Source organism: Perca flavescens, chromosome 7 (assembly GCF_004354835.1).
Source record: "Perca flavescens isolate YP-PL-M2 chromosome 7, PFLA_1.0, whole genome shotgun sequence".
Taxonomy (NCBI): domain Eukaryota; kingdom Metazoa; phylum Chordata; class Actinopteri; order Perciformes; family Percidae; genus Perca; species Perca flavescens.
Genome location: NC_041337.1, coordinates 27,197,530 through 27,340,393, shown reverse-complemented (window position 1 = coordinate 27,340,393; position 142,864 = coordinate 27,197,530). Strand labels below are relative to the sequence as shown.

General features: G+C 40.0%; 9 protein-coding genes across 13 annotated transcripts in view; 3 read left to right on the top strand and 6 right to left on the bottom strand.

The window, feature by feature from the left end:
* Positions 1–14,316, top strand: part of ttll10 (tubulin tyrosine ligase-like family, member 10) — a 54,290-nt gene extending 39,974 nt beyond the window's left edge. Inside the window, exons 2-13 of one of the 3 annotated variants that reach the window (XM_028583993.1) lie at positions 5,289–5,463; positions 6,473–6,851; positions 7,015–7,168; positions 7,470–7,588; positions 7,825–7,945; positions 8,923–9,008; positions 10,219–10,402; positions 10,502–10,673; positions 11,417–11,557; positions 12,162–12,278; positions 12,374–12,467; positions 13,569–14,316. In XM_028583993.1, the coding sequence (XP_028439794.1) occupies positions 6,563–6,851; positions 7,015–7,168; positions 7,470–7,588; positions 7,825–7,945; positions 8,923–9,008; positions 10,219–10,402; positions 10,502–10,673; positions 11,417–11,557; positions 12,162–12,278; positions 12,374–12,467; positions 13,569–14,230 (2,139 nt within the window). In that variant the 5' untranslated portion in view covers positions 5,289–5,463; positions 6,473–6,562 and the 3' untranslated portion in view covers positions 14,231–14,316. Of the gene's footprint in view, positions 1–4,550; positions 5,464–6,472; positions 6,852–7,014; positions 7,169–7,469; positions 7,589–7,824; positions 7,946–8,922; positions 9,009–10,218; positions 10,403–10,501; positions 10,674–11,416; positions 11,558–12,161; positions 12,279–12,373; positions 12,468–13,568 lie in introns of those variants that run through there. The other 2 variants (XM_028583994.1, XM_028583995.1) reach the window with 2 other exon arrangements.
* A 682-nt stretch (positions 14,317–14,998) lies between these two features.
* LOC114559037 (pleckstrin homology domain-containing family N member 1) lies at positions 14,999–27,898 on the top strand. Its single transcript, XM_028583433.1, has 10 exons — positions 14,999–15,458; positions 17,429–17,537; positions 18,331–18,881; positions 23,310–23,397; positions 23,490–23,626; positions 23,733–23,879; positions 25,564–25,650; positions 25,925–26,000; positions 26,115–26,191; positions 27,438–27,898. Exons 3-10 carry the CDS (start codon positions 18,723–18,725, stop codon positions 27,567–27,569), a joined length of 903 nt encoding a protein of 300 aa, XP_028439234.1. The 5' UTR covers positions 14,999–15,458; positions 17,429–17,537; positions 18,331–18,722; the 3' UTR covers positions 27,570–27,898.
* Positions 27,899–28,562: 664 nt separating this feature from the next.
* On the bottom strand, positions 28,563–48,855 carry arhgef19 (Rho guanine nucleotide exchange factor (GEF) 19). The gene is made up of 16 exons (XM_028583432.1): positions 48,518–48,855; positions 36,151–36,862; positions 35,562–36,050; positions 34,208–34,340; positions 34,036–34,121; positions 33,683–33,939; positions 33,435–33,595; positions 33,167–33,319; positions 32,720–32,849; positions 32,469–32,543; positions 32,282–32,371; positions 32,022–32,185; positions 31,558–31,716; positions 31,381–31,460; positions 31,187–31,291; positions 28,563–30,276 (listed from the first exon to the last, which is right to left on the bottom strand). Exons 2-16 carry the CDS (start codon positions 36,839–36,841, stop codon positions 30,122–30,124), a joined length of 2,928 nt encoding a protein of 975 aa, XP_028439233.1. The 5' UTR covers positions 36,842–36,862; positions 48,518–48,855; the 3' UTR covers positions 28,563–30,121.
* A 6,720-nt stretch (positions 48,856–55,575) lies between these two features.
* Positions 55,576–71,040, bottom strand: ano11 (anoctamin 11). Its single transcript, XM_028582628.1, has 23 exons — positions 70,912–71,040; positions 70,292–70,418; positions 69,987–70,180; positions 69,770–69,877; positions 69,253–69,389; positions 69,096–69,153; positions 68,903–69,013; positions 68,655–68,820; positions 68,188–68,278; positions 66,282–66,378; positions 66,049–66,192; positions 64,853–64,990; positions 63,432–63,530; positions 63,030–63,132; positions 61,891–62,002; positions 61,715–61,769; positions 61,476–61,573; positions 60,128–60,264; positions 59,784–59,989; positions 59,553–59,689; positions 58,184–58,274; positions 56,681–56,864; positions 55,576–55,601 (listed from the first exon to the last, which is right to left on the bottom strand). Exons 1-23 carry the CDS (start codon positions 71,038–71,040, stop codon positions 55,576–55,578), a joined length of 2,748 nt encoding a protein of 915 aa, XP_028438429.1.
* Positions 71,041–76,500: 5,460 nt separating this feature from the next.
* Positions 76,501–95,809, bottom strand: plekhm2 (pleckstrin homology domain containing, family M (with RUN domain) member 2). Of its 2 annotated transcripts, XM_028582513.1 has the most exons (20): positions 94,718–95,808; positions 92,613–92,719; positions 92,151–92,260; positions 91,945–92,044; positions 91,640–91,727; positions 91,373–91,547; positions 89,770–89,829; positions 88,064–88,352; positions 87,192–87,950; positions 87,037–87,106; positions 85,383–85,473; positions 84,964–85,028; positions 83,971–84,059; positions 82,993–83,125; positions 82,196–82,386; positions 80,555–80,620; positions 80,124–80,283; positions 78,782–78,961; positions 77,721–77,837; positions 76,501–77,553 (listed from the first exon to the last, which is right to left on the bottom strand). In XM_028582513.1, the coding sequence occupies exons 1-20, from the start codon at positions 94,775–94,777 to the stop codon at positions 77,416–77,418; spliced, it is 3,048 nt and encodes a 1,015-aa protein (XP_028438314.1). In that variant the 5' UTR covers positions 94,778–95,808; the 3' UTR covers positions 76,501–77,415. The 2 variants fall into 2 exon arrangements, with proteins under 2 accessions (XP_028438314.1, XP_028438315.1); XM_028582514.1 differs by lacking the exon at positions 89,770–89,829 and having other exon boundaries at positions 94,718–95,809.
* A 755-nt stretch (positions 95,810–96,564) lies between these two features.
* Positions 96,565–103,167, bottom strand: ddost (dolichyl-diphosphooligosaccharide--protein glycosyltransferase subunit (non-catalytic)). The gene is made up of 11 exons (XM_028583026.1): positions 102,882–103,167; positions 101,882–101,992; positions 101,690–101,776; positions 101,499–101,602; positions 101,295–101,389; positions 100,764–100,857; positions 100,279–100,427; positions 98,107–98,254; positions 97,860–97,980; positions 97,588–97,694; positions 96,565–97,230 (listed from the first exon to the last, which is right to left on the bottom strand). Exons 1-11 carry the CDS (start codon positions 103,114–103,116, stop codon positions 97,081–97,083), a joined length of 1,401 nt encoding a protein of 466 aa, XP_028438827.1. The 5' UTR covers positions 103,117–103,167; the 3' UTR covers positions 96,565–97,080.
* A 418-nt stretch (positions 103,168–103,585) lies between these two features.
* On the bottom strand, positions 103,586–116,519 carry zbtb17 (zinc finger and BTB domain containing 17). 2 transcript variants are annotated; one of them, XM_028582688.1, is made up of 15 exons: positions 116,351–116,519; positions 114,163–114,427; positions 113,746–113,925; positions 112,384–112,713; positions 112,202–112,291; positions 111,580–111,857; positions 110,257–110,399; positions 109,853–110,153; positions 109,591–109,678; positions 108,133–108,249; positions 107,910–108,030; positions 107,385–107,515; positions 106,746–107,009; positions 106,503–106,592; positions 103,586–104,936 (listed from the first exon to the last, which is right to left on the bottom strand). In XM_028582688.1, exons 1-15 carry the CDS (start codon positions 116,393–116,395, stop codon positions 104,488–104,490), a joined length of 2,892 nt encoding a protein of 963 aa, XP_028438489.1. In that variant the 5' UTR covers positions 116,396–116,519; the 3' UTR covers positions 103,586–104,487. The 2 variants fall into 2 exon arrangements, with proteins under 2 accessions (XP_028438489.1, XP_028438490.1); XM_028582689.1 differs by having other exon boundaries at positions 112,384–112,710.
* Positions 116,520–117,306: 787 nt separating this feature from the next.
* On the bottom strand, positions 117,307–121,141 carry hspb7 (heat shock protein family, member 7 (cardiovascular)). The gene is made up of 4 exons (XM_028583207.1): positions 121,036–121,141; positions 120,768–120,942; positions 118,176–118,300; positions 117,307–118,000 (listed from the first exon to the last, which is right to left on the bottom strand). Exons 2-4 carry the CDS (start codon positions 120,925–120,927, stop codon positions 117,821–117,823), a joined length of 465 nt encoding a protein of 154 aa, XP_028439008.1. The 5' UTR covers positions 120,928–120,942; positions 121,036–121,141; the 3' UTR covers positions 117,307–117,820.
* Positions 121,142–125,349: 4,208 nt separating this feature from the next.
* On the top strand, positions 125,350–142,050 carry clcnk (chloride channel K). Its single transcript, XM_028582627.1, has 19 exons — positions 125,350–125,500; positions 126,173–126,304; positions 126,470–126,598; positions 127,630–127,769; positions 127,878–127,955; positions 128,114–128,189; positions 128,744–128,869; positions 130,816–130,900; positions 132,146–132,247; positions 132,893–132,977; positions 133,376–133,534; positions 134,179–134,248; positions 134,344–134,448; positions 135,012–135,228; positions 139,458–139,591; positions 140,003–140,073; positions 140,500–140,580; positions 141,452–141,538; positions 141,816–142,050. Exons 1-19 carry the CDS (start codon positions 125,350–125,352, stop codon positions 141,852–141,854), a joined length of 2,067 nt encoding a protein of 688 aa, XP_028438428.1. The 3' UTR covers positions 141,855–142,050.
* The last annotated feature ends 814 nt before the right edge of the window (positions 142,051–142,864 follow it).

Sequence of the window (142,864 nt, the reverse complement as noted above, 5' to 3'; positions counted from 1 at the left end):
GCTATTGAGGAGGAGAGAGGGAGGGGCAAGGTGGAGGGTGGGAGTGTGGCCTTGACCAACTGCCACTTTCTCGTTTGAAAGCCATGATGTCTCTCTCTCATGGTTTGGCCAAATTCTCTGGGCGGGCAAAGCAGAGAAAGGGGAGGTAACCTTGCTTGTTATAAATTCATGAAAATGTCTGGTTTTCGCTGTTTTTCATGGGACCATTAAGCATGTACTTAAATTGACTGGCGCTTTGCACACAATACTACGGTACTTAGTTGTGTGACGTAATTCCCGAGAGGCTGCCTTGTGGGCGGCTCTGCGACGCGCACATACACAGGGACCAGGGCAGACAGCGGAGCAGCATTACACACAAAATGCCGAAGCATGTCCTGCTAAAGATTTTCCATCGTGGTCAGAAAACACAGAGGAGACACTTTGTTTCTCTCACTATGACTCTAGAGTCGTACTTGCTCGCTGTCACTCTCACTTCTCCCCCGCTCTATTACCCACTCCACACACACACACATGCCGGCTCAACGCACACACCAGCGCATAAGTATAAACATCAGGCCACTTACGTAGACTACGCCGAAAGCTCTGCGTGGAGCCTGTGCACAACCATAAAACAAGACTAGTGCAGCTAGTGCAGCTTCACAGTTGAACTGCAAACTGTCCCACGTACCGTCCCAGTCGGGACCGGACAAGTGGGAGAGTTTGCAGTGCACCGTGTGCAAAGCTGGCACATATGTTTCAGTGTCTTTATTATTTATCTTATTACATTGAAAAGGTATAAGAGATATTTTGTTTAAGCTGGATTTTCTAACACAGAAGAGGTCATATTTAGAACATTATTTCATATTATTTATTTATTTTAAACGAGAGCTGTTATTTTGTTACAGGTTGCTACTGATTTTATTTTATTTTATTTTATTACAGAAGTGGTTAAAAATATATATTTATTTAAGTATTTAAAAGAACAACGATCAATGCAATGTGTGTTTCTTTGCTATTTACTGTGGCTAATGTTAGCTTGTTTAGTTGCGGCTAGTTTGCTAGCAGAGCTAATACAGGGATTTTTCTTTTTCAACTGACCCTTTCAAACCACATGAAATAAAATAGGAGGAGCACATAAAATGTGCTCCTCCTAATCAAGAGAAAGGATTTGGGTTGAAACTCATCAAGGTAACCCTTTAACATGTAATAAGCTACTTAAGATAATATTAATATAATATTAATTAAGCTTTATCTAGCAATCATGCAAAACAACTACTTGATTAGACGTGTTCTGTCAAATGTGTTTTTTATTTAAGCCTTTTTTGGTAAACTTGGTGTGTTAGCTTTGTGTTGTTATGAGACACTGGCGTGCTGAAATACTGAATCTTAGCTAATGTACAAACCCAGGAACATTTGATGCATTAGCACTGCTGCCAGTATATTTCTAATAATCTCCTGACCTAATTTTGAACAGGTATTTCTGCAGAGTTGGCTGCCATTTCTTTTAACTGCTGGTAAATCTCCACACTAGTTGAGAACTCAGGTACTCTGTTAAACTCAGAAACCAAAGCACAGAATGTGCTGTCAATGCCTGCAACTGACAGATAAAGAATGCATGGATGAATTAATGATTTTCATTATGCATGGATTGATGATAGAGCTGAAAATTCAGAAATGTGTGGGTTATTACAAGTTTCCCTATTTTTATTTCTTTTTAAATTGAAGCACCGTGATATATTACTGGTGCTCATATCCTATCAACTGAGACCTACGTAAATATCCTGCCAGATAAACACTGACCGAAGACATCCAGTAGTTTAAATACCTAACCATTTGTGTCAGTAATACTACGTTCCTTCCCAACTCTGTACTAATATGTTGATTGATTTCACCTGACGGACTTGACTGATTTCTAAAGTACTGACCATTGAAGGGGCCCCCACACACAAGCATTTTCTTGTTAATTGGTGTATTTTTAGGCTTGGAGCATCTCTTCCTTCACCAACTCTTTCTATTCTTTTGTGTTCTTGCCAGAGTCTGCTATCGGTAATATTCCACTTCAAAATCAAGTGGTATTCCTTGTGTGTGTTTTTTCATAACTTTAGAGGGTGTAACCAACATACTGGATGACATTAATCCAGGAGGTTGCTATCAGTATGAATCACGTGTTTTCTCTGAATTTGGAGTGACCACAGAGGCTCAGCTGGGTGGGACTGTGACGTAATTTCTCCACCTTCATCACCTTATGATGATAGTGTGAAATACCAAAGCTGCATGGAGTAAATGCCGTCTTAACCCTTGTGTTGTCTTCCCGTCAAACTTGAAAAAAACACTTTTTTTCGACGTTTTTGACACCATGTTTGTTTTTGCTTTTTCCAATGTTTTAAATTGTTACATTTTTCTTTTACACATTTTCAGCGTTTATTTCTACGTCCCATATTTTCTGATATAAAACAAAAATTTAAAACCGGTCAATGTGACCCGAAGTCAACACAAGGCTTAAGAGCCATATCAGTGATGTTTATATTATGTATACCACATAAACCACATCTTCTCTCAATGTTAAGCTACTTGGTAGCAATTTTGTGATGACTAATCACTGCAAAAGTGAATTTAAAATTGTCACAACTGTAAACCCACAACAGCAGTCAGATTTGAATCCTGTGGATGTGGTCAAGCAAAACAGACACCTCATTATGGAGTAATAAGCATACACACCTGACTAACAGACGTATAAAGGCAATAAAGACACAACATGTATTTCATTTAAATTTTTTACATATCTGTCTTGAAACAACTTTTTATTTGGGTTTTGGTGGGTTTGTTTATTTGGGGACAGAAATTTGCGTATAACTTGTACATTTCCCATGATAAAGTCACTCTTGGTGAAATTTGATGTCTTTGTGTCTCCAGCTTAGCATTTGTTAGCAGTGGGAATGAGCAAATACAGATCCTGGGAACAAAATCTCTCCCCCCACTCATACTTCCCCCTCTGCTTTCCTGGTGTAACTCTGTAAGGAAATCATGAATAGCAGGAGAGAGAAAGACCCTATTGAGACAAGCCTTTCTTTACATTGAAACTTAACTCCATTACTTCCACTGTAACACCTTGACAATGAGAATCCCTCCAAATAATGGGTTGTGTGGGGACACCATTGCTGCAGGCTGCATCCCTGTAATTGCTGAGCACGTCCTGGTACAGGAGGCAGTTGAGATGACATGGGAATGGGCGAGTCTCCAAAGACACACACTTTATGGTGCAACCGCCCTGAGACACACACACATACACACACACACACACACACACACACACACACACACACACACACACACACACACACACACACACACACACACACACACACACTCCTTTCATATACACTCTTCATAATGATTTTTATATAACTCAGTATATATTTTCTTTCTCTGATAGAACACATTACTCTCTTTGGGTCACTGCAGTTTTTTCTTGGGAAGTTGGAGGAGGGATGTATTGATGTTGTCTATTTCTGGTTTGTTTGGAGTAAATAGGAGAATAACTGGCTTGTTAGCATGAACAGTGGTAGCTGCCATGGATAAACACACAATGAGAGGAGCACCACCTGCAGAAACTCAAAAAACAAAACAAAAGGAAAGTTCAGTTAAGGTAAGGTAAGGTAAAGTAAAAAAGTGTCACACTTTGGCCCACACTGTTCGACTGACATAAGGAGGTCAAACAAAAATAGTAAAGTTATTAATCATGAAGTATGTAACACAAAAAGGGAACATACAGATTAGCCACACAAAATACACAAGCGTACATTCTCATACACACACACATGCACACAGCCTCTTGGCAGATGGTGAACCATGAGGTGACAGGGCTGTAAAACAAGCCTGTTCTCTTTGTCCACCTACGCAGCACTTTGCACAGTGTGTCTATCAGATGGCAGCTCTTTATCAAGGTGTGGCTGACACTGGCTCCACACAAAGCTCTGTTAAACAGAAATATGGGAGGCCCGCTTCTAATAACTGGGGTGCTGTAGGTGGACGTGCATCATTGCCAAGCTGGACTCTCATCTTTTGCAATGTGTGTAAATGACTGAACTGATGTGAATGCCTGGTGACTATTGCTTCCATTTTGTAAATTTGTTTGACAGTTTGCATTTCTTTGATATGAAACGTGGAAACTCATTTCATTAGTGGCTCAGTTCAGTTCTCATCTGTTGTAACACTGCAGAGTTTGACAGACCTGCTCTAAATATGTTTAAAATAATTTAAATATGCTCTGCTAGGTGTGAATGCATAATTAATCTACAGGTGTTAGGTGTACGCATCACTCCTGGTGGTTACTCTACTTTACGTGTAATTATACGGTTGCATGGATGCTGGGTCTAAGGCACCCACCCTTGTCAATTATCAGACTGTGGGGAGGAAGAGAGGAGATTATGCATAATTACCAACTGTGGCTGGGCCTGGGTGTTTCCTCCTGAGTCAAATCACTGAGCTAGAAAGGTGATTTGCCATGCGAGCAGACAAATACTATGTTGCCCAACTGCATACCTGCCACTGCATTTGGCTCTAGACAATATGATTCATGATAATGTCTGCAATAAAACTATTTACAACGATGACTCAGATGGATTAATTCATGTTTGAATAGGTTGACGTTCACAATAAAATAATGTCTGGAGGATTTAGGTTTATTCAAGTGCTCAGGTTAACTTAAAGCTCAAGTTATTCCGTATCTAAAAGGTTTGAATGTGGAAATCATCTTGATATTTGGTACTAATAATTCATTATTGTATCCACTACTACACTAGACTCACAGAATCTAAAAAAACAACAAAACTTTTCAAGTTAGCGTGGATAAATAACCGTTTAGGCTTTTGTTTTTAGTATGTAAAATGGAGCTTACTGTAGATATGGGGCAGCTTAAGAAACAGTCAACGAGTATTAAATGAATACAATTTTAAGTGAATAAAAAAATAAACTAACAAAATAAATACTTTGTAAGTCACTGAGACTGTAAACAATATTTTACCTTTGGTGTCAGGATATAATACCCTGGAAAACTGGAAAATCCATTTTGATTGACATTGCTCTCGTGTTACCTAGGGTTCACACAACAGAGGCTTACAGGCAGTTAATATTGAATGAAGCTATACTTAGAGGTGGGGTAGGTGTGGGATACATAATCTTGAGTAGTTAGTTTGTCTTGAGCTGCTGTTGTAAGATTCAGTCTACAAGTGGCAACTGTTGCTAAGGGTCCCATTACCAGAGTAACCAGTGATTGTTTACATTTGTCTTGCTGGGTTGCTTACTTGCAGGTTTAAAAGACTACGGCTGATTTCAGTTGGCTTAACTGCCAACTACCTTCAGTGTGCGGGTTTGTTGTGTGTCCGGGTCTTGCCGTTGGACTACAAGGTTGAGCGCACATGCCAGAAGAACAGGCTGAGTAGGTTTTCATGGAGTCTGGCTTTCCTTGTGTCTGAGGAGTCGCAGGTAACCCCTTTTGCTTCTAACTGTAACTACAATAAGGTCAGCTCCTGCCTTCTAATACAAAACACCACATTTATTTCGAAATAGCACATTTTCTTTACACTTTTTGTTTTGTCAGGTTTGCCAAATGTGATATTGCATTTTCAACTACAGACAAAAACAAGGCTAAAAGTCTTAGAAGATGAAATGTTCATTACTGTAAACCAAACAAAACTATTATCGAGACTTTTATTAGTAGTGAGCCTTAACATTTAAGGTTTGTTGTGATGGTGGTGCCAGACGAAAGGTAATAGGGTCATTAAATTACAATGTGACCATGAATGTGCAAATTTCATAGCAGATAGCTAGACATTTAGATTGTGAGAGTTTGACATTCAAGTCTGATGGTGTTGCTAGAGGAAAGGGACAACCATTCTGAGAACTATAAATATCTATGGACCAAAGTGATGGTCAAGTGCAAAGTTTGAACTGGTGGAGTTAGACAAAAGATCAGGGGGTCACCAAAATCATTAGGAATAATCTTCTGACTACCATGACCACCAATATCCATGCCAATTACATGGCAGTCTGGTCAAAATATAGTGTCATGAATGTCTGAACCAAAGCTAGATGTAGCAGGATAAGTGAAAACGACAGCCTGTGATGGCAAGAGAGGAAAATCATGGGATCACCAAAGTCTTTAGGATTCATCCTGTGAGCACCATGAATGCCTCTAAAACATTTTATGGCATTTCAACCCATCCAATAGTTGTTGAGATACTTCTTTGTTGGAACCAAAGTGGTGGACCGACCAACCAACAGACTGACATTGCCAACCCTAGAGCAACGATGTTAGCGTGGCTAATGAAAATAATATGTGACCATACAGTACAGTACTATTAATGAAGGCCAATCTGGTTCTCTTCTTCTTTTCCTTTCATCCATCAAATACACCAAATACACCAAATCTTCAGCGCTCTGACTCACAATAAAAAAAAAAAAAATCTCATTCCTGGTCTCCATTTCTGACTAGAGTGTCACTGCACAGCAGAAAAGGGTCCACCTGTCCTCCCATGTTGGAACATTTTTATTCATCACCAGCGATCTGCACCAGCACAAGGTCATGTCATCTGAGTTCTGGGTGGAGCCCTACAGTGAAGGCCAGGCAGAGGAGCAACAAGGTGCTGAAGTGGTGAAGAAGGAAGTGGAGGTTCCCTGTGTGGACAACCAGCCTGTAGGAAAACTGAGGCAGGAGGAGCCAGGAGAACAGCCTTCATCACCTGACCATAGTGGCTTGCGGGAAGTGACATCAGAAGGTGGACTGGAGCAGGTCCAGAGGAAGGACACACAGAAAAAGAGAGACAGGTTTTCCCACATGACTGTCAAGCAGGAAAGCCGGGATAGAGGGTCAGGTGTGTGGAGGGGAAAGTGGGATGTCAAATATTATTTTTTTTCCAGTATGTTGATCCTTAATTGCAGCATAACAAAATACAGTTAATCAACACAATTTACATGCATGTGACAGAGCTTATGTGACAGTGTGCTTGTATGATTTCTGTGTGTACGTAAAATTAGCAGGTGCGGGCCTGGTGGAGCAATTCCTCCGAAAGTCCGTCCCCAGGGGCTTGTCGAACTGCTCCTGCCCAGACAGGAACAGGCAGCGGCAGGTAGAGGAGCCCCGGGGGCCTGGCCCTTTCTACTTCTTTGGAGGAGCCAATGGGGCTGAAATGTAAGTAGAGAAATATGAAATAAAGGACATGAGGGGTATCAATAATGTGTTGGATTGTAGGTATTTAAAAAAAAAATTATCACATTGAGAGTGAAGTTGTTTAATTTTAAAATAAAAAGCTTAAGAAAAGTGATGACTTTTAAGGAAAGATTTGCTTTCATGCTAGCAGAAAAGATTATTCTCCTGCTGTATATTCTGTTATGGGCCCCTTATTAGGGATTACATGTGACCCCTGACCTCTGGATTTTTTATGTGATTAAAGCAGAAGTGTGATTGATTTCCTTTGGGACTTTTCCTTTAGAGTGAGCGGTTACTGTGAGAGCAGAGGATGGAAGAGGATTTACAATAAGCAGCGGGAGGATTTCAAACTCAAGTGGTGTGAGACCAAATCACCAGCCAACTACTGTAACTTCAGAGCAGGTCCAATACTATATTAATTTACAAGACATAATTTGAATGCTGTATCTTACTATAAACTGTAAAAACATATAACAATGTTACCTGTCCTAGGGAAATGACATAGAAAATTGGAAAATTGGAAATATGTATTTCAAAATATAAATGTTTCATTTCTGTTCACATTTTGCTTTTAGTAGGAAAAGGTTGTATTGCCTTCCATTCAAACAAAGAAAACTTAAATCATGTGTTTTTCCCAGGTGAACAGTTGGTGTACCAGATTCCCAACAACAAGGTGCTCACCACTAAGATCGGCCTTCTCAGCAGTCTGCGGGAATATGAGCGAGTCAGCAGCAAAGTCCACCACGGTCGAGGATTGAGGTAGTTTGTATTAAAAGCTTGTATTTTTGTGTCTCAAAACTCCTAGCAACAATTTGGTGCCATCATGAAGGTTCAATAGAGGCCCAGCTCTGCAAATACTGATTGAAAGACATATCAGACTGCGACACTGTTTAATAAACACAGCCAAATGGCATCATCAGAAAGCAGGCCTCCTATCTCACAAGCCTTGTATTGAGCATGATGTGTGCCAGTTATATAAACTATTTCAGTGGTTAATTATTGATAGTAAATTAATACAGTGAAACACGTTTTACAAACCAAGGAGAATAACACGTGAAAGAGAAATAAGTCTTAAATATCAAAGAATTCCTTTTACGGAATAAGTTGTACAAAGTTCAGACAAACCATTTAACCATACAGTACAATGTAATAGTAACCACCTGTAAAAAAAAAAAAAAAAAAAAAAAATCCTCAAGTTAGATTTTAAGGTAAAGAAGTTAAAGGTACCTTGTGGAGTTTTTGGCCACTCGTTGTACTATGTTTTTACGAGTGGGTGCATGTGTGTATGTCATGCACACGTATAGGGCAAATATGTACACTCTCACATTGGTACACGTTCTTGTTAAAGGTTTCATACTATTCCATTAACTGACAGCTGGTGGCCGTAAAGTGCCATAAAAATGTAGCAATGCCCCAGCAAAGGTAAAGAAGAAGACTGCAAGCTAGCAAACATGGATGGAAAGAATGTAGTATTCAAAATACATGATAAATGCTCTCAACATGTTTGTTAGGCCTCAGGGATATACTGGATGCAAGAATTCAGTAATTTAGAGTATGTTCATTAAAAAAAAAAAAAAAAAAAACAGGTATGGTTCTCCATGACATGTTATTTAAAGATAATGTAATCTAAAGGAACTTTCCCAGGGAGTTTTTATTTTCAATATACAGGCAAGTTGAAACAGCTGAGAAGACAGACATTCATTAGGGCTTCATCCTTGTTGTGTTGTTTTTCACAGGAGGCTGAAAATGGAAGAGTTTATTCCCACTACCTTCCGCATGGATGTGAGTGAAGAGAGGGAGGCTTTCTTTGCCCAGCAGGAGGGTAAAATGCCCAAACACCTACATTAACCTATAGTACAGTAGTACTACATGCAACAACATGACACCGGTTCAATGGGATTTGTGTTTATTAGGAAGACTCCAGTTTGAAATAAGATCAATCCAACTTGACCTGTCATACATCCAATAATGAAAAGAAAGACACTAGTTTGTGCTTGGCAGTGTTAAGACAACAGTTACCTTAGTGATTGTTTAATCAAGAGGTTGAGGATGTTGGAAAATAATGCACTTCACCTCCCATAAGGCCCTGATTAAATCACCAGGGGAACATGCTGTTGCCATAGAGATGAGTCTTAGGGCAGGGCAGAGACACAAACACGGAGAAACGCTCAACAGGATCTGGATGTAGAGCGGCTGCAGGACAGGGCTGAGACAAAAAAATACTTTTAATATTACACATAATTAATTTTAAGGACTGGAGATGAAATCATCCCATGGTTTCTGTATTGTTTGTAGTAATACAGACACACAGCATTATGATAAGTGGTGTGCGCGTTATGGCAAACATGGTTATCACTAAGTAAACAGGAGAGAGACACAGACAGCTGGTTAAATCTCTGGGTGACAGATGAATTTGTGGAAAAGAAGACGAGAGCAGATCAGAACACAATAATAGGAAAATAATTATTAAGACTTAGTTAAAGTTGCAACACCTCAAAGTGAGAAGACCCCATGTACAATCCTATACTCGAAAGTATAGCTATAAAAGTAAAAGTACCTATTATACAGTAGAATAAGATCGGTTGGAGTGCTATGTTAAATTGTTTGATTATTATTACTGATGCATCAACGTGTAAGCAGCATTTTAATGTTGTAGGTGCTTGAGTTGAAGCTATTTTTAACTACTTTATGCTTTACACTGTTGGGTAGTTTAATGCAGCATATTTTATGGTCTGATCTATTTATATAATCTGAATGTTCACATTCAAAGTAACTAGCCGTCATATAAACTCAAATAAAATGGCGGAAAATACATGTACTTTCCGCAAATATGGAGTGATTTCAGACACAGCAGTCATTAGCATTCATAGAATAAAGAAGGTAATATATAACAGAATAACAACAGAAAGAAATGCCTTAACATACTGTAGGTCTGAAAGCAACAAAAGAAACAATATACAGGACAGATCTATCTTTATATGTCATACATTTGTTGATTAGCTGATGTCCAGTAAGTTTACGACTGTTACCAGGTGTGAGCAACAATGAGAGTCACATGTGGATCTGTAAGCCCACGGGTCTGAACCAGGGCAGAGGGATCTTTCTGCTGAAGAGCCAGGAGGACATAGCTGCCTTCAGACTGAAGCTGAAGCACACGGAGGACTGTCAGGCCAGGAAGATGCACCGCCGGCAGCCTCAGGCTCGCATTGTCCAACAGTGGGTGAACATACCTAACAATTGGGTTGATAAATCAATATTATGATACATTTTGTCACAAATTGACAAATGTAAACTGACATTTGTTTTCCCCCTCAGTTACATCCAGAGTCCCCTGCTCCTGAGAGGAAAAAAGTTTGATGTGCGCTCTTACCTTCTGATTGCTTGCACTTCACCTTACATGGTCTTCTTTCGCCACGGTTATGTGCGACTGACCTGCGACCTTTATGACCCCAGCTCCAACAACCTCTCTGCCCACCTGACCAATCAGGTACACCTCACACCCCATACAGACTGCTCAAATACGCAGGGTTAACTGGCAGATCAAAGTTTAAAGGTTGAAAACTTTTAAGTCTGTTTTAAAACAGTAGTCATTTACCCCATTTTGCTTGTTGTTATCACTCCTCCTAAACTGTTCATACATGGCCTTAAAAAGATCACTTTCGAATGAGCGTTCAATGTGAAAGCTGTGGAAAAATATACTGACATGTATACTATAAATGTACTGCAACATGTACCTGAAGCTAATATAAGACGTCAGCAGTCTGAGTTACACAAATCAAGTAGATATCTTTCAAATCAAACTTAGGAAGCTACCCCCTTCTTTGCAGCTACTGGGCGATAATTATCTGCACTGAAAAACTGAACAATCAACAAACGCTGTCAATTACCAATATGCCTGCATTAAATAAAAAGAAGAACTGGGAACTGGACTGAAATCACTGTTAATTTTTGGAGTTTAAAGGCATTCATTCACCAGCTCATCACAGATTTTTATACTCTGGGTTTGACTTTCACTGGAGAGTATTTCATGTTAACTATTTAAGCTATCACGTGAACTCCCAATTAACACAAATTAAAAATGGCAAAACCATTTATGATAATACTGGAGAGACATTTGCATTACTTCCAGAGAGGTTGAATAGATCAAGCATTAGCTGTGTGTCACTAACTGTCTCTCTGCTACTGCTGACTGCTTCATGTGTCTCTGGTCCCCCTGCTGTCTGTCTCCAGTATATGCAGAAGAAGAACCCTCTGTACAGCCAGCTAAAGGAGGACACTGTGTGGTCCATGGAGAGCTTCAACACCTACGTCAACGACAGATTTCGGGTTGCCAAGGGTCTGCCCAGGGACTGGGTGCTGGGCGCCTTTGCAGTAAGCGCTGCTGTGTGTTGTTGCTCTCTGGGACCAATTACCATTATAATGATGGTTGTTGGCGCTTGCAGCTAATTGAGATTGCGTTTAGGTTTGGGTGACCTCATTCCGTTTTGAGGAAATTAGCACTTTTGAGCTAACTTGGGGACATTTACATTGTTTTAATGTTGATTAATGTTCACTGTCCCCTTTAAAATAAAGAAATCAAAAGAAAAAGAAAAAAAGAAATATGCAATAACATAAGAAAATGGTGGTAAGAAGGCCTTAAGAACCCACCTAACATTAAAAATTAAAGACAGCTGTGCATGCTTGCCACCAATTTACAAATGAACATAAATATTTTTTAAATGTTGTCCTGCTGCCACCATAAATCAATTAATGCAGCTAAATTGTTTCAACACGAAGCCAGTCATGACTAAAGTAATGATCAAGTCATTTAAAAAGAGCAGACAAATAAATCATCGAAGAAATGCAACCACACGTTCTCAAATAGAGTTGTTAAGAGCTGGAAACATTCAAAATGGCTGCTGGAGGATGTGCTATATTGTGTATCATTCAGAAGCCTAATTTGACCAACAGGTTGTTTTTCCTTTCCATGCATCAGAAGCACATGCAGCAGGTCCTGACACAGTGTTTCTTAGCAGTCAAATCCAAGTTTGACTGCCGACTGGGCTTCTTTGACTTGATTGGCTGCGACTTCATGGTTGACGAGGACTTCAAGGTGGGTTAGACGTCGCTTAGTATCTAAGTGGCAGTCAGTGTTTGTGTGTTAATGTGCATGTTTTTGGACTAACCATGTTGTTGTGTGCTCCTAAGGTGTGGCTGTTGGAGATGAACTGTAATCCAGCTCTTCATACCAACTGTGAAGTGCTGAAGGAGGTGATACCCAGGACTGTTGTGGAAGCACTGGGTGAGCTCACATTATCACAGCTGATCACTGCCTTTTCTTTTTCAGGTTCAGTAGATGTTTAAAGTGGAAAGTTAACACCATGCTGAAACTAAAATGTTCTCACATAATTTCACTGCATCATAGTTCCCTTTATGAAACACTAGTGCAGTGCCGTTTAAAATTTGCCTGTTTGGAGCTGGCAGATTGCTTGGCCTCCTGCATTGCTTCTTGCAATATTCTCCAGAACTACTGTACCCCAAAATAGCTTACAGAATGCCCTCACAGCACTTTATATGCAACCCAACTGTATACTACTGACTTACTGTGTACTTCTACTTCAGAGGAAAATATTATACCAACAGTAATGTTGAAGATTCAATGTTTACATATAAAATATCACAATTAAAATATGATGCATTATTATTCATTAAACTATCCAGCATTATATTAGTTAGAGTTGAAAGCTTGAACAGATGTTAAGTAAATTAGCAAATTTGTGCTGATATAATGCCTCTCTTTTCACTTGAAGAAACATTTGAATGCATGACCTGTACTGTGCTAATAATAGTTTTACTTCAGAAAAAAACTTTTGAGTACTTCTTCTACCACTGCCAAAACCAACATTCCCAGTTAAAGAAATAGTGAAAAGTAAAGCAAGGCACTGTTTACCTGGGCCCTAAAATTATTATCTTGAACCTTTCAGTTAATCTAGCCCCACCAGTACCAATAATTTTGTCATTTTAGTCAAACTAATTTCACATAGGAATAGGGATGGGTTTTGGTGGTCATTATTATCGTAACAAATTTAACACTTCAGCAGAGCTATTCATTTCCAAACAGGCTTAGTGGCATGACGTCGCTCTTTCCTGTAGGCTATCCGCCCAAACGTTTGGTTGGTATATCCTGCAATCATGCAACATTGGTAGCAGCAAAAAGTGATCCACAGTCAATATAGTCGCTAAAAAAAAAGAGTTTCAGTTCATTATTCTGACCATGTTGCGTGTCGAAACCACACTAGCTAAGTATGAACTATATCAGGTGAATGGATTTCAAGTTATTTAAAAGTTGATGTGTGATACCACCCAACATGTTTTTATCTGCTGTCACTACTTCATGCTGTAGATTTATCTCTGGAGATCTTCAACAAGTGTCGTCTCACGCAGAAGATTCTTCCTTTGGCCAGTCAGAGGGACTTTGTGCTGCTTTACAACGGAGTTTTCCCTCCTGATTCTGTGCTGGCCTGCAGCAAGAGCAACACAAATGGTGAATTGAACCAAAAAGGCACCAAACAGACTGAACCAAGAAGATGTAAGTCAGGGACAGAGGGCCAAATTGTGCACACATCAACCCCTGATAATGTCAATGTGTCAGCGAGCGTTGAAGGAAGGGGTAGTTCAAGGTCTGGCCAGTGTCCCACCACCTCCACCGCTGCCTCACCTCTCCATCAAAGCTCTCCGTCATTGCAGGGACCTTCATATTTACACAGCAGCAGCAAGCGGACTGTAAGGAATAAGAACCCCAGGTCTCGGGTCGAACTCCAGCTGGGCAAATGTACTTTTCATCATCATTTGAAAGCTGCGGATGACATAAAGCACTCTAAGGCTCAGCAGAAGACGAGGATCATCATGACGCTGTCGTCACCAGGGATCTCCGTCGGTGGCTCTCCAGAAACAAAGACACCATTCCCTCCTCATGCTGAACTTCCTGTGTGTGGGAACAAATGTGAAGAAGAGCTCAGAGAGGACAAGAACAGCTACGTTTATAACATGAAAGAGGAACTGTGATGCACTATGTGTAAACAGCTGGTATCTAAAAAGCTTTTGACATATGGTGCTGTTTGACTCTGCGAAAAATAAATGTTTATTCTGACAATAAAGAATCTATTCATCACTTGAATAATGATGATTTGTGTCATAAAGAGCACCTTTGATTTACATTTAAATACAGGTTTTTCTTCCAATATTGGTAGACTTGTTTACTGTAATCAAAGCCCAAATGGAAAATATATCCATCAGTCATCTTACATCAAGTTGCGTCACTTCACAGAAACAGCTCCTGCCCTGTGGAAAGCCAGAAACACTCAGACATGATAGTGTACAGACCATCCCACCATCTTACTGTAATTCTAGCCAGGAAGATCAACACAAGGCTCCACTTTTCAGTTGTTGTGGCTTGTTGTTTTGACTGCAGCCCTTTACCCTCTCTGTTTCATAACTCATAATTATCTCACTCGCCTATCCATATTCAAGCTCTTTGCATGTAAACACAGGCAGGCATAGTCCCATCTTTCCCAACAGGATGCTTGCTTCATCCACACGCTTCTCAACAGGGAGGCTGAGAGCATCAGAGAGCCGGACTTGTCAATGTGAAGAGGTGCAATATCGGTCGCAGCTGTATTATTATATCTAAAGGTGGTTAACTTTGGATGACAATAGAACCGTTGTTTAGTCGTCATGGTGAAGCTTCAGTGGGTTCCCAGTTTGAGTTCAGAATCTAAAAAAAACAAACTGAGGAAGCTGCTCAGTTCTCTGCAGACAGCCAACTGACAGGAAGGAAGGAACAACTACCACGCTGCAACTCGACAAACACTTCTTGCCACTTTTATCTTCAATTCCTCTTCAAAAAGCTTCAACACCTTTCGTTCTCGTGGTTTTATGGAAATATAAACTACATGCTGGCAGAAAGGGGGAACTAGAGCTTAACAGCACCACCCCCCTCCTCGTCTCCAGCTCACAATATCCTCTTTTGGACCCAACCAGCCCCTGTTTTTATGTTATCTCTTTGGTTTTAGTGTGGCGCGCACACACACGCACACACACACACACAAACCCAGTGGGGATGATTGTCTGGGCAGATGGTGCTCAGTGTGTGGACTAGAAGCTGAGACAGGCGGAGAGAGACAGACTCCTCGTCCATCATGGGATGCTGCAGTGTGACCCAGAGGCATACTGGAGTGGACGAGGTGGGCCCTGATGAGATCGAGCTCCTGGAACTCTCCGGAGACAATTTAGGGTAAGACACAAATACAAGATTTCAATTTGAAGCTCAGAACAAATAGAAAAGTAATGGTGGGGGATTTACACATTATGCATGTAGTACTTGGATCCTAGAACAAAATTCAGATTCAGTCATCTTTATTGTGCTTTCACTGTTTTCAAGAGAGCACCTTTTAGGTTTGTTTAAATGTGGTTTTGTGAGTTCTGTAGGAGGAAGCTGTGACATTCTGTGAAGTGAAGAAAGCACGTGTTTTTTTTGACATGTCATCATATGTAAAACAAGAGGATATATAAACCTTTTCAAAGCTGCAGAGTATTCAGTGATACCATTTCCAGGATGTACACACTACATGTTTGTTTTCACAAAGTAACAGGATGTGCTTTTACGCAGAAAACTTCCAGGTAATGCAGTGAAGAAAAAGGTTCAATTATAAACTCCACTGTAACCATGATGAAAACACCTGCAGGAGAACACATTACATCCATATGATTTCCACTCCTCAGCACCCAGAAGAACAACAAGACAGAAGAACTAATTGGCTCCTATTTACTAAACATGAACATGGGAACTCGGTGATGCTGCACTGATGTGATTAGCAGATTACTATAAGGCAATGGCTGAAGCATGGGGGGGTTTAATACAAAGTCAAGGCAGGACAAATCCCTGCTTGTTCTAGGCTGGGGGATTAGCAGAGGCTAATTACAACAGTAGTTACCAGACCTTATGTGTGGCTGTTTAATGGTTACTACTTATGTTTGCAGACCACTCATGTTTGTATTCTGCAACGCAGACAAAGATGTTAGTTACAACGATGCAGTGGTGGAAGAAGGTACTGAAAAAGTCCTGCATTCAAAATTTCTTTCCAAAAGTAGTTACATCAAAATATACTACGTGCTAAAAGTAAAAGTATAAATTATGCAGAATGGCCCATTACAGAATCATATGTATTATATTATTGAATTGTAATTATTGATGCATTCATGTGCCCATAGCTTTAATATTGCATAATATTGTTGTTTTTTTTACTACATATACTGCGGTAACTTGTGAATTTCCCCAAGGGATCAATAAAGTCTTAATATTATCCAAAAATAGATTATAATTTATTTGGTGATCATATTTTGTATCATAATGATAATTTGTAATGCAATCAGATGGAGTAAAAAGTACAATATTTCCCACAGGACATGTAGTGGAGTAGAAATGTAAAGAGAAACTCAAGTAAAGTACCTCAACATTGTACTTAAGTACAAGAGTTACTGGGCCAGGAACCCTGTGAGGTACCACCATGTCACTGCTAATTAGGGGTTTATGGACAGGTTTAAAACTTAACATATTTAGCGTCTTAAGAAAATGGCAGCGGCAATGGGATCTCATTGGCTTCAAGTTCAATTTTTTTTCTATTTTAGTAATATCGTCTATTGCTCCTCTGCTTCCTTTGTATTCTTCCTTCCTGCATACAATTAGTATGTGCAGCATAGGCTACAAAATATGGCGGTAAAGGGTCAGCAGGTGGGTCTGTCTCTGCTCTGCCTACTGTAATCTGATTATGTCTGGCTGCTGCTGGACTTCGGGGAAGGGGAGGGGGTGGGGGGAGGGGGTCAAGACAAGTCATTTAAATTGTGATATGCTCGAATGCTCTTCAGTCTCTATTTATTTTCTTTTAGGCTCACCATGGCTGAAGCCAGTCCAAGCATGCACCACAAGGAAACACTTACAAGCAGGACCCCACAATTATAGTTTTGAGTCTCCACTCCAGTCTGACTGACTCACGTGTCTTTGAACAGCAGGACAGAACCAAAAAGAACATGCACGTTAACATTCACACTGCACAGACAGGACCAGAAACTGAACCCACATCCGTGCTACAATGAGGCCACGAAAACCACTGAGTCACTGTGCCCTTAACAAAGACTGCTGCTATGTGACAATGCTATCTGGTGAAAAGTGTTAACGTGAACATTTGATGAAATGTGTTTATTCAGGGTGTGGAGTCTGGGAGAGACCAGGCTTCAGCTGTCAGTGAGGAGCAGCAGAGATGAGCAGCAGCCACCGCCACCGCCCTACCCTTCAGTACGACACCTGAAACCAGAGGTCAGTGTGTGTGCGTGCGTGTGTGTGTGTGTGTGTGTGTGTGTGTGTGTGTGTGTGTGTGTGTGTAGGACAGTGACAAAGACACAAGCATAAACTTTATCATGCACTTTTCACACAATGTGTAGCTCACTTTGGGAAAACAATTTAACACATTTTAGTGCTTGTGTGAGTGTGGCGAAATGTGCCTCACACGAATATTAACAGTTTCCACTCGGTGCTGTTATTTGTGTTGAGGCCAGCAGACACTGTTTACACACTGTAGGAATTTCCATGACAAAAAGTGAGAGATTCTGCATTACTTGTTTGGTGTGATTCAAACTTTACAGGAAATAAAAGAGGGAGGAAACACTGCCACAAAAACTTGAGTTTTTCCACTTCTTTCCACTTGAATGACAAATGTGAAGCATCCAAACCCCAAGAGAACAACACAACACAGTCCTCATTGACCCTGTTTTAATTTTAGATACAAAATCCCCCTGAATTGTGCAACATTTTGCTCAAACAACAATGATTTGAGGCTTGCAACAGGGAAACAAACTCCAATTTGCTGTGTAATGCATGACTCATCGCTCTGTGAAACATCTGGCCACATACCTACTGATGGGGGCAATGATATGAGAAGGCACATGTGTAAAAAAAAAAAACATTTCATCACATACAATATGCAGGATCCTTCCTTTTTAACTAAGATCAGCACCATACAATGTTATGTAATTACAACTAAGGGGTAACACTACAAAAATTTTAATATTTAAATCAAGAGATATGGGCTGATACAGTTTTGTGTCTGTAGGTGGTGCTGTGGGGCAGGAGCAGAGACGAGTTGCACCACAGGATTTACTCCCACCAGCCAATCAGGGAGTGGGAGGGCCAACCTGCCCACATGTATGGAGAGATCATCCAGTCCTCCCTGGTGTCTCTCTATAACAGCTACACACAGGTAACACTGCTGCACATGGGGGTCAGCCGGGAGTGATGAGGTATGGCTCCATACATCATCCTAAAGGGGCATATTCTGAAATTCTCTTTCAGAATAATTTTGTGAAAAGTTTGTGAGTTGTAATAGTTGTTGGAACAGTACAATAAACATCTGGCAAACAACATCTTTTATTGAAAATAGTGACTTTTAATCTCATGCCTGTGTGAACAATTGATGGACCCAGTTAGTCAGTTAGTCAGTAGCCAATGCTGCATGATGTTTGCGTTCTGCTGTTTGTTTGGTGTTTTGGTGTTGTTTCTTCATTTCGTCCCCCACAGGAAACCAGTGAATACTTCCTTGTGTTGTTTTCTTGCCACCTGCTGATCCTCTCTCTGGACCACTCACGACAAGACTTTATTTATGAGGTATTCTTTGTGCATTTTACTTTAAAACTAGAAAATGCATTTCCTGCAGAAAATGCTTGTGAATGCTGAAAAGCAAAATTGCTAAAGCTAAACTGGATTGCTGGCATAATTATGTAAAAAGAAGGTGAAGTTCTGAGAATAGTTGGACAACTGGGAATTGTTTTAATTAGTATGAATTTCATTGAAATGTTGAACAATACCAATAATGTATAAAAAAAGTGGAATATTTTAAGGTTTTTTAAAAAGCTGTCGCTACTGAATTGCTGGTTAAAAAGTGTAAGAAGGTGAAGTTGTAGGGAAATGGAAAAGTGGAAATGGTTCTAATTAGTAAGAGTCCTAAAAAAGCTGAATGACACCAATATGGTATGAACGTTTTTGTAAAAGCTGATGCTAAACTGAATTGCTGGCTTAGATTTGGATGAAGAAGTAATTGAAAGAGTAATGAATGAGTTGGTAAAATGGGAAATGGGTCGGTCAAATTAGGAAATCTCAATCAGCTGTGTTCAATATTTTCAAAAGTACAAAACAATTTATAAGTTGTATAAAACCCCTAATGAATGAAAGATGTGGAACATTTTTAGGCTTGAATTAGGTTTTGATCTGTAATAAGACTTGGAAAGCAGCTGAAGCAGTAATAGCTAAAAAAGTGGGAAAGGGATGAAGGATACAAAATAAAGAGTAAGAAATGATAGGGGTTCAAATGTTTTGCCTATCTGCGCCACCATTTCTTTACAGCAGACAGACATATTGACAGAGAAAGACATATAAACATATAGATATGTAGAGCGAGGCCCCGTTCTGACCTTGTATTAAGATCCTGAGTGATCGGCTCACAAGTAGACAGCTCTAAGTACAGGTGTACACACACACACACACACACACACACACACACACACACACACACACACACACACACACACACACACACACACACACACACACACACACACATGTTTAACTTTATCCACACAAAATATATATCAATATGTTCACAAATGCTTTGTGGGGCTCTTTCAGTTAATCTCAATAGCAAGCAGGTTATAAATAAACAGGTGTGATAATTAAACATCAAAGCCAGGACCAGCTGCTGCTCTCCTATACCATGACACTGCACTTTTCAAAATTACAATTAATATGAACAATAACAAAAACATTACAATTTATTTATATTAATTATTCATATAGTATATCATGTGTATTTATGTGTTTTATATTTACAATAACATTAATAAATTTATTATTAATAATGTATATACATATATTAAAAAAAAATTAAAAGCAGCAGTTAAGGGCACAGTGCCTCAGTGGTTTTCATGGCCTCATTGTAGCACAGATGTGGGTTCACTTTCTGGTCCTGTCTATGCTGTGTGAATGTGAAATTGCATGTTCTGTTTGGTTCTGCCCTGCTGTTCAAAGACACATGAGTCAGGCAGACTAGAGACTCAAAACTATGAACTGTTTTATGCTTCTCCTCCTACTCCTACGGCGTTGTGACCCTTTCGGAGTTCTGCGTCGGGGTTGCTTTGCATCGCGATACATTTCACTGCCATAACGCTAGGGGGTGAAAAGTCTGAGGTTATTTGCGAGGTGTCTGCCAGCCAGTTTATGTTATGTTAGCAAGCAAACTTTAGCACAACTGCCCACAAAGTACTGCTTGCTGGCGAAGTGCTAATTTCAAAACGTTACCGACATATAGATACTTTACAAACGGATAACCCCGTCATTGTAACCAAAATAGGTCTGGGTTTATTTGCAAAGCTTATGTCAGTGAACTAGCGTGTTGCTACTCCCCACCGTAGGCTGCTTGAAACACTGACTATCAATACTATCAATCAACATTTTTGGAGGTGCACGTTGAGCTACGGCGGAGGGCTCGGAGAGGGATTTGCGACAATGTAGAGGGATCTGTGGGGGTACGCCGTCAATTTGATGCAGAAGCATAAATAAGCCTTAATAGTGCATGCTTGGACTGGCTACAGCCCTGGTGAGCCTTAAAGAAAATAGAGATTGAAACGCATTTGAGCATATCACAATTTAAATAATTTGTCTTGACCCTACATATTTATTAATGTATCTAATTCAGAAAAATTATTAAAAAGTCATAGTATAGTATGCTGAATAAGGTGATAAAAAAGTCATAGTATAGTATGTATAATAAAGAAGTCATAGTATAGTATGACTAAAAAAGTCAAAGTACAGTATGTCGAAAAAAGTGATAAAAAAGTACTAATATAGTATGACGAAAAAAGTCATAGTATAGTAAGTCATAAAAAGGTCATAGTATAGCATGCTTAAAAAGTGATAAAAAAGTCTTAGTGTGGTATGTCAAAAAACGTCATAGTATGTCAAAAATACTCATAGTATAGTATTTCTTAAAAAAGTCATAAAAGTTATTGTATAGATGTGAAACGGTCATAGTATAGTATGTCAAAAAATGTCATAGTATAGCATGTCCATAATAGTCATAGTATAGTATTTCTTCAAAAAGTCATAAAAAGTAATCGTATAGTATGGCAAAAAAAGTCTCCAAGAACATGCAAACTCCACACAAAATGGCTCAGCCCAGTTGGGGTATTGAACCAAGGGTCACAGTTTGCACTGCCTACTTGCTGGTGCTAGTTGAAACTGTACTAACATCTGAGCCACTGTGCCAACACAAACATTGAAAACAGTCATGGTATAGTATGTCCAAAAACTGATAAAAAAAGTCATAGTATAGTATATGGAAAAAAGTCATTGTACAGTATGTTGAAAAAAGTCATAGTATAGTATGTTAAAAAAAGGCATAAAAAGTCCTTGTATATTATGTCGAAAATAGTCAAATTATAAATTATTATGTTGAAAAAAGTGATAAAGTAATTGTATATTATGTTGAAAAAAAAGTCATAGTATAGCATGTCCAAAATAGTAATTGTATAGTATTTCCTAAAAAAAGTAATAAAAAGTTATTGTATGTCAAAGAAAGTCTCGAAGAACAAACTCCACACAAAATGGCCCAGCACTGACTGGGTATTGAACCAAAGGTCACAGTTTACACTTCATACTTGCTGGCACTAGTTCAAACTCTACTAACCTCTGAGCCACAGTGCCAACATAATATGTTGTATAATAATAATAAGTATGTCAAAAAAAGTGATAAAAAAGTCTTAGTATGTCCAAAATAATCATAGTATAGTATGTCCAAAAAAGTGATAACAAGTCCTTGTATATTATGTCCAAAATAGTCAAATTATATTATGTTGAAAAAAAATGATAAATAGTCATAGAATAGTATATTGAAAAGTCATAGTATAGTAATTCTAAAAAAAAAGTGATTAAAAAAGTCATAGTATAGTTTGTCGAAAAATGTTATAGTATGGTATGTTGAGAAAAGTGATACAAAATTCCTAGTATATTATGTTGAAAATAGTCAAAGTATATTATGTTGAAAAAAGTCATAAAAAATCCTAGTATATAGTATGTTGAAAAAAATGATAAAAAAGTCATAGTATAGTATGTTGAAAAAAGTGACAAAAAGTAATTGTATAATATGTTGAAAATAGTCATAGTATAGTATGTCGAAAAAAGTGATAAAAAAGTTATAGTATAGTACGTCGAAATAGTCATAGTGTAGAAAAAAGTGATGAAAATGTCATAGTATAGTATGTCGAAAAATGCTATAAAAGTCATAGCATAGTATGTCTTTTTTATGTTGAAAAAGGTCAAGTATAGTAAGTCAAAAAAAGTGATAAAAAGGTCATAGGGTAGTATGTCCAAAAAAGTGATAAAAAGTCATAGTATAGTATGTCAAAAATAGTCATAGTATTTATTTAAAAAGTCATAAAAAGTTATTGTATAGTATGTCAAAAAAGTGACAGTATAGCATGTTGAAAAAAGTCATAGTAATGTATGTTGAAATAAGTCATAAACAAGTCATGCTTTGTTGAATAAAAGTGATAAAAAATCAACCTAAACAGTCATAACAACAACTGTAAAAGATATCAAAAAGCTGAATCATTTTCTAATAGCCAAAAGTCTTGTAAACAGTGTAAAGTTTGAATGACATCTCTAGGTCAAAGTATGTGGGAGAAGTAGCATTTCAAAATCGAGGAAGCCTAAAGAGGATTTGAAGATTGCTCCATTGACTTTCAACGTAAAAAGAAAAAAGCAATACTGTGAATGCTACTGCATTCAGATGACAAAATGTCAAATAGTGGCTAAGATTTCACCACACATTCAGGCAGCACTTGTTAAATATGTTTTATTTAACAACATACCAAATGAGTATGTGAAAGTTATCAATGTAGCGATGAACCAACAGAGAATTATCACCCAACTCTAAAGTTCCCCTTAAGTCTACAGAGCTTTTTAATGTCTACAGAGCTCTCATTTACTTAATTTCCAAGCACATGTTTTTCTTCTTACACCTTGTGTTTTCTTATCTCGCAGGGCATCCTTCCCCTTTCTGGACTTTCCTTGCAAGTCGTCTCCTTGGACCCTGACACGTCACATTCACCACACATGTTTGAGATCAGCAGTGAGTCAGTGGAAATTTCCAAGTTCAGCTAAGACACGGCAACACATTATAAAGTACTGAGCACGATTTATGTTGTTCCCTCTTTCATCCAGGTCCAATGGTGGACTCCAAGATCTTCATATGTTCCAGTGCTGGAGAGTTACAGAAGTGGATGCAAAACATAGAAGACAGGAGATACAAGTCACTGGCAAAGCCCATTAGTCCCTCCCACTGCGCGCTCTCCTATCTTGTAATAACTAACTTACTACTGTACATCTGATTACAACTCCACATGAAGAAGCAGCCTGGTTAAGTTGTAATTAACAAGTCAATCACACACCACATTTCTCCCCTAGTTACCCTGTGATGAGCACTGGAAAAGAGAAGAACTGAAAAAGTACTTGCTGCAAGCTCCCATATGGCAGTGGGAGGGCTCGCCTATACAGCATATGGGTCAGCCGGGATACATATCTATCGTCCATGTCATCAACACACAGAGACAGGTAATAAATACTCTCTCACACTGTATTGAGAATCAGCAAATTAGCACAGATCAAATCATTTGAGAGCAAGAATGACTTATTGTCAGCATGAAAACTATTTACTTCTGGACCTGCCTGGCTTTTTTTTATTTATTTTTTTTTTTTTTAACTTATGTCCTCTCTGGCCTTCCATACATACCACATTACGTCAGATAAACCGCCCCTTACAATAATACCTCTGACAATCAAGACCACATATCCTACAAGCACAGTACCCATATGTTGCAAAGAGATTTAATCATAAGATGTTTTCTGAAGTGGATACATGTTTGGACCAGTTTTCATCACCCTTTTTTTCTCTTTTCTGCTAAAAAAGTGTCTTTTCTGATTATAAAGCAGGTTGAGAATACTATAAATCTAGATATATAGTATCAAAACGCTGAATCCACAGAGATTGCACACAGCCTGTATTCAGTAACGAGCCGTAAGGACTTCCGTACAGTTGTGATGTCACAACTATACTATACAGGTAGAAAGTGCCGCTACAGTGCTGTCATTCCCCAGCTGCAATGACGGTGCAGAGGTGCAGAGGGCGCAGATGCAGAAGACCCAGAAATGCTGACCAATCAGAGCAGACTTGGCTTTTTAAGGAGGGGCGCTTAAAGAGACAAACGCTAAAATTGAGCATTTTAGACAGATGGTGTAGGTCTATAGTCAGACAGAAAGTATGAGAAAAATAATGTTTTTTAAACATTAAAGCATGTAAACATGTTCAAGTAGAATCCCAAAATACAAGTATGAACCTGAAAATCAGCATACTATTGGACCTTTAAAGATGCAGTAGGTAAGACTTATAAAACTAACTTTCTGTCATATTTGCTGAAACTGGGTCATGTTCCAGTAGTTTCCAATTAAAAAAAAAATAAATCTGGCTCCTCTGGCACCACCTACAGCCTGTAGTGCAATTTGCAAATATCCACTGCTCCCTGTTCAGATACTTCAATCATGGCCAGGGGGGGGTGTTTAACTGCGTGTCAATCACTGCTCATGCACACGCATTAATTCTCCCTTGTGGGGGGGAGGGGCTTAAGAGACCGTGTGGGCTTTAGCAGAAAGGGGGGGAGGGACTGAGAAGTTGTTGATGTTCAAATTCTTTGGCTAAGTCCTGGATCTTCACAATCCTACCTACAACACCTTTAAGCAAGTCAGGTATCATGTTAAATTTGACCTGCTGGCACACAAAGTGACATGTACTGTAGCGGCTGCTCTTAGTGATGGTCTCATTTATTTAACACACTAACTGTGCTAGTATCTGAAATCAACATGGAAATGGATTATTTTATGTTAATAATGTGTTAAGTTAAGTTAACTACAACTAGTGTCTTTTTTGAGTAATTTGGACATCTTTTCTATTGATTCTAATAACATTGTACATTGTAAGTGTAGTGTTTATATTGCTACGACAAAGCCCAATAAGGCCAAATATTATTTTACTTTTTCTTGCCCCCTCTGACTTTATAGCAACATAGCCACGGAAGCATATCGCAGCAATTAACTTGGAGAGTACAATATAATCAATGTGAATATGGTAAATAGTGCCCGTACTATATTATAGAGAACATTATTTCAAGTGTCACAGTATTTTGTCACCTGTATTGCAGCTAATGCAACAGTAACAGTGATAATGTTGGCTTTGTTCTTTCAGGGACTCCAAGAAAGACTGATAGTTCTCTTTCCTCAAGACCTCCTGCTACTGTCAGTAGACAACAAGCGTCTGAATATAAGATATGAGGTAGTGTAAAATGACTCTATGGGAAAAAAATCCCTCAACCACCGTGGCATGAATATGTGTCCCAGTAATCTTTACACAGTGCTTGTTCTTTTGACACATGAAATAAAGCATGGGTGGAACATTTTGTAACTCACACCTGCCGCTTACAACATCACTCAATGGATTTCAGTTAGTAGCTTAAATGAGGTTCTTGTACAATCATGATCATGTATGACAAGTGCAAATTCCTGCACAACTTAAAGCATTTCCTTCTCTTCTATGTCATCTCTAACAGGGCAGGTTGCCCCGACACAGCATCAAAGCGGTGGAGAGGTCAGCCCTGCCTGGGCGGCTGGAGTTAGAGCTGATAGGTATACTGTACACACTTTTGACATTCATTTTTCGCTAAATGTACAATTGAATTATAGCAAAACTAAGTGCAGCGAGGAATACAGGTATTTCATATAAATGCTTTTGTGTTTTAGGGGAGCTGGTGGAACCCCTGCGAGTCTCCTGTACCTGTCTGGAGGATTATCGGAACCTGATGTTTCAATTACAACAGGTTAGAACTGTGCTGTCTGACATCTTTGAAGGAATATAAAATGGATAAGAATAATATATTGGCCTTAAAACAATGAGCTAAAAGACCTAATGGAGCTGAGGGGAACTGCAGAGTTGGTAAACTTTGTCACTACTTTGTTAGAGGAGCATTTAACAGTTTAAGCGCCAGATATTTCCCTCGGTAGTTGGGTTAGACCAAAACAAAGCTAAAAGAGAGTGAATATTGGACATACATACTGTACATTACTTCAAATAAATGCTAATGCTGCTCTCTATCTGCCGGATGTGCCAATTCTAGTGAGTTATTAAGGTGAACTTAAAAAGTGATTGTAGATTGGAGGTACAGTAGATCGGTCATCCATTAAGGTTGGCTGTTTGATCCCTGGTTTCTCCTGTCCGCGTGTCGAAGTTTCCTTGAGCAAGACACTGACCCCCAAGTTGCTCCCAATGTGCAGGCAAGCACCTTACGTTACATTGGTGTGTGTGAATGGGTGAATGAGGAGGTAAGGTAGAAAAGTGCTATAAAGCATTTAGTGTGCCGATGTTGTGTGTAGTTTCTTTGTCTGTATTGCCACCAAGAGGTCAAAACAATCAATTAATGCAGGTTTAAGATTTAAAGCAACATTATGTAACTTTTAGCCCTACAGGTTGTCTCATTGGAACTACAACTCACATTACCCGACACAAATTGTAGTTCCAATGAGACAACCTGTAGGGGGACCGTCCCCCTACAGGTTGTCTCATTGGAACTACTGCTGCAGCTAAAAGTTACATAGTGTTACTTTAAGAACCACTGTTTTAGCCCATTTACTACATACAGTGTCTTTCTATCACTGCTGACCATTTTCAAATGCATGCTGCAGTGTTTTACAGTTCTGCAAGCAAACTTCCTAGCTCCTGGTTTGGTTAAGTTTGGAATGAAAATCAACTTGTACAAACTTGTTTGAGATCAAAAGCATTCTGGTTTATTTTTTGTCAATTTTGTTCTGTGGGTATTCTGTGGAAATGCAGCTGGAGGCACTGATACTTTTGAAAGTCCTCAGGATTTTATAGGAAATACAAAACGTTATGGTCGATGGAAGATAAAACAAACACTGTTAACTTACAGCCGCTTTAAAGTCAGTCAAGGTTTTGTTGATTCGCGAAAAAAATTTGTTTGCAAGAAATATTCATGTGCCAAGGTGCTGTTGAATACCTTTAAATGTGAAGCAACTTTACATCAACAAGATTTTCTCTTTGACCTGCAGCCAGACAGAAACAGCCACGTTACTGTGAGTCACGCTGCACCTCCAATCATGCCAAAGCTGCAGAGGAGCAGGAAGGAGTCCCAGGAGCCCATAATGACAGCCGACCAATGTCACATCAATGGACGCAGCTGACTCATCCAAATGGGGTTAAAGCTTGACTGTAATTATAAATATGAAATAATGTGTAGATAGTATGTACATACTACTTTTATGTCTAATTGTGCCACAAAATGAAGATACAGCAGTAAGGAGGCTCTGAAATATTCTCACCACATTTTGATTTATTTGAGTGATTTGACCCTCTGAGGAACTAAAAAGATACTTATAGTTTCCTTTCATGTGCGGACAAACAGAAACAGAGTCATGACCCAGTTTAAGGCCAGAACCCAGATGAAGAAATGTTAGATGTAGCGATTGTAGAGATGTTTGACTTTTTCCACAATAAACTGTTGAAAATTCCACACAAGATAAAATGGAAGTATTTATTTCAGTGGTTAAACATTTACAGTGTGCAGAGATCCAGTAAACATCCAGTGTATTACAGTATTTATATTTATTGTGGTACTAGAAATGAAACTGAAAGGTTTACAGTTATGGAATGTAATATTTGTCAAATCTTTGTTCATATAAATTACAGTCATAATAGTAAATGAACCATTTTCTACTCTTTATACATAAAGCCATCTACAGTAAAGTACATTTACATCAGAATCTCCTTAGAGAACAACCAGCTAGAGGAGTATAAATACACATGTTGCAACAGCAACAGCTTAAATTACAACTAACAATGCCTATATAGAAAAAAGGGGTTATAAACATTTCATGTGCCACTGGAAGAGTTTACATATGCAGGTTGATTATAGTGGTTTATTAACAACAGCTCAGTTACACTGTGCTGTGGGTCATTTGGGGATTTTTTTTACACGTAATGAAGAGAACGCTGTGGACGATGTAGGCCTGTAATTCAGTGATTAGTGTATAATATTATTAATTGATCCTTTATGATTTGTCTAATGCAACAATGTCTAGCTTTTTGATTGACTCCCTGACGAAGGCTTGTATGCCGAAACGCGTCGGAGTACTTTAAGATTTATGATGACCAAGCCATAAATAAAGGCTTTGTATTTTTCTAAAAGAGAGTGCCTTGGAGTTTCCTTATTGGTTTCTACATTATGATTATCCCATCCAAAGAGCACCTCAAGCTAACTTTTTGAGTCCTGGAAGCGCTCCGCTACAGACATTTGATAATGTCTAGCTTTTATTTAACTGGGTCTGAAGTTTTAAAATGAGGTAGATGTGAAGCAAAACTTCCACTTTTACTTCACAACTGGCCGATGTGAATGTGTTCCGATGTGAATCTGGTATAGATGTAAATTTGATGGGGTTTAAAGGACACTCATTTTTTTATTTTCCTTGCTGTCAACAAATGCCATGAAAGGAACAAAACCAACAATGTCTGACCTTCCTACCCTGTCTGTGGAGCTCAGCCTCAAGCCCAGTTTGTTCCTACTGACAACAGAAAGCTATAAAATTAGTCACAAATATATAGTTTCAATATTTAATAGAGGCTAAATCATTCCCTAAATCAGCTGGCCACTGTTGTTTTTAGCAAATGTTACTCAAACAGGAGTAAATAGTGCATTTGTTGGGGACTATTTTCAGCTGTGGAATATTACACATTTGGTGATCTAGTCAGTATTTACATCAGTAGGATGGTGTATGTGGGATCAACTAAAGTGTGTGTGTGTGTGTGTGTGTGTGTGTGTGTGTGTGTGTGTGTGTGTGTTTTCATGGTAATGAAGGAACATGTAACCCAGTGTAACAGTGTAGCTCCATGGCACAGAGAAAGAAGATCTATCAGGCTTTGGCCACAGATTTAGGATAAATTAATTGCTGGTTTTGGTCTATTTGAGGGATTTGTTGACATTTATAAAAATATAGAATATAGTCAGCCTAATCCTTTAATAAGATTAGGGAACTAACAGAAAAAAGCATTGGTGTAGTGCGGCCATGTGAAGATGATAGTCTGTCCTTCATATATGTTACAATAGTATTGTGAAATCCCCTAACCACTTTTCGGCAGTTGCCTTGTCTGGACAACCATCGTGCACTCCAAATTGTTACTACAAATCATATACAATGCGTACAGGCAGGGTGTCCTCTTAAAAAAGAGGCAAGGATAGTTAAACAATGCACTGCCTCGAGTGACTTTCTGATGTTTGAAGAGGGCATTTGGCCACGAGACGGAAAAAACATTTAGTGACATTCTCTTCTGACAAGAACCAAGAAATGTATACATTTACCTTTGGATATGATTACAGTTACTAACTGTGCTAGTAAATGTGCATGTGTTTCTCAGACTTTAAAATGGTTATGGATTGCATTCACAGAAAGCATGCATGAAGTGATTGCCTCTACAAAAAGTAACTTCAGTGTTACAAAACTGTTAAAAATGTTTGTCGACAGACTCAAATGTACAGAAGCATTAAAAGCTGACTGTATTTGAAGCTAGCTTGCTAAAGGAAAATGCTCATACAGTCAAAAACCTTGTCTTGTTTTAGCACCTGCATACTATAAAGTAGGTCCCACATGCATCTAAAATTAAAACAATGATCCAGAAGCTTAAAAATGCACCTTAGCAACTGAAATGCACCTTTGATACACAACCAATTGCAGTAAAGTGGTTAGTCTTCTCCCTCCAATTTCTGCGTGACACATTTGATGCGGATATTTTCTCGGAGGTTGCGGAGGCGAGCGCTGCGACTTGTGATTTCCTCCACGTAGGTTTTGGGGAACCAGCCCCGTTCCCCGTCAGACAGTCTGATGCCTTCCACCCAGCCTGGTAAAAGACAACCTTAGACATCAAACAAACCACTACACATAGGCCTACGCTCAGATGGCCAGTAGGATACACAGACCTAACTTTTTATGTTATACTAATTTAGGTGCAGTTTGAGGTTGGAATGCAGTTTATCTAAGGGTGTTTTCACACATACCTTATTTGGTCTGGACTAGGACTTTTTAGTTGGATCCGAACCAAAATTACAGGTGTGAAACCACCCCCGGACCACGGTCCGGATCAGAAGACCAAATTTTGGTCCGATAAAAAGAGGTGGTCCGGTTCGTTTATAGTGTGAAAGCATTTTTGGGATGGTTCGGACTTTTGGACCAAATACATGAAGCTCTGGCAGGCTCTCCTTGTGTTACAAGGAGGAATTCCTTTAAGGAATAGCTTGGTGCTTAGTGAGAGAGAGAGTGACGGTTAATGCGCTCAGAGAAGACAGCTGTCGGCTATCAGAGCAGAGAATACATGAGCAGTTTATTTGTTAAGTGGTAGTAAATGTACAGTGTAGGTTTCAGTTTGTCTCTGAATAAATGCTCCAGAAAGAAAGTTCCCGTGTCTTGCTTTTCAACATCACAACAAAACAAAAAGAGCTGCGGCAATAGGGGAGAGCAGCAGTCAGTCGAAAAAACTCAGACACAGAGAGAGGATACGAGAGGACGGGGAAGCCCGTCAACAAACCAATCATTTATAAGTATCTGGAGACGCAGCTCACGTGTGTGATGACGGCAGGACGTAGTTTTGTCACGTATTGATCTTTAGTGTGCTTGCGTAACTGCAGTGTGAAACCAAAACTTACCGGATCAAATGTATACAATGTAACAAAACCATGAACCTTGGTCAGGACCTTGGTTCGGACTTTCATGTGTGAAAACGCCCTAAAAGAGGACTTTGTCCAAATTCTTACCATCACTTGTAATGGTCTTAGCGTGAAGAATGTCGGCCTTCTCCAGTGTTAACTCATCGTGCTCCTGGGCCTGATAGCTTTTGATGCACTGAACCTGGGATATATCTAAGAGGTAAAGACAAGAAAAAGATGAATGAGAGGATTAAAAGGTTTACATACACTGATTCATAGGGCACCAAAAGCTCTCTACTGACCATCATTCTCACTGGCTTGCTCGATGTCTTCGCGTGGATCAGATGGAAACATGGCTGTGATCCATCTCTGCTTCCCGCTCCTGGATAGACACAAGAAGGGGCCGTTATAGCACCGTCGGCTAAAGCAACCAGTTTGGACCGAAGCTAAATTATTGTCGACGGAGTGTTGTTACTCACTCAGTGTGTGACTTGAGCAGGATCTGGTGTTTGAGTTGCTGGCCTTCACACAGCTGCAGGTGGAAGATGAAGCCTGAGATGCCCTGCAGCTTCTGACTGAGGTCCTTCACTTTCAGCTGTCCTATCTTGGCGTGTACAAACACCATGAACTTCCACGTACTGCAAAAAAAGATGTTTTCTTATCTATTAAATCTTCTTTTTTTACATTAGTAACCAGCTGGTCAATCTTTAAAGCCACTATGTGTAGAATCTGTTGTTAGAGTCTGTGGTTGTTTCAAATTTCAAATTATTCTGATGGTGTACATTTATGTTTGCAGAAAGAGGAGATAATCCTGGTGAAAACTGGTGCAGCCTATGTGGTGTTTACAGACCATTAATCTCAGAGGAGTCGTGTGTGTTGCTGTTTGCTACAGATTTTTTAATTTTATTTCCTGGTCTCTTTATATTGACTGCATATCACTCACTCCTTCCTCCTGGACAGCAGGAGACAGTCATTGAACAGGTGGAGGTACACCGGCTTGGTGGGCAACTTGAGCTTTGATCCGGAAATACTCATCGTCTGAGTGTCCACTTCCAGGAGTTCACCATGTTTTACCAGCCAGCGGGACTGAGAGATCAGAGGAAAGATCTAAAAAAGACAGGAAATAAGTTGCTAAATAGGAAACACTGCAACATGTTAACAAAGCAGATACAAAAAAGGACTATTTACAAAGACTTCAGTCACCTTTCCCTCAAATTTGATTTTCTTATTGAGGTGAATAAGTTCCTCCATCCTCTTCATTGACTGCACACTGGAGTTACATTCTTTGATGATCTAAGAAGACACATACCAACATGGTTATTACTGTTGTGCCTCAGCAGTGATAATACTGGTACTCATCCAACTGGCTATTAGAGATGATAATCACTACCTTTTTTAGCTCATTGAAAGCTTTTGTGGCAGTGTCCTCATCTCGGGAGCCTGGTATCGTCCTCTTTAAGATGTTCTGAAAAATAAAGATGTTTTTGAAGACAAGCCAAAAGAGTAAACAATACTCTTTTTATGCTCTGTTGGGGAGAAAAAAAATTGCTCAGCCGGTCCAAATATGAGCCCATTTACAGTTTCACGTAATTGGGTTTCAAGTGCGAACATGAATTCTGCAGTGAATGTTTAATGGTGTACCTCCACCAGCATTTTGAGCCGTGTGATCCTTTGAAATGGGAGGATTAGAAAAGAGGTCAGAGGAAGTCTTTGGCAGATGGCGTCCTCCTCCAAGCGAGCCAGGATGCCGGGGAAACGAGGGTTCTCGTGCCTGAGAGGACAAGACGTGTTCATTTAGAGAAACACTTTAATGACTTTTAGTGAAAGCACGTGTAAATTCCAGGGTGCTTTTTACCCAGAGAAAAAAAAAATGCTCAGCCTCGTCTACTGTAGATGAACCTTCTGCAAGTTAAGTCATGCAGGTGTAAAATAACACCTGAACACCCTTAGAGGGAATTATGGACAGGAAACAATTGGCTTTCATGCACTACAGCTGCAAGTGTGCGCATAGAGATAGTGCCTAGATACATTTACATATATGTTTCAAACTGCTGATATGTTATACATGTGATGAAAGCAGTAACTCACAGCAAACGCTGGTAGGTCTGCTCCTGGTACGCCTGGTTGGTTACATAAGGTAAATAAACCCTTCGCAGAGCCGGGCAGTGTTCCAAGACGATGTCGCACACATCAAAACGCAGAATGTCTTCCTCCAGCCTGTGCTCCAGGTCCTGAAGAAACCTACAGGCACCCAGTAAGCAGAACATTCACTCAGAGAAGGAGTCATGCTAACTGACGTGTTAAAATAAAGAACTGAGATGGGCAACAGAGGCACATCAGCAGCATATCACGTCACCTCTCGCTGACACCTTTGACTTCAGGCAGCTTGGAGAAGAGCCACTGCTTATCCTGAGCTCCGAGACACTCGGCGAGCTCCTGCGACAACATGAAGTGGTCCACTGCGATCGTCAAACTACGAATGTACGACGCCTCAGACGTCACCAGCTCAAACTTTGCCTGAATTGAGGAAGACACAGTATGTCAGCAGTCTACAGTACACAAACTAGCTAAACAGCTGTGGCGGTCTGCAATGTCATCATTCACCTCCTGTAATTTCCGTTCCTCGTTGCTGAAGTTGTCGAGCTGGCCACTGGTTCGAACATCGGGTATGTCCTGCCACAGTGCAAAAGCAGAGCCTCGCGATGAGCGAAAGGAGCTGGATGGAGACAGATTAGAAGGAGACGGGGTCCCATCTGACCCCTCATCCCTGAGCCTCTCCTCCTCTGTGCCTGGCTCCTTCCCTTGCTGCCTCTGGATCTCTCTGTTGATGGCGACGTCGCTGTATTCCTGGTACAGAATCGCTGCAGGAAAGTGAAAAGGGATGTTACAGGAAAATCCAATCAAGCCTCGGTTTAATTAGGTGTTTTGAAAAAGACAAATAGTTCAGGGAAACTTACAACTAGGCAAAAACCGTGATAAGCGATTCGAACTAGCAACAGTTGGAAGTGTGCAGAAGTCCTCCTCTATGGATTTCTTTCGCATTCTGTGAAAGAAAATGTGAACTGACATCAATACATGTTCTTTAATCTTTTCAGTTCATGTATGGCAATATTTTAAATCCGTATTTACCCGAGTTTTGTGCTCCACCGATGCAAAGGCATGCCATTGTCACTGCTGGGCAGAGTAGGTGCAGGTCCTACAGGACTGTGGGGGGCGCTATCACTAGAGCCTCCTGAGCTGCGGTGCTTGGAGAAGGACTTACCTAAAGAGATTGAAAAGCACAAGGTGCAGGGGTTAGGTCCAGGGTAGTCTATATCCACGACGTTCCACTTTCAGGATTGTTCAACTGCCGCCAGAAATTCCGTCTTTCATTTCGGCCGGATGTCTGTTACCTTCTGCTTTCTTTGTGTTGCCATTTTGAACTCTGGTCGATTTCTGAGGGCTATGGTTAACTGCTCCTCAGATTTCTGCAGGGTAAATCCAGACTAGCTAGACTATCTGTCCAATCTGAGTTTGCACGACTATTTTGCAGAGGTGCTGTTGCTTCGTGCGGCACTTAGTGCCGCCCCAGACGATTGTGATTGGTTTAAAGTAATGCCAATAAACCAGAGCACATTTCTCTCCCATCCCGTAATGCTGTGTGGACTCGCCAGAATGTCCTCCGCAACGCTGTGGAGGAAGGTCTGGCAATGCAATACTAGGTATAGGGAAGAAGCAATAGACCTCATATAATAAAGGTTCACAAAACAATACACACCGTTTTAAGCTTTCTGGATGTTTAGGGACAACTTCTTAAGAGGTTAAACTCCAGCAACAGACTTTTGACATAGTCAGCTTTTTAAGTCTGTTTTTTTTTTTTTTTTTTTTTTATCACAGTTCACCTATTTGTTCCTTATTGTTCTTTTTAATCTACCAAACATATACATTACCCAGTTACCGAGTCTTTGGGGGTAACAAATATTTTCTTTTTCCTAGTATGTTTTCAGAAATTTTAGCCTGTATTAGAAAGTAATGAGACGACAGGTGACAGGAGAGAAGGAGGGAAAGAGAGGAAGATGGCATGCAATAAAGGTCCAAAAGTTGCACACATGGAGAATATAGTCAGCATCTTAAAGCTTAAATCTTCAGCACTAGAGTAATAATAGAGAATTTGAGAATTCTAGAATTCCACTTGTTCCAACTTTGGCTAGTTTTCTTTCATACAACAGCGCAGACGGTTGAGGTTCGACATTGAGTGATGTTCAGGGACACTGAAGTTGTTTACCTTTACACTTGGAGCTGTTTTTTCCTTTCATTCGTCACCAATCTGCATACGTATTTTGCCTTTGTTCAAGGAGAAGGACATTGAACCTGACTTTTTGTGGTATTTATTTGTAACGGTTTTTATACTGCACCTGGTTATTTTCTGTAACATATTGGGCTAGGTTTATGGACTAGCTTTCAATGAAATGTTACCATGATGTTTGTTCTGTTCTCCACTCACAGTCAGTGTTGGGGCTGAGGCTGTTGGCGCTCTGTCTGTCCCTGGAGGCTACCCGTGCAGACAGCGACTTCCCCAGCTTCAAGGTGAAGGAGTTCTTCCTCTGAGACAGCTGCAGTCTAGATATCAGTTCTGAAGCTGAGAAGCGCCGCCGTTCTTGATCCCCATGACGACCGACGCGTGACAAAAAGCTCCCCCCTGTGGCACTTGAAGTCTCTACACTCCCGCTGTCCTCCCCCACCCCTGGCATTGGGTCCTCTATTATCTGCAGTGGTTCTGCAGGTAGATTAAAAATATCATCGTGACCAAGGTTTGGCAGATCTGTAAGACCGTCTGTGGATGAGGGGCTTGAAAGGGGCTCTAGTGAAGATACTCCACTGAGGTCCTCCTCCAGGAAAGATGCAAAAGGTCCTGGGAAGATGTAGTCTGCATCCAGGATTGGACTGGATTCATCGCTCTGGCTGTCTGGGGAATAAACCTGCATCTTTCTCCCTGAAAACAAGAAAATAGCTTTATTAAATTAAGATGAAGCATGTAAAAGCTTTCTTGTTATGTCAACTTTGTCCATAGTGAAAAAAACCTGCACACTCACGGATAGACTTCTCTTTCAGTGAACCCTGTGATGTCCTCCTCTGCAGGCGGCAGGAGTCTGGACTCTGAAACCCAGGACCTGTAGGTGAGGATGGGGAGCAAGGTATCTGAGATTCCCAGGAGTCTCGGTTTGTGTATAGAGAGGACAGAGGGAACGGCAGAGGGAGGCTAAGAGCTGCGTGATGAGGACGACATACTGTTGTGACAGTACGAGGTTTTTCAGTCTGTTCCTGCAAAGAAGTCCTGATGCCATTATGGCATTCAAGCTCACAGTCACCCGCAGGTGTATGAGAGTTCAAATTTAACAGTGCTACATGCTCATTGTCTGTCCTGTGGCAGCCGTTCTGCATGTCATTTAGTTCGTTTAGAGTGTGTCTGAAACCATTCAGGGGCAGGGAGTGTGTTGTGCATTGTGCCTCTGGAATAACAGTTGGCCTCTGGTAGCCAAGACTGTTAAGTTTAGGAGTCTCTGGTGGTTGTAGCTCAATAAAAGCCAATGTTTCCTGCTGGCACACGGCGACGTGCTTGTGGTGGCACGGGTGCAGGAGAGGCCTGTCCTCCTGTGCCTCGCTCAGAGCCTGGGACTCCCCTGAGCCAGGGATCCACATGCTAGGACTCTCTCCTCGGCAGCGGAAAGCGTGAAGGTGGGGTTGGAAATCAGGAAAAGGTGAGAATCCATACCCAGGAAGCATGGCTGAACGAACACATGGGAGCTGTGAAAAAAGAGAGGGAAAAAAAATAACAATAAGTAAGTATAAAATAAGTATTTTCTCAGGCCACTACTCCACATGATATTTTTATCAATTCTTTTGACTTTATTAATGCTTCATTCAAATGCAAATTTAGGAAATCAATGTATTACTTGATTATACTACAAGGAACTGTATAAAACTATTAGTGTTTGGAGGGGGGTTGAATCTTGTGTTTTTAAAAAGGCAAGAGCCTAAACACTATCTTGTTTAGACCCTTCTCTTAACTTGGAAAAAACTACCAAAATACCCTCCACCTTTAATCTCAAAATAATACTAATAATTGTATTGGTACAACACAATCACCATTTAAACTAAAACAGGGAAAGCATAAAGAATTTAAGATGATATACCTTAACCTTAACCTTAACATTCAACCTTAATACTACAGAAGAATAATAATAATAAGTCATTATTTAGAGTCATGATTTTTATCACATAATTTTCTTTTTACAAAAGAGAAACAAATTCATACAGTCCCTATTCAAATGCCGAACATAATTACTTTAGCGGAACACCGCAGGCTTCATAGGAGATTATAAGTAGTTGAGGCAAACATGTATCCAAATTCAAAATGAGTTGGGATGATTGAACTATTGACATATATGAAGCATACAGAGGACCAAAGAGGAGAAACCTGGAATAACTGAAACAAATAAACTAGTTATGTTAGTCTAAACCGGTACAGCAACAAACCACTAACCCAGAAAGCAAATACTGTATGGTTGACTAGACACAATTCACTTTTAGCAATGTGGCTCAGTGTTGCCAGAGTGTTACAACAACCGTAAGCAGCATTGTGTGCGTTTCATGAACCTATTCAGACAGTCTGTGGACGTTTAATTGATGGAGTTGGCGGAGGAATGAATTTCTAAAATGGCTTCTGTACATTTTGGGGATTCATGCAGCCTCATTTTACCACAAATACACACACACACACACACACACACACACACACACACACACACACACACAGGTTTGTGGCAATATCTTTGTGGGGACCCGTCATTGACATAATGCATTCCTTAGCCCTTACCCTAACCTTAACCATCACAACTAAAGCTGTCGGGACCCCACAAGTATACTGGACTCCTGGTTTATGGACCCCACGAATATAGTTAAACAAGCCTCCCCCCCACACACACACACACACACACGTTGAGCAGACACTCCTGGGATTAGTAAAATGGACCCTGAAACTATTGACGTGTGCAGGAAGTTTACCAGTCACACACACGTACCTGCATGGACATGGACGCACGCACGCACACGCGCACACACACGCACACACACACACACACACACACACACACACTTAAGTCTAGTGTGTCTTCTGAGCTATGTCTTCCTGCTCTAATTAAAGACCTCTCTACACGCTACCTGTACTTAACATCTAGACACACACACACACACACACACACACACACACACACACACACACACACACACACACACACACACACACACACACAGACACATGCTCCAAACAGAATACCACAACAGACAGACAGACAGACAGACATAGGAAGAGAGCACATCCTCAGCACTCTCACCTTTCACCTGAGATCTATACTCACCCATCACTCTGGTTGTTGGTTTGCCTTCCTGTCAGCCAACATTAGCTAGCAGGCACCTTTTTCCGATTGAATATTCACAGTGAGTGTCTGTTGAAACTCAGCAGCGGGGTCATAAAGTTAGCTCTCGTGACAGGCTGTTAAAACACACACTTGTGGAGCTTTTCTTACCCTCCTGCTTCCTGAACAGGTAATCCTCAACTCCTGAATTAAACCCCAGGTAACAGGAACTTTACAGATGCTAACACACAACACATTTGATCTCAACTGTATGCACAGAAGGATGCAGAGGTAAGCGGTTTTATATTTTTTATTTAGTCACATTTCTCAACAGTCACAGGCCCACATCATTATTTTTTCATTCAAAGTACTGTAAAAAAAAAAAAAAAAAAAATAATAAATAAATAAATATATATATATATATATATATAATATGTCAATAATATTGTAAATTAATATTTCTGACCAAGCAGCTAAAACATTTAGAACTTTTTCTCCCAGGCCATTAGTTTAAACCGGTGTAGACCGGGTTGGAGCCAAACACACTCAAACTCTCACACAGATAGCATACCTAGCAATAAGTTATCTTAGCAACATTAGCTGAGAAAAGTAGCTATTGTGTCCCAAAGACATACAGTGCATCAGAGATTGAAAGTTCATTCTTGACCTTGGACACAGCAGTTTATAAAACAGTCTCAGCACAAGTTCACTCAGCAGCTGTTAGGGAGTCATATCACCAGTTGTTGAGTTGTCATGGGATTGTAGACATTCACATTTCTTTTTTCCTGGCACTTTAAACTTCTCATCCATGGTGGCTTAAGAATATTTTGTCAAGACAAAATGGTTTTGATATTGTATTCATATAGCCATGCGACAAATAATAAAGTGAATTTGACTTAATGCCATTTTCAAACTTAAAACTTCCAAAGCAGTCACACAACTTTATATATTTTTTCCCCCTCTGTGAGCAGCTTCCCCATTTTCTTCCTCATATGTTGCATTGTGGGACATTATTAACCACCAAAACAACACCTAAAAATCAAGCAGATTTCTGTATAACAGATTTCCTGCTACATAATCTCAAAACACAGAATTAGTATACTGTATAGTGTGCAATGTGGGGCACAGAGTCACATTGTGTGAATGTTAATTGTTAACTTTTTTATCTCTTTTATCTATTTGTACGCACGCACACACACACTACAGGCTCTTTGTCATGGATAATGCTAAGAAATTATACCCTCCAGTAATGCCTTTGTATTTGTCATTTAGAGTTTAAGTATAATTCTGATACACAGTAAATCTTTATGAGATACATATATTTTACATTAAAGTAAGTAGTATCATATTAAACTTTACACCTGTAATTTACATAAACAGGAGTGTCCCTGAAGAGGATAAAGGCATAAATCAATGCGCTTCCTTAAAATATAACTTTGTTTATATTGGGGTTTTTTTCTGCCTGGAGAATCACAGACTGGAAATAATATTTTACCTTCCCTTTTTTTTCCCTTTTACATTGCTGTATGCTGTGAATATGAGACGAAAGTCAATCCTATCTCTCTCTCTGTTTCTCTCCAGCACTCACACACATATGTTTGGCATGCATGCACGCACACACACACACACACACACACACACACACACACACACACACACACACACACACACACACACACACACACACACACACACACACACACACACACACACACACACACACACACAGTAGTGCAGGCACAAATGGTTACCTGTTCTGCAGACAAAGGCAGCCTTTATCACCTGGGCCAGGCTGCCCTGAGCACAGGACACCTGAGAGGGTGTGGGAACTGCTTATACTGATCCACTCATATAGTGCAGCCACTGAGCCATATAAACACATCCAGACCACTGCTACACAATGACACAAGCTTAATGGTGTCTGGATGTGATTACTGGCTGGTTATACTGTAATCCTGCTGTAAATGTAGATCATTAACCAAACTTTACTTACCTCTATCTGCAGTCTGTCATATCAGATTAAATATGAGTTTTTTCCAAGTCTACAATGTATTGTTTAGAAAAAACTGTATCTCAGCTTCCATGATCATGTTATCTTTCAATACTATGCTAATGAATGAATGTTCACGTAATCCTCCATCAACAGCCAAGTCGCCATAAATCAACATGCTCTTTGTAGAAAATTAGTTATCTGCTCATTTGATCAAGAAACCTCAAAGATCCCAAAAACTGACAATAAAGCCTCACCACCACATTTATCAAAACATGAAAGCATCCGATTACACTTACTGCACATTCCTCCAATTATATCGCGCTATTAAAATTTCAATTCCAAAGACATGTAATTTCCCTTGTCATTGCAGGCTGTTATTTGTGACTGTTATGGACTTTGCTGCCACTGTTTCCCCCTGTAATTTCACTAGGCTGCTCTAAGACGCCATGTCTGCATACAGCAGTTAATGAATGGCACTCTGGCATGCCTTTAATGCCAGCAGCCATACAAGGAGCATTTTTAATTGTGATAAATTTCATTGCGAAGGTCTCAGAATAATCCTTTAATGGAGTGTATCACATAAATATGAGCATAAATCCATTGCTGATTCAGCTCCACGACAGGGCCAAATATTGTGTAATCGCATAATTAAAGTTTGTTTGATGTTTGCCAGAGGGGAGATATGAGTGTTAAAACAAATGGATTCACTGTTGGAGCTGTTTGTGGTTCATGAAGGTGAGGAAATACATTTCTGAACTGTTTTGTTTGCTAATGTTAGCGTTCAGTGTGACAGTAACACTGCAGTATAAAAGACGCTTATTGTTTCATAGAGGAAAATGATCATGAAATACATCTGCCCGGTTTATAAGAGTCGTCAGTCTGTGACGTGGATGTAAGAAATCTACTTTGTTATGCCCAGTGTGGTCCTGCAAGGCTTATTAGGTCTTTGCTTCGGTCAGACGTCACATCACGTTGGTCAGACATCAACATACATACCATTCAAACACCAACATGAACCTTTCCTAGATGACATCACAAGTTGGCACACTTTTCATGTCATCAGGTTGTGCTTTTCTAAGGCCTGATTTCTATCAGGCGCTGTAGCAGTCTGCTTTCAAAAATAAGTCTTCTGGGGCAACCACTAGCTCATCTGGTAGAGTGTGCACCCCATGTATGCTGAGTCCTTGGCAGCGGCCCGGGTTCAAATCCGACCAGCGGCCCTTTTCTGTGTGTCATCCCCTCTCTCTCTCCCCCTTTCCTATCTGTCTCTCTACACTATCTAGTGAAAAACAATGAGGTGACCCCTGGGTGCAACTAGAGTAGCTATCCAGTAGTTTGTGTGGTGACATACAGTATAAGAAACATGGTTCCAGATGGAGCCAATCAGAGCTTTGTATGCAGGATTAAGGAGGTGGGGACAAAGTCTTTTTGTGCCAGAGTCAGAAAAAAAGCTGCACAGATGAAATCGACACAGCTGAACAAGTTGTCATAAGTCAATTTAAACAAATAACCATTCTTAATTGAATGGTTAACCTATTAACCATTCTTGATTGTCGTGCAAAAAGAGTACTGCTCCTATAGCAACTTGTGCTGCAGAGGAGATGCTATGCACTTGCTACTGATCGGTTAGAGCAAAACAAAATAAAATGACCAGCCATCTGAAATTGGGTAACATGAACATTTAATTCAATAAGAGGACACTGTGAGCTTTGCTATGTTGTTGCAGTACCTACTAGTCACAGATGGAAGTCACAACAAAACATTTTGGAGGATTATTTTCATCATTTGCAGTGATATGGTGTGTGTGATAAAAATCTGGATATCCAACCAATTAATATTTTATCTAACAATGATCGATGACTGTGGAAACTTCATATAGCGTCAGTCTCTTCCCCCACACACAGTTTCTCTCCAGCGTAAGTCTGGTGTGTTTGGTCAGAGAGACTAGAGTGTCCCGACAGTGTGGTGTGACCAGCTCATGTGTGTGTGTGAGATCGCAGTTTAACTTGGTCACATCAGACCACTAATTGCCAAGCAGTAGACTAAAGAGCCCAGCATTGTCTGACGAGACAAGACATGACATCATTCAGCGTCACTTCTGGGAAAACCACCCTCACAGGCTATTTTGTACCATTTTCTATCAACACTGGGACCCTGTTAACTTGCCAACAAGAACTACTCATTTAATAATAAAAACAATTAAGGGAAACTGGGAACTTGTTGATATAAGTCAGACATCATGCAATACGTTTTTATGCTTATTTGAGGTAGGCAGGTTGATTTGTCAATAAATGATGTGGCTCTGCATATTCTGAAACAGTTAAATGTATCTCCCATGTGTCTCCCCTTATGATTAGATGATTGGTAGTTGCCAAGTGATTTGCCTTGACCCAGCTGACACATGACTTGACTTTCTTTTTTGCCCAACATTTCAAATGTACACCTAAAACAGCTGGATGGGAAGCCAGGCAGTGTGTTCTTGGTATTTTAATGGGCTTCACATCTAAATCTCTTAATCAAAACAAACTCCTCTCAGCGAAACTTGAATTCCAAACAGAGAAAGCTCACCAGATGTCAAGGTGATGCACTAACCTGCATGGGAAGATCAGACGCCTGAATGTTGTGAGAATGGTTGAGTGAATTCAGGTCAGGGAGTTTCTTTGGTATTCGTTCCTCTTATAGCCTCCACCCACTGAGACAGGTGAGCACCCCAGAGGCTACAGAGGAGGTGGGTTGGTGGTGGTGGTGGTGGTGTGGGGGGGAGGGGGTTTTACCCAAATGTTTACACATGGTGTGGGTCCTCCTAATCTGCCTCTACAGCCTCAGGCAATTTACCCACGACTTTCCGAGACACTATGAAGATGCATACTGACAACCTGGCTTACAATCACACAAAGCTATGACACACACAAGGCACACCTGAATGTGAGTTTGTGTGTTTGAGTCTTTGATTGAAAGCGACAAGACGTAGAGAGGCCTTCCCTGACCTTGTCTGCCCCGGCGGGATTCCGGCTAACAGAAACGGACAAACAACAATCTCTCATTTAAAAGCCTGAAAAAATGGTGACCATCTCACATGTAAACGACAAGACTTTTAGACCTTTAACCTCCCTTCCCCCCGGCTTTACTCTACCACCATAACAACTGCAGTCAGATAAGCTGACACACAGGAGACATTCAGCCAGGATAGTAAAGACACAAAGGAGCTATTGACAATTTTATGGAAATAACCTGATCTAATTATGGTGCTTTGTCATAAGTCGCAAAAGCTACCAAGTCGATGGAGGGCCAAGGATCCAACACGCAGTAAATCCAGAAAATCTCTTAATCAGTACCTTCTGACAGGCAATGGTTATCTGTATGCAATGAGATTCTAAGAAGTGTGATGATTTAGGATTCAGGTTACATGGACATATGAAAAATTCAAGACATTATCTTACAGTACTCTATGTTCAAATAGCTACCTGACTCCATCATCAAAAAAAGTGGTTTTACAAATAACTCAACATGAGTCCATTAAATGTTTCATACAGATATTAACAACAATTTCTCCAATAAAGGATATCTCACTATGTAATAAAAGTGATGAGCCAGTATGTAATGTGTCAAAGGGCATCATCATTACACTTCTAGGTCCGCAACTAATGGTTATGCACATTATCGTTTAATCTGTGGATTCAAAAATGTGTTTTTTATTCAATAAAATGTCAGTAAATAGTAAAAACAAAAATCAGTCCAAAACCCAAAGATATTTAATTAACAAAACCAGATATAAAGCAGCAGATCCTGAGCAATGAGCAACTTTTTGACAAATTAGGTTGATGAACAGAGATTTTCTATGTTTTTCTTGTGCTCAATCCTTCCAATAAAAAAGACCAAAAACCAAATCATCTGTGCCATTGAGCTCCATTGTTATACAAAAATAATTGACATTAATGAGCCACACTGTTGACACACACACACACACACGCACACACACACACGCACGCACACACACACACACACATGCGCGCACACACACACACACACACACACAAAACACTGACACAGGCTATAGCTTATTTTGAGTTTGTCTATATCCACGATGTTCCACTTCAGTGATTGCTAGAGTGCAGTCAGAAATTCCGCCGGATATCACTTTTTTCAGCTGGATGTCCATTACCTTCCGCTTTCTTTGTGTTGGAAGTTTAAACTCCAGTGGATTTCTGAGGACTATGGTTAACTGCTCCTCAGATCTCTGCAGGGTAAATCCAGACAGCTAGCTAGACTATCTGTCCAATCTGAGTTTTCTGTTGCACAACTAAAACAACCTTTGAACGTACACGTCCACCACCAAAACAAGTTCCTACCCGAGGCTATTTTGCAGCAGCGCTGTGGGTCTGTCCGTCTCTCCATGACGATTGTGATTGGTTTTAAGAAATGCCACTAAACCACAGCATGTTTTTCTCCCATCTTTGGAATGCTATGTGGACTAGCCAGACCCTCCTCCACAGCACTGTGGAGGAATGTCTGGCATAGTAAGACTAATTTTCGACTAATTAAAGTCAATCTCCCATACACCATCCTGCTGCTGTAAATACTCTATAGAGCACCAAATATTACTATGTTACTCCGCAACAAAAAAAAAAAAAATCAAATGCACTGTTTACTGCGTTTGAGTAAAGTTTGGTAAAAACAACAGTGACTGGTAGTTTAAGGGAATTATTCAGCCTTTATCAAAAGTGAAACCTAATTTGTGACACATTTTTAAAGATTTACGTTTTCAGTAGGAACAAATACTGCTAAGAGCCAAACACAGGGTAGGGAGGCAGGAATGTGTTGAGGGATGGACTAATGCATTGCTGGTTTGGGTCCTTGGTTATGGGACTTATTGACAATAACAAAATATGAAATATCACCAACCTTATCCTTTAAATGTTTAAGTCGTTTTGTGAATCAAAAACGCCTAGCCTTATCCTGTAATCCATTCTCAAAGTTACTGTAGCACTAGAAGCTTTGCAGTAACTGAGTAACATTAAAAGAAGATGTGCCATTCATGTATCTGCTGTAGTTTCATTTCAGGTTTTTATTTTTCTGGTTTAAATTCAGTGAAAAGGAGGCGGCTGCTGTACTCAAAGTGTCAATCAGAGCACTTTGATTCCAATCTGATCCTTTGCCACTGACACTGAAGAGGCTGACCTACTTTACAACAAGTTGCGGATGCATCTTCAGCATTCATCTGCTCCTGTGTTTGCTTTGTTTTTCTAGCTCTCTGCTCCACTTTTTTTCTCAGCTGAGGACCAGCAGTTTCTCCTCACCCCCCTCCGCCAGCCTCTACTTCTTGCTTTATTATTTGGACAGGTATGGACAAGCCGTCCACTGAGCTGCTCGTTGTTTTGAAATGTGATCGGGTAAAAGTGGAACACACCTAACGAGCTGACCATCCAGAAACGATTCCACTACATACCAGCAGCGTCATCAGGATTAAAGTGATGAATTGAAAGAGAGATAAACACCCTTGAAGACGCTGAAAAAAAGGAGAGTTTCTGCGGAGAGGTTTGAAAATTTTTTATTTCAAAAGAGCAAAGAGGCACAAAAAAAGATTTTAGTGAAGAAGCAAAGCCTCCTGAGCCAGAAAAGTATTATCTCACATGAGTACAAATGTGAAACACACGCACACACACACACACACACACAGAGTGTCTTATTGGCCAAGTCCCAATGTGAAATAACCCAAGGGCTACAGTGCCAGACAGGTGTGCAGCAACACAGCCGGGGCAGTGCTCGGCACATATCGCCTCTGGGCTCGAGTTTCTGTATGTTTTAACCTTCATGCATGGGCCACATATTCTCTGAAATGCAGATTAAGTAATAAATGACAGAGCCTGTGCAGTTACAGCTCTTTGTTTGTCTTAGAAAATCAACTTTTCAACTTCACAAATCAAAGCCATCACATTACTGTATTATTATTAACCAAATGCACAGTAGGTGGTCTCTTTTACAGTCAAGACAAGTGCATGTCCAACTTCAGAGGCACTCAACCCCCCAGATGAGACCCTCTGAGACACAGAGATACTTTTTCACATTCCCTGGATGACTCTGCAAGCTCATTCCTCTGAAATTGACCACTAAACCGAAGCAGGAGACAAACAAAGCAGCTCAACTATACACGTGCAGGAGCAAGGGCTGCTATTATGGGCTATTAAGGCCACTGCTATTTAGGCCATAAGCCAAAACGCCTGGAAAGTGACAGGGCCTCCTCAAAATATCGGTGTCACTGACGTTTAAACGGTACGGTTGCTTTCAGTTAATGGTGTGTAATGATTTTAGTGCAAAACAGAGCAGAGACAGTCATGTTTGGGTAAGCAGCTGAGTGTATCCTTATGAATGTAAACACCTTAAGAAGCAGAGGTAGCATTTGCATGCAAGGTTAGCTGGGGGAGGGGAGGGACGTATGGGGCAGAATGAGGGTGAGGTGTGGCATCCTGGAACGCTTCCACACAGCATATACACACACGCCCAGACAGCCACTGTCTGAGTGGCAGGTGATGGGGCAGGTGCTCTCCAGACATACAGTTGTGGGGGAGGAAGTAGGAAAAGGGATGAGCCCTGTGTTGAGCTGAGTTATAAATCGTGATATGAGCAGGCATGCAGAGGGAAATCTAAGGTACAGTACTGTGATCACAGGGTACAAATTCAATCACAAATCATCTCAAATCACTCACACTTTTTTGCCAGTGTGATAACTATAAAGAATAAATGTTGTCAGTAGTCTGCCATCATACAGGGGATCTCCAGCTTGTAATAAATTGCAGTAAAACAGTTCAAGGTCCTGATTTGTTGCTTTGTGCTGGTACACGTTTGCCCAATTTGCAGGTGGTGCATTCTGTAGTAAATCAGATAATCCAGAAAACACCCACAGCTCCAGCCAAAATATGCACCTCCAGACTATCCATACACACAGACACACAGCAGCAGCAGTCAACTCACATGGCAATACACTTAATCATCGGGACGGCAGACATCACCTCAGCCTGTCCTCTCACTGATGGAGTTTGGAAGATGTTGAGAAAAATAGTGAAGGTGGTAATGTGTTTTACATGTGGGTCACACAACTGCCATACTAAAAATCATAACCTGGCTGCTTAATGTCATAACTGCATTGTTGCTCATCTCTCATGAAGCCGTGTAAACAACTCTGACCAGTTGGAGGATCCACATGAGTGAAAAAAACAAACAGTGAGTCAGGGTGAAAGAAAACCCAAACCACTGTGCACTGCGTCTGGGAAACACACATATGTACATGAACACATTCACACGTTTAAGAGCACACAAACACACGGATCCACTCCTCAGTTAACAACCCGGGGCTCTGTCTTCGCCCTGAAGCTACTGGCAAAGAAGGTATGAGTTTTATGCTAAAATGTCCCACAGAGAAGAACAGAGAAGTTTCAGCCATGTACAGTTTTTAACAACCCCTCATCCAACATACTCCAGACGTGCACTTACCTGCCCCGCTCTGCAACAACTCATTGCTGCACTGTAACCATCACATTCAAGGCTCACCTCACTCCACACTGCCTAGGGATCTGCTGGAAACATTATCAATGCAAGCAGCGACTTCTTCCAAGAGAATAAATGAATAGTAAAGCTAATGATCCCACTGACAGGACTTATGCATCTAGTTGTGCTGGATATTTGGCAAAGTTTGTGTTGTAGGAAAAAAACATTTCACATATTATCCTGTATTTCACTGCCATGCACATGCATATATTGAAATTATTGATATTAACAGCTTGTTTGTTAGTTTAGACAAAACAATATCCAGGCAAACTGTCTTGATAACCCATTTCATACCTCTGTTGTCAGATAAATGCAATGCACCTGACAAGCTGAACAGCACTACTTTCTCCCAAGTGCACCACACAAAGCAGAGCTTGCACTCTCCGGCAAATAGCACAGCTCAACTTTCACTAAGCAGCAAAATCTCCAGCTTGGAACAAAAGACCATGGACTGTGTAAGTATTTCTCTGCTTTGTTAATAGTTACTGTTGCTGTTTTTCAGTACTGTACCTCATCGGTGTTAGCAGCCTAGTGTGTGTGCTGGACGGTAGCCAGCAGCTGTGTGTGAATCCATGCCATCCCAGGGTCAGGCTGAGCCACTCTGCTATCCATTGCTGCCTTGTGTTCCTCCCGGCTTCACTCCCCCCTGTTCTGCTCTCTGTTTGTATTTCTTTTGAAACTCAGCTCAGACTTTTCAGATCTGTGCTTTTCTGCCTGGTTCTTCTCCTTCTTGTTCACCGCCTCCTCGGGAAAACAAAAACAGGTTGAAAAACAGCCACCACTTGCTGCTCTCAGAGCTACTTACAATGCAGATCCCTTCTCTAAGCTCCTCTGCCCTCTTTCTCTCTCGCTCCTTTTCCCTCCCTCTCTCTGCTACTGTTGGGGAAGATCTCTCTCATTCTCCTCCCCTTCTCTCGCCCTTCCTCTAACTCTAATAGTTATTTAGTGTCTCATTTCAGCACCTGCTTTGAGACAGAAAGAGACAGACAGGAGGGAGCAGACAGACTTGAGAAAAATGTTGCTCCTCGGTGGGAGTGTATACAATGTGCATGTGCACCTCATCAGCAAAACATATGCATTGTGCGTGATCATGAACTGTGTTATATGAATGTGTGAGGTGTGCACTCACAACAAACACAAAGACTAACATGCAAAAGTGCATACTTGCATACTGTATATGTGTATTTGCATCACTGTGTGCAGATTCATCGTTACAAATGTACAGTATGTGTGTGTGTGTGTGTGTGTGTGTGTGTGTGTGTGTGTGTGTGTGTGTGTGTGTGTGTGTGTGTGTGGACCTTCATGCAGCTTTCACTAAACGTCAAACTGAGTTGGTGACAGAAAAAAGCATGCTTGAGTTGTCTCATCTCTTTCAGTGCTCCCCACTTGCTACTGAATCAACTAGGTTCACCTATCAAACATGAAATGTATGGTTTGGGGGGGGTAGGATTTACCACGGGACTCAGCACTGGTAGACGTCTAATTGGCCCCCTTTTTGTTAGAGAAAAACAGGTCACTAAAGGCTTGAGAGCTGTTTGCGATTTCCCTTTTGTATTACTATTATCACTGAGAAGTATTGACAATTTCAAATATTTATAATATAGAATGTACAATAAAATTATGATATCAGATTATTTAAAAAAGAAACATGGGGCAGGTTTGATTGACACAGATATTTAACCCCTAATATATACTTTAACTTTATTAGCAACTTTACAAGGTGCTAATATGTCAGTGTTGTTTACTTAACCTTGTTCTGTTAAAGAAAAAAATTAAAGAAAAATTAAAATCAATGTTGCTTTAATATCTTGATTCACACTGTCTAACAGTATATATATATATATATATATATATATATATATATATATATTCTGTTTCAGTTAAAAAGGTGCAACAACAAAATATTCAGATCTTTGCAGAATTTTATACATTTCCCCAAAGTTTACCTAGAAATATTTGGTCACTTTGGGATGTCCGCTAGAATTTAAAATGCATGTTTTGCTGCACATCCGGGGGTCAGTGAGGTTTCAGTGCTAATACCAGGTTAATATTTATGAACTGAGGCTGTTTTTGTTGTTGCTAATGTTAGATAATATTAAATCTGCATTGGAATGGGTGGCAGTTAAAAATGATAATCAGCATTTAGTGGAATTGTATCCTGATCATATTGGGTAATACGGGATTTTTCTAACTTAATGCACACAATTTTGTATATATTCTACATATTGTACAGCATATCAATATTGCAAACATATTCTTATTAATATACTATATTGATTTCAGACACATCACCTACTGTAGCTCTACATTATATCTGCATCACACTTCTCAGAAATGGATCAGTCTCAGAAATGCAAATAAAAGATGTTTTTGGGGCATTTTACTTTTTCAGGCGAGACTCCTCACATGCAGTGTTGCAACGTGTCGTTTTCTGCATCGTTACCTCCTGGCTGATTTGGAGCTTTGTTTTGCAGCCCATGCATGCGAGGGTCTCCAGCACTCGGTGAAAGAGCCAGCCTGTGTCCACAGTGCATACCTGTGCTCGCTGACATGTACTAACTCACTCTTCCTGCAGGCCATGGCAGAGGAACGCACTGCAATCATAACAATCAGAAGATGATTGTGGCCAAGAGAGAGGAAAGGGAGGGAGAGAGAGTATATTTAAAAAAAAAAAGGATGAGAAAAGTAAAATAAAGAGACAGAGGGAGGAGATAATGCAGGAAAGGGTAAAGAAAGGGTAAGGAGGATAAAATAAAAGTCAGGAGTTGCTCAAGGCCACAGCACTGGTTTAATTTGTGAGGGGAGAAGGGAGAGGAAGAGAGAAATCATCAACGAACGCTTGTCTGTTTCTGACTCCTAATAAATCACTGCCTCTTTATCTGTATGCAGGTCTCTGCTGTTTGGAGAAAAGAAAGTGGAGAAGGTAGATAGGAAGGCGTGATAACATTGAGTTCATTCCTAAAGCACAGTGAGAACAGTATCTCTCAGCTAATACATTAGCATTTCAGAAACACACGCTGAGAAGGCATATGCATTCATCAAACTACATTTATTTTGGTCTAAAAGATCTTAAATGCAAAACAACTCACACAGAAAATATGTCCTATATTGAGGTACTATTTAACTGCTGTTTACAGTATCCTACAGCAGCAGCTCTGCAGAGCGTTCAAGTACAAAAGACGGACATGCTCAGCATCCAAGGACAGTAAACACGTACAGTATATGTGTGTGTGCATTGCATACTTTGCAGACAAAGGTGCAGATGTTTGCAGATGTTCTTCATCACAGTGAAGACAACAGATAATCAATGTAATAAGAAAAGCTCACAATCAAAGCCTTTTATAAAATTAACATTGAAAAAAAAGGTGCACTTAACCTGACCTTAAGTCAGAAGTCATCATTAAGAAAACAACCACAATGTAAACTCAAAGGGGCACTCCTCTGATTTTACACATAAAGATCGGTTTACTCATGTTGGGGAGGAATACACAGACTTTGTCAAGTCTAAGAAAATGATGTCATCGAGGTTACCTCGGCTTGGAAGTGGAGTTTGAAAGACGTAGGTATTTACCAGGCAGGGAGTCTAATCAAGTTACAAAATATTTGTTTCAATAATATCCTTAATTTTCCTCAACATAGAGTGTCCTGGACAATGTAAGGATACTGTAGGTTTATGGCCATTTGTTTGACACATTTCAACTTGGTGGATGGCTCCAAATATAGGCCATAATTGCCAAATTTAGCAAAAAGTGACCCAGAGTTATCTGTCAAAGAATTTTAGGTCAGTGATTGGATGTTTCTTACTGAAATGCACCTTGGGAGTTAACTTAACTTTACTTATGTTTTTATGTACACAGGAAGTATTTCTGACTAAAATATCCTGATATTTTCTAGCATGATTACTTATGTTTTGTATTATTGATTCAATTTGGAGACAATGAACCAGACATTTCGCAACTCTACAACAGACGTTTTATTATAGGAAATGTAAGAGCCAGCGTTTTTTAAGTTTGATTCGTACCAGGACTTAGTCAGGATATTTGGGCCTTTGCTGCATTGTCCTCCAACTTTAAGGAAGTGCAATACAATCACAGGAGTACCCCTTCTGTTAAGAGTAACTTAACAGCAGGCTGAACAAGATTCATTTTAGGTGGGATTAGGTTACTTTTTAATGTCATTAAAAACATATACATTAATGCAACACTATTAAGTCTTGGGTCCACACTTTCTACTAAACGTCAGGTTGGGTCTGACGCACACTGCTGCAGGTGTCATGTCTGTGTAAAATTCCAAATACACTGAACAGAATCTGAAAACAGATAGAATGAACAATTCATGCTGCAACTGTAGTTAGCCACTAGAAACACAACAAATTGCAATACTGGCATGGATGTGGCTTCATATTGTGCCTGTCATATTGTAACTTTGAGACTGTTACATTTTGGCCAAGAGGCTGTTGAGTTTTCCCCCGAAACTAGCCAAGCCCAACACATTTCACTATTAATTTATTTTATATATATATATATATATATATATATATATATATATATATATATCAAGGACAGATGCGAAGATGTCATTTGTATAGGCCTAGTATAAGGGACCATTCAACCACTGGACCACTGGAGGAAAATAGGGGAGGGTCATGTCTTTTTATTCTTTGTTGAGGGGAGGGTCATCCAAAAAATGTTAGTCCAGAGGGGGGGGATACTCAACTTTTGTAGTTATAGAAACAGCAAAATTTCAAAGTGGCTTGTTTGGTGCATATTTTTCCATGTAGCTCTCAGTCTCGACCCTCCTTCGCTACCAGATGGGTCTGACCCATGAGTTTGGCTGTGGGGCACAGGGAGCACTACCCCCCTGGTGGCTGAAACAGATAATTGCATTGTTTAAAAAATTTGTGGAATAATTACGTCTGGTATGACCAGACATTTTATAAATATCTTAGCTAAATAACACAAAACAACTAAATGGTGGTAAGTAATACATCTGATTTCATATACTGCTTTAGTAAAAAAAATATTTCCTGGCTGACGATGCGAGCAGCTGGACGTAAAAAATGGAAATGACTGTTGCTAGTCTGGACATCTTACCGTGCCAAGGTTGCAATAAAGGTTTCCTAAATGCCACATTTGATTTCAGCTTACTAATAGATTGTTGGTTTTATGTAGATTTGGACTTACGTTTAAACAGCAAAGCCTAGTGACGAGTCCATAGCAACCAGTTTGTGTGTTGAATGTTACCCAGAGTGCTTTTCTGAATGGTCTCAATGTTTTATTGTTTTTTTTCATGTGAATACTAGTTTACTAGAGGAGTAACTTAGTATTTGAAGTAATACAGTAATGCAGGAAGTGTGCATTTAGTTTCCATGCTTATTGTTTTTCCACAACAATGTTAGTGAGTAAATCTACTGAAATGGAACAGAGGAGTGTGATGTCTCAGATGAGAATGCAGAGGTTAAACCACATATGTCATTGCTGTAAAAAACAATGTTAATTTATATATCTTTGCCAAGTGCAAACTAGTGCAGAAGGTATTGATAAATTGTTGGGTGAGGGTCATACCATTTTTTCAAATTGTTTTGGAGGGTCATAGAAAAATTATTACTGGCGAGGGGAGGGTCATGTCTATTTTGACTAAAGGTCCCAAAACTCCTCTGGTGGCCCCTGAAATTAATATCGAACAGTCCCTAACTATAAGTTTTAGGCTTTCAGTGCATCAGCCTAAAAATGTTCATGTACTGTGTTCTCCATATCAAAAGGTACCTGAACTAAGTTTTGGGTAAGTTTAGCCTCCATTACACACCTGCTTATCATAATATCTGTGCAGCAGTATGCAAATTAGTAAAATGAAAACAAAATACCAGTGCAGAAACATTATTCCATTTAGGGAAAGAGTTCACTCATGTTATCCCAGATGTGAAGGAGTGTCTTTGAACTGTATCCCCTCAAACCAATTTTCCGCACTGGAGTCCTAGCTCATGTTTCCAAAGGACGCGTTGCTTGCTTCAGGGGAGACAACGCAGTTGGATTTGGACATGGAAGGAATTGGGAAGGAGCAGAGAGACAGAAAAGAGAATTAGTACTGTCAGACTGACTACTGTAAGAGGTATGGAGAGGAGAAAAAAAGCAGCCAACATGTTGCAACTAATTAACTAACTGAATTACAGCTGGCTGCTACGATCTTATATTAAGTGACACTGGCAGTACAACATATTTCAAACACTGGCAGTAAAACATATTATTTCAATTACTATGAGTTTTAAAACCTTAATCCATACATATGCGTTCTTTCCGAGAATGAAATCGATGTCAATCTCATGTTTATGTGTTAAATATGGAGCTAGAGGCTGGACGTAGTTAGCCTAGCATAGCGTAAAACCGCTAGCCTGTCCAAAGTTCAAAAATACACGCAGCACGTAAAGCGTACTATTTCACATATTATTTCATTTAAGTGTATAAACCCTGAGATAAAGTTATGTGTTTATAACTCTTCCCTGATGAACAGCCGGGCACAGTGACTGTGTGCAGCCTCCCAAAGTCTTGTCGTGGTTTGGTAACATTGTACCTTTACAGAGGCTAAAACCATGACTTGCTGTTTTAACTCCATAGCTAACGCACACATATGAGATAATTTACACTGACAAGGCTGTAGTATTAGTTAAAGCAACACTATGTAACGTTTAGCCCTACAGGTTGTCTCATTGGAACTACAACTCACGCTACCCGACGCAAGTTGTAGTTCCAATGAGACAACCTGTAGGGGGACCGTCCCCCTACAGGTTGTCTCATTAGTAGCTAAAAGTTACATAGTGTTGCTTTAATTACTGGAAGGTTTTGTGCCTGCTTGAAGTTTATGTCGAGCATTAAGGCTGGGTGCTAATTCAATATTTTACATGTTTATTGACTGACTGGTATCATATCATGATGACAAGATAATTCTGCCTCATTGTTTTACAAAATGATGCTGTCAAAATGAATGATTTCCAAGCTAAATTGATTTGGAGAGTCGATGAAATATGGTGGAACACAAGTAATTGCACTGAACATAAATTTTATATTAATTTTATGTATTACATTTATTTTTGCAATATCTTAAAAAATCCTCATACAGATATTGTAAATATATACAATATTAATATTGATTTCAACAGTATCACGCTCATCACGGGGATCAGAAGCGTTTCCAAATTTCTCTGGTTTAGGGGCTCTGAAACGCCAGAGCAGTCTGAATGCGAGGTGTAAACGTAGCAAAAGATATTTGTTTTTAAACCAAAAGGTAGCAATGTAAATGCAGCCTAACACAATACTCTGTAACTATAATTCCAAGCAAGGATCCTGTTTACAACTGGGGCCCTATCTTTTTCACTTATGTACTTATTTATCACATATAACAGTTGATAATATAGAGAAATGATAACTGTGCTGTAGTACAGTATGTATTTCAGGTTTAATGCCATTGAATGTTTTATAAACTTGAGTCCATTTTAAGTAGATCAATTTTGCTAAGGTTACTGAAATAATAAAATCCTTTTTGAGAAAGCCATTTACTTACGTGTTATGTAGTACTCACCTGGCCTGATCCAGCAACATGACTACATGAGACACATGACACATGACAACAGCATGGGTCAGAGCACAGGGACACACACACACACAGATGAGGATGGGACTGTATTCGCTATGGACAAAATGTGAATGTACAGGCTGTGATCCTCAGGTGGAGAATATGAACACAGGGTGTATTTGAACTGTTCCTTGATTAATGCTTGCTTGAAATGTTTTTTTTTTTTCATTTTATTTCTGTCACACTTTTAGGTTAATGATCGATTACAGCAGCGTTTATAGAGGAAATTATAATATTAACTAGTCCAACAGCCCACACGGTCTTTGGATGTAAAGACATTCATCTGACACTGACATATTTGGCTCACGTCCCACACAGATTACCTTTAATTATTATGTTGCGTGCTGTGTTGTAGCCCGTTTATAATAGCCAATCCAGCCGCAGGTATTTTGCAAATGCTCTGTGGAGGTGTGTGCAGGGATGGGTGAGCTTTTAAAAGCCTTGCAACTATGGAATTTATTTATGAGAGTCAACAGTGACTGGTTCACTACTGTATGTAACCTGTAACCTCCACTGGTGCTGTTTCATTGATCACCTGTGTGGAACCAAATGGGACAACAATATACTGCAGAACATCAAACATTAACAATATAATTGTGATATTTAGGTCAGATACCTGTATTATCGACAATAACAAGGATATTGTTTCTGGTAAGAAACAGCGCAAACAAAAACCTTGTCATCTTTGTTGTATTTGAATAGCAGCAGATATTTGAGAGGCAGGTATCTGAAATCCCCAAAAAAATCAGTGCAACTAGATAAAAACAGGGCCAAATGAGACGATACGTTTTAGTGTGATTTGGGTGAATTGACCCTTTGAATGATCTGGACATTATAAAAGTTAGAGGATAACTTAATCAGATAAGTAATACTTATCAAATACAACCTAATGCTTCCATGACATTAGAGGACCCATGATATAGAACCCTAAGAGTCTAGACTTGCTCACGCCTAAACATTTACTTACAGAGCTAGAGTGTCAGGTTTTATGAATGAGTTTGTGTTGCACTGCATCGTGTGTGTGTGTGTCCCCTATGTTCTACTGACCTGGGCTGGAGGTGTCTGGAGTGCCAGGGGCGGGCCCTCGGCCTCGACTCACCAACAGAGCCTCTTGGTTTTCAGCAAGAGCCTGCTTGGCCAGGTAGTGCTCCCTCTTGATCTTCAGCTCCAGGGATTCTGGGACATCCGGCACGATCCAGTCAATGGCTCGCAGCACGAAGAACACCACATGCTGCAGGAGGGAAGACGAGCAAACAACGAGACAGTTCAGCTCCTCATTAGACTGAAATAAACTGCCTGTCACAAAATTTGAAGTTTGAACTCTGAGTACACAACTAGTTAGAAATCACATGTAAAGATGTGGAAAGCAACATTTTGTGTTGAAATCAGTATTTCGACAAAATATTCTTCACTTAGACCACTTAGTGAATTCCCTCTGGAGCTTTCAGCCACTTCTCGCCTCTATTAGCGAATAAACTTAACTCAGGTAAATTATATCTACAACTGAGCGAACTCCATCCACTGATGAAGACCACCAGATGTGTCTGATCAACAACAATCAATGTTACACTACAATCCTCTCCTCCGCCCTTATAAGATGTCCCATCCCTCTTCCTCCCCTGAGAGATTTTATTCATTTCAAACTTTCCCTATCTGGAATACACCTCCAAAATTTCCAATATTCTTTACAAATTCCATGACAGCTAAAAACCCTGCTCTGTCCTCTAACTGTGACTCTCCTGATTACTCTTTTTTCTTTTCCCAGGACTTTAATCTGACACATTTGTTCAGTGATCACAACAGAATTGCACAGTAATAAGGTTAGGTTATTTTTCTTACTGTCAACGAATCCCATTAAAAGACCATAAACAACAATGAACTGATCCAAATAACAAGTGGTGTCTGTGTTGCCAAAGACTCATATATATATATATATATATATATATATATATATATATAATTCTTCATTCCATAGCCCTCCATTGTTGTCCAAAACTACTACAAAGGTATGAGCAGCACATAACGAGCCACACTGTTGCACTGGGTGATATGTTTCCTCATTACTTTGAGCACTGCCACTTTAGTTAATTATAAACCAATCCCACAAACGCTGTCATGTTGCCATTAACACTCCCTAGTGTACCAAATGTGTAATAATCTGTGGCTGACTTCTAAATGAAGGAAGACAGGGCCAAAATGGATGCAACTGAATAAATAAAAACTTTGAAAGAGGGAGGGGGCCTAAGATAGATGCTGAAAAAAGTAATGTAATGTTGGAAAAGAAGGCGAAGACAGAAAAAGTGAGGAAGTATCAAAGAAAGGAGACATGGTAAAATGACATCAGCTACAAAATAACATACTGATACTGATATTGGTAAGCATTACATAAGATGGAAACACTAAAACATGCACTGAGAAAGGGCTAAATTGCCAGTAGTTCAAGTATGCACCTGGGAACAGAGGCACAACTGGGGAATCAAAATGTGGGCATTAAAATCATTGAAACAGGCAGAACTAAACAAACGAGCAAATAGAGAGCTGCCTTCATACCTCGAAAGCAATGATAAAACCAAGTCTGACGGCAAGAAGCTCCCAGTAGAACAGTGAGTAGTTTCCATCGTTGTCTCTGTACGCTTTATATCTAAAATAAATAAAACACAGAGTTACTGCAGAATATGCTGTGTGATGGTGTGAATGCAGCAGCTGCACATGACAACAAACTGAACAATGTCTTAAACATCAGTTATACTGCCCTCTGTTGGTCAAGTTTCTGAACTGAAATCATCATGATTGAAACCAAAACTTTGACATTTTTTAAACTTGTTTTTGAAACTTGCTTTTGTTTTGAAACAAGGATTTAGCAAAAATGACATGAAACAAATTTATATATGAGAGGCAAAATATGGAATTTCCAACCAAAGAGTGTTTCCCCCACTTTAAAGGGGTGACAGAATGATAATATAGGGTATTTCACACTGTTCCTCATGGTCTCCGAATAGGGTATGTAACATTGGTTGGGCTGAAAATAGCCCGGGTGTTGTTTTATGGGCCCTAATGCAACGCTGTGAAAAAGCCCTATATAAAACAAGAGGTTTTCTGCCTTATATGGTATGCTCATGAATATTTAGATGAGCTGTGCACTGATTGGTTGGTTGAAGCACACACACACACACACACACACACACACACACACACAGCCCCTCCCCTCCATGCCGCACGGTGCACACCACGTCACACACACTGCACAGAAATTTTATACATTGTTTGTCTGCTATTTCATTACTAAATTCACTTCTGAGACTTTTTAATGCAAGAAATCAACTAAGTAGAGCTCAAATATGGGTCGTTTTACGAAAAATGATGGCTAATTGCAAATTAGGTCCAACTGTGTCGGACTTCAGAAGCTTCACAGTCTGACGTGACAGCGCAAAGTCACCGTTTCTGGGTTACTGGACTACCAAATGCTGCTGCCCTGACGGAGCTCCACGGCCGGCAGCCCGTGGCGCTCCATACCCAGCGCAAAGTCACCGTTTCTTGGTTAACTAGACTACCAACTAGCGCTGCCCTGACGGAGCTCCAGCCAGCTCACAGCAGGGTCTGTGAAGGTGGACAGTTCGACCGGCAAGGCCGCAACCCCGGCAGGCACTGGCCGGCTGTCACGTCCGTCTGTGGAGCTTCTAATTTGCAATTAGCCATAATTTTTCAACTATGAGCTGTGTTGAGATTCGCCCGTTTTCCGCTGCAGTTTCAAATTGTGAGATTTGCATAGGAAACAGGTGTCAATGGGACTTCGAGGTTCTATGTATGCCTATTTTACCCAACGAACTGTCGTAATTCAACTATGACAAGGTAAATGCGGTTTTGCATTCTATCACCCCTTTAAGATTGCATGCATTTAGACAATCAGCATATAGTGTACCTGCACATGGGGTACTCAGTGTAGTTAAGTGGAGCGTAAGCCAAGGTGAAGTTGACGTATCCTTTGAGATCATAATCAAACTTGTACTGGTAGAGCAGTCGAGGTAGAAAATCTGATGTGAAGGCTATTAGGAAAGCCTGCAGATGGCAAAAACAAAAAACAAAAAAAATAATGTTGTAGAAAAGAGATTAGCATCCAGTCTGGTGCGGATATCATATTAAATGGACTCACATTGGCGATGACGGACAGGTGTGACAGGGCTTCCAGTATGTTGAACCAGACTCCGATGTTCTGGGCACGCTCTGCTACGGGCCGGCGGTACTCGCACGCAAACTTATGGGCGTCCAGACGGATTTCCACCCAGTTGTTGAGGAGGGCGAAGAGCGGAGCGAGGGGGAACGCTGCCACAAAGATGGTGATGAACCCAAACTGAAGCACTGGAGAACAAAGCATATATAAACATAGCAGACACTTTCTTACAGGATTGATGTTCATCATACTGTGTATAATATTGTTATAGACATTTGAATGGCAGTGACATCATGTATACTTAAGATACAGTAGCGAATACTTGCCCATCTCCAGGTACTCTTCGAACAGGCCTTCACACTCCACCAGCTGGTAGTCTTCTTCCCAGCGCTGAGGCTCATGGGATGCCTTATCACCCAGCACCTTGGCCAAAGTTCTCTTCTGGCGCCAAGCCTTCACTTTACTGTCAGTGCAGAGAGACATACTGTAGCTTATATATATGAAATAAACATGACAATAACATTAATACAGAACTTTTTTTATTCAACACTGGGAGGTCATGCTCATCTAAAAAAACATCTGATTCTATTTTAATACTGCCTTTCACTTTTGTTCACATAGTTTTCATTATTTCTTGTCTCTTCTGTAAACATTTACACCCTGAATACAAGCTATAATTCATATCTATTATATGGATAACTGTTAGCTTAATTTTGGTGTTGGGCAGGTTTCACTCAAATATGAGCAAAGTACGAAGAAAGTATGTCTGGAACAGGTGTGATGATGCAAAGAGGTAATTCAAGATGTGATCTCACTTTCATTTGTTTTTGAAGATTCACCATCTGTAGTCATCACTAATTTCTCTGTTTGTTTTCGGCCATAGTAAGTGTTTACTCGCAAAGCTAGCAGCGATGGGAAAAAAAACCCCGATTCACACTCAAGTGAGCTGAAGAGCCAGTCCGTTGCATTAGCTCCACCTACCCTCTCTGGTGGACCAATCACTGCTGGGTGATTTTTTCCCTAGGATGTTGGTACAGACACCCAGCCATAGCCATAGGCTCAATCACCATTGTGTTAAGGAACAGCATCTTTCATTTTTCTCTAAATTTTTGATTATAGAAGCCCTCTGAAACCTGATTCTGCCCTGTTTTCTGATCTGCCCCACACACACACACACACACACACACACACACACACACACACACACACACACACACACACACACACACACACACACACACACACACACACACACACACACACACACACACACACACACACACACACACACACACACACACACACAGTGATGCAAATACACATACATGCAAGTATGCACTTTTGCATGTTAGTCTTTGTGCTTGTTGTGAGTGCACACATTCATATAACACAGTTCATGATCACGCACAATGCATATGCTTTTGTTGACTCCCACCAAGGAGCAAGTGCCAGTGCTGCAGCGGTACAGCAATGAGCTTTTACTGTGCCAAACAAACTGATGCAACATCTAAAAAAAACATCATGAAGGTAAAAAAAATAAAAAGTAACTATGGATTTTATGCAGACTTTTATCACATGCCCGTATTATGCTAATTCTAATGTATTCAGTTCTATTAAATTCTATGTCTCAGAAAATCCAGACTGGTATATCAGTTTATTGGACAGGAAACATACGGGATAATGAACTCCTGAATGTTGTTGATGAGTTGCTTTCCCACCATGATGATGAAGAGTTGCTCAGCCAGTTCAATAAGGCAACCCCCGGGACCACACTGCAATAGAGTGTGAAGACACACAGAAACAGAGATAGGACACAATGGAGGATCAAATTTCTTACATGCTTAGATAAAAATACAACAGCAGGGATCTGGAATACTTCCTCATTTTGACATATTGGTAAAGTATAGACTCACATCTTCATTTCTCATCCCAAACAAGGTCCCATAGTTTGTGGGGTAACCCACAAACCTACACACACAGAGAAGTAAGTTTAAAAGGGTAAATTAAGACAGTGTAAATCTTATTTGGTACAGAATGTTCAACATTTCTCAATCATTTCTGGGTCTGCTGAAACTGACTCGTGTCTCACCTTCCTTTAAAAAAAGCCACATAGAAGGGGGATGAGTAGAAGTTGACAAACTGGAAGATGAACACCTTGAAGATGAAAGCGTTGTCATACTGGGTTTGTGTTCTATGCATCTCTGCCAAAGAGAAAACATGGACACTCAGTGTTTAGACATTGAAGTCAAATTAGAGTAATAATTTCACTGTTTGCCTTTGTTCTCTCCTTCAGATAAGTTTATCTTACAAGAGGGGAGGCCTGTAACAATGATTAAATAATTGTCTAATCGCATTTTTTTTTTTTTTTAACATAATCGCCATTTCCTTGTTAAACCGCAATTAATTGCTAACATCAGCTAAGGTCCTAAGGGGTATGACTGTTGATGGTAATTGTCAATTTTATGTTCATTTAAGAAAATAAATACAATATTTTTGATTATAAAAGGGCGTGCTTTACTTCATAGGCAGTATCTGGGTCACATGACAGTGATATAACCAAAATATGTATCATGGGATTCATTCAAAACTTTAACTTGTTAGTAAAAAAAAATACATAAATACATATTTTTAAATTTGACAGAAAGAGACAAATATTTTGTTAATTGCAATTGTTTCTGAGACAATTAATTGTACAGTGAAATTTGAAATTGTTACAGCTCTACAAGGGGGTTGCTCAAAACCTGTGTGAACAAATGACTGCGCGTGTTGCCATGTTCAGAGATCTCAGCAATAATTTGTATATATATATATATATATATATATATATATATATATATACAGTAATATATATTGTATACTATATATTGTTATCTTATAAAAACAATGGCCAAAACTACTTGAAAAGGATCCAGGAAATGAGCTGGAATAATCCTCTAAAGCAGCAAATGAAGTGAAATGAACACAACAACTCTGAGTAGTCTAAACTGTATCAGATAGCCATTACTAAGAAAGAGAGACATGTGCTCAGTGCTGTGTGTTGCACTCAGCAATGTATTTTTGTTGCCCTCACTGAAGGCCTATTTTTACTCCAGATGCTGGGATAAAATTCAAGACATCATCTGCTTTTTAGAGGACTCTCATCTTTTAGTTAGTGGAGATCCAGTGAGAGGCTGACATCAATATACACCATTGAGGTTTGAGGTGTTAAAGAGCAGTATTGATTCTTACCCCATTTAGTGAGCTGCTCAGCTAATGCAGTGTAGACCTGCCCCATCAACAAGATAAGGCCCAGACTCACAATACTGCTGGAGATGTTGGCTATGGTCCCAGCCTGAGGAGAAGATGACACACATGTATGAATATAAAGTATGCGCGCGCACACACACACACACACACACACACACACACACACACACACACACACACACACACACACACACACACACACACACACACACACACACACACACACACACACACACACACACACACACACACACACACACACACACACACTTAGAGGGTACAGAGATGTTGAAGGAGCTGATGTACACCTGTAGCATATGCATGTAGTGGCCATTACACTGCTTCTAAATAAAATGTAAAATATTAAAAATAGCTCTGATATACCTCTGTACGCAGGATGGGGCTCCCAGTACGAAACATCATCAAGCTGATGATACCACGGCACATGACCACCGTCACCAGGAAGATCATTACCACACACAGCTGAGAGGGACGACACAGACAGATAACGGGGTCAAAAACATTACAGTTGGTGGATTTTTTTTGAAGAAAAATAGCAGAGAAATATTCTGAACTTTTGAACATCTCTGTGAAGTTGTTCTCTGTGAGGTTTAGGAGGCGCACTCCATTTATGCAGGTTTCCCCGCCCTCGCTGCTACATATTAGGTGGCACATCATCACAGCCAAATGGTGCAAAAGTGCAGTAATGATCATCTACACCACTTCCCATAGTTTTTTACCAACCATTTCTGGCATCAGGCACAATGGATGACTTAACTCTTAGTCACTCTTCTTGTTTTGCTTTCAGATAACAGAAATTTGTCATATTTTATGATGCTGCCTTTACAGACCTGGTGCCATGGTAGCATTTTAAACCTCCATCATCATTGTCAGGGGAAGGGTAAACTGATCCTCAAATCCTGTCCAAGAACAAGTTAGTCCTGAGACTGAGCATATGGTGTACAGTTGAGATTATCAGATCATATCCAGCCCTGTGGGCAAATGACCTGGATTTATTATTAGAGAAAGCTTCAGTTACCACTGCAGGATTCAGTGGAATAGCACACAGGTGTGAACCCCACCTCTCTTTCTCTTAATCTCTTTCTCATGATCACAAAAGTCAAAGATGAAAAGTGACTGAGACTCTTCACTGAAACTAAGTATAATGACAATGACTGGAAGTATAAGAAAATCAGGATACGTTTGTACATACAGTAGATAATATGTAATTATTTTCATAGAAAACAAATAAAGTAATTAATTACAATAATCAAACAAACTGCACTGTATTCATCAGATAAGAAGTCTGTGATATTGATTGGCCAATCTGAGACTCGTACATAAAAACTGATACCTGCAATCTGAGATATTACACAAGAAGGAATGTTTTTAGCCTGGTGGGAATTTATTTTGACGTGGGGCCGGCTGGGGCTACAGACTGATGCCAGAATTAATGTAGAGCCCAATAGTTTCTGTGATAACAGAATCATGGACGGAATCGCAAAATTGAGAATTTTAAAAAGCTATAAGACACATTTCATATGGGCCTACATTAAGTCAGTGCTAAAAGCTAACTAGACATTTGAAAATATGACTACGTCTAAGTTTCCAACCGAGCTGTAAAAAATAACTGTAGTTTTAAAAAAACATCTTAAAATACATCAAAAAATAATTCCCAGTGGCTTAGGCCTGGTGGGGGGGCAACTCAGGCCCGGTGGGCCACCAGGCTTGCAATACACTGGGGGAAACACTTAAATTAAAAGACAGCACATCGGCCTTTAAAACACTTGTAAACAGGGTCTCACCATCATAATGATGACCATGGAGCCAGTGAACATGCGGGCAAACCTGGTCTTCTCTGGAAAGTAGGGCTCTTTCACCCCAGTCACTGGATTTGGCTCCATAGTCGGGGCCATGGCCGCAAACTCTGGACGAGGACGCTCCTGAGGGAACACACTGATGACATCAGTATCAATGGACACACTTTTTGCTGGTTTGCTAAGAACGGTCCAGCTGCAGACCTCAGATCTAGGGAGCCAATGAGTAGAGAGTAGGTTCTCCAGAGGTGAACTTCCTTAAGATGACAGATGTTTTTTGTTTTTTTTTTACATGTTTTGCTGTGTTGTATGCTCAGGATAACAGTATTTTTTCTTTATTTACACATAAAAAAATAAAAGCACATAATAAAATAAGTTCCAAGGTAAATGTGAAGGAGAATTGCCTAAAACCCTCCAGCGGCTTGAAAAGTGACCTTCTCCAGGCAGCATATTATAGGAAATAATCACGTCAGTGTAATCTATACACAATTTTTATATCTCTATCAATTATTTTACACACACACATCAAGAACACTGATTCATAATACCTGCAAGTATACACAAGCACTAAGGGCATACATTCAGTGTGACATGGACTCTTCCCCAGACAAGCAAGACAAAGGAGAACATAAATTCACATTGAAAAAGACAAAAACAAATAATAATTATAATAGGCCTTTATTATTAGTTATTCTAACTTCTGCGTAAAAAATGGTAAAAGGGAAATAAAAACCTAATTAGACTTAAAGGGGACAATTCAGCAATTTTCAACCTTACCGCTGTCTATCTGGGTTAAAGATATGTTGTGATATGTATATTTTTTCCTTGTGTTTATTTAGCTAAGTTAGTCTATCTTTGATACAACACACTGCAAGGAATAATATTAAGCTAGCTGTTAAGATTGGCCCTTACCCACATTGTGTTAAAGTTATACAAATTCCTGTGCGGAAGCACTCTGAGGATGTTGTTACATTTTGTTAAATAAAGTAAAAAGGTTGCAAAAGGAAGTGATACACCTCATGCCTGGGAGACCCCGCTCTCTTCCCATGAACTTAAGGGTGCAGTTGGACACTGTTGGGATTGCTAGCCCCTTATGCATGACCTACCTAAGAACCATTAAATGTACGAGACCAGATTGGTCAAACTCATACTGAAAGCAAGCAAAAAAGGAAGGATTGTGAGACCTCTTCTTCATGGAAGTCCATGCAGTCCCAGTGATGGGCCAGGGTGGCCATCTTGCGCTTCCAGTACTCCAGGAAGGTTACGGCCCAGAAGGACATGAACACACTGAAGAAGACTGTACCTGGGTGGTCAAATAAGTAACCCAACTGCAATGCAGAATGTAAATCAACTTTTAGTCTTTCTGCATTATGATTAAAAAAAACTGGGAAAGTGAAATGTTTTTAAAGCTCGTTACCTTGGCCATTGTGCAGATATCAGACATGTTCCAGGCCTTGCATGTATTACAGAGAGGACACATCAGATAACTAGCTCCGCTGTTACAGATGTCCTTACTGTTGACAGACACATAGACACAAATTAGTTACAACTGAGGAAACATGTTTCAAAGCTTTCAAACCAGGACTGCTTTTCCAATTTTGATGTATAAGGTGGCCCAGCAAATTTGACAGAAACTATACAAATAGTTATCCATATGAGAGCTGAGGGATTGGGTGAATTAACGGTAATGTATTTTGTATTCACACAAACTCGGTGTATATTGATTGAGTGAGAAAATAGAACAGATGGAAAGTGTTGAAATCAGTCTCTCAGCTTGCTGCCAGCGAGTAGAGCTACTGCACTTACATTTATTACAGTTGTTCAGTTGAGTTACTGAAACCATGACTACACATGCTGCACAAATAAAGCCTGGACCCACGAGAGAAATCGATCTTCCTTATTTATGTAATGGGGAGATTATTCTGCACTAATTGTCCATTATCACATAAAACGGCTGCAGTTTGTTGCTGCAGATTGCTCTCCATCCATTCTCCACTTATCAATGGCTTTAATCTATAGTGTGAACTAATGAACCTCATGAATCTGAGACATTTGGTTGTTTCCTTTCCTGAGCGATTGTTTCGTCTTCCATTCTCTCTAACCTCCCTTTTTACTTTAGAGCAGGATGAATATCCTGCCATAGAAACGGTAAACACAAGGTAATATTAGGCTACAAACACTCTAAGGTATACTACTCTGAAAGAGAAGTGATTCCACAATGCTTTGAAGGTAGAGTACAGCCCACGGTGGTGATAAATAATACATAAGATATTGGGCACAGACAATGCCCATGTGGATTGAATTATATGGGGTTTGTTTTCATGCAGAACAGACTGTGCTTTGATGCTTTGGTATATTTGTTTCTTAAACTGTGCTTGATTTACATAATTTTGGAGGAAGAGTGTAAGTAGAGTTTTAATATCTGGGGGATTCCGGGATCCCTTAAAGAATCTAATGTCTGTGCTTTTTACAGAGCTGGACTATGGCTATTGTGCCTGATGCCAGAAATGGTTGGTAAGCACAGGTTTTGGTATAGGTCTCTGTATAGGCAGGATAGTGTCAAACCTGGCAACCTCACTGTAACGACAAGACTCCAGGATGTCACTGCGCATAGTTGTTATTCACCAAGAAATAGTTCCACCATGTAAATGACTCTAAAATCACAAGTGACTAGCAACACCAAAGCACTTTTCCTCTTCGGTCCCCCTACAGGTTGGAAGCGGAATTGTCCATTATAGTTTCTTATGTTTCATTGGAACTACAGATCCACTACCCGATCTGGCAAACTTGCATAGTGCGGTTATAGCTAGAGGGCTAGAGCTAAGTGAATGCAGAAGTGGTGTTCACCCTGTTACGAGTTGATGAACCACTGAAACGATTTTGGAAACATTATTTTAAGGTACAAAAGAATCTTTGGTGTTGCTTTAAAGCAACTTGCCCAAGAGACTCTTGGGAAATGAAGGGAAATTCACTGGGCCCTTAATGTGTCATTCTTTAAAGCAACACCAAAGATTATTTTGTACCATAAAATAATGTTTATAACCTTAAACTGCTGGTCATACCAGACCAGATAAGGCTATAGCCACCAAACCCTTGACTATACTGAATTGAGCTAGGGTGTGTTATGCTGTTTAAGAAGTCAAATCTTAATTTTTAAGAGCAAGATTGAGTTATTTCTTTTTTCAAAAGTTACAGAGTCTCACTTTAATTAAGCGTCCAAATGATGCTCAGTCTTATGTCATTACTAATACAGTACTACCTATTCTCATTTGTTTTGTGTTAAGCAATTAAACATGTATTTTCTGTGTAGTGTGTGGACTCACGCTGGTGTGTTGGTACCCATGGACATGACTCCAGACACAAAGACCAGGGTTCCAACCACTGCCGCCGGCAGCAGCCAGGCTGTGTAGAAACCTGCCGAGACATAAAGCTCCATTAGGCTGAAGGTCTCGGCTGATGCAGGCAAGGGATGTGCAATCACACTGCTGTTAGATGCTGGAATGTCTTTGATTAAGAGGTCAGGTTGGCGTTGCAGAAGATGTACAGTACATCTAATGCTGAGGGTGATAGATTTATTGTCTTAAGCTTTCCCTTACATTTTCTGTTGCGATGTTGTGTATGCTAGACTCTTCTCATAGTGGATTTTATTTTACTTCTTATGCCAAATAACCACAATTAAAATCAGTCATACATCTACCTGTTATCTATCTACTCCCACTCCCCCCAAAATAATAAATAATAATAATAATACTAATTGAATCTATGGGTCTAAAAACAAATTTATATTTACCCAGCCAGGCAAAGTAGAGTGCAATCTTCTCCCCAAAGTACTCCCTGATGTGGTCCAGTGGTTGGTACTTGTACCATTTGCACCAGCGGGCCCAGTAGTGGTAAAGAATCTGCCTCTGGTTCAGTTCGTCAGGACGAATCTCATACTTTGGAAGCCGAAAAGGGCCCTGTGGAAAAAACATGTTGATTAGAGAGGGAAAACAGCACAAGCGTTACATCGGATTAAAAGGCAGATAAATAGCATCTGACCTCGTGCAGGGGGAAAGCTGCTTTGTACACCCCTTCATTAACCAGTCGGTCCACACCAACTTCAGCCCTCTTCCTTTTGCCGTACACTGTCTTGGCAAGAATCTCATACACCTGAAATAATACACAAACTCTCACTCTATAAGGGAATATTTCAACAGAGTACATGCACTGTAGTGGAATTCCTGTTACTCACAACACGGTGTCTCTGTGTATTAGTGAAGTAGGTTTCATGGTCGTCACCGCCAAGGAACCTGTAGAAGAGAGACATTCATTCAGACAAAATACACTTTTATATACTGTGAAACAATGTTAACCGATCCTATTATTTATCATCGCTAATTAGAACTCACCTGCTCATCTTTGACTTGCGAAAGGCACATGTGTAATAGTCCAGCGGCCTGTTTGGCACTGAGTCTGTCATTATGTTAGGTATGCATAGTTTTTTCAGTACCCGGGCAGATGTGTTTAAGTCCAGATTTTGCTGTGCCTGGAAGCCAAACACACATTCATTCAGCATAAAGAACATTTCATCTTCCTTCTCTTTATAAAGTTGCAATCCTTACAATTTCAGTTAATTTGGTGACACCTTTGCTGACTGGTACATTTACTGATGAAAGTCCCAGAGTTTTTGTAAGAAATGTCCGAAATCAACCAGCAGCAAACACACCTTCAGCAGCTACTCTCTCAGTAATGCAACGTCAAAGGGATCACTAAAGTCAGTTGGACACACTTTCTGAGAACCATACATTTCTCTACAAAATTCTATGCCAATTCATCTTGTACTGTAGACTGACGGTGCCATTCATAAAAATCTTAAGCATTATAACTTCATATTAAACTTACTTGATTATAAAGAACTGCACTAACCTGCAATGGAGCTCTCAGACAGAGTTCCTCAGCGTAATACACCAACACGTCCCAAGGAGCGCTAAGTTTTAGAAAATGTATTGTTTTCTTTTCATTCGCTGTTTCCTCCTAAAGAGAAGTGAGGCAACATAGAGAACTAAGTAAGTAAGATAAATAAGTCAACAAAAATAACGAGTAGATTACACAACATATAAATAAAATGAAAAATCGGATCTACCTTTTCCATGAGCAATCCAGCACTCTCCAGATTCTGAACAAACTTCTCCCTCCACAGTGCCAGCTGTGCCTTCCTTCGTTCAGACCTGCTGTTCTCCTCGGTGGGCGCTGCTTCCACCTCCCCACCTGTCACCTCGCTCTTCCCCTTCCCTCGACGTTTCCTCCGCGAGCGGATCTCCCATACGAGTACAAAGTCTAAACCCAGACCAGCCATTAAAAAGGATATGCCTAAATGAAGGACTGACTTGGTCATCCATCAGTGAGCTTGTGACAACTAATTCAATGCAAGCTGCAGATGCTACCTACCGATTTTGGTTCTTCCATCTCTGAAGTAATTCCCCAGCTGTGGAACTGGCTGGTTACTTCTTGTGTTACAGTAAGAATACATGGGATCATCACCATCCATATCTTCGTCAGCAGCTGCGGCTGAAAGCTAAAAGCATTCAAACAGTTGAGTTATTATCAAAATCTGTTGATTTAAAAACAAGTGAAAGCTGCTGGCGAAAACATTTCCTACTCACTTTCCTGCATGTTAATTCTTTGTTCTGTATATGGACAGTTAATTTGTTCTTGATGAGGTTTAACCCATAAGATCCTATGCCATTACTTAGCATCATAAAAGCCTCCACTTCCCAATAATGAGTCCAGAAAGAAAATGATTACTGAGCCTTTTACAGTATGCTTGAGAACAATCTTTCAGTGCAGTAAAGTCATGTTTCCCAGTGGTATTCAGTGCCTCATACCACATTGTACTACTGTGGATATCAGATAAGAGAAGAAAAGTCAGTGAGGTGTGAAGGGATGAACAAAGCAGCAGGGTTATGGCTGCTGCGTGAATGTGCAGTTATTTTTTAGATAACTATGTGATTTCTATATAAATAGGACAACATGCTGCAGCATTATAGGAAAAAAAAAGTAGTGCTTACATATCTAGGCGGGATGAAGCTCCCGTTTTGCAGACTCCCATAGCTGTCTGTGGTTTGTGCTTCTCCCACATTCAGATCCAGGAGGACCACTCTGTCTCCCTTCACCTGCTCTGAGCCCTTCCTCAACATGACGAGGAGGAGGATGGCAAAAGGTCCTGTGGCTGTACACATATACTGAGCATTCACATGAAATTGTACTGTGTAAGACATGTGCTTATTACTGACCTAATTCACAGATAACCAACTATGCATCCTTTAAAGAAAGACACTAAAAAGAGAAAAGAATGGTCAATACTGTACCTTGAAAATGAGGCTGCTGCTAAAGCCTGGACTCGCAGCAATCTGTGCATCCCTTGTACTCACCCTCTTCTCTATCTCTGCATCCGTCAAGCTCCTCTGTTCCACCGCTAGATAGCTGCGGAATACCGTAATGGACCTAGCATGCAGGCAGAAGCTGACACTTCACTGCATTTCAGCAGAGGGAATGTACATCATCATAGCACGCATCCCCACTTCATGAATAATGTAAAAGTCAGTCAGGGGCATAGAATTGGAGAATCAAGTCATAGCTCTCTCTAACATGCTGATTATGCAGGATGTAACATGTGTGGGGGCAATCTCCTCTTTGATGTTAATGAGTATTTTTTTTTTTTTTAAATGTTGACACAATTAACATAAATTATTAGCAGCGCTAGAAGAAAAGCTCAATAGCTTTATTTCCAAGTTTACCGGATCACAGACCAAGGCTGTGCACAACCTCAAATGCTGCTAGCCAATAGTCAAAGATCATCTAATTTGACAACCTCCACATGCATCAGCACTATTGGTGACATAATTGTTTTTCTCCAACACACCTCCTTTTCAGTGTACTGCATCGCTGCAGTCAAAACGGAGCTAGATTTAAGTAGAGTATGACGATATAAAGAGGAAGAGGAAAAGGGAGACTAGAAGGATGCATGACAGTGTAGGGGTAACAGGGAGTGAGGTATAAAAATTTCATTAGAAAGTGAAAATCTGTAGAGCAGAAAAAATAAGGGAAAGCACAGCATGGTTTAAACGCCAGTGCCATTTAATGGGTGGATACATAGTGTGCTGTCTGGTTAATTAAAATGTATTTAAAATCTACTCATACAATGTCTTAAGGAAAAAACAGTTAAAGGGGCACTCCAACTATTTTACACATGAAGCTGTCATCAGGTAGTCTGGTTATCACCAGACCAAGCTCAATCTTTTAAGATTGAACATTAGACTGGGGAGTCTGCTCAATATTTTCTACTGCACAAGAGGTGTGATCAACGGGTTTACCCATTCTAGTCATCAGGGTTATCAGGGTGGGCTTTTTTTTAAATTAGATGCCTTCGTTACTATTGGGGGTATAGAGTTTGAAAGTGTTGGCAGGGAGGGTCTAATGAAAGATGCACTGATGAGTTGAGTTATTGGAAGGGTAGGATCCAGTATTTTGGAGCTTGTCTTTCTTTCTCTCACGAGTCCCCAACCTAAATTGCTAGAGCAGTCCTTTAATATGTACTTTAGAGGTGAGCAAAATATATATTTTTTCTAATAAAGCATCAAATCCTGCACTGTCGTCTTGGATCACAGATACCTGTTTAATAAACACAATATCATTTTGCAAGGGGGCGGTGACATCACTCTATTCTATTCTACATTCTTCTCTTCCAGTCTGTAAACTGTATCTTTGACAGTCTGCCTATGCCCCCTGCTATGTTTTTGTCTTCCTAAACTTCCATTCCTGCAGTGGATCAATGTGGCTTTCCCTCACCTTCCTTTTTAAAGAGGCTCTCTGTCAACCATCAGCCATTATTGCAGCTCTCCTTGAAATAAGGAGTCAAAACACTTTCACATAATCCTTGATCCTGATTGATCTCTGTGGTGCACAGAGAAAACAATACAGACAGGGGGAAGAGGTAATAGATCGTTGAAACCATGGTAACAGCACAAGTACACCCAAGGTGACATTGTGGTGCTAAAATAATAAAAATGTTATCTGAACAAGACCAGCAGTTAACATGTTGCCCTAGCAACTACAAAAATATAATCAATAATACAGAGACTGTGAACATTACCGGTTTATGCTGTGTTGGATATGGTCTTCTTTTCACTATGGACTCATAACAGCTGTTACTGAACATATTTAGTTGTACTGGCCATAAAGGGAACTCAACTTTTTTTTTAAAGTTCTCATTAAATGTTAGAAGTGGTTTCCATTAGACAAGGCAAAGCAGCTTTATTTGTATAGCACATGTCAGCAACAGGGCAATTCAAAGTGCTTTACATAAAAACCGATGACAAAAAAAATTTAAAACAGATAAAATACGAGAATAAACGTTACAGTGCAGTATAAGAAATTAAACATTAAAGAGCAGTTAAAAACAGTTCAACACATAAAAGCAGATAAAATACGAGATTACTTTTACACTCCGGCCCACATTCATTTTTTTCCCTTTATTTCTCCTTTTCCTTTCTCTTTTTCTGTCATCACATCCACTATTGGTCCCCCTGGGACGTGTGCTTTACTCGGCTTGCCACCCATCAGTTACATTTTAACCTCTGTAGTATTAGTAGTGCTCCCAAACCCAAAACTATATGAGACCCAAAGAAGACACCTGGTGACAAATATCTGATTTAGCTTCACCACACTTAGAACAAAACAGTTACGTTTTTAAGTTACTCCTTACCTACATGATGTGTGCAGTATCATAGACCCAATGCTAGTTTAAAACAGGTTTAAAGAGGACCTCTACTGGTGACTGGTGCCTCTTTTCCACCAAATTAGCTCTGGTTCTTGGAACCTTCTAACCTTCTAATCAAGGATGTGTAATTAAAAAGAGGTCATTGCACAATGCACAACGGAAGTAAACAGTAGCAGCAAGATGGTGGATCAAATTGATTACCTGCAAGCTTGTGTTCAGTTATTACAGAAACCCTGGGACTCTATCGCTGAAAGAGCACAGCATAAAGAAATAGACAACGCTTATGTAACAATATGTCATTTTGATTTTTTTGGGGGGTTAAAAACAAGGCTTTCCAATCGTTCTATCTCAACTGTCTACCAGCAGTATTGGTTTAAAATAGTGTGTGGGTAGTTTTGAGATAATTACTGAGTCATGGACACTAATTAACAACAAAGCAACTTCCACAGACTTCAGTATTCTGTTTTTTGTTTGCAGCCTTTGTGCTATCAACCATCCTTTGACATGCTCTACACTACAGCAAGAAGGGCAGTATGCAGAGGAGACGACATATATAGTAGTTTACCTAACACACAACTGCTCTCTTATATGTTAATATTCGGCCCCTGCTCTAACATGACTGTCCTTTTGTTTTGAACACACAGCGTTTCACTGGTTTGACCTATAACAGAAATGCAGAGGTTAAAGTCAGAGCTACTGGTACATCTAGAACATGTATCACCACAGGAGCCAAGGTTTCCTTTCAGTTTATTCAGCTATACCGTCCAACCACAAAGGTTTATTTGTACATTCATTGCCATTATGAACAGTATAAAACCCTCTGGACATGCATGTCTTTATATGTAAGTGTACAGTATGTTATATTTAATTAGTGCTCTATTTACAATTCAATTAAAACCGCTAAACAACATACAAATATCACATGCAGTTTACATTTATGAACAAAATCAAAAAGCGCTTTTTCCCAATGCATCACTTAGATGTCATCCATCATTGGTCAGCAATGTCCAACATTCAAAACATTGCTCAAAAAGACTAACTTTAACTTGTTCTTGATATACATTTTATAGGCCACACCTTTATGCAGTTAATTCCTCATTGATAATCCAACAAACATTTCAAGTAAATCCAACTTTTGGAAGTGTACTCACTCAGGTCAAAAAGACCTTAGGTAATCCACTGGGGGAGACTATTCGAACTACACAATTACTTAATACCAATCCTGTTTTGGAACTCACTAAATCATTAAAACTTTGGACTTTTACATAAAACCTTTTCCAACATGCAATATGACTTTGCAGCCTTGTCAGTGTGCGCATAAACTTTATTATTCTGCATCAAACCAAAGTAGAAAAAAAAGGGATTTAAAAAAAATATTAATTTCAACAAACAGCAGCAATAAAAAACTAACGGTGAGTCTTAAGGTATTGGATGTGACATTTCCAACCTTTTTCACCTGAGATTAGATTCTTTTTTGTTAATGAGCAGAAGATGAATGAGACCAAGTGGCACTTAGAAAGACTTAAAGCACTGATTAATGCTGGAATTAAAGTAACACAATGTGACTGAACATACATAAGTGACATATGTATAGGGCTGGGTATCATGTTTTAGAGAAAAAAATAATACCAAAAATGGTATTTTTAAAGTACCATACTTTGCTGAATATAATCTTTGTTTTTTTACACAAACCTGTCTAATTTTTAACAGCAAAAATCAGGCAATATCTAACAGATGCTGTTGTCTGTACTTTGAGAGTATCATGGTTGGATACCCAGCCCAACATACAGCACACATTACAACTTTTTCACATTACAACATAAACAAAAAAATGATTGTTGAAGTACAGTGTAAGGCAACCAAAAAAGGGAAAAATAGTGCTTATTTTTTTTATTTTAAATGAACTATCCATTTCAATCAATGTTGTCAAAAAGGCAACATTGTCATTGCAAAACAGATCTTACACTGATCTCAGCCTTGTAATGAAGAGTTACACACCGTCATTGACAGAACAGCAGTACACCAATCAGTGTTAATGTTAAGGACAGATTGTAACACATGCACTATTATCTACTGACTATAATTTGTATGGGAAGAGTTTGGTTTAGGGTCTTCTAGTGTGGCTCAACGGACGGACATTTTCTGGGATAAAGGCTGACATTTGGCGCGTGAGAGAAGCGCCGGATGTCCCTCCCCTGTTGCTAGCTACGCTATCAGGGCTTAGCGTAGCCCGGGATGGTTGTGATTGTTTTAAAGAAATACAAACAAGGCAGAGCGTTTGTTCCACTATCCTAACCATACTCACACAGCGCTGTGGAGATAGGTCTGGCAATGTCTTCTACTTCTTATTCTTTCTCTAAGTAAAGCTTTAATATTGGATGATATTACAGACTATTTAAAAGCATTAATCTGCTAAGAACAGATGCTAAGCTTGATCTAAATTAAAAGGCTATTGATGGATTCTATTAACCTTAAACATGGTCTTACACCACTAAATGACAAGTGCAATAAGGGATGTTCTAATTTAGTGGAGTGGCCAGATCATACAGTACAGTACAGTATGATGCCTCCAACCACTGGTGCAAAATAAAAATGATAAACCAGGGTAATTTGTAGCTCTCATTCAGTAACGGATTCTTCACACAGACTGTAATTCTTACTTGATACATGCCCACACTAAAAGGTAATGTGCCGCACTAATATGTCTGCTAATGCAGACACAAGTCAATACCAAAAAAAAAAATAGTAACAATTGTTCCCACTTTCTCTACAATGGAAACACATGCTCTTTATGGTATTAATGCAAAACCACAACTGATACCAAATTAAAAAAAGACTAACTGCAAAAAAATGTGCAAGTCTGCATGGAAGCCTCTACAGAGTGGAGATAAAAGGCAAATTTCCTGATAGTTTTTTTTTTTTAATCTGACTGACAACGTTTAAATAGGTATAGCAAGATCTCACACAATTTCCAAATATTCTCCATATGATATGCTATCATATGCTATTCATTCTCTCAAGTTAATGTAAAATGTGACAAACCAAAACTGAATATCAGACACGTACACAACCATTGGTGACTGATTTAGCGTCGATACTGCACAGCGCTGTACATTTGCTCTATAATTGTACGATAGTTTGGATTAAGTAGAACATCTTGTGACTGTTAAGCAAGGATTATCTCCACACAGTTGTGTGACTTGTGCGATCACAGGCAACGAGTGTGACCTTTTCTACGTCGAAAAACAAGCATCAACTGCATACAAGTTATGGCTTTCTTGACATTGATTTTTTTAAAGAAAACGTTGGGAAGCTGCTAGTAATTGATCCTTATCTTCCTCCCTACTCAGCTACCTCAATGGACTAAATATGTGTTAAATCATTTCCAGTCCTGTTTACATATCAAAGTCAAGGCTTGACTTTTGACATGGACTTTGAGCAAAAGGAATAATCACAATGTATCATTTGGATTAAATAAAATCTGTTGTATCGTTCTGTTAAAATTCTTCATTTAATTAAGTGTGAATGTCTTGCGGTTGCATCACTGTGATGTGCAATATGCATTGCTACTTCTGCAGGAAGTTTCTCTGATAGAAACATGCCATCAGTGATTTACAGGTGCATCACAAGCTCACGCAGTAGTGGGACAACCAATAACCACGTCCGATTTTAGTTCACAGTGACACAGACTGTATGCCAGAGTCAAATCCATTTATCCTGGCCCTTTATGAGACTGATCAGTTTTTCTCAGTGGCTACACACAGGTAAGTGTATGCGTGCATGTGTGTGTCTGTCAGCACCAGGGTTCACGCTGGGCTCTGCCTCGGGCCAGACTGTCTGCCCTCTGCCAGGCACTATTCATCAGGGCGAGGGCCTCACCACAACGCTTTTGCACAGACGGATCCAACACTTCTCTGTGGGGAAGGTTGACCTGTGTATAGTAAGGACATACATGAGGGTTCAACCAGATAGACAGCCAGTGGCAGTAGTTGTTGGATTTAAGATCTTGAATGCTAATATTTTGGGAAAGCCAATAGGGAAACATCACAGATTTTTTTTCCCCCTTAAACCACAGATAAGGACAGTGTATTTTCCCACCTGGAAAATGGCCTTCCATGTGTTGTCTAACACCTCCAGCAGTCGATTTCTCTCTTCACAGCCGCTGAAGTACAACACCCACGGAGGAAGGAACTGGGTCCGATCTGCTGCAAACTCCTACAGAGGCAGAAAGTGGGATGGTAAGAGAATTATACCAGTACTACTGGAATACTACTACTACTGTGTGTACGCACGCACGCACGCACGCACGCACGCACACACACACACACACACACACACACACACACACACACACACACACACACACACACACACACACACACACACACACACACACACACACACACACACACACACACACACACACACACACACACACACACACACACACACACACACACACACACACACACACACACACACACACACACGTCTGCTTATGTGTGCGTGCAAGACAAACAGTTACAGTGGGATACCGGTAAAAACTGAAGATGCTACCTTCATGTTAGTTAGGAATTAGGAAACCTTGTTTCTAAAGCTGTAACATACGGAATCATACGGGTCTCATTTGAGATTGTTCATTGATAAAAATTATACCTCGCAATTAATTTGTAACAGAAAATCTGGTGGAAGCACAAAATAAGCTAGATTTTAACTAAAACCTAGACCCATGAGGTCTTAAAAGTTTGAGGGGACGCCTGACCCCTTTAGCTTAATGCCACTAATACCAAAGTAAGTTAGTACAGTTTGTTTGGCATACACAAAAACTGCAGCATGATGTAGGATGTGTCTTGTATGCTAATGAGTGTCCCTTTTTAGACTGGAACTACTTTTACATATTTACATTAAGAGAGCATGGGAATCATTCATTTCATTAGTTCAGCCATATCTCAATCTGCAAAACATATGTTTTTTTATGTTAATTAGCATGCATAACCTGAGCAAACGCACATTCCTGAAAACTCAGGGGAACTTTGTAACATGGCTTAATTTCATAGTTAATACCTTACACATGAATACATTCAGTAATTAGTCAAAGTCTAATACAAAACTATTTATAGGATTAACACCAAGAGGAGTTAAAACAGATGGCCACTCACAATGACACAGTACTCCTTGTCGGCCTCCACGCTGACAAAAGTGACATCACAGATATCGGCGCTGCCCAGTGAACGGAAGAAGCTGGTCTGACAGTCCTGATGGCAAGTAAGCAGCTTCCTGTCTGTCATCACCAGGCAACACGGGATACACGGAGTGGGGGCCACACCTTGAGGGATGACCTGCAGGTAAGCCGGCTGTAATTTAATTATACTTTGCGCATACAGACAGGGCTTACATTAATCCATATTGACATTTTGTGACTTTCATTTCCACACAGTTGTGTGACTTGTGCAATCGGAGAGCATTACTTCTGTGTGTGCAAGGACTATGAACTTTTCTACATCGTAAACAAGCAACTGCATATATGGCTTTCTTGACATTTTTTTTTTTTTTTTTTTTTTTAAAGAAAACATTGGGAAGCTGCTGGTAAAGGATACTTGTATCTAGAGGTGGGCGATATGGAGAAAATCAAATATGATATTTTTGACCAAATACCTCGATATCCATACCGCAACGATATTGTAGTGTTGACTATTGGTGCTTTCACAAAATAATTACACAATGAAATTTTTGATAAACAATCATCAGTAATGGGGATATAATGACTAAGTGGGTAAAGGCAAACAATATAACAGTTACAACAGTCTGGTAAGTTCAGAAAATGACATAACTTTAATGTAATGCAGCCTTTAAAACCAGGAAAAGACAACACAATATCCAAAATCTAAGACGATATCTAGTCTCATATCACGATATCGATATAATATCGATATATTGCCCAGCTCTACTTGTATCCCCCCCATTCAGCTACCTCAATGTACTAAATATATGTTAAATAATTTTCAGTCCTGTTTATATACTCAAAGTCAGGCTGCCCAGGGAACGGAAGAAGCTGGTCTGAGCAGCTTCCTGTCTGTTATCACCAGGCAACATGGGATACATGGAGCGGGGCCACATCTTGCAAAAGATAACTTATTCAAGCAAAAACCTGCCTCTTGCACATTATGAGTATCAGCAGCTGTTGTAAAAAAGGCCTAGTGAATTAGGGAGGAAAACAGCCTGTACAGCCGGCACAGTGCAAGTCTACAGGGATTATATGTTAAGGGGTGTTTATGCACGGTCACTTCTGGTTGAAAGCTATGAAGAAAGCCAATCCAACCTGACTGATGAGTTACCCCACTTAAAATCAAATTAAATGCAACAGTGTGTGGGATATCACAATGAGTGTGTTGCGTGATAAAAGTGCTCCGTTTGTACTAATTCAGCATGTTATACATGCAATGTTAGAGATGTAAAATATGTTTGCTAAACACATGGTGTATGCACAATACGATTCCTTACCCCTTTGGAGACGGACTGGCAAAGCAGCAGCATCCAGTCGGCCATGTCCTGCTCATTGTTGGCGCTGAGCTCCAATGGCGGTCGCTCGGTCAGGATGACTTGGAAGGCGTGGGGACGCTCTGTGCTGTTTGAGCGACGGCAGCCTCCACAGTGCTCTCCTCTGTTGGGCACAAAGTAAACACCATTTTCTTGTGGGCTTTTTTTTTCTTTCACAGAAGACATTTTGAAACGTCACAGTAGAAAATGCACATTCATTTGAAAAATGAATGATGGCTGAATTAAATTTCGCTGCTTCAGTTTTAGGGTCCCGGTATTTTTGCATGTTGGCTCACTTTCACACTTGGCTTGTCATGGCTTACTAGGAAACTTGAATAGAACAGAGCCATCATTGTGTGGGAAAAAGGACGATCTCTCAGCTAGTTGAAGCTTACCCCATAGTGACCGACAGCAGAGGTGTCACATCAGTTCTTTCTGCATACAGGTACAGAATTCCCTTGCTGCAAGAAAAGACGACAACTATTTATATTTACCTTATCAGAAGCTTGACATTTATAATAGGTTTTCATATAATATAATATAATATATATTAGGGCTGTCAAAATTAACGCGTTAATTTTTGCGTTAATTTTTTAATATTTAACTCGTTAAAAAAAATTAACAAAATTAACGCAGCTGTGTTTGTTTACTTCATGTGGCGGCTGAGAAACGTAATACGTCTCCATAACACCAGGCGGCGCTACTCTGTAATGTTGCCCAAGTAATGAAAACCGGCAGCTGATTGGACGAACGCGTCACATGGGTTTGTTTTCTCCGGATATTGAGAGCCAGACTGTCATGACGGCCGTTCAGAATACAATCTCATATTGTACAAAGATAGTTCACTGAAGCATGTTTCTGAAAACATTTTTAAGCGAGAAATAGGCTGTGCAGTTGCTGAATCTGTCTTCATTTCAGCTCAACAAAGGTCAGTTTAGAAGATTTTCGTCAGATTTTGAGAGACTAGTCACGTCACCTCACTCCGCTCGCCATTTCCGGGTGAGTCCCGACTGCCCTGCCGCCGACTGAACTCTCGGCTCGTTGGAGATGAACTGCGCCTCGCCTGTAAAGTAGACGAGAGCAGGCGACAGCAGCCGGGGACGGTGACAAAAATCTGCTCTCAAGTCAGACAGTTTCTAGCCGTTTCAGCAGCCTTCAGCAGGACTAAATAAGCCAAATTGTCGCTGCTGTTGTTCTGAAAGATATTAAACATTCTGAACTTAGCAGAACCTTTCCTTGTTTGTTTTTTTCTTCATATTTGCAAAGTTAAATGATTTAGCATTTAAATATCCATTATTATAAGCTTCAGTCTCAATTTAAAAAAGTGATTAATCGCAATTAATTACAGCAATGTGCAATTAATTAGTTAATTTTTTTTAATCGATTGACAGCCCTAATATATATATATATATATATATATATATATATATATATATATATATATATATAACAAAGCTAAGAACCTAAAAAAGCCATATGGCTCTTTGTTTCTTAAAAAGGCGCTACAAAAAGAAATCATTGACACATTAATTTTAAGATATTACTGTTTCTATAATTGCAATAGGCAAGACGATTGCCAAAGAAATTGTCAGCCTCCACTCCACTCTGTGTTTTGTATTATACATTGTGTACCTCTGACAGATAACCCACTAAACAAGAGCTCAAGCTCTCAGTATGTCTGGCAATAGCAAAGAGTAAAAGGAAATACCACTTCCAATATGTTAGCAATTTTCACCAAAGCAGAAGTGCCAAAATGGGAAGTGAGTACTGGGGATTATGGTATGGTATTTTGGCACTCAACACAGTTTTCAGGATTACAGTTTTTTTAAATGCCTTAAACACCATAAATATTACAATCAGAAGTGACATTAATGCTTATCATTTGTGAAGGAAATAGCCTTCCCACCTTGTTATTACACAAAGTGGGAAGGTTAATGTCAGATGTAAAGTATCAAGTATGGAAGCCAGCCAATGTATATCTCAACAAACTGCTGAAACACCTGAAAGGGGGACTGATGTGCACGACCTGCACATACCTAAGGACGAGGTAGCAGCTTTTCCACAGCTCTTTGCCCAGGTAGGTGTTTCCTGCCCGGTACTGCAGAGTCCCCTCCTTGGTGCTGGAATGTAGTCCAGAGTTCAGTGGGCCACCCTGGGGTGACAAAGTCATGTCCATAGGATCCTCCCAGTGGACTAGTGAATACAGTTGGATAGATACTTCATATACCTAGAAAAACAGGAAAGTATTAGTTTACCACTGCTTTGAAAGTCAGTCAAGAATAGGAGTTCTAAAAAAGGACCTTATAAGAAGGAACTCCAAACATTTCTAGAATTATTACTAAGATTATTACAAGTAAAATTTGTTCATATTATAATTTGATTTGTATGAAATTTGAAAACTGCCTTACAGAGACTTAAGTGAAGTATTTCTCTCAGTGACCATCATCTTTGATTTTGCACTGCATTATTATGCAATTCATATATGTATATAATACAATTAAATATATTTTGACTGGCCTTGGATCTCAACTGCATCTAGAAAATAAAATGCTGTGCTACGTGTGTGTATGTGTTTGAGACACACTAGCTAAGATTTGTGTTAACTAATTTCTTGTGTCACAGATTTTCCAAAAAGTATCTGTTCTTTTACTTAAGTGTCTAGTACAGTCAAAGGCAGGAATACGCTGAGCCAGTAAAATAAACTTTTATGTCCTGGTTAAGATTTTGTCATTTGTCTTATGATAATTGGTTGATTAGTTACGTGTAGGTCAGCTTTTTCTCTGTTAAGACCAGACCTGTAACAAAGAGCCAATACAGTAAATCGGAAGTTTACCTCACAGTGAGATTCCTGGGAAACAAACTTAGAGAGAGACAGTTTTTCCATGGTAGCATCAGTCAGCACAGAGGGGTAAGGAGGCTCACGGCAACCTTTCACCATGGCTGACTTGAGAACAGACAAGAGCCACCTGTTAAGTGAAGAAAGATGGAGTGGATAAGGTCAGAGGAGAGATTAACAGTCACATAGAGCACAGGTATATCCACATGTGAAGGTGTGCATGCTGGCTCTTTGCACGGGGACACAAGGACGGCTGCACATACAGTGCTAAGCATAAGTGAATACACCCATGCTAAAGTTGACTAAAAAGAGGAATAAAAAAAAATCATCTTTTGGAAATTGATCTCAATGCCTTAATTAAAAAAATGAGGAAAAATCCAACCTTTAAGGACACCAATTTTCTTTGTGAATGAATAATGTATCGTTGATAAATAAATGTTCTTCCTTAAAATACAGGGGCTATAAGTAATTATGATAAAGATTTAAAGATAGATAGAGATTGGCATAGGGTACTTTCCATAAGATAATCTCTCAATGCATATCCAACCAGCTATTAGGCTAAGTGAAATAAAACCATGCCAATCTCTAGGTATGGTGAAGGGCATGTGATGATGTGGGGCTATTTTGAATTCCAAAGGCCAAGGGAACTTTATCCGGATGCATAGTATCCTGGATCCATGAAATAACTGGCCTTTAAAAATAAAACTCTGCCTGCCTCTATGGGATTTTAAGGAAGAACATTTATTTATTTACGATACATTATTCATTCACAAAGAAAATTGGTGTCCTTAAAGGTTGAATTCCTAATTTGTTTTAATTAAGGCATTAAGATCAATTTCCAAAAGATGATTTTTTTATTCCTCTTTTTAGTCAACTTTAGCATGGGTGTATTTACTTATGCTTAGCACTGTAGCTCGCAAAGACAGTGTATGGAATCAGAGTACCAAGAAACATGAGTCCGACAGGTAGACTCACACAGTCAGAGAGGCATCAGCTGTGTCTAACAGGAATTTTCTTCGTCTGTTAGTGCAAACCACCGTCACTGTCTGTTGGTCAAGGCCCACCTAAAGGAAAACAGCATTACAACTAATATATAATGTGTGCTCCACTGCCCCAGCTGTCACATCATGCTGGAGTCTACATGGTTCATCTTGTAATTAACTCTAGATGGATCACATTGAGGACCATGTAAACTGCAGATTTAGCCATGACGTGACAGTTGGGCCAATGGAGCACTGCACAACAATAACATATAACTCTATTAACTCATACATGTTTTGTAACATCAGGGAACTTAAATGACCATTTTAATTTTTTTATTAAACAAAGAGAAATGTTCTCCCTCCGTCCTATAATGGTCATAAATCAATACTAGAGTAGCCTACTACCTTGTTTAATGCTGCAATTAATAAAATGCAGAGGAGGAGAAAATAGCATCTGTCTTCACAAAAATCATCTGTTGAGCAATAATAGCCAAATACGCTTTATTTCTCTCCGTCTACTGTACAATGACAAATTCAAGTACAAAACATTTGGTCTCAAAGATCTCAACTACTGCCAGAAAATGCTTAGTTACGTTGTAACCTTGTAACCTCTCTGAGTGAAGAGACTCTCTCTCCACCAAACATATGGAATAAGTAACAGTGTAACTGTTAGTTATACAGGAGATCAGGTCATTTGAGTTCATGGCAAAACCTTCAAGTTTTCATTTTGTGACTTTCGATTGAATAAAAGGACTATTTTTTCCAGTCTTATTTCTTCATTGAAATTTTCTGTAAAATATTGTCATGATCCCATGTCTCGTCTCATGAGCTGGGTGTCTTGTCACACCCTTTGTTAGTTAGTTAGTTAGTGTAAGTGAGTGAGTACCATATGTATGTATGTATGTAAGTAAGTAAGTAAGTAAGGGCAGCCCAAGTCACAGACAAATGAGAGAAAATGGCAAACCCTGTTGTGCAGGATACCTACCGAAAGATAGTCCAGCTCATTATAAGAAACAGCATCTTCTACTGTGTAGGGCTTCTCTGCTGCACCTGTGAAGAAGAAGAAAAAAGTACAACCAAGAAATGCGGTTAGCACATGTTAATGTGAAGTATTTTCGGCCTACAGAAGAACCTTATTTAAATGTGTTCCCCACTTCCTAGAACATTGTATAGATCTTATGGGACCATTACAATGGATGTTTCAGAAAAATATACTCTCATGGTTACTAGTACAGGTGGACAACATTGGTTTGATTTCCTAAATTTAAGGACATTCAGATGCCGTTTCCCATGTGTAAAAAATGTATTTTGACTCCCAGTACAAATAGCAGTATGTCCCGACTTATGATTTGTACTGTTAATAAAGCCAATACATTAGGTCACATTAGGTTTTTAGCCACTTACCCTTCCTAAGAAGGTAGATGTAACAGTCAGTCAGCAGCAGGTAAAGGGGCTGCAGGTCCCCCTCCATATGGCCTGTGCTCATTCTCGCCATCTGAAAAAACCAAGATCAATTCTGTCAAGTGTCGGCAACCTCCATTTTAATCAGTCTCAAACTTTTCTGTTCACTAGTGATGCTTCTGGCAACTGGATTGCAGACTGTGGCACAGTGTTGCTACAAGTATAGCAGATAAGTTATGATAGTCCATCATCAGCTGTAAGTTTTCATTTATTTATTTACTATCTATTCACTTGATACTAGAAATTAGGCTAATAAAAGGTGATTTTTTTTTTTTTTTAACCTGGACCCTATTTCCCCATGCATTGGTGTTTAAGTGCAGTCTGCCTATCACCAGACCAAGCTCAATCTTTTAAGATTGAACATTAGTCTGGGGAGTCTGCTCTGTATTTTTTACTGCACAAGAGGCGTGATCAACGAGCATAGTTTATATGACTCTGTACGCAATTGGATAGTCCTTCAACCAATCAGACCAACGATCCGGGTGACGTAGCAGCGCCAGCGCCATCAACGGGTTGCTGCGCTTCGTTCCACTATGTTGAATGTAAACAAGAAGCTGCTTGGTCGCTTCTCTATCGTCATTGTGTTAAACCCAGGTGGATAAGCCAGTTTGTGATGCAAATTTGTAACGGAAGCAGGATAGATAAACGTACAGGTTTCCAGCCTGAACTGCAGTGTGAAATCAAATTGTTGGCAGATCGGGCTGGGTTTACCCAGTTAGTTTAAGTGACTTATGTGAACAAAAATCTTTGAAATTGCTCCAGTATTGTGGGAGAACGCTGTAACCAGCAGCTGCGAACCAGGCTGCAATGTAATGATAGGGCAAATGTCCATCGCCAATTTCGCCCACTAAAAGTGCTTTTTCTTGCCACTGACAGGCTCAGATTGTTATTCTGACATCATTATGGAAAGGATCCCTTCTGAGATAGACCTTTTTGTTAAAGAGTAAGATCATTTTTGTTTAGCCAGAAACAGCTTTAAAATTACTACCACCAAACCCACCAGACTCAAATAAACAATACTTTTAGCGTGTATAGAGCCAGCTTATTTTCACATGTAAATGGGTGAATTTTTTTTTTTAACCAAACCAGAGTCGTGATTGTTGGAACAGTGGGAAGATGAACCAAGACGGCCTTTGATGGTTTTATTTTGTTTCTGTTGACAAAGTGTATTTTACGATGATACAATTACTGTTCATTTAAATGGAGTATGGTAGGTTTGGTAATGGCGATTTAGGGGATGTTTCATGTTAAACATATTAATACAGCCTCAGAAAAAAGTTAAAAGGCAATTGACAAACTGATACTTGCAACACTTCCACTGAACCGTCTCCAAACCACTTCTTCCATCTCAAAACAAGTATGAGTCAATACTAAAACTTGCTTAAAAGACGTGTGATAGATGATCACTTTGCAAGACAATTAAAAACAGGCCTGGTAAAACACCATGGCATCACTGTGCTGCCTTACTTCTCTCATGATATTTTATCATTCAATTGTTAATGTTACATTCAAGCCATTACATATAAATACATTCACATTTTCTCCAAAGCATGTAACTTCTTTCAAAATGGATAAAAAACAATGAGTCTGTCTTCACCTTGAAGAGCTGCTCCTCATTCTCTCTGAATACATGAATCATGAGAAGAAGCAAGTGATTGTTGTCCACCCTGAAATATGAACAATGAAGAACATTAGACACCCTTTAAAACAACATTACAACAGCAACCAACTTAGTTTGTAGAAACTCTTTACTTAAACTCTGCAGGATGAGAACTTTCTGCTTCCTCAGCAAATGTTTTTTTGTCTCGATCTTCAGTGCCTTGCTCCCTGGTCTTCACGTCGGGCTTCTGTCCTGCTGACGCTTTTGCCGCTCCTTCATCTTCAAGGCCACCTGAAAGAGTCTGCGACTGGCTATGCTCTGGAGAGTCATAGTGGCCACCACCAGTGGAAGTAGAGTCTGGACTGTTGGGGGTAAAGCAGCGTAAGTCTGTAGGCGCAGGAGAGGCCTGCAGGAAGTTGTGCATTGTGGCCAGACGGGAGGGAGACGTCTCTCCTGCCGCTGGGTCAGGGGGCTCGCCCCCTGAATCCTCTCGAAAGGGCTGCTGTGCAGGGGGCTCGGGGCTCCGGTCACAGCCTTCGCTGCTTTTCTCCTCTCGGTGCTCCCAGGCCTCCTCCCTATCTAAAGACCCGTTGAGCCGGTCCATGACATCACGGAGGGGTTGGCCCACGGTGTCCATGGAGGTGTCCGTCATCTCTGGGAGCCGTAGGAGGCCTTCTATTCCGTCCTCATCGCCTTCCTCTACAACCTCTGATCCCACCCTGCTTCTCCTCAACTCTGCCTCAGCATCCACTTGGAACACAGTGCCGTTTAATGAATTTATATCCTCCGAGGCCAAGAGGCTGTTGTCCATTTCCAAATGCTCAGAGGAGACAGAGTTATGGATGCTGCCGATAGAATCTGTGGAGCCCTTCCCTCGTCGCTTCTTGGCTGGTTTCCGTCGTCTGGCCATCCTGGAAGACCAGAGTGGTTAGCTGTGGTTCCTCTCTGTTTTAATACAATTATATGAACTGTTCAGATAGAATATGAGCCTGTGAGCCAGAAAATAAAGCTGTAGCTACTGTACCTGATGACCTCCAGCTCATTGCTGGTGCTCTCTGTGTCATCTCCAGTGGTGGCGCTGTAGTAGCGGCTGGCCACATGAACTGGCGTTCCGTCGGCTGAGGTGTTGGTGGTGTTAGTGTCCGAGTCCTCGTTGAAGGGGTTGTGTCTGTACGTGGGGCTATGTGGAGCAAGATAAGCTGCTGCCTTCACCTTGACAGTGCCAGCAGAAAGGACCACTGTGTCGCTGATGACTGTCTGGGGATCAGAGCCACTGGATCGTGGGCAGCTGGCCTGGTCAGTCAGGTCACCCTCTAACATGACAAGTAACACCAAGAGTTAAGTAGCAGTCAGTCACCCACATTTTATATATATATATATATTATAAAATACACAGAGTTTTTGGCACTGTCTTGTCAGAATGTTGAACAATAAACTTTTTAGGTTTTAATATAGAAGGTAATTTAGAGTAGAGTTGTTTTTATTCGGTTAATTTTTTTGTTTTTTATCACCAATGGAAAGTTGACCAACAAGACAATTTCACAAAAACTTTGTGTATTTCTTCATCAGCATTGCACACAAACAAATGTTAGGGGCAGCAGTGTCTTGTAGTTCTTTGGCAGGGTCAGAGAGGCACAAAACACAATGCGTATCACATCAAGTAGGTACACGGCCGGGCAGCTTTCTTTGTAGTGGCACAGGCCGAGGCCAAGCATTACTTCTACAGCTAGAGATGGGTCATACAAATATTTAAATAATATAATTTGCAGGAATCAGCATTTTTGATTGATCATGAGTGGACTGACCAAGATGTTTCCACTAATTCATTCATGTGTTCGTCAAAATGTAATGCTTACTGCAAGCAGGTGCTGATGTAATACAAAGGAATTTGCACTCTATGACCTTAGCAACTATTCTTGAGTGTTACCTCACACACTACAGTTGAGCTAGGCCAGTGCCACATATCACACAGGAAGAGAAGACATTGCAAAAACGATACACCAGACAAACAGATAAGACAGTGTAATGGAGACAGACTGGACGAGGTGAGTACTAGGCAGTACACCAGGCATGTATCTTGCTGTGGTAAATAATAAGGCAGAGTGAGTATTAAGATCATACACCAGATGAGCAACACATGCAGAACTTGTCAGAAAAGAGTTCCATGTACTGTACCCACCCAACACCGAAGAGCTTCTTCCCAAACTTACCAGTCAACTTATTATGTATGATGACACATTTTTTGTTCCATTCACTTGTTTGTTAATTCAACTCATAAAATGATCAATTAATAAAAGCTTTACTAAAAATTTACTGTAAATTAAAATACTAATGTGGCTAGTTATATCAACCTCTCATGTTTGGGTAAGTTTAGAAGAGGGTAAATATAGAAGTTTGATGGTATGAGAAAAAAATGAAGCTATTGGCTTTCATAACTTTAATTGGCAAAAAAATGTGCCACCCAACTTTACACCCAAACCCACATCCCTTCCAACTGAACTCAATCCCAAAAATAGAAGTACTTTAACCCGTGTCCCCTTTGATCATGCTTCATTTCATGTCCTCAGAACAGCAGTTGTTTGCACCGGCTAGCTGTACTTTACATATTAAACATGTCTAATTACTGGCTGGAGTACCCAGCATGCATTGAGCACAAACTGCGGGATGGCCATGCCATATAGGAGGGAAGGATGAAAGGGCTGGAAAGGGAGGGGATGACCAATGTCCCACCTTCCCAGTCTGCACTTGGCAATGACTGCAACACGGGGAAGATGTCACCGAAATCATAATCTAAAAAAAGGAAGGATAATGTTCAACATTAGAGAAAGATGAAGTGGAGACAGGAGAGATGAGATTGATTCAATGGCAAAGAAACAGAAATAACATGACATTTGGTTTATGAAATAACAGAATCAATGGTGGAAAATAGACAAAGTGGGAACTAAAACTGAAACTGACTCAGCACTACAGTATGTGGAGAGTGATGGGGAAAGCATTCAGTAAGCACTGCAATCACCCGAATGAGAACATTCTGTAACCACGAGCCTCTGCATGCCAAGTGATCCATTTGATAAAATGCACTTTGTATACGTGAGTCACAAGTCTGCGAGGATCAATCCAACTTCTGCTTTACCATGCTTTTAGATGGACATCACTGTATGAATTCGTGCCAAAGCATACAAGTGTGCATTTACACTCCAGCCGGGCCTGATCAAATCATAAACCCAGAAATAAAGGCTGCTGTTGAGCAAGAGAGTCACATCCCAATTAGTCAATGAGGTGTCCAGATTAGAGGCACACAGAGACACAGCAGCACATAGAACTGACACTAGATATTTGACGGGGCTAATAGAAAAAGGAAGCAATTACTGACTGGCCATAACGATTCAGAATTACAAGCCAGTATGGGTCCAGATGATTATCAAACCAGTTAATCTAACTTCTAAAATTAGACAATCACTGGTGATAAAGTGAAGCAGTGCTGCTTACTAGAGATGTCCCAAGCTGATCCTGTGGATAGGTATCAAGGCCAATCCAGGCATATCTTAATGGCTCAGTAAGGGCTAAAAACTGATCCTTTCTCTGCTGAACTCTGCTGCGGACATTCTGCTGCATATGCAAGTAAAAATTTTAATGTGAATCTGAAAAATTATTCGATCGCACAGTTAATTGACACCCAGGTTGACAAAATACTAAAATTAATTAGCAAAGAGCAGTGTACAAAACACTCAACTAGCAGCTTCACATCTTAACTAGTGCCACGCCAGTTAAAATGATATATGTCACAGACGGCAGGTCATATCAGCTGTCGCTATTTAAACGTAAATTCCATGAGTAACTTGATGACAGGCCAAAGTGAAACTTGGTTGTTGTCTGGTGTGTGTGTGCTTTCTGTAAGCTGGTGATTGTTAAAGTAGAGGTAACACCATTCTGTACCACCACAATACAACTGTGAGTGGACTCAGTGTTTCTGTAGTCCCAACAACTCCAACAGAGTGATGTGTCTTCTCTCTGGCTGATTATGTCACATCAATTTTCTGAGTCATTCTCCCAGTTGAACTTTTATTATTCATATCATGTCAATAATTTTGTACGTATTAACTTTATGGTTCTGGTTCAGAACCTTCAGTATTTGGATCAAGAATCTTGTGGAAAAAAAGGTGGGCCAAATTTTAAAGGTCTGGTTATTTCGATGTGTCAGAAAAATATTGAATCAACATTCAGATAAATATAAGTATCGGATCGGACTCTGTATCTGCAAATATCCAACATTAAAGAACTCAGATTGGCATGGGGGCCAAAAAAAGTTGATCGGCACATCCCTACTGCTTACCTTCACTGGAGGGGGCTATGGCACTGTCATCCCACTCCAGGTTGGTGGAGGTGAGGGAGGTGAAAGAGTGCAGGGACAAGCTGTCTGAGCTGGGCAGCCTTTCCTCAAAGTCCAGCAGGTTCTGGGGTTTGTAGTATTCTGGCATGTAGGGGGCCACATCCAGATAGGGCACATCCTGAACCAGCAGGACCCAACAGAAGCGTTACATACTGTACATGCTGCTAGGAGCTGCATTTCTATTGATATTGTCATGAAATATATGCTAACCAGCTCCAGATCAAAGCGAATGAACTCCAGGCCAGACACCAGCGTGAGGAAGAGTGTGAGGTGGTCATGACTGCATACCAGTGCATTCCTAGCAGAGAATAAAATCAGATAGCTTTGTGTGAGTGAACGACGTTTACTCATCACAAAATTACTTGGGCATATCAATTTGTCCAACACAATTTGTAACAACCACAGAAAGTAATTCCTGAAATACAATATAATGTCCACTTTTTTAATAGTATCAATTTATGAATTCAGAATTCCTTTTCTTTAGGTAATCAAATCAGGGTTACTGGATGACTTACTTGAAATAATACTTCTGCAGTAACGCTTGGTTCTCCTGGAAAAGGCGTAGATAGCTCTCTAAAGAGCTCTCGCTCAATGCCAGGTATAACCATGCACGGCCTACACAGAAAAGAGAAGAGTTCTTTTCCATACATATAACCCATTGAATAATCAATCACCCCAAGTACGTGTTAGTGTATTCGACTGAGTGAAAGAGATGTCTCACTTCGACCGAGGTTGGTTGCTATGTTCTGAAGCTCATCTATCTGACGGACAGCCTCTCTCCTGGTGAAGTGAAGGACCAGGACCCAGTAGCCTGAGGAGATGTCTTGCAGGCTGTAATGTAGAAAACAGTCAATAATATCACATGAATGATGCCTAAAGTGGCAAGGGGAGTAGACCTATAGGCAAAAACATTATATTTTCACAGAAATGTAACAGTAAATATACTGTATCGCACCAAGATCAATTCTAGTAGTATAGTAGTATTGTAGCGTGGGTTCAAAAGCTGTAAACATTGAGACAGTTAACATGGAGGGACATGGGGTTGTACTGTATATGCAGAAAATAAAATAGGATTTACAACAGGATTTTTGCATGACAAATAAAACAAATCGGATCATTATTTGCTCTATGCAACTTTCCTCTTTCCAGTCAGTGTGCAATTGACTTGCAGTAAGCCTCTTACCCATACAGCAGAGCATGGTCAAGATGTTCACAGAGGCGCTGAAGGACCCGGTCATGATTTCGGATGGCTGGAGTCTCATCTTCACAGGCCGCAAAGTAACTCTGCAACTGTAGAGAGACATTGTTTCTCTGCTGTTTGCTGGTAAGAGGAGCATTTAACTCCAACTGCAGTTTTAAGAACTGATTGTATTTGGCCCTTATTATAAATGATTGTTCAGCCAATTGGGCATGTTGAATGGTCCTCCAAGGACGTTAGGGTTAGGGTTACTGGTAAACTGGTGATTACTGAATAAAGAAATTGCATTAATGCAAACATGACAAATAAGTTCTGTTTTGGCTGTAATATTAATTTCTAACCTGATAATGAAGTAATTTCATTGTAGTGGACACTACATTAAGTGTGCTCAATGGTGTTCACATCAATATTGGGTGAACACAGTAAGAATTGTTGCCCTTTTTCTACATGATCCAAGGATTAGGACAGAGCAACATGCAGTCATAGCAACCAAGGAATGTAGTACCAAGCAGTGAAATGTTCCTGACCTAAATCCCACTAAGTATGTATTTTACTGCAGTGATTCCAGTGTGCAGGTTACTCCTTGTACTTGCGATTTTACTACTGAAGACCAGACTGAAGGCAAGTAACCCATGAAACAAGCAGTGAGTGAGTTGGCTGCAGCACAGGTCTGACGGAGCATCACCAGAGAAAATACCACATGTCTGCTGATGTCTGTGGGTTGCCAGTCATGAGATATGGTTGTAAAGGATATGTACAAATATACATACAAATATCAAGTAAAATTGGTTCCCTTAAATTGGGGGACTCTGTATTAAAAGGGCTACAACTGAATTTCTACATTGTTCATCTGATGTGGATGTAATTAATGATCACAGGACCCACTTTTACCCTTTGTCATTTTCATTACAAATCCAATGTGCTGGCATACAGAGCAAAATCAACCAAAAAAACTCTGAATACACTGGACCGTGTGTATCTTCTTGGATTTGAAGAATAAAAAATAATTCTACTATTTCTAATGACATATACAAAGCACAATGTTAGATGCAGGCAGTTCTACTATATCGCTAGTTCACAGATGACGCTTAATGTCTTTTATTGTTGTGGTCCACGATCCTGCTGTGACCCACAGTATTGAAACCCTGAGGCATGAACCAAGTATAGGTCGGAGTAGCTTTGAGGATTGTGACCAAAAGAGGGTGTGTGAGTGTTTGTGTGTGTCTGTGTGTACACTGTCAATATGTATGTGCACTATTTCACCCTAATCGACATCCCATAAGAACTTGTATCCTGTGACTTCACATGAAGCAATGTTTGTTTGAGGCACACACTGTACACTTTGTTAAAAGCTTCAGGTATATTATTAAATAAACACTTTCACAGTCCCTTTGCAGTCTTCACAATAAAAGACGTTAATGAAACAGGGTAAATGGACTAAAAAGTATTAAGACAAATGTGAATTAAGAAAGTAAGACCCATTACTGGGTGCATTGCATTAAACACTGGTGGACTAGTAATGGGAAATTACTGAGACAGAGACAGATGAGAGCGCATGCTAAATAAAAATGCAAATGCACTTAGTTTTGGAAAGTGAATGTAAAAAGCATGCGGGGAGAGTAGGAAGAATATGCAATGCTGTCTGTCAGGTTATGTCAGGGTGTCCAGGCATTGCTGGAAAAATATCTAAAATATTTCATAACTCCAATAGAAATTAGGAGCAAAGACCTACTGGCTAACCATTATTTTGCAAAAATGTTGGATGTGTTTACAACACATGCCGCAGTAAGCAATAACAGGGGCTTGATGCCACTATTGGTCACTGTGATCAAAAAGATAAACTAGAACAACATAACAACCGTGAAACAAAGGTGAATTAAGAAATCGTAGGGAATAGTCTATAGGTTATTTGATTATATCAGTTAGGGAAAGGCCCTCCTGGTACAGCGAGCTGGTAATGTCCCACCGACTTGAAAGTTGCTGTCTTTGGCAGACAAAAGATGACCTAACGTTAGCTACAGTATCTCATGTGAAAAAGCTTCAATTTTGTGACAATGTTTAAGTGTTCTGACCAACTGGACAGCGCTTACCTTCTTGACAGACAGGGAGATGTTTTCCAATATGCGATCCTTTACTTTGAGTTGATCCATCACTGGTCTGTTGGCAGCTTACAGCAGGCTGTCAGCTGACTCCCAAAGCAGACCTCTTGTTTTGCTAAAGCTAACGCTGCCGCCCGCTTTAGCTAGCTAGCTAACATTATCTTGCCGTCCAAAGCAGTCGGCTGCCAAACTAAAGATACAGCTTTGTTTGTCAATTGTAGACATTCAATTGACAGCACCGCTAGTTCACAACCATCATGTCAGTGCCAAGCATGCAGCGCGATAAGTCAACCTCTGTCAACGGAACCGGTTAGCCATGTAATGTTTGCCTAGCTTCGCCTTATAGCTGTAACGCTAGCCACTTGACTTTTTTTTTGACGCTACACTTAGGGTAGGGGTGGCTAGCAAGTTTTGAGTCCAACCATGGATAACTTTAAGCAGCAATTGTGGTTATCACACTCTCCGTTTCATCACTGTGGTTGGCTATTGTAAACTACATTAAGTTACCCTTTCGCGTACTTGCCGATAAGTTAGCTAATAACACCAAAGAAACGAATGCTAAGGTACTACTGACCTAATTGTACGCTCCAGTGACTGTACGGTCAGTGGATTACGTCACCACCAGCCTCGCGTGGGAGGACTATAGAGACTGAACGGAGTTCAAAAAGTAGGACTATTAAAAGTTGTATTTGCTCTGCTTTGTGGAAACATACAATGCATCATAAAATATAACTTGATTGTGAATCATCAGCACCAACTCGTCAATTCGGCGCGCCCGTGCATGACTCCAGAAACTTACTCGTCAATAATAAATAGCGTTTTGAATTGGTTCACCCAGAGCCCTCGAAGGGTAAGCGTCTTCGAGGGCTCTGGTTCACCACGTCCTCATTCAAAGTGACTGCATCTTGTGGAGGACGCTTGAGCAACGTCGGACTTTTACTCAAGATGGATATGGCTTACGGCAACTGAAATGTCTTATGTAAATCATGTCTTATATGCACATTCCCCCCCATTTTTGCAAAGCAGTTGCTAATTTAAGCGGTCGTATTTTTAAACGTAGTTTGGCATGTAAACTCTCTAAACCAGGGGTGGCGAACCTGTGGCTCTTGAGCCACATGCGGCTCTTTGCCTGCTCCTTTGAGGCTCTTACTGTGTGGCTGGGGGCTGTGTTATTGGTAGATTTTTTTTTTAACTTTTTGAAACATTTCAGATAAGTTTAAAAAAAAAAAAAAATAAAGCATTTCAATTATGCATTTGCCAATTATTTTAAAATAAAAAATAATGCAGCAGAGTTTTTTTTATGGACAGATTCTGCAACCTGAGGAAAAAAATGCGGCCACAGATCACCTTCCTCATTAACCCTTTTACTGTTGATTGTTTGAAAGCCCCTCTAGTGACAAATGAGTGAAAGAGTGGCCACAACAGAGTACAACCAGACCTAAAAAGGATTGTGGATAACAAAGACTGTCAAGTTTCCCACTGAGTCAATCTAAGTAAGAAAAAAAAAAAAACTATGAAAACTGCTATGTATTATGACTTTCATTAGATCTGGAAGTCACTGTTGTAATATGGACGTGCATGTGTTGTGTGGCTTTTTGCTATGGTGCGTGTTTTTTTGTGGCTCTTTATGCTGAACTGGTTGGCCACCCCTGCTCTAAACCAATGTCGTTTCCTAGGACAGTAACATTACATCACTACAAACGACATATGTTTGTCAGTCACAGCGTAGCATTATTTAAGTAAAAGGTTCAGAAATCCAGATTTCAATACATTGTGAAAATCACTTACACAATTACGAGTACAATTATGCCATGTCACAAAATGAACAGGACGTTCTATTGAGTGGAATGTTAATATTTTATTGTTAAGATGACTCCAACTTTTTTGGAAACACTTATCAAAAACAAATTAACAGTTGGCATAATCAGTGCATGTAGTTACCAAAATAAACCTTCCTAAATTGAGAAAATGTGGGTCATATTTTAATAAGGATTTATTTTATGTTTCAAGGCAAATGCTTTACTTAAGAGATAACTTATCAACTGTAAAGTAACTTTATACAAAACGCTGACTGACTTCAGGACATTTACAGGCTTCTGAGTAATTTCAGAGTAAAAAAAAAAAAAAAAAATCCAAAAAGACAAACCCCAACCACTGCATTACAGTCACCCCCTTTTTTCCTCCAGCCCCGGATTAGTTAAGTAACCAAATAAGTGAACAGAAACTGTATTTTTACGGAGGACTGCAGTCCAAATCCCTGCGTGAAGATTCAAGCCATCAAAAGACATTCTAATTCAACTCTTCACATGTTTAACTCTATAATCGTGTTATCCCTTCCCCGTTGTCTCTCTGCATTAGTCTGACTTCTCCTTCTCTTTCATGTGCAAGAAGACTACGCTGAAGACAAAGAGTCCTGCCATCATGGAGAAGACGCTGGCATAGTATGGGAAAGCTGAGGGGATGAAGCGCTCGTACTGAGTGTGCTGCAGGGGGCGCACTGATACCTGTGATGAAGAAACCAAATGGTAGAAGTTAGGCCGCCATTCATTAGAGCATCGTTGTTACATGCATTACAAATAAGAGGAACCGCTTCCAAGCCACAGTACACAGAAAGTAAACTTATGATACACCAAGGTTTTGGGAGATTGTCCTACGGGTATTCCCTGGAATACCTCATTAGACATTGCGAACAATATGTTGTTCATCTCTTTCCATCAATTAACAAAGATGAATGAACTATAAAATGATTCAATCTCTAGTATTGCTGGCAATTTGCATTTGCCACTTTCCATGCATGGAGATCTCCACCAGTATTTTGATTTGGGTGTGCCCAAGTGAAGTAAACCTTCCGATTAACTTGCCTGGGTGGAGGAGTAGAGATGTGTGTATCCCAGTCGGTTGTAGTCCACCTTGAACTGGAAGACGCCGTACACATCAGGCAGCTTGAACTGGACACTATATTTATCTCCTAGAAGAAAGACAACACAGGATCAATAGTGGACACAGTTTGTAAGTGCGAAGGTGCATACAGATGAAACCTACAAATCACATGGTGCAATGCATTTAGACTGTAAGCATGAATTAAAAATCAATTCATTAGTACTGTATATGTTCCATTAGCACAGCAACGTACCCTTTTTCTTGAGATAAGTCCTGACAAAGGGATCGATCCTCACAAACTCAAGCTGAATATCGTCTCCGTCGAACGGAACCCAGCGACCCTCGGTCAACATCTCAATGACAATACTGTACTCCTGTTAAGGAAAGTTTGACACCGATTGAGATATACACGTTAAAATACAGAGCCCTTAATTCAGGCCAAGACAAACATCTTCAGGGTGACGGTTGTTCACATAAGGCCCTGGACATTTTAAACCCACCACAAGGTCAGTGATTGTGTATGCTGCAGGGGGAGTGATCTCTCCAACGGGATGATGGGTAACAGCTCCCACCCTGAGGACTCCGGCCTCCTTGAACACCCAGCGAGACAGAGCCTCGGCCAGCTCCATGTTCCCTGTGTGCTCATACCTAACAAAGACCATGACAAGAAGAAGTGTGCTTCAAACACAGGGGATTCATAACTGGATAATACAGATTTTCTTTTTTTTTTATGAAAATAAAAGGTGTTCTTTGACCACCTCTGATGGGACGCAGTTTGTTTCATTACAAAATATAATATTTATTTGTCAGTAGGAGGATTTACACACTACTTATTTGGAGCGAGCAGGTTTTTGTATCAGCAGGTTCTGTTTTAACATGAAAATTTCAACATTTTTTAAATACTGCTAATTAGCAAAAAAATAACTCTGAAGCAAACTCAAAAATCTCAGTGTTGACCTTTGAGAAAACAAAAAAGAAAAAGAAAAATTGGCCAAATTCCCCATACCAACCATGACTGGTTGTTACAGTCTCATGTTAACTACACAGGTCTTAAATGTAACACCCTAATACTTATTCAAAGACCATGTAAGACTACTTTTCATTTACAAATTAGCTTCATGAGTTGAGAAAAGTGTTTTATAATGCACAGAGCTGCAGACTTAAAGCTACAGTTGGTAACTTTTATAAAAAAATAACTGTCATACTTGTTGAAACTCTCACTAAATCCTGACAGTACTACATGAACCAGATAAGCTGTAAAGTATATATAAAAAAAAATTATCACATTCCTCTGCCTCCTTCTGATGCTCTGATTGCTCCCTTGAACTCTGATCAAACTGTGAAACTAGGCAGCGCTGCTCAAATATGAATCAAGATTCCATTACTGCATTGCCTATTTCTTCACTCAAATGTGTTCAGAAACATATTTTAGTGAACTGCTTAGCTGTAAAATAAGAAAAGTTGGCTCTGATCGGTGGGCTGCGTTTGGTTTTAGCTTGACTTGTTCACAAACGTTCTCATTTTACAGCTGAACAGTACACTAAAATGTGTTAAGAAATGGGCAATGCAGTAAGATAATCTTGATTCACATTTGATGAGCGCTGCCTAGTTTGACTAGCCTGACTCCGCCCTCCTACGTACTTCCGCTCAATTTTCATTTTCCTTCAGTACAGCATCTGGGTTTGCGGTATATTCTTGGATTTTCTCCAGCCAAATCTTTACCGGTCCAATCAGCGAACAGAGGGAGTGGCTGAGAACGATGACGTTGAGGTTGTGCACTAGTTTGAGTTGTAGTTCCGTAATGGCGGCGGAGAAAGATGCGAGCGAAGCCATTCGGTCCATTGTGGCAACGCTGCCGAATATCCAGAAGTTAAAGACCGAGCAACAACAATCTTTGCTGAGTTTTGTTGGTGGCCATGATGTTGTGGCCCTCCTCCCCACGGGGTTCGGGAAAAGTTTGATTTTCCAGCTCGCTCCGTTAGTAGTGAAGGAGTTAGCTAAGGCGAACGCTAGCGATGCTAAGCCAACGTCACGACCAAACGTTAGCGATTGGTTATGGCAGATCCAGAGTGGCTCTGGGCAGATCTAATAGTTTTAAACTTCACAGTACCCGTCTTCAAGGAAGTTAACACTTGTCAATAGAGAGTGGTCAGACTCTCTGTACAAATGAAATGTACCAGAGTCTGGTAGGACCAGGCTATAGTTTGACAGCTTGATCGCAGTTCAAGAGCAGTGATGGACACTGCGTTAAAGTCACCTCGGCTCTGATTGGCGGTTTATCTTCGGGCACAGTGGAATCTTGCAAATGCCATTAGGAGCACTAATGGAATTTCTTTTTACAGATAATCTGTCTCCTGTGCTACTGTCATATATAGTGAGAGTTTTAGCAAATATGACAAAGGTTGTTTTTTTTTTTTTACAAAATGTAGCCACTGAATCTTTATGGCAACCTTCAGGGTCTTTTAAGACACTGAACTGTAAGCATCTCAAGACTCTGTAAGGAATTACAAATGCCTGCATCACACATGGTTGAGTAGTAAGTGAACATCACCATTCACATGGAAAAACAAAAATGAGTGACCAGAATGTCACTAATGACTAATTTTTATTTTGTAATTGGAAGCTGTAATAGCATTCATGAGAATAAGGATGTGATGAACAGTGAAGACTACCTCTGGGAGCCAGGCGTGGCCTTCTGCACAGCAGAATTGAAGAAGGCATCGCTGAAGAACTCCAGGGAACCGCTGAAAACCACTCTGGCGTTGTTTCTGGCCTGAAGGCCGGCGATAAGCAGGGTGTTCTTGCCAACAGCATGGGGGTACTGGAGAGGTAAAAAATATATTAGTAGTCAGAAACAAAAAAAAACAACATTAAATCTTATGTAGTTCATTTCTAATGCAGAGGACATAAGGCTATCTATGGCTTCTGACTCTCCACATAAACACTTGCATCTCCAAGTCATAGATGAGCAAAACAAAACCGCATCTCCATTAGGCTCTCCAGCAGTTAAATTCCCACCTTTCTATTGTGTGGAGGCATGGCAGAACTTGAGCAAATAAGCAGCTTCTAATCACATTCAGGACATAGGAGGATCATAATGAATCAACTTCTTTATAAATTAATAATCAGACATAGTTTTTATGTTCAGTATTCTCACCTGAGAGACAGGTCGGTCAGGGAAAAACGAGTAGGAAGTAGATGAGCCGGTGAGAATATCCAGGACAAGAGGATTCTCTGGGTCTGCCACCATGCTGCAAGAGTGGAGGGGGGCATTGGATGTTAGTCAGACTTTATATTATTACTATTATTATTATTATTATTATTATTATTATTATTATTATTATTATTATTATTATTATTCTTTATACAGCTTCCATTTGTGAGTAATGCACTAAACCTTTGAACATTACTGAACTGGTGCGACATAAAATGGCATCTCTGTTTCAGTCAAGTAAAGATTATGTGAAAAGTTAACCTTGGGAGGTGCTGCTCAAAGTAATAAAGTATTTCATTTACAGTATTTAATTGATATAGTAATGATTTAATGATTTAAGAGCAGTGAGTGAATGTCTTTGCTGCTGCTTCGGAATATCAATTGTGTCAACATACTAAATGGTAGAGTGGAGAAGTGCAGTAATACTTTGTACACTTGGTTGTTAAAATGCAAATCGTGTTCAGGTGTGCTTACCCAACACCCTTGAATAAAACAGGTTTATTGGTGGGTTTGCCGACAATAGTTGGAGCTTTCATCAGGTTCTCTGGATCAGCAACAATCAGGGTGTGCTGGAGACAAGAAGGACCATTTGTAAATAACAACATGGAGTGTCTGTTTTAAAGACTGGATCAGAGAAACAAAGTGAGGTGCCTGCTGTCTGAACAGAATTCTGTTTACCTCTCCAGGGTCAGACACGTCAAAGTTGTGATGGTCAATGACAGCAGTCTTTTCTTCATCAAACTCGATGCCACACTCACTTCCCAGCTCCCTCAGTGGGTCACCTGTGTAAGAAGGAGAAGAGCATTAATATATGCAATATTATGGAATTGTATATAATATTAAAGAAAAGCTGTTGGAAATCAACTGACCAATATCTGAACTGGCAGCAACCAGGACATTGCCTCCACCATCAATAAAGGATGTAATGGTCTCCACATTTATATTTCCTCCAAAGTCTGCCAAATGACCAAAAAGAAATGAATGTAAATGATTGTTTCAACAAGGCGTACGCAAGCCATAAAACGGTTAACTTGATTTTGAATTAGGAGTGTGAAGTTTACCCTCAACTGATGGTGAGAAGATGATTAAATGGTCATACAGGAACTGGCCATATTTGATCAGAGATAGAGAGGGATCATCAGCCGTCTTGAATGCAATGTCAAAGCCACGATCTGAAAACAAGAGATACGTTATCACTGGAACATTGACACACTTGTTGTTGCATTTTTGCAGTAACTTTTTGCATTGCATGTATTTCCAAAGGTCCGGAGACCTCTACATTATAACTCCCATGTTATATGCACTGACGTCATAGATAAGATGCGCAATACCTCCTGTCACTGCTTATTCTCAAGGGTCAAGTGAAACCACTAGAATTATGAAAATACGTGGTATTTTCAAAATCACCTATATGTTCTGATTGACTTCCTATGTACAGTAGAAACTCCTGGCTTACACATGGTAAATTCGACTGCCCAAATGGGAAAGTGGGTTTTCTCCACTATATATTGCACCTGCTTGCAAGTCAAGGGAAATAGCTGGACATAAATTGGCAAGCCCATTTAAAGTATATTAGCATGCAAATCATTAATTATTTCATCCTGTTACCAATCTTTTGCATATGAATGTATTATAATGTAGCATCGATCAATTGCATCAGACATAACTTAATATATGGTTTATAACTGATAAAATATAAAGATTGTATTAAATAATTATATTATCTATTTGGTGTACTAAGTATGCCGAAATGAAGAGTAGCCCCGTGTCTATCCAATGCAGTGAAAGTTAACATTACCAAGCACGTATACTACTATTAATTAGTTAAAATACATTAAACTGCCATCGCCTTGAATGAACTTTGACGAGACACAGCGCACATAATAAAGCTAACGTTAGGATAAAGTTAGAAGCCTTGCTGTGCTGCATGACGCTCAAGTCCTAAAGGCTCTAACGTTATATTCCCTGCAAAGACATATTAGCCATACAAGGTATGGCTAATCTACAACAGTATAGAGGAGAGTATTTATGGATGAAAAAAAGCACGAATTTTGTACTGACCTGCCAAACTGCGGAAGAAGATTGAATGTGTGTCTCTGATGTTGAGGTTGTCCAGTAGAACGAGCGTTTTGCCGTCAGCCAAAGCACAATGCAACATGGAGGCTAACGAAAGGAATAAAAGGACACTGTTGTCCAAAAGTCTGAACCTCCTTTGGGTCATCATTCTGGTCTGTTTTTTGGATGAGGGTAAAGAACCGGACCGGTTCGTGTGCACGACTGCTGTCAACGACGCCATTTTGCTGCAGAAGTCGACGTCAGCGTTAGGAGTCGACTTAACTTTGACCCCAAATTCCAGCCAATCGCAGAGAGGAACGCGTCGGCCTGACTGTCACTCCGCCAACGGGATGAAAGCTCTAGTATAAGACTGACAATCACGGAAGCCAAGTCTCGGGACAGAAATGTTACTATATTTATTGAATAATCATAACTAAGACCAATAATTCCATGATTTTATCATGAGTTGAGGAGCAGTGCCTTAATGACTTGAGATGTCCACGTTTCGTGGATGCAGTGTGTTTGCTAATAATTTAAACAATTCAAATTACTTATTTTCCTTGTTGAATTTATACATTTTATTACTATAAATATCGGGAACACACCTTTCGATGATATTCTAGATATCCTGTGAGCAGTGTAAGCTCAAAGGAAGCCAGTAAAACAACACATTTCTTTTATAAAAGAATAAAAGCACAACACAAGGCTGCTCAGGTGTGTGATGATTCTTTATTGACGAGATGATGACTTTCAGTGAGTCTAAGCAATGTTACTGATATCTAACAGGGCATATTGCATGTGTTAATATAAACAGACAAAATAATGAAATAAAATCATTGGTGACAGGAAACCGTCTTCTACCAATGTATAGCTTACTGCAATACCAGAAAAAAAAAATATTGATATCAATGTGAAACTGAGAATTGTTGACCAGGTTATCATCACCGCACGCATTTCTTTTTATGTTTGTTTTCTAACAAATATACAAATAGTATACATGCACAGCATTTACATTGTTTCCCAGTTCATGACATCCCACTTCTGGAAAAACGGAGGAATTAATAATCACTCCCCAAATAAATCTTTAGTACCCCCATGTATATAATCTCTGTATAATGGGGTTTTCATGAAAATACTTACAACTAAGTACAATAAAATAGTTTGACTATTTAAGGAAAATCTACATATCTCATCTGAGTGAAATGGAAAAATAACACAGAGGTCTTTCTTTAAGTCAATAAGGGTAAGACAGAATTGTGATCTAAACACAAAGGACACAGCATCATTCTGCATTTCAGTCTAATAAAATAAACAAACTATACAAAGTGGTATAACTATCGCTGGAGGAATTCTCAACAACATCCACCAAATCATTGGATCTCACTAGGATCTCACCTCTTTTCCGACTGCAAAATACATGATTTGTGACCATAAATTCTAAAATATAATTGTTTATAAAGAATTGTATGTTATGAATCCTGTATAGATACATTTTTACCATCATGGCATGTTGAATATCTTAGGTCTCATTAACTGCTTTTATTTCTTATATTTTCTTTTTGTGTATAAATTAGATTTCTGTTAAGCAATATTTCATACATTCTTCACAAAACTACGCCTGACTCTCACATTCCATCTCCTCTTCTATTTCCTCCTCTACCTCTGCTGCAGCTTCATCGTTTCCTTCTGTATGGAGCTCAGTGTGGGCTTCCACTTCTTCATCCTCCCTCCCCTCCTCATGGATCACCCCTCCTGTCCCTTCTTCTTCTTCTTCTTCTTCTTGTGTCTCCACCACCATCCCTCCCTCTGCCTCTCCCTGTCCATCCTGGGCACGGAAGATCAGCTCTCCTTCCTGGATGACTTGTCCAGACGTTGGTTGCCATGTCGAGGCAGAAGCCCCCTCAGCGGCAGTGGCTGTGGTGTATTGGTAGAAGTCGGAATCTGCCTGAAACATGACCAAGGCCTGAGCTGTGTGGATGCGGACGTGCTGGGCGAGGGAGCTGGCGTCCAAGAATTTATCCCCACATGAATCACAAGCGTACAAGATCTGGGTGTTGGGATCTGGGAACAGAAGAAGAGTCGACAAACAAAGTAAGCGATTCAAATTCCTCAAACGGTATTCCCTTTCATGTTAGACATTAACTGGTTTAGAATGAAACTAAACACTGCAGTATAGAACATCAAACTTACATTTGACAACATTTAGTAAGTCATCAGAGCAACTGCACAGTTAAAAATTATCACACCGATTTTTCCCTTCAGATTTTTAAGATTTAAGGTTATGCAATACTTTAAATATCGTTTGTTTTAGTTTCTAGGGGTGGGAATCACCAGAGGTCTCACGATAAGATATAATCACGATACTTGTGCCACGATATGATATTATTGCGATTTTAAACATATTGCAATATTCTGCTATTAATCACCTTTTTTCCAACTTCAAATTTTTCCCAATTTCAAAATATGTCCCCAAAAGGAAATTTTGTCAACATCTGTTATATCTAAAAAGATACATTTCTCTGTTTCTTCATCTCACTTCAATTTTGTTGCTGCAAAATGGGATTGTCAAGCAGACAAACTGACCAACACACATATAATAATAGATCGATACTTGGCGTCGGTGTATCGATGCAGTATTGCCAAGGAAAATATTGCGATACTATGCTGTATCGATTTTTTCCCCCACCCCTATTAGTTTTCCAAAACATAGCATGGTGTTCATACAGTTGACTTGACAAAGTCACTCACAAAATACGGTAGTGACAAAACTGTTTTCACAACTGCTGTTTCCAAGGTCAAGATTCAACTTTGAACCTCAGCTTTGAAGTCGGAGCATGGACGAGAAGTCCTTAAAATCTTCAGATAAAACGGAAATTTGACTGGACAAACTCTATTGGCTGATTAAAACCATGGTATATCATAGAAAGCTTCAGAACAGCTTGTGGTCAGGTCGTCTTCAACATCATGTCACTTTTATCTTTTTTTTTAATCAAACGTTGTCATGCAGTAGTGCAACCACAAATCCACACAACAGTCACTTAGAACATTATTTTGCTCATCAATGAATTTGGTACTGAAATTAATTCCATTTCAATGTATAGCCGAGTTGAGAATTAATTACCTAATTATATCATTTAGCAGCATTTTTTGTAGCATTCATTGATTAAAAATGTGCATATGCAAAGTTTCTGTAAATGTTGTAATGGTAAAAGGAACATTTTAGGTAATTAGACCAATGATAGAAATTCTTGTTTCTTCAATAGGAAATATAAGAAAAACATTTGTCTTTAAGTTGTTTCTGTTAAATGTGTTGATAGTTGATGCTGAATACCATGATAACTCAACCACCAGACCAGTTCTGCCCAAATCTGCTGTGCTGTTGCAGCAAACAGGCTCAGCAATGAATTCAATTTCACGGTGGCAAATTAGCCCTTAAATATAAACAAAAGAAATTAACTCAAAATAATTAGTTTTGTTGCTCCCAACCCATTTTTTTTTTCTTTCATATTCTGTTACCTTCAAAGTACCATTCTTGACCCCATTGTTCTGTTGTGCTCTAAAGCTATGATATTATTCAAATACAGATGTTTGAGTGCATACTGTATAGTGATTTCCTTGCAGTCGTACCTGCTTCTTGCACTTTCTCCACTGCCTTGGTGATTTCCGCTTTCAAAGCCTCCGTCTCATCTGCAGACACTGAAGTAGCCACTGGAACTACTGTAAACAGACACAAGACACAAAGTAAACAACCACTCATCGCTGTCCACTGCAGAGTTCAGGGTGCTATCTGCAGCATTTGTCACAGGTCAAAGCCCATTATGTTGATATTTCCCCCCAAAAAAGAACTCAGCCTTGAAGATGCTTTCTGACCTGTCAGCTGAGCTACAGCACTGGCTGCCAAGGCCTCGGTTGCCAGGGTGACGATGTCCTCTGTGGTGACGGTAACTATGTTGAACTCGCTATCAGAGGTAGATGCCCCTGCGCACCCATCAGCCCCCTCGTCCGTGTTGCCCTCGGCTAACACCAGCCGCTTCATGCCGGCCTTGCCGTGGTGGACGGTTTTGACGTGGGAGCGCAGATTATCCACCCGGTTGAACCCTCTGCCGCATTTATCACACAGAAAAGGTTTCTCCCCTGAGAGAGCAAGACGGAGAGAAGAAAACAACTCAAAATTTTTGATTGTTGAGTTCTGCTCCATGTAGGCAAGGCAAGGCAAGGCAGCTTTATTTATATAGCACATTTCAGCAACAGGGCAATTCAAAGTGCTTTACATAAAACATCAAAGAGCAGTTAGAAAACAATTAAAAAACAATAATAAACAAATTAAAAACATTAAAAGACAAGAATAAAATTGATAGTGCAGTATAAGAATAAAAGTTACAGTGCAGTATAAGAAATTAAAGTTAATAAAATAGATTTGACAATGTAGAGAACAAGTAACAGAGACAGAGAGTAAAGCTGTCTCTCTATTTCCTCCATTACCCATGAGTCCCATCATTTTGTCCTCACCTGTGTGAATGATAATGTGCTTCGACAGGTCTCCTACATTAACAAATGCCTTGTTGCACATCTGACACTTGTGCGGCCGGACGTTGTCGTGATGCCGGATGTGATTGGCCAGCTGACTGGACTGCACGAACCTGTCCAGAGAGAGACGTAACATGTATCCCTCATCTTGCTTCCTTCATATGCCCTGGTATATTTAAAGGGCTAGTTCACATAAATTACAAAAGAAAAATAACATATTTCTTCACTTACTTTTAGCTGCAGTTTTTGTTAAGAATTCATGGTAGTATATTATTATTATTTTGATGGTCGACTGAACAAAACACCGGCGAGGCCATACATGTCATCTGTGATTCCCACTATTCCCTATGCAAAATAAAACTTAAAACCAATAGTTAATGTTCTCGCCTATCTTTTCACATATTTCCCAGTCTCCTTGTTGGATAATCTCAGGTAATATTCCCCAGGTACGAGTGAATTTGAAAAGTGAGCCTTCTGTAACAGCACTGATTTATCTGCTTTGCTGACCTTTTGCCACAGCGATCACACACGTAGGGCTTCTCTCCGGTGTGCTGGCGGACGTGAGCGATGAGTGAGCTGGCCTGGGTGAAGGCCTTGCCACAGATAGGACAGACACAGGGCTTCTCTCCTGTAGAACATGATTTACAGTCTCACCGTGAAGGGATGTAGATAACATTTGTGTGGGGTTTCAGATGGATGCTTTCACATTCCAAAGTCTGCCTGAATGTACCTGTGTGGATGCGTTCATGCCGCTGCAGAGCTCCAGGGTCACTGAAAGCTCTCTGGCAGTGCATACAGGTGTACGGTTTCTCCCCACTGTGGACTCGCAGGTGTCTCTTCAGATTTCCTAAAAAGCAGATACCATCAAACAAAGGTTAGGGCAAATGCCTCAAAGCAAAGACAATGACAAGTCAACTTCCTTTAGATAACATGCAGACAAACTGTAAGCAGCTGGGATTGTGTTAGCGACAGATAAAATGGTGAAAAAAACACTACTGTCAATGCATACCTGAAAAAATACCTGAAAAAGTCAAGGAGGTGATTATACAGTCATTTACAAATATTTCAAGGAAAGTTGAAGTTCTGTCTGTGTGTTCCAGGGGAGTTTGTATGACCAGTTAACTGTAGCTCTCTGTTAACACCACCGGTAGCATCTTACTAATTTTAACTGAAATCATGTGACAACCGTGGGGTGGCAACGCTTATTTACATCATCAATTCACCTGTAACATATAAGTCCAAAACCCCAAATCCATCATTTACAATCATAAAAAAAGAGAAAAGCAGCAGATCATCACGTTTAACAGAGATTCGGTAGAATTTGTTGTCGTCGAGGCGTCGACCTCAGCACATTTCTTTTAAAAAGGTCCCATGGCACTTTATGAGGTTTTTTAACATTAATATGCATTCCTCCAGCCTGCCTATGGTCCCCCAGTGATGGTGATAGGTGTACACCGAGCCCTGGGTATCCTGCTCTGCCTTTGAGAAAATGAAAGCTCAGATGGGCCGATCTGGAATCTTCTCCTTATGAGGTCATAAGGAGCAAGGTTACCTCCCCTTTCTCTGCTTTGCCCGCCCAGAGAATTTGGCCCACCCATGAGAGACAGACATCATGGCTTTCAAACGAGCAAAGTGGCAGTTGGTCAAGGCCACACCCCCCCCCTCCAACTTGCCCCCCTCCTCCTCCTCAATAGCTACAGACACAGAAATGGCACATACTAAGGGAAGCTCATTGTGGGACTGGCTCTAGTGGCTGTAGTTCTGCACCAAGGCTGAATTTCGGGAAAGAGACTTCAGATACAGATACTAAGGTCTATATAAAAGCATCCAAAGAGCACCATGTCATGGGACCTTTAAGATTATTTTTTGGGCATTTTTAGGCCTTTATTGACAGGACAGCTGAAGAAATGAAAGGGGAGATAGAGGGGGGAACGACGTGCAGCAAAGGGCCGCAGGTTGGAGTCAAACCGGGGCCCGCTGCGTCGAGGAGTAAACCTCTATAAATGGGCGTCCGCTCTACCAACTGAGCTATCCGGGCGCCCACCTCAGCACTTTTCTAACAAGTTAAGATCGCTGTATAACAGAAGTCTGTGAAGGTTCTCAGTCAGAGACTTCTTCAGTTCTGGATAACTGTATAACAGAAGTAAATCAAATTCAAGAAGAATATGGTAAAATACTATGGTCTTACCTGAGGTAGTAAACTGTTTGCCACATTCCTTGCACTTGAGAGGCCCGTCTGTGATATGGATCTTTAGGTGGGCCTTCAGATTTCCTGGCTAAAACCCCCCCACAAAATTAGGTAAAGAGTTAAGAGACTCAATGTAATATGCTCAGTACCACATCAATGGTAATAATAGTAACATGTGGCTACCAAACTCAGGTTTTCTACAGTTGAAGATATTGTAACATGTCAGAATTTTTGTTGTTGTTGTACAGTCGCATGTTGCTACCTGGTTGAAGCGTTTGTCGCAGTACGCACACTTGTTGCCCTTCTCTGTGTCGTGCGTCTCCAGATGTCGCATCTTGGCGGTGGGGTCAGAGAAGGCCTTCTCGCAGAAGTCGCAGTGGTACGGCTTCTCGCCGCTGTGCACCAGCTGGTGGCGCTTCAGGTTGCCGGACGTGGTGAAGAGCTTGCCGCACACTTCGCAGCTGTATCGCGCTTCGCCCGTGTGGCGTTTGCGGTGCAGGTTGAGCAGGCTGATCTGGCGGTAGCTCTTTCCACAAGTCGAGCAGCAGTACGGCTTCAGAGGGCTAGGAGGCGACAGTAGCGCAATTAAAGACACAAAGCGGACAGAGCTCAATAGGCGGGTGTCAGTAAACTAAATGTCTCGCTGAAAATAAATAAGTAATTCACCTGTGTGTTTTCTCATGGGCTTTACACGCTGCAGGGTCAGAGAAAGCCTTGTTGCAATCCCGACAGCTGAACGGCTTCTCTCCTGTGTGAATACGCATGTGTCTCTTGAAATTACCAGTGTGGGTGAATTTCTTCCCACAGTCCTGGAAAGAAAAAAAAATATGTCATGAAGAGTGAGCTGACCTTTTAATGCAACTATTTGTATGCAAATGTAACCAACATTTGCCACAAACTTCTGACGTCGACATTTGCATAAAAGCTCCCAGCATCAACAACATCTCCAACTTTGATGGGGATGTATAAGCTTTAATGCAGTAGTAGTAATAGTTTGTTTCTACTGTAGTCTATATTCACGACGTTTCACTTCGGGGATTGCTCCATTGCCGCCTTAGATTCTGCCGGATATCCTCCTTTTCGGCCAGATGTCCGTTACTTTATGCTTTCTTTGTGTTGGAAGTTTAAACTCCGGTCGATTTCTGAGGACTATGGTTAACTGCTCCTCAGATCTCTGCGGGGTAAATCGAGACAGCTAGCTAGACTATCTGTCCAATCTGAGTTTTCTATTGCACGGCTAAAACAACTTTTGAACATACATATGCTCCACCAAAACAAGTTCCTTCCTGAGGCCCTTTTGCAGCGGCACCAGGGTTCCCTCCGGCGCTTAGTGGCCCCCATGACGATTGTGATTTGTTTCTATCAACTTTGTACCACAAGCTGTGTAATAGCACTGCTCATTATTGTCACAGTAAAAATAGTCTCGCATTGCCAGACCTATTTACTGAGCGCTGCGGAGGAGGGTCTGGCTAGTCCACATAGCATTCCAGGATGGGAGAAAAACGTGCTCTGGTTTATTGGCATTTCTTTAAACCAATTACAATTGTCTTGGGTGGCCGGACAGAGCAACAGTGCCTCTGCAAAATAGCCTCGAGAAGGGAACTTGTTTTGGTGGAACATATGTATGTTCAAAACTTTTAGTTTAGTTTTAGTCGTGCAACAGAAAACTCAGATTGGACGGATAGTCTAGCTAGCTGTCTGGATTTACCCTGCAGAGATCTTAGGAGCAGTTAACCATAGTCCTCAGAAATCCACCGGAGTTAAGAATGCCAACACAAAGAAAGCAGAAGGTGAATGACATCCGGTGGCACCGGAACAATCCCGTAAATTAAACATTGTCGATATGGACTACAAAGTTGATGATATTAACGTATATGCTCCTTATATATTATATATTGTCTGACAAAATGGAAACACTAAAGTAAAGAAGTTACAAAGTGTAAATGACTACAGTTACTTTCCTCCTGCTCCCAGACTGATATTTCTCACCTCACATTTGTGTGTCACGGAGCTGTAAGGCTTCGACTCCGATCGGTTGCTCATAGACGCTGACTGAGTTTGTCTCCCATCTCTCTCGCTGCCCGAATCGACTCCATCCACCTGCTCGCTACCCTCATCGTCTTCTTCTCCAGACCCCTCTTCATCATCAGCTTCCCCGTCGCCAGTCTCTGCACAGTCGTCCTGCTGTTCTCCGGCCTCTTCTGCCGGCTCCGCCACCTTCTTCTCAGATTTTTTCTTTGATGTGCCTTCTTCCTCTGAGTAATTGTCTACAAGGACGATAATAGGCAACTCCTGAAAATGACATACTGTCTGAAAACTTGACTGGAAATGGTAATTGGTATAATAGCAAAGTTTCTGCAGGTTTCAGAAAGCCTTTTTTTCCGTCACGATACCTGGAATTGAATGTAAGACTAAAACTAAAGAAACACTAGAATACTTACACTAGTTCTATTGAAACCTTTTTCTAATGTGCCAATTTCCCGACTTTTTCTGTCTGGAATATGTTTCTGTATGATGATACTCAACAAGTTCCATAACCAGTGAAAATCTTGGAAGAACGGGACGAAATTTTGGGTTGATATAGCAGAGTAAACCAGCGCAGCCTGCTCACCAGGTGGGAAGTTTCGTCGAGGAGGTTTTCGGATTCTTCTCCCTCGAGAGCTCATGTAGGATGAGCTACCAGCGGATTTCAACTGTGATTCTGTAAACAAAGAGAAAATATCTTAGTTTGTTAGTCAAATAAGAAATGCTTCAGTGCACGGATTAGATGACATTCTAGAAATATGCACTTACTGGGCGCGTAGTCAGCATCGGAGGGGTCGTCCTGAAATCCAGGTGCATCTTGTGCAGGACTTCCTTCTTCCTTCTTTACAGATATCTTCTTTTGAGCAGAAATAGGGGTGGTTTTGGGGTGTCGTCCACGGCCTGAGTGAGTTCTGGTGGGGCTGGGCTTGGAAACAGTCTGATGCGTTTCAGTGGAGATGTCTTCCTTTACAGTTTCCTGATTTTGTGGGGGCTCTTTATCTTCTGAGGGGATACTAGGACTCTCCTCTGCTTGAGATGCCACTTCTGCCAGGTCACTCTCCAGTTCCTCTCTCTGCTCTACTTCACCTTGTTTTTCTTCTGGTTTGTAAGTAAAGAAAAAATTGAGAGGTTTCCTTTTTAATAGAAGATGGTGGGCGATTACTGTATATACAATAAGGCTCCATAATGCATTGGACTGCAAAGTGGAATGGAATCTAAATGTTAAATTTGAATCAGATTAGGTTAATAGCTTAGTATAAACAACAATGAGTAACCAGAGTAGACTGATATATTCATGAAATTGTATCACAATCATCATATCAGAGAAATACTTTACCAGATGGGAATTTTAATAAAAGGTTAAAAGGAGAATTCCGGTCAACACGTAGCTCTGTTGTTTGTAAATTTGGAGTGCTGTCAGTAGTGAGAAAAACGAAAACAATCGGTGTCGCCTACACCGTGTTATCCTCCTGCTACAGTTTTCACCCAGGAGACTGAAACCGGGCAAGTTTTAAACGTGCTTTTAGCCTCTTAACAGGTTTGAAATGTCATTACAAGTTTTTCATTACGATTGTTTTTGTTTGTCTCGCTACTGACAGCACTTCAAATTTTCAAACAACAGAGCTATGTGTTGAAATCGACCAGAATTTTCCCTTTAATATCAACTCGATATAACAACATTTAATTAATATGAATGCCTGAACAACATTTTAAAATGTAAAGCTCTGACTTCTTATTTCTTTAAAACGCAGGTGAAAATCTGCTACTAACTATGGATAGAGTGGGAATACCATGTTCCAAATAATATAAACATTAGGAAACCTCATGCCATGGGAAGTGACAGTTAAGGTTAAACACATTTGATTTTTTTTAAAATTCATTCAACATAGAAAATGTACCTTGTTAACCCCATCTGCCTCTTTCTACACCAGCAACAAATGATTGACCTGGTTCAGCACTTTGAGGGCGCAGATGATTAAGTTGAGGACAATTATTACTACTTTAAAGGTTCGGACATGAAGATGTAATGTGCATTATGCAAATATGCATTCATTACAAAAAACTATTTATATTTACTGCAGCAGCCCTATATTGAAAAAGCCGACAAAGCTTTGTGAAAATTGGACTTACCAACGGCGAAATCCAGTGTTATGAGGGATGGAGCTGGATTTGCCATTGACTGGTACGCAGAGCAGGCGTTTACAATTTCTTGCATCTGTAGAAAGTTTGCAACAGCCAGCACGTCTTCTACATTCTGTGGACTTAAAGTCAGCTTGGCAGTGTACATAAACTCCAGGACCTGACCCAAACCTGCAACGATAATCAACAATACAACAGGTCTGGTTATACAGCAGCGATGGTGGGGTACGTGTAAAGTACTATTATTTAAGTAAAGCACTGTGGCTATGCAAAGGCAGAACACGAGATAATAAAAAAAACAAAATAAATCAAACACATAATGTGAAAGTATGCAGAATTATGTGTCCACAGGCTGATCAGAATCAGAATCAGAAAAGGTTTTATTATGTAAAGGTATATGGAACCCACCTGCTGCATTGCTGATGTCAAGATGCACCACATCTTTCTGGTCCAGGAAGAGGGTGCGGAAATAGACACTGCAGGCGGCCAGCACAGCTTTGTGGGCCTTAAAGTCCACCCCGTCCACAACAAAGGTGCAGTCACACAGCAGGCCCTGCTTGCGCTGGCGGTTAAGCTGCTCCAGAACCTTCCCACTGTGCCACGGGAACTCCATCGTCCCAAAGGCTGGGGATGGTGGAAGAGGCTGGTGGGCAGGCACGGGCTCTGCGGACCGCTGACAGGCAAAAAGTCACATGTGGTTGGCTACATTAGGAAAGGCTCAAAAGGCTGATAGTCGGCTTGACCAGCTTGTCTTTACACTGGCATGACATTTATTGGCCTTTAATTAGACACTACCAATCAATCAGCGTTGTTCACCTCTGATATGACTATGTATCCTCCCTCAGCATAGTAAAGCAATTGGTTTTGATTAATAATTCAGATGACTGACTAGAGCAATCATTTCAGCGGTTAAGATGTGAGAGTGTAATGTTAAACAAAACACAGACTATTAGCCTTCAAAAAGCTACTTATCTGCAACACATTCTCAAGATCTCACGTCCCCCGGAAAATTCAAGACAATGTTCTCAAACCACTTTAGGGCTGCAACTAACTATTATTTTCATAGTCGATTAATCTGTTGATTTTTTTTCTTGATTAAACGATTAGTTATTTGGTCTCTAAAATGTCAGAAAATTGTGAAAAATGTGGATCAGTGTTTCCCAAAAGCCCAAGATGACGTCCTCAAATGTCTTGTTTTGTCCACAACTCAAAGATATTCAGTTTACTGTCACAGAGGAGAGAAGAAACTAAAAAATAATCACATTTAAGAAGCTGGAATCAAAGAATTGTTACTTTTGTAAAATTAGTCAAACCAACTAATCGATTATCAAAATAGTTGGCAATTAATTTGAGAGTTGACTACTAATCGATTAATCTTTGCAGATCTAAACCACTTTGCCTCAGTGTGCAATTGTTTTCACTGAGTGTTGCCCTCTTTTGATTTGTTTAACTTTGTGTATTTCTCTGTTTAATGACATCATTGCAAATGAGGGAAACCTCAATGATTTCTCAGGCAGAATGAATGAACTCTAACCTTAATACAGTTATATATCTGTAGTCACTCAGGATGGATAAATGCTTATCTACTTTCATTATTTCGACGTAATGTAATACTATATTTGTTGTAAAATGAGCACAATGACATGTAGATGCTCAAAACAGTAGTACCATTTCTAACTATCCCCATTTCAAACTGTCATCTGTATCTGATCACAAAAGTTTTAAGAAAACGTGTAACTTCATCCTGCAACTCCCTCCTATTTACATGTAATGGATAGCGCAAAACGGTTAGGTCGATTGGGTTATATCAACACACACATCAATGGAAACCATTCTTAAATGTGTCTGTGTGTATTGTATTGTATTGGTATTGCCTTCGCGGCAATACAAAAGTCAAACAAATACTTTATCTTGTAGAAAGTGTTTCTGATTTGTGCTGTAGCTAACGCTACTGATGTTGAATGGCAGTGGTCTCTGAACTAATGGATATAGCTAGTCATATAAGGCTCCTTTTCCTACAGGATCCCACGAGGATATGCTCGAGACAGAGATACGATTTTTAAACTGTGTAAACAACGGAAAAAAACAATCATTCAAAATATAACGTTAGCTAGCTTAGGCTAAGCTAGCTAACGTTACATTTTATTTCATTGTTGCAACCTATTCTAAGCAGCTTAGCATAGATGATGCAGCAATGAAATAAAATGTAACGTTAGCTAAAGTTAACCAAACCACAAGTAGCAAAAGAAAAAAGCCAGAATGACACCAGCCTTCAACTGATGTCGGCCATGAACTAACTCGCACTAGACTCAAACTACCGTGAAAACAACATTAAAGCTGTTTTGTGACTGGAAATGAAGATTTTCTAAGTTTTGACAGTTTGGTTTGACAGTGCAATACATCGATTACAATTCCTTCATCCTTGTAGCTTTGTTATCAGGGATTAATTTAGCGTGCCTTGACAAGCATATAGTGAAGGGATAAGATGGCGGACCGATGAGTCGGGCCTGTTTTCATCCCTTGTTGTTTTCTCAGCTAGCTTGCTCATTTCGCTCAATTCAAGCGCAGTTATGATAAAAACAAACTCCCGAATTACCTTCTTGTTGTATCTTTTTCGCGCCGAGTTCAAAGTGCTGCTCATGCAGTGATATGGAGTGTTTCACTCCGTTAAGAAAAAACAACCCAATCGAGTTTTTCGGTGATCGATCCTGCCCCGCTGACCATAACTCCATCCACCGCCATCTTCCTCTCTCTGATCGATTGATAGGGACCGGCCGGATGTATCACAGGAGCACGCGCAGTGTGAACACGTGCTGTGCTGCTGATGATGACCACGAGGTGGCGCCATAGATCTATATCTATGGGTGGCGCAATATCATCAAGTTATTCTGTTTTTTGTATGCATCCATGGGTGGCACACACCACAGCCACCAACACTTTAGATGTTATTAAGCCGATAAAACACATTTCAAGTTGGAGCCAATGAGCTACTGAAAAGTAAACCCACCAAAAACCTTTCTTTTTTATTTTAAATTCTAAATCACAATAATAATTGTGATAATGTAATAATACAATAATTAATTTCAAGGCTATTTACAGCCTACAACATTATAAATTAGGCTATGTAATGTCTTCGACACAGAGAAGCAAGCCAAAATGCAAAGGCCTCAGCCTGGCTCAAACATAAAGTAAATTACAACCACATAACAAAGGCTTCTAAATTATTTTTGCTTGAATAGAACCTTTGAAATTATTTTTTTCTTGTAAGCACAACAACTCATAAACAAAATTATTTGTTATAATTATTACATATTTTCCAAAATGAAGTGCTACCTAAATCTGGTTTCAAAGCCTTCTCCATAGTGTCAGCAATAAAAGTCAAAGGGAGAAATGCTGAAGCCATTTTCATTTGTTTGCCTAAAAAACATAAGTAAGCTATTAGTATACAAATGTAGAAATCAACTTTTTAAATAGGCCGAAGAGTTTAATAGAATATCGTCTTCCCAAACTCCAGGCCCATACCTTCAATAAAAACAATTTGACATACGTCAATCAAAAGGCTTATACATTGTCCAATGTTTATTGTCAAAGCAGGATCATTTTATTCACACAAATAATAATATACAATAAATTATTATTACTGTAACGTGGCAACGATCAATTTCAGAGGTGAGTCTTCAGGAGTGAAGTGTGAACTGATCAGTTAATTGCTGTGTGTGTGTGTGTGTGTGTGTGTGTGTGTGTGTGTGTGCACGCGTGTGTGTGTGTGTGTGTGTGTGTGTGTGTGTGTGTGTGTGAAAATGCCATACATGTCCAACCCTTGTGTTTCAATAGGTTATGTGCAGGTATGACCTATTGCTGCTGTATACGTATGGTGAACTAACTCAGAATATCAATGAGAAGCACCAGGCATTGTTGCAGTTGTGGAGGATGGACGTGGCATGTTTTATAGGGCACAACTGTCTGAGTGTTTAAAGTAGAATGGTTTAAGTGAAGACAGGAAATGAGGAAGTAGCATAAAAACAAAAAAAAGTGAGAGGTTTGTGATGAGAAAGCTGATCCCTCTCTAGATCTTGATCTCGGTGCGGAAGGTCTGTACGAGCTCGTGTTTGGCCGGGTGTCGCCGTGCCTTGACCGTTAGGGTCCCTTCGACACCCAGTGATGATGTCACTGAGGTGGGGTCCACATCCTCAGGTAGTTGGCACTTGTGTGTAAAAGTGTTCATCACTGAACCATCCTGGGCCAACTGCCAAAGACAGAATGTTAGCGATGACTTAATGTATAGTGACTGTAGATAAATGCTAAGTGATTTGTCTAATCCACAGACCCCAGTTTAATATGATTTTAGTCATATTATTGGAACACTAAAATTTTTTTAAAGACTATGTATACTATTCAATATCAAAAAGAAGGCTGCCCACCTTTTCTGCACGAACTTCAATCTGGTTGTTGGATGTGGTGACGATGACATCTTCAGGGGAGAAGTCTCGCACATCAACCGTAAACTGGTACGAATCCCCAAGAGTCTTGATATTTCCAGGACCACCTAAGGCCACAAGATGAGAAAGGATCTTAGACCACAGGAGGAAATATAAGTAAATCTGTATTTTGACAAATCATTTTCACTGAATTCTCATTTACGCTACATGCTAAAGAGGGTATTCACATGGTCTGATAATTGTGGGCTGGTGATAATAACGATATAGGAATCGGTAACAGTAATCTGTAAATGTTACAGGCTCTCATTGATTTAAAAGACTACATCATGTTATTGAAAGATTTTCAGTTATTGTCATTTTGGTGTTACATGCCAACAACTTAGAATACAACATTATTCAGGCTAACTATTTTCTTCTGAGATTACAAGCTTTCTTTAGAGGCAAAGCTAGGCCGGATCTGTGTATATCCTGGGAACCCAATTTGAAAACACATACCTTTTAAAAGGTCTGTGAATTTTTTGAGAAAATCTGTTTTAAGGCAGGAACAACAGAAAATTAATGCTGGCTGAATTACATTAAGCTGCTTCAGTTTCAGGGTCTTGGTGCTTGCTTTGTTAGTTTTCACATCACTGAAAGGATGAGTATGTAAATACTATTGTATTTGCCTTTCTACATATTATTTGACCTTAAATGTGTCAAGTAAATTATTTGGCCATTCTTTTTTTGCATCACAGCAGTTCTGAAAGTGGTTTATATTATTTATTTGGTTTCATGGAATTGTCGAAGTGTCTTTTTAGACTTTGACAGATTTGGACTTAAACAAATTTATTTTATAAATTGACTAGCTTTGATTAGAAAAAAGTAAAATGCATGACAGAAGTAAAATGGCTATGACAATTATGAATGTAATATTCATGGTGGTGGAACCAAATTCCAAATTGTATGATGAGGCTCTCTGTGGTTATACCATAGGTGGGAGCCAGCATACTTGGCTGTATATTGTTATGGTATAAAGTTCTACAGAGAGTAATTGAAAAGTCGCAGTTCAGATCTGAGCAATAGTTTGATTTCAACAGATGTTTTTTTAGCAACTACCAATAATTTTCATTCTATCCCAGACAGTTGTTAACTGTGTCTGCTTTTTTGTGGAGGGCAGTTAGTTAACAGATTTATCAGAGCCATTTCACCAAAAGCAGCTGTCTGCTGCTGTGGCTGCTGCTGAAAGATGGAGTAAATGAGAGCAGAGTTTGGGGGAAAGGAAAATGGCCTAAAAAGCGCTGTATAGCTGAGTGGAACTGAAGAGTCGGTTGATACTGTTCTGTGGGGTTGTGACTATGAGGGACACCCTTCACGTTACACCTAGTCACTTGTTCCATTGTTGTTGTTTTTTTAAAGATATTGATTAACTGTATGGAAAAGGTTTATGGCAGTAACAGGATAGAGTAGAGAAACATATGGTAGTCATGTAGTCTGATGCTGGTCAGTGACAGTCTGTCCCCAGAGATTCTGAGCTCAGTGAAAAACCTTTTGATGACACATGACCTCACACACAGACTGGACGTAAGTGTGCGTGAGATATTAGCTCTGACTTCCAATGCAGGTTAGTTTGACAGTGTGACATCATTCCAACTGTGTGTGTGTAAGCACTGTATTTGGTGTGTGTACACTGGTCACCAGGCAACCATCTGGTCATTCCTTATGCAAGCGTCATTCAAGATACTCAGTGTGTGAAGTCACACTGCTGGCGGCCAGTCCAGCATTCCTCAGCTTGCTTGTGTGTGTGTGTGTGTGTGTGTGTGTGTGTGTGTGTGTGTGTGTGTGTGTGTGTGTGTGTGTTTGGTTGTGTGCCTGGCTTTCCCTTTAGCTGCATCCACCCATCCTTAGGCTCCTGTGCGCTCTTATGGGATACCAACAATGGTTCCAAAACAATTCAACTCTGTCCCTGATACATGGGCCACATGGACTCCCAGTCCATTTAAAGTTTAGATGTCACACATTCACACATCTGTGTGCGCCAGCAGTGACCTGTTACAGAGCAGTTCACACATTATTGAGCTAGAAGATGAACCACAGGCACTGTAAACTGAAATGTCTCCTGACCTTATAATGTGAAATTTAAACACACAAATGCCTGAAAAACCTGGAAGAGAAAGCCGATTAATGCCTCCATTTCTACAGAAATACAGCCTAAACTTAGAGTGTGTTCCCTTGTGTGCATGTTTTCTTTTCTTCTTCTTCTTTTTTTTTTCTACACTAAAGTTATTCCATCAAACCATGGCTACAATCTTACTTAGAAATATATTTGTCCACACACATCAACCACACTAGAGTCCCTTTGCCTTTTTAACTCTGTCCTGCCTGTTTCTTTCTCCCTCCTCTGAACTGCCACCTCGGACATGTTTTATCACCACTTTATAGAGAAAAAAAACTACACTTTGAACAAATAGCTTCCAAGCACAGACATAGATCTACTTTACAGCCAAAGCTGTCTCTTCAAACTGCTGTTGCTATTATTTTCATACCACTTTTGTATACAAAAGGAGTAACAGAGACCAAAAACTGCTTCCAACTTACTGGAAAACCCCAAGGCGTCGCTCCCAGGCCTCATGAAGGAGCCAAAGTCCTCAGCAAACAGTCCCCGGCTCTTCTCCATGTATGGGTTACCAGAGGATGAGGATGAGGTCTGGTGGAAACTACGCTCCGATCGATAGGCAGAGGAGTTGGTCACACTCATGGATGGCTGAGAGTGCTGGGTAAGGCAGAGGAGGAAGAGTAAAGGGAGGGAAGAGGGAGGCGGAGAGAGTGGTCTTTCAGATGCTTAAATGTAAGAAATGTTACACACAGCTCTTCTGTCTGCTTTCTGTTCTTCCTATCTTGTGTTTTTCTTGTCTGTGTTAGGTAAAGTCCTTTATTTTCCCACTTTCCTGAAGCCACCCACCCATGGCCCTTATATAGTGTATGGTCCCATGCGTGATTGGGAGGTGCGCACATGTGTCACAGCTCATTGGGAAAGGGTAATAGTGTTCTATATTTATCATGAGACGCACAGAGCAATGGAGAGAGGGGTCTGTTGTTGGAAAAGGTCTGGGCATTGAAGGCTATGAGGTTAAGAGCATGGTCAGAGAGCGCCATTTGATAGAGAGAGGTAGAGAAGGGCCAGGGGGGGACAACAGTTGTCATTTCAGATACACCATGCCTAAAATAGCTTCCCTCGCCTCTCTTTAATTCTGTCTGTGCCGCTTTCCTAACATTAAGTGCTATGCCTTTGTCCTGACATTGGATCCTCACATGGTTCTGCCATTAAATGACGTCAGCGTTTTCACAGCATCTCATTAGAGAGATTTTTGTCATCTGTTTAATGAGTTAATCTCTCAAATGTTAACCTCCGAGCACATTTACACCAAATGATACGCCGGAAAATGCAGTTTTGCCGCTGAGCTGGGTGGAGAGAGGAAAGTCAATTAAAAAGTGAAAAAAGAGCCTTGCCTCTTACTTCAGAGTATAAGTTAGGAGCAAAACAAAGATGGAAAGAATGTGCTTGAAAACAAAGCTGTCAGCAGGAGCAGGGGACTTAGTAGTGACATTGCTTTGTGGCTATTAATATCTGTGTGGAGAGCACAGGCCATGATGATAAGGAAACTCACTGCTCTGCTCTTTGGTGCGGACAGCTAATCTATTAAAGTCCATGCATGTGCTCATTGACATTACATATTTGACTTCTGCTTTTCAGTCAAGAGTGGGTTGCCTGTAATATACATATGACCTGTGTATGACACATATAACATCACTCATCATTACAACTGCAATGCCAATCATTAAATATCTGCAATCACAATCATCTTGAAATTGAAATTCAAAGCAGTCCGCTGTTGAGAAAAAATACACAAAGGTTGCCGTTTTTTTTTGTTTTAAAGCCACGTTTGAAAGGTTACCAGACATTACAAATGACACCACACAGCGATATGTTCTCCCAGTCTTATCAGTATAGAGCTCAGAGCCCCTGCTGAAGGTCTAAATCCAGCCCAGCAACTAACCTACTCCCTGCCAGGGAGCACAGAGCCTCCACCCCTCCATAGTAACAGCAGTAACATTGTTGGTTCATACTGGCCTTTCATTCAAAATTAGACAGTGTTTTGCACCTCTGATGGAGCTGTCATCAAGACCAAAGTGGTAGTCTGCAAAATGTGTTAGAAAATGTCAATGATGTTGGTCATATTCATTTTTCAATAAATTTTGGCCATTTTATTATAAGGTTTATATAAGGTTGAACTAATCTTAGCTGGTACGTATCTCAGTTTTCCAAAAGTTTAAACCATTTCATACAGCTGTCTTTTTTTCCATTATGGCAGAATATATACAGCCCTCTTTTTTCAAAATTTCTGTTTGGTTGTTGGGAAGCGAGCAAGCTCTCGATGATAACAAATAAGAGGTGTGTATTGGAAAGCTAAGCAGATCATAGCACCTTAACAACTTCAAAGAAATGAATGGTCTATTTAGGCATCCAGTGTGATCCCTGCCTTAAGGCGTTCAAATATGTAGCTCAATGTCAATGAATGAAGATGAAACATAAACACTAAGTGTTGTCTTGTGAAGTTAAAAGCTAGATAAATAGTGTTTACCATGTGATAAAGTTTGGATGGAGTCAAATGCATAATAATGATAAAATATGGCTTATAATCATTTCAGGGAGCCGGCTAGAAACACAGGAATTATGCAAATGACAAACAAGAATAACAACAAAGAGTGAGAGGAAGAATCTGATCTCTCTGATGTCAGTAATCCACGTTTTCTCACCAGTGACATGAGTCACCTCTATATGTATGTTTGTGTGTGCATTCCTATCTGCCCACAAAGAACACTAAAACACACACACACACACACACACACACACACACTGTGTTTGGGTTGTGTCTGCCTCAGCTGCTGCGTGTTGCATAATGTTGCAGATGGAGCATTCGCGTCCCAGTGATAGACACACGGTGGCTGAGCTAGGTCATATCACGTATGGTCGGCTTTGTATGCGTATGTAGTTATGCAGCTGTTCATGAAAAAACTTCTGAGAACACTTTAAAATCTCATCTGATCACCTATTTAGTTTTGTATTTCAGAATTTTTCATTTTGTAATTCCTTTGAATTAAAAAAAGGACATGTAACTTGTGGCTTTTTACTTACAGAAAGGTTTATTTGTAAATGTATTCATTTTCAGATGTTGAATGAATGTCTTAGTTTGTCAACAATGATTATTTATGAGAGTTAAGTAAAGTAACCCTCCTGTCTGGCTCTGTGGTCGCCTGGGTGTGCCGTTCCCATGGAAACAAGTTTTTATACAGAGAAAAGCAGTCTGTATGTGCGTACATTTCAATGGTGTATATGCGTCTGTATGCGTGAGTGTGACGGACGTTCACAGCTTGCAGATTTCTAATCTCAATAATAACACAAGTGTTTATTGAAAGCCCCAAGGGGAGGTGGAACTGAGGAAAATAAAAATTAACTAAAGAGGCTAATTTAAAGTGTGTGTGTGTGTGTGTGTGTGTGTGTGTGTGTGTGTGTGTGTGTGTGTGTGTGTGTGTGTGTGTGTGTGTGTTCGAGGATCTGAACAATGATTACCTTGACCTTGAGCTGTCTGCTGGAAACCATGATTTCCTACAAAGTGTCGGATATTTACAGGATTCATGATTATTCTTTTCATGTTGAAAGACTTTTCTGATCCCTGCAGGCTTTTCAGATGAGTCTTTGAAGCCAATCGCTGACATAAGGAAGGTCATAGCAATGACATCTGTTCATATCCATCTGAGCTGTAAAACGTTGATCACACTGAATAGTGCTTTCATGGTAATAATGGAGGACAGATAATCATAATAAAACTTTTATTTCACCTTGTACTTAAAAATTGAACAAAATCATTAGAAATAATTAAAAGTTTTTGAACATTAGTGGTGCTTATGGAGCAGTGTTTAATTAGTGTGTTTCCGTTGTATCACGCTATTCCACTGATCATTATTTGGGGGCCAAAGTAGTTAGCAACATGCCAACAGAAGCAGCTAAGATGAAGACTGCTAGCTGGCAAACATACAGAGCTTCATAATGAGTTTCAGCTTAGTATTAATTATTTAAATTATTATTTACTGTTTTGGTTAGGCCTATGTTTTCAGCTGCAGCAGGCAGCTGTTAGCGATTAGCTTCTCAACATTTCTCTGAGCATTTGACAGCAAAAGAGCTTTAACCCTCCTGTCAAATTTGACCCATTTTCTAAAAGTTTCTATATCAGAATTTGGGTTTTTATCAACCAAAATGTCCAATAAAATAACATGGATGGTTCCATACGACGTTCTTTACAAGTAAAATAAATGATCAGTTCACTACTTTCTTTGAATTTGGGTGTTTTATTCAATTCTATAGCATTTAAAAAAAAAAATTGATAAAAGAACATTGAAAAAAGTGATAAAAATGACGGAAAAAGCTTAAAAAACATTGGGGGATAAAAACAACAAAAACGTTAAAAAAAAAAAAAAAAAAAAAGCGCAAAAGAAAGTGACAAAAAAGGAAAAAGGAAAAAAAAACTTGGAAAAAGTAACAAAAATGATGAAGAAAGTGATAAAAATGTCGGAAAAAGCGGCAGAATTATTTTTTTTATTTGGACCGAGAACAAAAAGTTTCATTTTGGACGGGAGGACTACACGAGGGTTAAGAGAGTTTTTTTATTTTTATTTACACATACTGTACCACACGTCAATATGATGATATGACAATATAACCTCACAAAAAAAGAGAGAAAAACAAATTTAGAGAGTTGGTAGAGACCAAAAAGTAAACTAAAAAAGAGTGAATATTGGACTTGGACTCTTGCACTGCATTTTTGCTATCAAGACCGATGAAGGGCACTTGTTCCTCCAAAGAGTTAATATTAGCTACCCTGTCAACCATGACTGCGCCATCACTTCTATGCTAATACCTTAACAGAGGTCAGTGGTGGTACCAGCACACCTACACTACACCCACACATATAACCGTACGCACAGATATAACACTTCTATTGCAACCAGGTAAGTCTATCTGTTTTGGATGTGTCTTCAATTTGTCTTCTGTTTGTTTTTTGTCACCATTGAGCCTCAGTGTTTGTTTGAGACTGTTTTAACAATTACACTTCAAGACAGGATGAAGAGCCTGGATGAGGCTCCTGGGAGTAAGACATTCAGCGAGAACAACAATTGGGACCAAGAAAATCAATTGGCAGCATCCCATAATATGAGTTTGCTCCTTGGTGATCCGTGGACACCATGCCGACGGTCCCGCGCAACTGTCAAAGGTCAGACTGAAGTGGAAAATCATTAGAATGGGATCAATACTGACCCGATCAATACTTCAGAGAGTAGCTGTCGTATATCGTAGCCAATCTGCATGTGATATCAAACATGAAAGCAAGCTGTCTGACCATAATGTGAGAAGCCAAAGATTATTGTTGAGTTCAAGGACAGTACAATCAATGTCCTAGAATGCTTTTAGGGTTATGATATACGCATTTTCTGTATTAAGAGTTACCGAGAGACAGATTGTGATTGATGAGGTGATGATTGTGTTTTCCACAATACTGGTAGACTCTTTCTTTTTCAATAATTTAAATTATACTGCTACATTTTCTATTTCATATGTGTTACTATATATGCCCATATATTCTTTTACATAGCATACAGTTATGTAAATACAGTTATTTCAATTAGAGTGTGTGTGTGTTTTTTTTTTTTATATTCTATTGGGTTTTGTATCTGACCACATTCCAAATGAAGATCCTTAAAGTCTTATAGCCCTCTTCCATAACACAAATTTAACAACCCATAACCTGAGGGTTAGCCATGGAGACTATTATTATTATCATCTATTTCTATGGGCTTAGCATAACCTTTTAAGAACCTTGTGAGGCCCTGGTACGATGTTCTGCATATACTGTTTGTAAGGCTAACCCATGTGTTTGTGTCCTTAGAGTGGCTGTTGAAGCTGAGGTGCTGTTTGGGAACAGTGTGTGGAATGGAGTGGTATTGCTACGCCGCTCTAGGAATTTTGACTGCCATCCTTAGCTTTCTAATGGATCTAAGTGTGACAAAGCTGCTGAGAGGTACGCGCACACACACACACACACACACACACACACACACACACACACACACACACACACACACACACACACACACACACACACACACACACACACACACACACACACACACACACACACACACACACACACATTAATGCTTTATTTTTTTCACTTCCCTTGTAGCTCACCAATGGCTTTATATGAAGCTGGAGGGCAACAATCTGCTGCAGTTCTTCTGCTGGACTCTTTACCCAGCATGCCTTTGTGCTGTCTCATCATCATTCTCCCACAATATCTGTCCCTTCTCCACAGGTCTGTCAAATCAACAGGTATACAGTTAGTAATCTCACTTTGCCAGACCTATCTCCACAGCCTTGTGTCAGTGCTGGATTATGGTCTGGCCACACCATCTATCTATTCTGGGATAGGGAAAAATGCTCTGGCTTGTTTGTATTTTTTTAAACCAATCCCAACAGTCCTGGGTGGTGCTAAGCCCTAGCGGAGATAGCGAGAGGGGAGGGTGTCAGGCTTTATCCCAGCAATGTACATCCATTGAACAAGCCTATACAGTTAGCAATAAGCTAGCTGCTAAAGAGGAGTTGGTGGAGATAAAAAAAGCAGAGTGAATATTGGTCTCACCTTTGTCAGGTGGACGCAAACATGGCTCCAAATTAATGCTAATGTTGCTTTGTATCTGCTGAATGTGTAACTAGGTAACTGTTTGCTAATAAGTGTGATATTATCTTTCAAATCCAGTGAGTAAAAGGAGATGTGCAATATGAAAAGTCAACTATGATTTTATCTGTCTCACAGAAAATATTTAAAGAATGATGCATTTCCAGGAAGCAGATATCTATGCTGGTTTTTCAAATCTTGGTGTATGGTGTATGACATACCCTTTCTGCCCCAACACCCTGTCTGTAACAGGACCTGTCCCAATCAGCTTCATGTTCATGTTTTTGCCCTTTGCCCCTAAGGTATCAGTATATGTCAGATATTGCTCTCTTATTGCTAAGGAGTAAAGCTTTGTGACGAACCCTAAAAGGGAAAATGTGCTAGATTTATGTGACCAAGTTCCCCAAACAAGAGTTTTGAAGACTAAAAAACATGGTGTGTAGTGACAACATAACTTTACTAATCACAAACTAAATTATTCTTCATTTTTATTTGTTTTGTGCTGATCATCCTTAAAAACCCATAGTCCTTGCTACCCCCCTCACCCTCTATTTAATCATTGTGAAAACATTCCTGTGCATTCACTAAGAATAGCTTTTTTAAAAACTTCTTGATTGTTTTAGTAATTCTGAGACATTCAAAAATACTATTACTTTCTTTCTCCTCAGGCTCGGGGATACCAGAGCTGAGAACCATGCTGGCTGGTATTGAAATGCCTCAATATTTGTCTCTCACTAATATGTTTACCAAGTATCTGGGCCTTATCTGTACACTGTCAGCAGGCAGCACTGTTTACCTTGGCAAAGTGGTGAGAGACGTCTCAGTTTACCTTTTTGTCATACAAAATATGTAGATATTCTTCAAAACTGTGTTGTCTTTGTTATGAGCATTGTTCTCTATGTTTGCCTCACATCAGGGTCCATTTGTGCATCTTTCCACCATGGTTGGAGCCTACCTGAGCAACCTCTGCAATCTCATACAAGTCAATGACAAGGTAAACCACAGTAAAGTAATTCAAAAATTAAGCGTGTGGACGTGCCACTGAAACTGGCTTCTGTAAATGTTGGCAAAGTTAATTAAAAAAGTGTGGAACAATACGAATCTTTCCGGTCTAAAAAGAGAGCGCGCATTACAGCATCTTTCTTTTTTTAGGAAAAAGCTGCTGGAGAAATGCTGGTTGTAGCTGCTGCAGTTGGCGTAGCCAGCTGCTTCGGAGCTCCCATCACCGGTGAGAGAGCAAGTAAAGGTTCAGCAGAAATTCTGCTAGATATATACATAAACAGATACAGTAACAATCTTCTGCAGAATGTTTATGTATCTGCTTGCGCTATATCTGTCCTTCTCACACTTATTAGCTTAACATATTTTCTCTTTCCTTTTATCCTCCCACACACCTCCGCTCCTCCATCATGTATATGTTCATCATTTTCTCTCACCTCTTCCTCCTTTGATCACCTCTGCCTGATATTTAAAGCTTCTCAGCTCACTTCTTACTCTATTTTTGGTAGCCTTGTTAGGGGTTCAGCACCTCAGCTTCAAATTCATTGTAAGACACATTCAAAATGTCACTATTATAATTAACATAAAACATTAGACTGTTTTTAACACTTGAAATAAATATACATTTTTACATTTCCTTTTTACATGATTTTTGCCAGACATGCAGGAGAAAGGATCATTTGTCACTGTTGTCACAAGAGTTCTGCTCATGTAGCTGAGATAACTTACTGCTGTTTTTAGAATAGTCTAAAGTAGCTTCCTCTCACTTCTCTGCTCTTGTAGGTGTGTTGTTCAGTGTGGAACTGATGTGTTCTCACTTCGCCGTGAGGCATTATTGCCCATGTTTCTTCTCAGCCGCCTGTGGGGCATTGACCTTTCGCCTGTTCTCAGTGTGGAGTGGAGATAGAGGTAATGGAGGTCAACTCATGCTCAACAAGAAGGTTCACTTAAGAGTCACTACCACCTGGACCTGAGAAAAAGGTGGCGACAAACCCAATAACATAACCTAAGATCCAAGATGTTTTTTATTGAAGTGTGGATTTAGCACCATCTATATGGCCAAAAGTTACATTTTTCATGGTTTGAGCGTAGACCCTTTCATTCCAATTAAGTAAAATCTTAGTGTTATGCATACGATACTTTAGAAATTGTGTGGTTCCCAAGTTTGTGGCAATAGTTTGGGGAAAGCTCATTCCAGAGTTTGGTGTGGTAGCAAATACCCCGGTTACAGAATCTGGTGGAAAGCCCTTCCAGACGTGTGTAAACTGTTATAGTAGCATATTAATCCCCATGGTTTTGGAATTAAATGTTCAACAATCACAAATGGCTGTAATGTTCAAGTGTCCATGCACTTTTGGCCATATAGCATATGTGCTGAAATCAACAGACAACCCTAACAATTTATATTTAATAAATATATTCTGTAGGCTATACAGTACAGGCCAAAAGTTTGGACACACCTTCTCATTCAATGCGTTTCCTTTTTATTTTCATGACTATTTACATTGTAGATTCTCACTGAAGGCATCAAAACTATGAATGAACACATATGGAATTATGTACTTAACAAATAAGTGTGAACTAACTGAAAACATGTCTTATATTTTAGATTCCTCAAAGTAGCCACCCTTTGCTTTTTTATTAATAAGGGAAATAATTCCACTAATTAACCCTGACAAGGCACACCTGTGAAGTGAAAACCATTTCACCAAGGGTTTTCAGAGTTATCAAAAAAAGCAAAGGGTGGCTACTTTGAAGAATCTAAAATATAAGACATGTTTTCAGTTATTTCACACTTTTTTGTTAAGTACATAATTCCATATGTGTTCATTCATAGTTTTGATGTTTCTTAATAAAGAAACACAGTGAATGAGAAGGTGTGTCCAAACTTTTGGCCTGTACTGTATATGTTTGCCAATAAGCATGGTTATGTTAAAATGCAACATTTTTCAATTGAGTTTGGTCTGGAGAGCGTCATCTCCCCCGCCCCCTCCTCCCCAGACTCGAAGTTCACAGAAATTTCTAGGTTGAGACCGCAGCATCCTAGTCTCGCTTTGCCAGGCCCTCCTCCAAAGCGCAACAATGTTGCTAGACGCTTGTCTCACATAGCCAGACATTACTTCACAGGGGACTTTTTAGATGCTGGCTATATTGACAGTTAGAAGCCTGTGCTCAAAACCCAACTGACAAATTTTTTTTTGGGATTTACGGAACCACTAAAAACACAACAACCTGAACAGAATCTAAAATAAAAATAACACTAGGCTACCTTGCCGTCCTCTCCACCGACAACACACTTTATTGGCTTTTACAGCAACAATTAAACTTTCATCCTCACAATTTACAGCCCCCTTCTTGGCTTAAAATAACTCACTGTTGTCAGCTACGGCCCAGGCTACACGTTATAAACAGCCGTGGCCCACTTGCCTGGTCCTCCAGTAACATAAGCAGGGTTAGCATGGCGCCGTAAGGCGGGACCAGTCAGGATCACTTTACTGGCTGTGTCTCAATTTGTTTTTGCAAGTAACCAACTCGGGTACTCTAGCTATATAATTCAATGTGAGTACACAAATGTTGAAATTACATAAAAATTAGCATGCGTGAAAAATTAGCATGAAATTAATGCTTACCTATTCAGGAGGAAATTAGCCAACTCGGCATCCCTTTGGGCTCTAAGCTGTCTCCATCTATCAAATACATCTCCAATATTTCATATCATATAATACACATTGGACCTTTAAGCTGACAGACAGTGAATTTCGATAAAATTTATTGCAAATCAAGTGAGGGACGATTAGATTTTGAAGGTCTGTGGGAGAAATTGGAGCGATCACTTCAATTTGTTTTGTTCACAGAGACTCCTCAGGCATTGTTCAAAACTAATTTCCCCAATGCTTTACCTTTCTACCCGCTGGAGATTCTGCCGTTCGCTTTCCTGGGGTGAGTTTATTTATGTTTATTTATATATATATATATATATATATATATATATATATATATATATATATAGTTTCTGCATCGTTAAACAAGTCCTCTACATGCAGAGGTGTATAAAGTACTAGAGACCCATACTTGAGTAAAACTACAAGTGCTCTATCAAAAAAGTGACTTGAGTAGAAGTTGAAGTGCTCTTTAAACACCCAACCTTTTTTGTACTTAAGTATTGCAAGTAGTTTATTTTAAAATGTACTACTCAAATACTAAAAGTAAAAGTACAAGTATTGTGTTATGTAGTTATTAAAGAAAGCAGTCAAATTTTGAATATCATATTGTTGGAGTTCAACTTTTTACTTGGTATTAAGGCAGTCACAAGCTGTACATTGCTGGATATGAAGGAAGTTTCTGAAATAAACCCCAAAAGGTACATTAATGTCACAGCTGTTGTAACTACTATTATCTGATATAACAGTGGGTTACTAATCACTTATTAACAAATACTGAAATAAAATGTGTGATGTAGTGGAAAGTTAGCAAGCTAGCAAAATACAGATAAACTAGCAGCTTCACATCGCAGGGTAAAACAGCTAACATTCAGTACTCACTGCAGACTGAAACAACTCAGGAATAGCTTGATCTGTTGCAACAATGGCTAAATAGAAAGACTACAAACTTACATTGTCTCTGACTTCTGAACAGGCGATTGCCGTAATAAAAAGAAACAAGACGCGATAATTATTGTACGTAACTAACGTAGCCGTAACTACACCTACACACACTGCAACCTACACAGTCTCCGTATCGTGAGGCATTCACAACAGTAACGAGTAACGATGCAGCACATAACAAATTTATCCGAGTAATAGTATTTAACTCACATGTACTCAAATAAAAGTGGAAGTAGGATACAAAAATAATACTCCAGTAGAGTACAGATACAGCCTTTTAGTACTTAAGTACAGTAGTGAAGTAGTTATACTTCATTACTATACAGCTCTGTCTATATGTCTGTGTCTCACAAATAAAACTGATATTTAGTATCCATATTTGTATACAAGCCACAATGAAAAGTCTTTGACCAGTTCTTAATTTTCATCCATTCTAATCTGAGTTTCTTTTTTCTCATACCGATCATTTCCTGGCCTCCTACTTCTCCAAGTCTGACTTCAGATAATCTAATGCGGCCTCGGTTTAAATAAGCCTCTTGTCTCCCACTGTGGACTGAGTCTGCTTTCTGTCTGGAAACAGGCTGCTGTGTGGAGCTGCGTGCTGCTGCTACCTCTTCTGCCACCGGTGGATCCTGCGATTCACCAAAACAAACCCGATCTTCATCAAAATGCTAACGACAGAGTGAGAGCTCTTTACAATGCGAAAGCCAGATTGTGATTCAGTGATGATTCATCTGCTGCGTAAAACAAGCTCATGAGATATTCTTTGGGGTGGAGTATCAATTCAAGCAGATTGATGAGCCAATGTTCCAGAAACATGGTGTTTGTTTCTTAACGCTAATTCACATCACACAAAAACAAATCAGACCCTGTTACCTTACCCCCTGAATCCATTTCACCAAACTGATGTTATGCTACGATATAAATAATTGTATGATACTTGATGATAAATGACTGCGCAGGGCCTTTCAAGCCACATTGATAATGATGATGATGATGATGATGATGATGATGATGTTGATGATGATGATGATGATGATGATGATGATGATGATGATGATGATGATGATGATGACTGAGATGGCTTAAAAATCCTGAGTGATCTTATCTATACTCCAGATCTAAGTAGTGTAAAACACTATAAACCTTTAAAAGCACACATCTGAAAAAGACCAGAGCAGGTCTAGTAATAATGTTTATTCTGATAAGGTCACAGATAGCAGTCAGACGATTAAAACTTAAACTTCAATTTCATAAGGAATGACCAAATTGAAAGCAACATTATAACTACAGTGCAATGCCTGTTTATGTGAATACCTCTCTGCAGGAAGGGTCTATACTCTGGCATGGTGGCCTTCTTCCTGGCATGTCTGACATTCCCTCACTCTGTTGGTCAATATATGGTTTCTCAGGTAGGAATGAACTAAATTTTGAAGCACAATCCATAACTTATACATGGATGTACACATAATGGATGACTTGAAGCCAAACTATACTGTATATAGGAGATGTGTGTTTCTCAGCTGATCATCATTAAAATGTTTTAAGCCTATGTTTACAAACATTACTAATGTAAAGAAACCAATACAAATCATAATCAAAAATGAATAATTAGAGGATTAGGGATTAGGGCTGAGTACCACATTGTAGGAAGTCAAAACGTTTCGAGAGAATAATAATGTCTTTTCATTTGATTTGTTGACAATAAGAAAGATCATAATAATAATAATAATAATGTTCATGCTTTGTTTCATTTTAGTTTTTGCTTGTGTCCACACAGTAATCTAAATAGCTGCAATCTCTTTCACAGTACACCATGAAGCAGCTCCTGACCTCCTTATTAGATAACAGGCAGTGGAGCTCTCAATCCCACAATGCCTCTGTTCAACTGGGGAGCGAGCCTTTGTTGGAGTGGAGTTCATCAGGAAGTCCTTTCTACCTTTCTTTGGTTGTCTTTCTGTTCATGAAGGTACACACAATGGAAAAGCCAATTGAGGAGTCTTTTGTCTCTGTCTACCTACACTAATAATTAAAGGAAATTGTAACAAGGCACCCAGCTCAGCCACCCCTGCCTTATTCCCTTGGGTCACGTCACAGTGACCCATAATTGACATACAGTAATTGACATTTTCACAGTAGAGTAAGCTACAGGCTGTTTGCCTTTTCAGGCTATAATGTATTCTGATATCTGATGTTCACCCATAGCAACACTGCAGAGGGCAACTAGAAATATCAGCAGCTGGCCAAGTAATGCAGAGTCACTGGTATTGATCAAGAAACCCATCAGCCACCTATCTATTATTCTCATTTTAACTCCAAGTGGAAGGGAACCTACCTTACTGTTGCGGAAATAACATGCCATTGTATGTGGACATTTCTGAATTGAGAACTGTTTCTTATACCTCAGTGGGATCCACACAGTTTTCCCCCCATTACCACACGCAGATGTGAGATGTAAATGGCCATGATTCAGTTTATTTGTGCGAAACACATTGGAGAGCGCTGCAAACATATCCGTGCACACAGACTCATCTGCTAGTACTGGTAGAGCTGTTGTGGCTGTACAGATGGCGAGGAGAGATTTGACAGTCTGTCTCTGTTGTTGGTTCTGAGATGTGGATGTTGGTCCTCGCCTGCACTCTGCCTCTGCCAGCTGGATACGTCATGCCAGTGTTTATCTATGGTGAGTGAAGGGAAAGCCCGTGGACGTGCTTGTTTTGCAGAATACTTGAATGGCACAAGTTGAGGAATTTCTCGCTGCAAATTTCTGATCTCCAGGGGCAGCTTTGGGCCGGTTGCTTGGAGAAGGAGTAGCTGGACTGACTTCTGGCCAGCAGTGGGCTTCTATAAATCCTGTAAATCCTGGGGGCTACGCACTTGCAGGTAGAAAACATTCATCAATAGCAATTTGTTGTTGACGTAGTGATGACATGACCTGTATATCCCTCTTCCATCTAACTTAACATATTCTGAGTTTTGAAATGTACATTTTGTAAATGTTTGTTATGTCTATTTTTACATCAAATCTGCCAAGAGCTAATATTGTATACCAATATCAATAACACAAATCTGTAAATTTGATTAACACATTTCAATTGTACATTTCAATTAATATATTCCAGAAAATTGCAAGTATTCAGTGTTTCATATCAGGATGTAAAAACCCTATAAAACAACATTATCTTAACTTAAATTTGGCCAAATCTGCTAAAATGTTGCATTAGATTTTACTTGGGTTCAGAGTTTCCCAATGGCAACCAGAGTAATGTTGATCAACTGTAATAGATCAAACCGCATCATGTTAGAGGTGCCTGGCTCGTACTATAATGTAATACCATGTTAAAATACTGATTAAGGGATCAAAATAACCCCCCATAAGTACTAACCGTAGTTTACAACATCATTGGTACCTTAAGTAGTAGCTTAATATGGTTTGTGCCTGGTAGGGGCAGCAGCCTTCTGCGGGGCAGTGACACACACCTTGTCCCCAGCTCTAATGGCGATAGAGTTAACTGGCCAATTCAGCCACGCTGTACCCATCCTCCTCGCCACTCTGCTGGCCAATGCCGTGTCTCGCTCTGGGGACCGCCAGTCTTTCTATGACGCAATCTCCATCAGCAAGAGGCTCCCACATCTGCCTTCCCTGATGAAGGTGTACCCCCGGTAAGTTAAAACAAAGTGTCAGCCTGAATAAAGAAATACACCACATTTTGGGATGACTGTTTCTGTGGTCAGCTTTTCAAACAAAATCAATCAATTTTATTTTGATTTGTTACACAAAATCTTGCAAGGTACAATTCCAGTGAAATGTTATCCCATCAGATCCTTTAACTTGTGCATGATTCATCATAAAGCAAAATGTGGATGTCAGATCAGCACACACAAAAAGACAAAAATAATCCTGGGTAGATCTGATAGATATTGGAGCTCATGATGTTTGCTCTCGGGATGACAATGTTGTTCCAGCACTGGTCAAGAGTGAAATATTTCAACAAATGTCAAATTTGTTATATGCAGTCTCCAAAGGACACATTCTAAAGACTTAGATACCCGGTAGTTTTTTATTTTAGTGCCAACAATCTGTCTTAATGTCCAGTAAGATCAGTCTGAAGCACATGTGCTTTCCTCCAATAACCCAGGCTAAACTTTACATGGTTTTTAATCCCTCTAACTGGGTCACAGTTACCCAATTGACATGTTAACAATAGAAAAAGCAAGCTAATGACTGTTTAACCTTCTAGACTGAAATGTCTTGTGCTATCTGATGCTCACTCACAGCATCGCGGCAGGTGGAAGGATGGATTTTTACCAGCTTAGAAGCAGGCCAAGTAATGTCTGAGTCACTGGTATTGATCAAGAGCCCAATCAACCACCCCATCTACTATTCTCAATTTATATTATTGCAGGAAAAAAAAGCATTGAGGACATTTCTGCATTGAAAACTGTTTATTATACTTCTCAAAGTAAAGGATCTTTAATGCAGTATGCTCTGGGAGAAATCCACTTTTTTCCAGACAGTAGCCTACATCTGCCAGGGAAATTCACTTGTGATGAACATTCTTTTCCCAATAAAATGTGAATGGGCAAGTACGAATACTCTACACCAGGGGTGGCCAACCAGTTCAGCATAAAGAGCCACAAAAAAACACGCACCATAGCAAAAAGCCACACAACACATGCACGTCCAAATTACAACAGTGACTTCCAGATCTAATGAAAGTCATAATACATAGCAGTTTTCATAGTTTTTTTTTTCTTACTTAGATTGACTCAGTGGGAAACTTGACAGTCTTTGTTATCCACAATCCTTTTTAGGTCTGGTTGTACTCTGTTGTGGCCACTCTTTCACTCATTTGTCACTAGAGGGGCTTTCAAACAATCAGCAGTAAAAGGGTTAATGAGGAAGGTGATCTGTGGCCGCTTGTTTTCCTCAGGTTGCAGAATCTGTCCATAAAAAAAAAAACTCTGCTGCATTATTTTTTATTTTAAAATAATTGGCAAATGCATCATTCAAATGCTTTTTTTTTTTTTTTTTTTTAACTTATCTGAAATGTTTCAAAAAGTAAAAAAAAAATCTACCAATAACACAGCCACACAGTAAGAGCCTCAAAGGAGCAGGCAAAGAGCCGCATGTGGCTCAAGAGCCACAGGTTCGCCACCCCTGCTCTACGCTCTCTACTGGTGTCACTGATGAGGTATCAAAGGGAGGTCATTTTGAATTGTCAATTTTCCTCACCTGTGAGTAAATACTAATTGAAAGCACTGATTAAAGGTGCTGTACTTAAAATACTGAAAAAACAGAAGGCTGGGATTGCCTCCACACGGCTCTCTCACACCGTTCCCCAATATGTAAAATACCTACACTTTTCTAGACCGTCCTCATCCAGAAAAAAGAGATGGGGACTTGAGTTTCAGACTCGGACTTGAGTCACACTAAAGTCGCACCCACAGGGACTTCAGACTTGACTTGAGACTTGTCCTCAAAAGACTTCAGACTCGACTCAGAATCGAGATACGGGACTCGTGAACAATCTTTATTTTTAGGAAACGTGATGATGCCCTGAATGTTATTCCCATCCCTGCATTACGGCGTAACCTATAACCCACCTACGTAACACGTAATACGTAACGTATCTGCTGAGCACGGCCACACATGATGAGGACAACAAACATGTGACATGCACAGGCATTTGCTGTGCCATTCATCATAAGCTTTGGCTTTAAACACTTCAGACAACAAGGCCCAAACAAAAGAATTGCTGAATGCTACATATGCGGTAGCAAGATAAAGGATTCTGACTCAACCACGTCTGATTTAATCAGCCACCTGAAAATGTATTCTGATAAGTAGCAAACATGTTTAGCTCAGCATTGGCCATCTAATGTTAGCTTGCTTCTTGCTTTAGCTACGACCTACGGAGGTTAACTCCGACTGTCGTTCGATTGATGTTATGAAAAAATCAATGAGCGTTTGTTTGTTTGTTTGCCAAACTTTTGGGGGGAATTAGTATTACGCAATCATTTACGTAGCGATGGCTGCCACCACGTTAATTATTGACGTTGGCTGCAAACCAGTTACAGGTTTCTTGTTGATCATATAAAGTTTATATGAGACACTCTCTTTGTAGCCTAGTGTAGGCCGCAACAAAATGATCTGCCACTATCTCTCAACCTACCAGTTGTTAATAATCTACTTGTGTCACCGATGAGGTATCAAAGGGAGGTCATTTTGAATTGTCAGTTTTCCTCACCTATGAGTAAATACTAATTGAAAGCACTGATTAAAGGTGCTGTACTTAAAATACTGAAAAAACAGCAGGCTGGGATTGCCTCCACACGGCTCTCTCACATCGTTCCCCAATATATGGAATATCTACGCACATCATATAAAGTTTATATGATCAACAGGGTAATGTTAAATAAATAAAACTGTAGTGACTACAGTTTTATTTAGTTAACGTTACCCTGGCTTTGAGAGTCTGGGGGATGTGATGACTTACAGTAGTTTATAGGCTGACATTAGGCCCGTTTGAGATGAGCCAAGTCTGCGCAGAATCGATCACCGGCGATCGCCGCCCAATCCACGCCGATTAGATTTGTGTCCGACTTGATCCCGAGTTGTTCTGACGTCATGCACACATGGACAATGATAACCTCACAAGATCAAAGCGGCCGCAGGTTTGAGACGCAGGCAGTGCAGTTGCTTTTTACCGACTGCTAAACCCAGGCAGAACCAGGGCATGCTGGGAAACGCTTTATGTAAACTTTTTTATTGTTTTTGAATTGGATGGATTTTAATTGATATTTGTCTGATTTAAAGGCTTATTCTGTACAGAACACATGTTGTGTGGCTGATAGTGACATTTAGAAGTCTCATCTACAGTCTGTTGTTTATTACCTTCAGCAACAGATCGCATGTAGAGCATTTTAACAACTACTCTGTCTTAAATAAAAAAACTTGAGCCTGTGTACAAGCTGATATATGGGTCTGATAGCATTTTATTAAAACGGAATCGGACCTAACAGGATGTGAGTGTTTCTGTAACTTCCTGTTCAGCCTGAAGGCTGCTGGAAACAGCTGGAGACTGTCTGACTTGACCGCAGCTTTTTGTCTCCGCCCCCAGCTGCTGCCGCCTGCTCTCGTCCACTTTACAGGCGAGGCACAGTTCATCTCGAACGAGCATATTAGCTGTAGACGCAGTGCACATTACATGGTTGTGCTCTGTAAGTGAAAAATAGGTTAGTTATTAATTTTAGCAATATTTTCCTGATACCCTGAGTACCTCAATATTTGGTCTGTATTGTATGTTCAAGTTACAAGGAAAAATACAGTTATTAACTTGAAAGTAAAGCATTACTGTTTCTTTTTTTGTCACATTGCAATAGCCTGTTTACACTAATTATACACTTAACAACTAATCAAAGCTGATACTGTATGATAATAAATACATGAGTCATAATAACATTACATGCTTTAAATTCCTTGTATATAGCTATGCAGTGTTCTGAGCAGCCTGGATGGAACGCAGCAGGTGATACAACACTCATTATAACCATGAGAGACTTGAGACATGATTTGGACTTGAGCTCAGAGACTTCTGACTTGACTTGGACTCAAGCTCAGAGACTTCTGACTTGACTTGAACTTGAGCTCAGAGACTTCTGACTTGACTTGAACTCGAGCTCAGAGACTTGTGAGCATTTTTGCCAGAAAACGACCTTGTAGGTCCATTGTGCAAGCAGCTCATAACAACCAAGAATGACATTGATTTTGTAAATCTTTACAACGTGAGAATAGTTTTAAAAAGGCATTAACCTCCATAGAAATGTATTATTTAATTTAACCACAGCTGCTTTTGTTCCAGGTGTGACATGCTTGATCTCTTTTGCAGGCTTCCCTCCACTCCGGTCGGACAGGTTTTGGGAGCGTTATCAGTGCAGCTTAAGAAAGCAGCTGGTCCAGTGGAGATGCAGCATGCTGTCAACACCAGCACTGACACACAAATACCTGTGGTGGACTCACATGGTGCGCAGACAAAGATTTTTACCCCAGTCTTCTTGCTAAGGAAGTCATATTTTATAATTTTGAAGCTATAGAATATCAGCACAAAGTCATCAGGATCTTAAGAAAATGTCAGCTACATGATGGACTAAGCCATTGTTATGACACCACATAGAGTTCCTGAAAATGATGCGAGTAATGATGGAAAATTGTAACCGTTTCAAAAGCTGCAATTCAGCAGTGCGAAAGTTCCTCGATAAAGAGCTGACAATTGTGAGAAAATAGTCAATTGGCTAGCCGAGCCGCAATCACATGGATGAATGTTTATGTTTGCAACAGAGGACTCACAGCCCACTAGAGAGATGCACACACTCTAAACTGTCGCACCGACTGTGGCAGAGAAAATTGATTTCCTTCTTCTTTCTTCTGTTGAAGAGTCGCAGATTATACTGGGCGTTGTTCTCCGATCAGAGCTGCTGATGTTCCTGCGTCACTGTAAGACTGAGGTAAAAGGCTGGCTGTAGTTAGACAACTGCAGAGTTCAGAGGAAGGTAGAGGAGGGAACTGTCTGAAGCTGTTTAAAAGGCAGGGCATGTCTTTACAATCCATTTGGCATCGACTGAATGTAAAACAGCTGCAGAAAAGAGGATGGGAGCAGGGTGTGCAGACAGGACTGCTGGCTGACGTAAAAGCTCATTTTATGACAGGCATCCATTTTAAAGCACTATGTAGTGATAGCAAATAGAGCTGCTTAAATGGTTTTACAAAAAAACATTGTAGAAATGTCCAAAACAAGAGAAAGTATGAACGTTTTCAAGTAATAGAACTGTAAATCATAACTTCTCAAATATTACTTAATGCTACTGCATGACAAGCATGCATCTGACAGTATATGCATACAAAGGTGAATATTCTTGTGCTGTTCTGTGCAGACTCTGGAGAAACATCTGGATGAGGTCTGCTGCATTTACCCAACCTCTGTCCTGTTATCACCTCACAACACCGTTCAGGAGGTAGGGAGACTTTGAGAAAATAGTATAGATGAATTTAAAGGAATAGTTCAACACTTTTGGAAAAACTCTTGATGCTGTTATCTTACTGTAGCTTAGCATAAAGAATGGATTTTCATTTTATGATATACATCACATAGTGAATTCCGCTCTCCAGCTTGAGCGTTTTATGTTGACACCACATTGTGCTTTTTCATTTTGAGATTTTTTTCCATTCAATATTGAAATTCGTAAATAAGTGTTCTGGCATGGCTGGCGAGTGACACTATATCCATGGTATTGGAAGGGGGATTTCATTTTTGCATGTTTTGTTTTGTTGTGCAAGATCAAAAAACATACGCACCCTGGAAATAGGAATATATAATATGACAATATGAAAGGGGTCGTTCATAATGAGGAACCTACAGAGAATGATCAACCAACTCTGCAGCTCCCCTCTGCTTTTTAATGAGTTTTAGCTCATTGTTTAGCTGTCCGGCCTATACCTTTACTGTTTTGCTTCACTGTCACTGCTCTCATAGCATTATTTTCTTTTTTTAAAAAGCTCTAAAAACCAACTGAGCACTACCTACTCAGAGATAGCGACTATGGTGAACACAGTGGAAAATTTTGCAGCTTGAGTTAGATATTTCCCTCAGGAGTTGGTAGACACCAAAAGCAGATCTAAATGAGGGTGAATACTGGCCTGACATTTGCCAACACAAACACGACTCCAAATGAATGATGTAGCATGTTGCTCCTTAACTGCTGGTGATGCGATTGGTATCAATATTCTTGTCCAAGAGAGAAAGTGAATAAGCATGTTTCTCATAATGGTGAGCATTATTTTTAGGAATCAGTTACTTCAAATCCAGTTTCCTTTGCGTCCTCACAGGCCTACAGTTTCCTGAGTCTGATTGGAGCTCAGACCTTGCTTGTCGCAGACAGGGGAAGACTGGTCGGGGTCATCACATGGCCACAGGTAATGAGTGTTTGCTTGAAATATGTGTATTCACATTCACCAATGCTCAAAATAATATAAAATATAATACTCAACATTTTCTTAATGACACATACAGCTTGATTCTGTTGTGTTCCTCTGTGGGCCTATGTCTTATGTGTATGCACTTAGCAAATAAGACCATGTCCCCGTATGGATTTGTTAACAATGTGCAGGGTGTTGGAGGCAAATGGCTACTCATGGATTCAAAGCTGTCTCTTCCCTCCCTCCCTTTTTCTTCCTCTATTTTCTCCTCCAGATGAAGAGAATATTGGAAGATTTGACCAAAGAAATCTAAGCAGCAACACACAGGAAATAAGCTCATCCCTTGACCTTTTTTTTAAGCAAACACGAATCCATCTCTGTCTGATTAGCTGCAACGCATGCCGGGCTCCGACAATGATACCACTTCTTCATTACCCGAGCTTAACAGTTTTTGCACACGTACAAAACTGTCATCAGCGTGAGGCTCCTACATTAACATTTATCAGAGCTTATTGTTTCGCCTTGTATTGTATTTAACAGGATCTTGTCCACTGAGGAGATCTCATTCAAGGATCCACACTTTGTGATATGGCAATATTAATCGTGTGTCTACCCAGAATAATATGTGGGGATGAACACAAAAGCCTGTAAAATGGTTTGTACACCAATTAACACAATGTAACCCTGCTGATGTCTTTTTAAAAGTTTGAGATTGACTTTGTTAACTTTCATGGAGCCTTCTGTTTGAAACGTCCTTGGGATAAGTAAACCATCACATAGCCACCACACCCATATTGCCTGGTTTGACAACATGTAATGATCAAAATCTTGTAATGATGCAGGTGGCTCGTGGCTCACTCAACTTTAGTTTTTCTATGATTTCCCCCTAAAGGTGTGGAGTCCCAAGTTAAAGCGGCTATTCTGAATTTTAAAACGTCTGACTTTAGCACCCCCCAGTGGTAGAATCATAAAGTTCACTGTGGCATACAGCAATGCACGCCTCTGCGCATAGGCGGCGCTAGGCTGAAGCACCCCTAAATATCATCTCAGCACCCCTGAAAATAAAGTCCTTATTGTGATAATGTGAGATCGTTTAGTGCTCAAAGTAGTGGCGGGTTTTGACACGGGAGAACCGGGCAGCCACTTAACTTAAAAAAATATATAAATAATCCTCTGTGCTGCGAAGCGTTTTTCTGTTTTCTATCATTTCACTGTGTGGGGAATTGGCAGATCAGCGCCCCCAGCAGCTGCAGGCGCCCTGCTTGCTGAGAGAGGTCAGCACCCCCTACTTTCACAATGAAATGGACTAGTCCGTCCCACAGT

Coding starts and splice junctions, on each gene's coding strand:
- LOC114559037 (XM_028583433.1), top strand. CDS start 18,723: ATGCTGCATGATGTTTGCGTTCTGCTGTTTGTTTGGTGTTTTGGTGTT. Junction 25,651..25,924: donor GTCTGAATATAAGATATGAG/GTAGTGTAAAAT, acceptor CATCTCTAACAG/GGCAGGTTGCCCCGACACAG. Junction 26,192..27,437: donor TGATGTTTCAATTACAACAG/GTTAGAACTGTG, acceptor TTTGACCTGCAG/CCAGACAGAAACAGCCACGT.
- arhgef19 (XM_028583432.1), bottom strand. CDS start 36,841: ATGCTTCCTGGGTATGGATTCTCACCTTTTCCTGATTTCCAACCCCAC. Junction 31,461..31,557: donor CTGCTCAAGTCACACACTGA/GTGAGTAACAAC, acceptor GTGTCTATCCAG/GAGCGGGAAGCAGAGATGGA. Junction 31,292..31,380: donor GCAAGCCAGTGAGAATGATG/GTCAGTAGAGAG, acceptor TTTACCTCTTAG/ATATATCCCAGGTTCAGTGC.
- ano11 (XM_028582628.1), bottom strand. CDS start 71,040: ATGTTGAGGAAGGGCTCAGAGCAGGTGAAGGGAGACAGAGTGGTCCTC. Junction 69,878..69,986: donor CTGGATTGCTCATGGAAAAG/GTAGATCCGATT, acceptor ACTTCTCTTTAG/GAGGAAACAGCGAATGAAAA. Junction 69,154..69,252: donor CGCAAGTCAAAGATGAGCAG/GTGAGTTCTAAT, acceptor TCTCTTCTACAG/GTTCCTTGGCGGTGACGACC.
- plekhm2 (XM_028582513.1), bottom strand. CDS start 94,777: ATGGATCAACTCAAAGTAAAGGATCGCATATTGGAAAACATCTCCCTG. Junction 85,474..87,036: donor ATGAGGAGCAGCTCTTCAAG/GTGAAGACAGAC, acceptor TGGTTTTTTCAG/ATGGCGAGAATGAGCACAGG. Junction 83,126..83,970: donor GCTGATGCCTCTCTGACTGT/GTGAGTCTACCT, acceptor TTCACTTAACAG/GTGGCTCTTGTCTGTTCTCA.
- ddost (XM_028583026.1), bottom strand. CDS start 103,116: ATGGCGTCGTTGACAGCAGTCGTGCACACGAACCGGTCCGGTTCTTTA. Junction 101,777..101,881: donor CTTCTCACCATCAGTTGAGG/GTAAACTTCACA, acceptor GTCATTTGGCAG/ACTTTGGAGGAAATATAAAT. Junction 100,428..100,763: donor CTGACCGACCTGTCTCTCAG/GTGAGAATACTG, acceptor TTACCTCTCCAG/TACCCCCATGCTGTTGGCAA.
- zbtb17 (XM_028582688.1), bottom strand. CDS start 116,395: ATGAGCAGCACTTTGAACTCGGCGCGAAAAAGATACAACAAGAAG. Junction 110,154..110,256: donor GCCCATGAGAAAACACACAG/GTGAATTACTTA, acceptor GTCGCCTCCTAG/CCCTCTGAAGCCGTACTGCT. Junction 104,937..106,502: donor GGAGAAAGTGCAAGAAGCAG/GTACGACTGCAA, acceptor TTCTGTTCCCAG/ATCCCAACACCCAGATCTTG.
- hspb7 (XM_028583207.1), bottom strand. CDS start 120,927: ATGAGTGTGACCAACTCCTCTGCCTATCGATCGGAGCGTAGTTTCCAC. Junction 118,301..120,767: donor CGACGCCTTGGGGTTTTCCA/GTAAGTTGGAAG, acceptor TTGTGGCCTTAG/GTGGTCCTGGAAATATCAAG. Junction 118,001..118,175: donor TTGAAGTTCGTGCAGAAAAG/GTGGGCAGCCTT, acceptor TGTCTTTGGCAG/TTGGCCCAGGATGGTTCAGT.
- clcnk (XM_028582627.1), top strand. CDS start 125,350: ATGAAGAGCCTGGATGAGGCTCCTGGGAGTAAGACATTCAGCGAGAAC. Junction 127,770..127,877: donor CTGTTTACCTTGGCAAAGTG/GTGAGAGACGTC, acceptor GCCTCACATCAG/GGTCCATTTGTGCATCTTTC. Junction 140,074..140,499: donor TGCGTCACTGTAAGACTGAG/GTAAAAGGCTGG, acceptor TGTTCTGTGCAG/ACTCTGGAGAAACATCTGGA.